Below are 138,741 nucleotides of genomic sequence, written 5' to 3' on the forward strand. Positions count from 1 at the left end.
CTAGATCCCCAACCTGGGGTGCCAGATGTCTAGAAACATAATTCATGTTTCTCCCACTGCTTCTAATCCATCATCCGGTTACCATAGTTATAGCTGAGAGACGGAGACGTCCCACCAACCCTGGAGTAGCCAAAGAGAAATAATTGCTGCTATTCATCTCTCTGATGTGTTTCTTAATCATCTGCTGGCTTTTGAAATGCAGGCTGATTTATAAAGTTGATCAGCCGGAGATGAGTGTGTGTTTAATTAAAGCCCTGAGGATCATCTCGAACTTTCATCGTTTTTTTTTTACCACAACGGATTAGTGCTAATTTACTAATCTCTCACGCATTAAACTCTGAATGATGTTGTGTGTCACAAAACATTCTCACTACGAATCGTTAACTTAAAAAGTCAGTCACATCCAAAACAAACATGGTTTACCACGCCAATAAGATACCAGACTAGGACTCAGGGATGACTAACCCTGGAAATCCCTTCAATCTCCACCAAGTTAGGTAAACCAGCTTTAAGTTATTTTGCGCCTCTTGTGGAATGTACTCAAAAAGTCCTTAAAATTGGTGGAGTTGGTGCCTCTACGGCAGGTATTCCCAAACTGGGGTACGCCCAATGCCGTTGGGGGTACGCCAAATAAAAATGTGATTCACATTTTCAAACAGTCCATTGATATTTTCGAACTAGGCTATACATTTGAGTCCCCCCCCCCCCTTTTTTTTTAACCATCTAGTGTTCAGCAAAATAACAACACAATGTCAAATACAGGTAGCCTAGTCAAATAACATCCAATCACATTAAACATTACTTTGTCACAACTCGATGGAACCTTCACTCTTGCGCAGACATTTAGAAACAAAACATGCCAATTTGAAAAAAAACACCAGACTTTTTTGAGCGAGAATTAAGACGACTTTTGAGTAGTAAGACAACTACAAAATCAACAGATACCATTAATAAGAAGGGGCTAGAAGACTCTTATATGGTGAGCTACCGAGTGGCTAGGACAGGCAAGCCCCATACTATTGTGAAGGACTTAATTCTTCCTGCAGCGATGGATATGGCTGGGACAATGCTGGAGGAAAAGGCCAAAATAACTACAGAGACAATGCCTTCATCAAACAACACTGTTTCACGACGCATCAGTGACATGGCAGAAGATGTTTAGAAACAATTACTGCTTTGCATACAAGCCAGTGAATTCTATGCGTTACAGCTGGATGAGTCAACAGACTGTTATGTTTATGGGGGTCAATTAAGAAAGACATCCTCTTCTGCAAACAGGAGAGGATATAGTTGAAGTTGGAAGTTTATATAAACTCTAACCAATTACATTTAAACTCAGTTTTTCACAATTCCTGACATTTAATCCTAGAAAAAATTCCCTGTTTTAGGTCAGTTAGGATCACCACTTCATTTTAAGAATGTGAAATGTCAGAATAATAATAGAGAGAATTATTTATTTCAGCTTTTATATCTTTCATCACATTCCCCGTTGGTCAAAAGTTTACATACACTCAATTAGTATTTGGTAGCATTGCCTTTAAATTGTTTAACTTGAGTCAAAGTGCGCTGGTTATCAAGGGGCAAAATATCGACATGTTTTTTTAAATTGAGAGATGAGCTTCAATTTTTCTATACTGACTGATCTGAATGATCTGAATCTAGGATTACAGGGACTCTCTGCAACTATATTCAATGTGCGGGACAGAATTGAGGCTATGATTAAGAAGTTGGAGCTCTTCTCTGTCTGCATTAACAAGGACAAGACACATGTCTTTCCATCGTTGTATGATTTGTTGTGTGCAAATGACCTCAAGCTTACGGACAATGTCAAATGTAATATAGCAAAGCACCTGAGTGAGTTGGGTGAGCAATTACACATGTACTTTCCTGAAATGGATGACACAAACAACTGGATTCGTTATCCCTTTCATGCCCTGCCTCCAGTCCACTTACCGATATCTGAACAAGAGAACTTCATCGAAATTGCAACAAGCGGTTCTGTGTAAATTGAATTTAAGATTTCTGGATTGAGCAGCGCTCAGAGTATCCTGCCTTGGCACACCGCGTTGTTAAGACACTGATGCCCTTTGCAAGCAGGTGCCTATGTGAGAGTAGATTCTCAGCCCTCACTAGCATGAAAACTAAATACAGGCACAGTTTCACGACTTCCGCCGAAGTTGGTCCCTCTCCTTGTTCGGGCGGCGTTCGGCGGTCAACGTCACCGACCTTCTAGCCATCACCAATCCACTTGTAATTTTCCATTGGTTTTGTCTTGTCTTCCATCACACCTGGTTCCAATTCCATCAATTCCATGTTGTGTATTTAACCCTTTGTTCCCCCCCATGTCCTTGTCTGTAATTGTTTATTGTAGTGCTTGTGCACGGTATGCTGGTGATTACCAGGTTTTGTTTGACCCATTTCATGTATTGTTCTGTTGACGGTGGGTTTATGTTGATTAAACGACAACGTTGTAAATCACTTTTTGGTCTCCTGCACATGAATTTCTGCCACCAGTACGCATCTCATTACACACAGACTGTGTTTGGAAAATTATTTAAGACTTAGACTCTCTCCAATACATCCCAACATTGCAGAATTATGTGCATCCTTTCTCATTAACCTGAGTTATTCACAATTTTAGATGAACAAATAAGGTTTTATATGTAAGATGGTTAAATAAAGAGCAAAATGATTGATTATTATTATATTATTATTTGTGCCCTGGTTCTATAAGAGCTCTTTGTCACTTCCCATGAGCTGGGTTGTGACAAAACTCACACTCATTCTTATGTTTAATAAATGTATCGTATAGTGTGTGTGTGTTTCAGGCTTACAATGATGGCAAAAAACAACATTTGAGAGTGCCCTGACCCTGGTGCTAGAGGGGTTACGCAGCTGGAGGTGGAATGTTTGAAGGGGTACGGGACTATAAAACGTTTGGGAACCACTGTTCTAGGGCAATACAGGGGAATGTTTGAAGGGGTACGGGACTATAAAACGTTTGGGAACCACTGCTCTAGGGCAATACAGGGGAATGTTTGAAGGGGTACGGGACTACAAAACGTTTGGGAACCACTGCTCTAGGGCAATACAGGTGAATGTTTGAAGGGGTACGGGACTATAAAACGTTTGGGAACCACTGTTCTAGGGCAATACAGGTGAATGTTTGAAGGGGTACGGGACTATAAAAAGTTTGGGAACCACTGCTCTAGGGCAATACAGGTGAATGTTTGGCATACTTTTTTTCTGAAAAAATGTGTTTGTTTCATGTATTGTGTAATTGATGTGTATATACCGTAGATACAGTGCCTTCTGAAAGTATTCAGACCCTTTGACTTATTCCACATTTAGTTACGTTACAGCCTTATTCTTAAAAATAAAATCTGCGGTCTACACACAATACCCCAATATAACGAAGCAAAAGCAGGTTTATTAAAAATAAAAACAGAAATACCTTAATTACATAATGATTCAGACCCTTGGTATGAGACTCGAAATTGAGCTCAGATGCATCCTGTTTGCATTGATCATCCTTGAGATGTTTCTACAGCTTGATTGGAGTCCACCTGTGGTAAATTCAATTGATTGGACATGATTTGGACAGTGCAATTATAAGTTGACAGTGCATGTCAGAACAAAAACCAAACCATGAGCAATATGTCCTTAGAGCTCCGAGACAGGATTGTGTCGAGGCACAGATCTGGGGAAGGGTACCATTTCTGCAGCGTTGAAGGTCTCTAAGAACACAGTGGTGTAAGGGTCGACGCTGGAGACGAGAAGCAAGTACAGGAAGTGAACATTTACTGGAAAACGGACATCAAACCAAAACAATAACAACGTCTGGACAGGGTGAGAAAAAACCATAATGACAATAATGCAGGGAACCAACTGAGGAACAGACAGATAAAGAAGGACAATCACCAAAGTAATGGAGTCCAGGTGAGTCCAATATTGCGCAGCTGCGCAAAATGGTGGTGACAGGTATGCGTATTGAAGGGCAGCCTGGCGCCCTCGAGCACCAGAGAGGAGGAGCGGGAGCAGGTGTGACAAGTGGCCTCCGTCATTCTTAAACGGAAGAAGTTTGGAACCACCAGGACTCTTCCAATTGGGGGAGAAGGACCTTGGTAAGGGAGCTCCAGAGTTCCTCTGTGGAGATGGGGGAACCTTCCAGAAGGACAACCATCTCTGCAGCTCTCCACATATCAGGCCTTTACGGTAGAGTGGCCAGACAGAAGCCACTCCTCAGTAAAAGGCACATAACAGCCTGCTTGGAGTTTGCCAAAAAGGCACCTAAGACTCTCAGACCATGAGAAACAAGATTGTCTGGTCTGATGAAACCAAGATTGAACTCTTTGGCCTGAATTCCATGCATCACATCTGGAGGAAACCTGGCACCATCCCTACGGTGAAGCATGGTGGTGGCAGCATCATGCTGTGGGGATGATCTCAGGTGGGGTCGAAGGTTCACCTTCCAACAGGACAACGTCCCTAAGCACACAGCCAAGACTACGCAGGAGTGACTTCCGCACAGATCTCTGATTGTCCTTGAGTGGCCCAGCCAGAGCCCAGACTTGAACCCGATCGAACATCTCTGGAGAGACCATGTGCAGCAACACTCCTTATCCAACCTGACAGAGCTTGAGAGGATTGTTAGAGAAGAATGGGAGAAACTCCTCAAAGCATGTATTGTCATACCCAAGAAGACTCAATGATGTAATCAACTGCCAAAGGTGCTTCAACAAAGTACTGAGTAAATGGTCTGAATACTTCTTTTGCACGCCCAATTTTTCAGTTTTTGATTTGTTAAAAAAGTTTGAAATATCCAATAAATGTCGTTCCACTTCATGATTGTGTCCTACTTGTTGTTGATTCTTCACAAAAAAATACAGTTTTATATCTTTATGTTTGAAGCCTGAAATGTGGCAAAAGGTCGCAAAGTTCAAGGGGGCCGAATACTTTCGCAAGGCACTGTATGTGCTATTGTGTGTAGATTGATGAGGGGAAAAAACAATTTAATCAATTTTAGAACAAAGCTGTAACGTAGCAAAATGTGAAAAAGTAAAGGTGTCTGAATACTTTCTGAAAGCACTGTATGTATAGTATAATTGTTGTTTATTGATGTGCTCATTCAGAGCTCATCTGATAAAGAAACTGTTGTCAGCACAATTCCCTGCTTAAATAAAGGTTAAATAAAGATAATACATAAAAAATATGTGAATGAAGCTGTGCGAGAGAGTGTGTGTGTATGTGTGTGTGTGTGTGTGTGTGTGTGTGTGTGTGTGTGTGTGTGTGTGTGTGTGTGTGTGTGTGAGAGAGAGAGAGATAGAGAGAGAGGGAGAGAGAGAGAGACAACATGAGCTGATTGTGCAAATGTATTTATGTTTTCAATAATCATTTGAACACTGAAATATAGTTTACATGTTGTCAACAGTCTAAGCCAATCCAATCTGTTTTGTCTATAGGGGATTTAAAGTGTGTGTGTGTGTGTGTGTGTGTCAGGTGGTCTGTCTGTGCTTGTGCTTGTGCTTGTCTGAGTAATTGTTATTGTGTACATTTAATTGGTTGTGAGTTAAAAATGTCTGTCACTGTGATGTGTTGTGTTTGTGTTCGGGCATGTGGACATTCGTATGTGTGTGTGTATGTGTGTGTATTTGGGCATGTGGACATTCGTGTGTGTGTGTGTGTTTGGGCATGTGGACATTTGTATGTGTGTGTATGTGTGTGTGTGTGTTTGGGCATGTGGACATTCGTATGTATGTGTGTGTGTGTGTGTGTGTGTGTGTTCGGCATGTGGACATTCGTATGTGTGTGTGTGTGTGTGTTTGGGCATGTGGACATTCGTATGTGTGTGTGTGTGTGTGTGTGTGTGTGTGTGTGTGTGTGTGTGTGTGTGTGTGTGTGTGTGTGTGTGTGTGTGTGTGTGTTCGGGCATGTGGACATTTGTATGTGTGTGTGTTTGGGCATGTGCATGTGTGTGTGTGTGAAAGAGAGAACGAGACACAGCAGGGTTATGTGGCTGAGATGATGGGCCGGCGGAGTTTCCAGGGCTGCCCTGCTCGGTGCTCAGCCAGGAGGAGCTTCTGTCACCTGTCTCTCTCCAATCACCTGTGAGCACCTGCAGCTGTCATTACCATCTGGAACACACACACACACTCGCGCACCCATACTCTCTCTCTCTCTCTCTCTCTCTCTCACACACACACACACACACACACACACACACACACATACACACACACACACACACACACACACACACACACACACACACACACACACACACACACACACACACACACACACACACACACACACACACACAGAGACATATTTGTGTTTTCTTCACCTTGAGGTCTTGAAGTTTCACTGGTCAGCAGTCACACAACTAGTACCTGTAATCATTTAGCTTCAAGCTGTAAGTAATGTTGCACATCACATAACAATAATCACCAAGGGACAATACGTACAATCATACAAATATATCTGTTTGTTTTATTGAATAATATTCTATAGTAAGACATCTCCCATTGAGTCAGGTGTGAGTTACTATAGAAATTAACTCAGGTCTGATGATAAGTATCTCTCCTCCAGTTAGGTGTGACATACGATAGAAATGTACACAGGTCTGATAGTAAACATCTCCCCCCGAGTCAGATGTGAGTTACTATAGAAATATACACAAGTCTGATGGTAAACTCAGGGAGAGGGTGAGGAGAGGGGCCTCTGTGTCTCTAGTTACTGAAGAGGATGTGTCATCCCTTATTGTGGGAGTTGGTAAATGGTGGTGCATGCATGTTATGAAAAAATGATCATGTCAACCTGGACTTGTTGTCCTTATTGCAGACTTCTGGACTGTTTAGTATCCTGTTAGTCCTCCTTGCTGGCTGTTAATCCTTGCTGAAGACTGTTTGTCGTCCTTGCAAGTTGGTTGTCCCCATGACAGATTGTTAGTCCTCGATGCATTGTTATTACACTCTAGTCTTTTTGTTGTGGCTGGAGAGTTAGTAGATCCATCTCTGCTCTATCGCCATGTAAAGTCGCACCTGTGTTCATTGTCCCCTGGGAACGGTGGGAGGGGTCAAAGAAGTCAGCCCTTCTTTCATTGGCTCCATCTGTGCCAAGGCCCATCTTATTAATAAGTATGGCTCTTGTTGGAAGACGTCTGTAACTTTTGGAAGACAAGAGGAAAGGATTGAGATCAACCAAGAGCCGAGAGGAGAAAGGAGATGGCGTGGTTAGTTTTTGGAAGACTTGTGTCACCCTAACGCTGAGCCCAGTGGGTGCTGGGACAGTCTGGACATTGCTGGGAATGGTCATAACTGACTGACAGACCAGTCCCTCTAGGATTTCGCAGGGATGTTTTGTGATATTTTTGCTGGGGGAAATGTTTTATTTTGCTGCAGCAATTCTGATATTCTGCATGGCAATATGAAGTGATTTTGTCCAATTTGTTGTGAAAATGCGCTAACGAGGGAAAAAGTTTCTTGGCGTGTAGCTTATTTTTCCTATATTTAACTGTGTAGCTTAATTGAACTCTATGTGGTAAATGTGCAGTGATTGGTTGGAATTGCAAGCCATATTTTTGTGCTGCGTATGGGTCTGTTTTATGCGATAATGCAATGATTTTACTCTTTTATGAGGAAATAGTGCTGTGATGCAGGGAATTCTTGATTTTGCTAAATAATTTGCCATGGCGGAATCCGGGAGGGACTGACAGACAGGTGCTGGCTTTAAGAGGACAGATCTATCTAACCCTTTGCATGTTTCCACACACTCTTCCTCTGACTACATTTACAGTTTAGTGTTAAATCTCTTGCACCCTGTGTAACTCAATCACACTGTAGGATTCAGTGAGTGCATCATTTAGCATTCTGTGGGAATGATGAACCAGTGTCTTTACCACTTCACCCCACCACAAAACTTTTGTTCACCTACAAAACCACACTGAAGGGAGGATTGGTCTGAGGAAAGCAAAAACCTCCCTCCCTTAAGTCTCCGTCAGAAAAACATGACAAAGCAGAACAAAAGAAAACACAACAAGAAACATTTATCACATTCATTCTTCAAGATATTTTCTGAAAATATATCAACACAAGACCTCACATTTCACAGATATGTTTTTTTACACAGACATAGCTATATAGTAATATTTATATGAAACAATGAGCCAGGAGAGCACCATTCAAAAGGGTAAGTTTGTTCTAAATCCAATTTGTGTACAGTAGACTGACAGCCCCTATACCTTAAACATCCCTGTTTAATCACAATGGTTACTGTAAGCCAGACTTTGGTCTTGGCAGTACCGTCAAGTCCTTCAGAAGAACCCTATAAGCGTTCATTATTATTATTATAACGTTTAGCCACTCTTTTTTTCTTTGTAGTATGAGAGTGGTGTTCCCCGTTTGACCCCAGTTTTGATTCGAACCCAAGACCAAGATCCTTGTAACATATAGAGTGCACTCTAGTGGAGTTCTATAGCAGTGAACTTTGAATAAATTCCCTGGTTTTCCCAACCAGAAACTTGGACCAAAGTGCCCGGAACTTTGCAACCGTAGGCCTCACTGTCTCAGAAAAGGACGGTAAAAGTACAGAAAAACCAGGCAGCTCAATGCATGGCCAAATCACACTGGCCAGTGGTAATGGTCCAGTTCTATTGGGCTATTGGTCTCTAAAGTGTGCCATAAGATGGAAGAATATCTCCCCCACAGCTGTTGTGAAAGAGGCCACTTTGTCCAGTTTACAGGTTGGAATCGGACAACACTGCTCTGAGTTCATTATCAACAAACTTGGTTTGCTCCCCCCTCTGCACCTAAGGGAAATTATTGCTCTCAACGCTAGACTATTGCTCTCCAGCTTGGCTTTTATTGAGTCTATTGATCGTCACTCTCATGCCCTTTTTTTCTATCTTTTCCTCTCTCTTTCTCTCCTTTTTCTCTCTCACACACTCATACACACATACAGGTAGGTCATTACACTCACTCAGTCAGTCTTACACACACCTACATGTACAAAGACACACACACACATAGTGTGCTACAGCGAAGGGTAATGGGCAGTAGACACATAGAACACTAGTTGGGGAGATTGAGCAGGAAATGAAGCGTGACTTCCAAGCACATATGAGAGGGCATGTGTGAACCACATTCTCAATGTCACTACCCCTCACTTCATGGGACCTGCTCTGTCTTAGGCATACACCTCACCAAATATTGATCTGCCGTTCATTCGCCGGGTTGGTTTTAGGGACCACTTGATGGTGGGCGGCAGTCAGCAATTCTACATGTTTGCACTCTGTTTGCAAATTACAGCTGGCAGTCTGTTCAGAGGTGTTAAGTACTCTAAGCTGGCGAACGCTACCGGTGTTTTTATTTTTGCCTCAACCAGGTAAAGATCTCTCTGGCATACTCTCAATATCAGAATCTAAGAGCCCTGCCTCACATTATATTTCAGAACTATTTAACTTTCTCTGCTTCACATCCAATTTCAGAACTATTGAACTTTCTCCGTCTCACATTCTATATCAGAACTAGTGAACTTAGGTTGTCTCACATTCTATCTCAGAACTATTGAACTTTGTTTGTCTCACATTCTATCTCAGAACTATTGAACTTTGGTTGTCTCACATTCTATCTCAGAACTATTGAACTTTGGTTGTCTCACATTCTATCTCAGAACTTTGAACTTTCTCTGTCTCACATTCTATCTCAGAACTTTGAACTTTCTCTGTCTCACATTCTATCTCAGAACTTTGAACTTTCTCTGTCTCACATTCTATCTCAAAACTATTGAACTTCCTTTGTCTCACATTCTATCTCTGAAATATTGAACTTCCTTTGTCTCACATTCTATCTCAGAACTATTGAACTTTGTTTGTCTCACATTCTATCTCAAAACTATTGAACTTTGTTTGTTTCACATTCTATCTCAGAACTTTGAACTTTCTCTGTCTCACATTCTATCTCAGAACTTTGAACTTTCTCTGTCTCACATTCTATCTCAGAACTTTGAACTTTCTCTGTCTCACATTCTATCTCAGAACTATTGAACTTCCTTTGTCTCACATTCTATCTCAGAACTATTGAACTTCCTTTGTCTCACATTCTATCTCTGAACTATTGAACTTCCTTTGTCTCACATTCTATCTCAGAACTATTGAACTTCCTTTGCCTCACATCAGTGACATGGCAGGAGATGTTTTGAAACAATTACTGCTTCGCATACAAGCCAGTGAATTATATGCGTTACAGCTGTATGAGTCAACAGACGTGGCGGACCTGGCACAGCTCCTTGTATATATCCGTTACATTTATGGGGGGTCAATTAAACATCCTCTTCTGCAAACCACTGGAAACCAGGACAACAGGAAATTATATTTTGTAAGTACTGGACAGCTTTGTGACAGCAAATGGACATTGATGATCTAGATGTGTTGGTATCTGTACTGATGGCACAAAAGCCATGACAGGGAGACATAGTGTAGTGGTAACGGGCGTGCAAGCAGTTGCTCCCGACTCCACTTGAGTACACTGCAGCATCCAGCGAGAGGCTCCTGCTGCCACGGGAATGCCTGACAGCTTGAAAGAAGTTTTGGACACTACAGTGAAAATGGTTAACTTTGTTAAGGTCCCTGAACTCTTGTGTATTTTCTGCACCATGCAATGATCTAGGAAGCGACCATGTAACGCTTTTACAGCATACAGAAGTACACTGGTTATTAAGGCACAAAGGATTGCCACGTTTTTTAAAAGCTTAAAGTTTTCTATACTGACCGTAATTTTCACTTGTCTGACCTCGTGCATGATGACGAGTTTCTCACACAACTATCCTGTCTGGGTGATGTTTTTTCTCGCCTGAATGATCTGAATCTAGGATTACAGGGACTCTCCACAACTATATTCATTGTGCAGGACAAAATTGAGACTATGATTAAGAAGTTGGAGCTCTTCTCTGTCTGCATTAACAAGGACAACACGTCTTTCCATCATTGTATGATTTCTGTGTGCAATTGAACTCAAGCTTACGAACAATGTCAAATGTGATATAGCAAAGCACCTGAGTGAGTTGGGTGAGCAATTACACAGGTACTTTCCTGAAACGGATGACACAAACAACTAAATTCGTTATCCTTTTCATGCCCTGCTTCCAGTCCACTTACCGATATCTGAACAAGAGAGCCTCACCGAAATTGCAACAAGCGAAAATTGAATTTAATCAGAAGCCACTGCCAGATTTCTGGATTTGGCTGCGCTCAGAGTACCCTGCCGTGGCACATCACGCTGTTAAGACACTGACGCCCTTTGCAACCAGGTACCTATGTGAGAGTGGATTCTCAGCCCTCACTAGCATGAAAACTAAACTAAATACAGGCAGAGTGTGGAAAATGATTTAAGACGGAGTCTCTCTCCAATACAAGCCAACATTGTAGAGTTATGTGCGTCCTTTCTCATTAACCTGTGGTGAGTTATTCACAATTTTAGATGAACACATAAGGTTTTATGTGTGATGGTTAAATAAAGAGCAAAATTATTGATTATTATTATATTATTATTTGTGCCCTGGTCCTAAAAGTGCTCTTTGTCACTTCCCACGAGCGGGTTTGTGACAAAAACTCACACTCATTCTTATGTTTAATAAATGTATCGTATAGTTTGTGTGTTTCAGGCTTACAATGATGGCAAAAAACAACATTTGAGAGTGCGCTGACCCTGGTGCTGGAGGGGGTACGCAGCTGGAGGTTGAATGTTTGAAGGGATACAGGACTATATGGGGCGGCAGGGCAGCCTAGTGGTTAGAGTGTTGGACTAGTAACCAGAAGGTTGCAAGTTCAAATTCCTGAGCTGACAAGGTACAAATCTCTCGTTCTGCCCCTGAATAGGCAGTTAACCCACTGTTCCTAGGCCGTCATTGAAAATAAGAATTTGTTTTAACTGACTTGCCTAGTAAAACATGTTTTTTAAAGGTTTGGGATCCACTGCTCTAGACCATCTCAGACATACTCTCGTCCTTAATAACATGCAGAAAACTCCCATCTCACAGTCTGTACATTCTGGAACATTTGTATCCATTCTCCCTCTCTGTGTGCATTCTTCTGTAATGTTGGTCAACATATTTACAGGCAGTCCACTGCGACTGGATTTTTCTCCAAGAGACTGTGGTATAAGTCTCCACATTGGCTGGATATTAAAGGAGGTCAGTGCAGTGCTGCTCTGTAATATACAATGGCATGCTAGCTCACTCTAACAGCATAGTCGCCATGGCAGGAACATGCTACGCTGCTATGTACAAGGTCAGAAATGCCTTTCGGCATTTTACTGTACATATCACCATGCCTAGAAAAGCAACCTTCTGTACACTGGGCTGTTCCTGTATATGTTGTGCTGTGCTGTTGTCCACAATTTGTTTTAGATTGTATTGCCCATTGATACCTGCAGCACTCTCAGGCCAATAACAATACCGTGACAGTGCTGTGTTTGAAAGGTGGCCATTTGCCCCACAAATGTCACCTCCCCAGAGAAGGACATCACAAAGAGAGCCCTCCCAGTGCCCTATGTCCAGGGTGAAGGACATTGCAGAAGTCACCTCCCACTTAACACACACACGCACGCACACAAACCCACACATGCACACACAGGCATACACACACAATGCACTCCCAAAATAAACTCACATATTCCCACAAACATCGCTACACTGGGGGAAGAACACAATCACAAACAGCCACGCACACAAAGAAATCCATATTTGCGAGTGGATTCCTCTGTGCTGATTTGATAAGGCTGGTGAGTGGATAAGGAGTGGGACGTCTGTAGAATAGTAAGTAGGGGCTCCAGCTCAGAGCCTCCTCAGGCTTTGATGTCAGCTTTAAACTCGGCTTTATGTCGACAACAGTTGCCAAGCAAAGGATACACTCAACAATCACTGGCATTACCTTTCAGGTGACAGAGAATCTAATCAATTTAAGACAGTAGCATTCCTTTAAATCCAATCCTTAACAGTTCTCTGAAATACTGTATTTTTGTGGATTATGGTCAACAAAAAAGAGCACCACAAGCTGAGTTAGGGAGGCTGGCAAATAGGGAGATTGTTAAGCAGGCGCATTCATAACCACTCACTCAGTAACTATCTCACACACTTGCAAAAAAGCTGACTTTCTCTTTTAACACAGCCCAGCTCTTAAAGAGACTCAAAACTGTACAAATATTGCAGAGACTAGTTACAACATTTTACATAAATGTAGGTGAATAATTCAAGCAATGATGGCTGTATTCCATAAAACCCCCTGGAAAGAACCTTCAAAGAGTTACATCATAATAACATAGCCTCATTTTGGGCCCAGAGGGTATTTAGCTCCATCACTCTCTCACATGCTCAGAGTCAGCCTGCTGAGCACAAACTGAAATCATCTCTGTCAGGCTACTGTTATGTGGGCCAGACATGGCAGTCATGTACAAGTCGGGGCTCTCATCGTTTTTTGGACATGGTGCTTTCATGGCTCCAGAAGGGAAAATGGCTATTCACTTCAGATAATGGAATACCCTGAAATTTCTGTCTGTGAGATTATTGCAAAGTTATACAGTAGTTGAATCATCATTATCACCATAATCACCGTAACCATTGTAATTATTATTATCATCATCATCCTCATGATTTATTATCATAAACTTCTTCAGTTCCCTCCATTATTACCTTCCTCATTGTGATTGATCGTTAGAGAAAGGAACTTTGAAAGAGGGAGATAGAAAAGGTCATCTTGTAGCCTGTAGATATAACTCTGATCCCAAAAGGGCTTGCTTGACTTGTCTCTTTCAACAGATGATTTGGCTTTTTTGAAATTGATTTGCTGACTGCAGTTCAACAGACAGCCCTGCTACCAAATAAAAATAGACCCCCCCCCGATGTTGTCCAATAAAACATAATTTTGATGTCCCGCCTCCAGCTGTGAGGTGTGTGATTTGCAGGTGGACAGATGGTGGAGGCCAGGCATAGTCACACTTTCACCACGGTGATTGCCATTAATTAGAAGAGTGGACTCGAGAGTAGTAATTATGATGACATGAAGTGATTATTGTTACACACCTCTCTCTCACACATACACACAGACACAATCACACATTCGCACATCAAAATACAACAATTATAAATTAAAGTGTGTGCGCGAGTGGAGGTGATTTCTAGAAACTAGGACAGGTGATGGGAAGGCAGTAGATGAATGACAGAGAGATTATACAGGCTGTGCCTTTGGTAGTGAGTGTGCTAGAGGAGAAGGGGTAAAGGTGATTGACAGGGAGGAAGGGTGGTGGTGCTGACTTGGGCCCTTGTCTATCTTCCTCTCTGGTGGCAGGTGAGAGGAATTCCTCCTAGACCCAGACCTGATGGGCTGTTGACCCCTGACACTTCATCATGGTGCAGCCCAGTGCACTTCTGGGGAAAGGGGACCATTCCTCCAGCCAGCCCAAGTGCATGATGGGCGATTAAGTCCCTATTTAGTTCTCAGTGTCACTGCTGCCCCTCCCCCACCATCGGTCCCCTGTGCTACGAGGCATCAGCCTTGGGGGCTTTTTTTTCTTTCCTGCAGTTCTTGATGGAGAAAGTTCTTTCATGACGTTCTTCTGACGTCTTCACTGTCTTCTGGGCAGGGCCTTCTTTCTCTTTCTCTTTGTCTTTCTCTTTCTCTTTCTCTTTCTGTTCGTTGACTAGCTCGTGTAGCGATGGCTCCTTATACATGGCAACTGTGGGGCAGATAAGGGAAACAGTTGAAGTGTCCCAATGGTGAACATAAGCATCTATAAGCATTTATAATAACTTTACACGTTTCTGATATATCCCTGTTTAGTAAAACAATCAGCACAGCATGGACAGGAGGGCACGTGACCAACCTTCTATAACTTTAGGCAGGAAGTGTGCAGCACCTTTGGTCTTCTTCACCCGGTTGCCCTTCATGACTTGTCCGTCGCGGTTGATACCGATATACCAGGAGCGGCCCGACTGGCTCTGTCTGTAGAGCATGGAGGAGTACGTCACGTAGTAGTTCTCAAACACACTCTCCTTGAACTTACACTCGGGGGTGAAGTGTTCCTAAAGAGGGAGACAGAGACACAGAGAGAGAGAGAGAGAGAGAGAGAGAGAGAGAGAGAGAGAGAGAGAGAGAGAGAGAGAGAGAGAGAGAGACAGAAGAGAGAGAGAGAGAGAGAGAGAGAGAGACTGTCACATTAACAAACAATCAGGCAAGCTAAAACAAACATCGTGAGAGGAACTGCTATACACATTCAGTCAACACTGAAACACAAACATACATTCATACAAATGTATGCATAGTATGTGCTCACACATACTGTACACAAGCACACACAAACTCAGTGAAAAACAGATGAATTATGAAAGTTGTGTCTAAAGGGAATCGTAGGGAAAGCTAGGATTCTATGTGTATTCATGTTTCTTTGAAAGCGAGAACATCCTGGTCTTTGGGGAGAAGGGTGTGGAGTGATTTCACTCGTAGTGAGGCATTACATTATAGCATCAGTGGTACAAACTTAACACAAACTAAGGTACAGAGGAAGAGACAAACCACTGGGAAATCCACCTACAAATACAAACACATAGTATGCAAATGAACAAATATACACATATTAACTTACTTTGGAAGTACATGAAAGTTCAGAGGCAGAACAAATGGTTCAAATGGAAGTCCCTTTCAACCTTCAAATGAAAAGATTCAATCCAGAGCATTCACACTGTCCTACTAGGTGACAGTGAACACACAGCAGCACCCACGGCTTCCCAAGTTAAATCTTTCAAACAGTTAGAACCCAGTTATTGGCTGTTAGCACATATCCCCAGTACCCACACCAGTGCTTAACCCTCCTACCTCTAGCACTAACATAAGGACCATTAAACCCTGCAGAATGTTTCCTGGTGATTGTAACCACTAGCGACAGGTATACATCTCTCTTAGTCACCGTCAGGGTCCTTCCCCTGTCAGAGAGCAAACCCAATCTGCACGATTGATTTAGTGAGAGCAGCAGGGCAGAAACAGCTGACTGGATACTTTCTCTGAGACTTAGGGAGATTGGTGGAGATGGAGGACTCGTCAGGGATGAAGGAGCTCCATGGTCACACATTCACAGATCATCACCTCTCACCTTCAAGGTGCTGTGGCATGCATGTCTGGGAAAGCCAATCACGTGCTGTATCTACGAGTGGTACCATACCCTTTCCCGCCCACCCTCACCCCTATTCTCTGTCGTACCCCCGGTACCACCTCAGCCCCACCCCTATTCTCTATCGTACCCCCGGTACCACCTCAGCCCCACCCCTATTCTCTATCGTACCCCCGGTACCACCTCAGCCCCACCCCTATTCTCTATCGTACCCCCGGTACCACCTCAGCCCCACCCCTATTCTCTATCGTACCCCCGGTACCACCTTTTCTGTCGTATCCCCGATACCACCCCAGCCCCACCCCTGTTCTCTATCATACCTCCAGACCACCCCAGCCCCACCCCTTCTCTCTATCGTACCTCCAGACCACCCCAGCCCCACCCCTGCTCCCTATCATACCCCCAGACCACCCCAGCCCCACCCCTGCTCTCTATCGTACCTCCAAACCACCCCAGCCCCACCCCTGCTCTCTATCGTACCTCCAGACTACCCCAGCCCCACCCCTATTCTCTATCGTACCTCCAGACCACCCCATCCCCACCCCTGCTCTCTATCGTACCTCCAGACCACCCCAGCCCCACCCCTGCTCTCTATCGTACCTCCAGACCACCCCAGCCCCACCCCTGCTCTCTATCGTACCTCCAGACCACCCCAGCCCCACCCCTGCTCTCTATCGTACCTCCAGACCACCCCAGCCCCACCCCTGCTCTCTATCGTACCTCCAGACCACCCCAGCCCCACCCCTGTTCTGTATCGTACCTCCAGACCACCCCAGACCCACCCCTGTTCTCTATCGTACCCCGGTACCATCCCAGCCCTGCTTACCTATAGGTACATTCCACCTCTACATCACAGAGTTATTTATAGATCTTCTGACAAGTCTGATATCTTCAGCTGCACTCACACACACCAGAGGAGATCAATAGATGATCTGCTTCATTCATTATTAATCAGGCTGGAGAGAGGCCTGCTCCCCTGGACCTGCAGGGGAAAGCAGTGCACAAATGCATTTTCAATGAGTCTCCAATCACCATAACCCAGGACCCCACCACTGACCTATGTGTCCCCATAACCCAAAACTAATCCTCTGATCATCACCAGGCATTATAACCCATCACTAAGACCTAGATTACCTTAAATTCTGAAATGACCCTCATGGTAACAACCTCCGTTCTCTGAAATTATACCATCAGAAAAACCCACAAGGCGACTTCTGAACATTACCATGTTGATAATCCTTGATGAATTCTGTGGAATGATCCTTGTGATAACCCACTTCCTCATCATAACATCTATCTAACAGCATTTTGTAGCCAGGCGTCTCCTGAGGATTCCTGGCAAGATGTCAGCAGAGAGGAATTACCCTGATCATAACCGACTGCTAAACCCCTGAACTAATCATCCTGATAACCCCCAACTCAGCTACCATGGCTGCTACAGTATATCTAACTCACACAGCCTAGTTTCTGTAATTACCATACCTTTAATCCATGACTCAGCCTCAAGGTAACCCACTATCTATCTTTGCAGGATGGTAGAGGACTCCCCATGACGTGACCTTCAAACCTCCACTGATTTAGCCTCTACCTTTGAGCCCACCTTAAGAACCAGTTGAGTAAATATGTGTGTGGAACCTGACAGGGAGGGTCACCCTTTTTAAGTGCAGAAGAGGGACATTTTCATTTAAAGATGAGTGCTTGGACTAAAGTATAAAATGGAATAAAAATCTCATCCTTCACTGGTGACTTATTGACTGACTCAGGCGGGTTCCTTCCCCTGCATCTCCAGCCAGAATGAATTCTAATGAAATCCTGCGAGAGAGGTAATATCCAGCGTCCGTGCAGAGAATCCTGAGGATGGGTAGAACCTCTTTATCATGCAAAGCAGTATCCCTACCTTCCCCTCCCCCTCTCTCCTCCTCTACCTCCTTCTCCCTCAGCCAGCCCTTATGTCTGATTACATCTACCTACCTGCTCCAGGACGCTTAACTCCTAACACCACCTTATGCTACGCTGCTCTGCTCTGTTCTCCTGGAACAATAATCAAGCCAAGGACTCAGACCAGGGGCTAGCACACCAGGCTACAAGCTACCCCTAACAATGTTTACACAACCTTTCAGATCAATTGGTGTAACTGGTACCTCTTCTCCAGCCATGCAGTTGGGTCCATTCATACATGTTCATAGTGTGGGAGTTCTCTCCCACTTTTAATTTGAGGCCTATTTTAACACTGAATTAAGTTAAAACATCAATGTGACATTATTACATACAAAGATATATGATGACATTTAAAATTGTAAATGTAATAAAACAACAAACTTTTCTATGGAGTTTTTATGACATGCGCCCCATTAAAAGACCGGTAGCCGCCCGGTAGCCTTCACATGTGTAGCTTGTTGTTTATGTTTGCCAATCAAAGTCAATACAGGCACTGTTATACTGTATCGGATGATACAAAGTTAGCTAGTCTTGGCTGTAGCCAAGTTGCCTTGGCTACTGCATCTCTCCCTCTGTCTGCTCCTCCCATCTCACACACACGGGCCCCTCCGTTGCGGCAGCAAAAGAGCTCCAGCCTCTCTCTCTTGCACAGCAGTGCTCACGTTAAAACAGTACCTAAAAAAAACATATGTATTTTGAATATCTAGATATCCATCAAAAATGTATGATACTGTTCGAATAGTGAAATTATTCAAATGCCCGTTCCCTAGCTAAAAATTGAGGTACTGTTTCCTTGGCGTAGTCCTCTGTATTGTCACCAGGGGTTGTAGTGACACATTAGGCAGTCCTGCCTGTGTCTGTTGATCTCCCCCAGCAGTCCCTTGGTAATCTAGGGCCTTTTACCTTTCCCTGTCTCCTCCATCCTCTGTGACCCGAAAACCGATAATTGGTCAAGTGGTCGGGGAGAGTGTCAATTCGTTAGTAGGTGAACGGAAGAGTGTCCTCCTCGATAGTCATCTTTCATCGAGGATAGTCATGTGTATCCTACCTATGTCTTTCGCGGAAGAGTTTTCAAAACCAGATTTTGTTTTGTCAGAGGAGAAAAGCATGCATACTTTTAAAAACAATATGCTACTTCTGGTTTTAGCTAGAAAATGTTTTTACACAACTAATTAATTAGCTTTTATCACTTTATACATTTATTTTGGGCTACACCAATGTAAACTTCAATTACCTGATTTCATACAAGCACATTTTCGTCCACATTCTCTCTCCTCGCCGGCTCTCCCCGATTACCGTTGACATTTTTCAAAAATAGGAAAGAGAGAGGATGGAGTAGAGAGGACACAGGAGTTGAGCAAATCCAATTAAGAAAAGGCCTAGGATATGCTGTGAAATCTGCCTATCTGCAGTAATCCCGCCATGTTTCCATGCATGTTTTCATTCCAACCCACCTTCAGATCGTAACTTTCACTAACTCTCCTAATGGGTCTTTCCTCTGGCTGTGTGTGTGTGTGTGTGTGTGTGTGTGTGTGTGTGTGTGTGTGTGTGTGTGTGTGTGTGTGTGTGTGTGTGTGTGTGTGTGTGTGAGTGAGTGAGTGAGTGAGTGAGTGAGTGAGAGAGAGAGAGAGAGTATGTGTGTGTGTTTCGAAGTGTGCAGAGGCGGGGGGGACCTGCACATGTTGTTGATGCCTTTAGAACCAGGTGCAGATGTTCTGTGACATGGCACATTACATAAGTCAATAAGGCAATAAGGCACTTTTAACCCCTAGAGTCGTTTGATGCACCCTTATGTCACACAGTTAAGCCATTTTGTATATTGAATAGCTCCCCGGTCTATACAAGAGGATCTGGACAGGAAAATCGTCACAACAATGTCTGTAAAACCCAAACCATTAGAGCTACAAACGAGTAAGTCACCAACATCAAAAGATGAGACTATCAGTTGTTTTGTTCCACGACACACACAAGTTTCAGGGGAGTCATCTGAAGGTAATGGGCTGTAAAAATGGCAGAACATGCATAGGAGGTAAAAAGTTCCACGAATAATGTGACCAAACTTCTTCAATTTTCTTATATCGTTTACATATAGGATATAGCAGTAAAGGCTTTATATACCTACAGGGTCCTAAAATTCAAAATAAAATGGCTAAATTATAAATTTTATGACCGTCTTAAAATAATTATATATGTTAGCTTAGTAGATATTGTGGTCTAAGGGCTTAACCACCACATGGCCCTTCTTTAGTGGTTTATGATGCCACAGCCTGGTATGATGTGTGTGCGACAACTGAGCAGAATGGGTGAGGTCTAGGGGATGTGTAGTGATGTCTACTGGCTAATCTACTGTACAGCCGTCTCTGGGTTGGTTGACATGTGGAGAATCTGTTGATGTGATTCACGTGGGAGGGGAGTGGCAGCTGTGACCACGCATCGACCTCTCATCCCTTTATTCCTCCATTTGTCATCCCCTGCTCAATGTCCCGTTTATGGGAGAGAGAAAGCGGAGGGAGATTGAGAGCGGGAGAAAGATAGAGAGATATTGTACTTGTGATGTTTCTGTTTCATAAAAAAGGGTGTACTTCTCTGCATGTGTATTGGGTTTTTAAGTGTTTGTGTGTATGTGTGTGTGTGTGTGTGTGTTGTGAACAAAGAGCATTGCTGACAAATGTATCAGGGCTGTGGAATTTACCTAAGACTATCACAAAGACTAGAACAATGGCTGTCACTGGTGCTGCAGGCAAGTCTACATCTCTTACTTAGTACTTACTATCTTAGCAGAGAGCCTTGGTGCTGGATAAATTAATAGAAAGAAGGAACCCTGCCTGCAGACAGTATTACTTCTAGCTAAGTGCACTTAATTGCCTGGATGGCAACATGTCTCCCTCTGTACCATTCCATTCCATTTCTCTCTACCTCATCCCTTCTTTCTCTATCCCTGCAGTTTTGCCCGATTACTCTTCTCTTCTCTCTCCCGTTCTTTCTCCCCCATTGTGATGGAGATGATGCTATCTGGCTGGCTGTGTTGTCCTGCATCTCAATGCAGCCCTGACAGGTGACGAATGGACTACACAGCCATTTATCAGGAAAGGTCTCTCTCTCGCTCTCTCTCCGCCTTTCCTTCTCGCTCCCTCCCTCTGCCTTTCCTTCTCCCTCCCTCTATCTCTCTATCACGCACACACACACACACACACACACACACAAACGTCCAAATGCCCGAACACGAACACCACATAACACAGTGATTTATATTTACAAACACAATAACAATTACTCATACAAGCACAAACCATACACAAACACTATTAACCAACACACACAACAACCACTACACAAATACACAGAAGAGTGTACACTGAGTGTATGAAACATTAAGAACACATTTTTTATTTTTTTATTTTTTTTAATTGAATATCCAAAACATATTTTTAAAGAAAAGAAAATAATAAAAAAGATAATTAATTCCATTCCCCACACCCAAGAACCCCCCCCCCCCCCCAATGCACCAACCAAGAAAATGAACTCATGAGAAAAAAGAAAAAGACAAAACAAAACAGAAAACAACAATGCAAAAAAAAAACAAAGACATCAAGGACAACTAAAATCATAAGAGCAAGGCCAACTGTATATATTTGAGTGTATGTCTGGCACTAATTACATATGTGTGTGTCTGTGTATGTGTGTATTTGAATGAAAGTATATGTATATGCATGTAAAAACACTGCCCCTCAGTGTCATTCAAACTTACTTTTTATTATGTTTTATTTGACTTTATTTTTTATACTTTATCTTTGACCATCATTCTATCTCCTGCCCAGCAACTCCACTCCCACTTGTCTCCAATTCCACATCCCAACCCTGATTCCCTCAGCCCATCGCACCTATCTCTGTAGGCCACCCTCTTCGGATTTCTATACAACATATATCTTTCAACTATGCTGTGATGTTTAACGTACAATTTCAATCAATTTAATCCAATATAATCCATAGATTGCGGTTTGAAGATAATTGACTGACCCAGTCTCTCCAGATCTCAGTACTATTGCTAGGGTCAATTTTCTATCAATGTTATGCATTTTTAGCCCTTCCTGAACCTGAGACAGGCAATACCAAAATAAATTGTCTATTGATTCTGTATCCTCACAACAAAATCTGCGGAGCTTCGATGATTTTATGCCCCAAATATTCAACATATTGTTGGTGGCAAGAATTCTACATAATAATTTTAGCTGAAAAGCACGAAGTCTTGAATCTTGCGTCATTTTATACATCAACTCATACCATACTCATTACCAACTATTTAGCAATCTCTATGGCACAGTTGTCAACATACTGGTCCTCAAATGAAACTGGTATACTTTCCAATTTATGCTATCTTTATTCCTCCGTCAGTTTTGATCCTTTATACTGGGCAGACAGACCTGTTCCCTACCTCCTCCAGCTGCCACCTGCTATAAACAATTTGGTTGTACTCTTGGATTGAGCAGACCTTCCTGTCCAATTTACAATATCATTTAAAAAAATTATAAAATACCCTTTTCAAACATCTTTCCCATAAATACAGGTATTTTATCAACCAGCACATTTGAGTTAAGCCATAATATTTGTTGTAATATTTGTTCTATCTTTTCAGGGGGATGAAATAGAAATTGTAGCCACCTCTGCAATGCTTTTTTTTAAAAAGAGAGATACTTTGAAAAAAGTATCATTTTCAATTAATCGAAAATGAGACATGGCAATCTGCACAAAGGCAAAAAGGCAATTTTTAAACTATGGATGAGCTTTTCATAGTAATTTACTTGAGAACCATTTAGAGTTCAAGTCAAACATTTGAATAAGTGAAGCTTTTAGAGAGAGGTTAGTGCTTTATTATTTAATCATCTCAACCCACCCAATTCATATTAATTACAGTATATAGATATGCACGCTTTATTTTGTCTGGTTTAGCTTTCCAGATAAAGATAAATATTTTTTGCTCATATGATTTGAAAAACGAATCATCAGGAGTAGGCAGTGAGTAAACTGAGATATGACTAAGGAGTTAATCGGGGTAATTTTTTCCATAAATAGACAGGTATTTAACTCTCCATGGTTGCAGGATCTATCTAAGTTTCCTATTGAAATTCATTGTGGAGAGCTTATTTATATATTTTGTGATATGAATACCAAGTCAGCCCATTTTATAGGTAAACTGCAGGGTAATGTAAAATTTGTATTTTCTAAAGATCCAATACGTAATATTGTAAACTTAATCATAATTAGGTTTTAGTCCAAAGAGTCCATAAAAGTGATCTAGATCTTCAATGAGACATTGCAGGGATCTAGCTTGTGGACTTGAGTCATCGGCATACATGGACACCTTTGTTTTTAAGCCTTGGATTTCTAATCCTCTAAGGTTGTTATTGGATCTAATTTTAATAGCTAGCATTTCACTGAACATAACGAATAGATATGGTGACAGCGGACACCCTTGTTTAACTCCTCTTGAAAATTTAAAACTCCCAGAGTAGCTGTTATTTACTATTTTACACCTGGGGTTGCTAGATATTACTTATACCCATTTTATAAGAGAATCACCAAAATTGCAATTTATAAATAAAATCCAGTCTTACTTTATCAAATGCCTTTTCAAAATCCGTAAATGCCAGGCCTGGCTTCTTAGATGTTTCATGACGTTCTTGTCACAACCGTCGTAAGAAGTGGACCAAAGTGCAGCGTGGTGTGAATGCATCATTTAATAGATGACAAAAAACACGAAGTAAACTGTACAAAACCAATAAACAAATAACGACCGTGAAGCTATCATAAGCACTGTGCTGACACAAGCAACTAACATAGACAATCACCCACAAACAAACAGTGAAACCCAGGCTACCTAAGTATGATTCTCAATCAGAGACAACCAATGACACCTGCCTCTGATTGAGAACCATACTAGGCCGAAACATAGAAATCCCAAAATCATAGAAAAACAAACATAGACTGCCCACCCCAACTCACGCCCTGACCATACTAAATAATGACAAAGCAACAGAAATACAGGTCAGAACGTGAACGTTTCTAGAAGTTGTTGTATAATATCTCCAATGTAAAATGTAAAATGTATGTAAAAATGTAAAATGTAAAAAAAACACCCTTTAGCGGGATAATTTGTCAACATCCGCTGAATTGCAGAGTGCCAAATTCAAATTAAATTACAAAAAATATTTAATTTTCATAAAATCACAAGTGCAATATACAAAAACACAGTTTAGCTTGTTGTTAAGCCACCTGGCGTGTCAGATTAAAAAAAAGAAGCTTTACAGCGAAAGCAAACCAAACGTTTATGTTAGGACAGCTCTCTCAGCAGACAAAACATTACAAACAGCTAGCAGCAAAGTAGATTGCTTTTCTGACTTTCGTGACCAATCAAATTAATCACTTACCTTTGATGATCTTTGGATGTTTGCACTCACGAGACTCCCAGTTACACAATAAATGTTTGTTTTGTCCAAAAACCTCCATTTGGTTGGCGTGTTTTGTTCAGTCATCCACAGGCTCGCGCAGGTCACGACGGGCAGACGAAGATTCCAAATAGTATCAATAAGTTCGTAGAAACACGTCAAACGTTTTTTATAATCAATCCTCAGGTTGTTTTTACAATAAATAATCGATAATATTTCAAGCGGACGGTAGCTTTTTCAATAGGAGAGAGAGAGAAAAGGTCTGCTCCAAGCTGCTCACACATGCGAAAATCTAAGGACACCCAGCTATCCACTCACGCGATGTGATCATGAAACTATGTCTAAAGACTGTTCACACCATGTGGAAGCCATGGGGAAAAGAATCTGGTTGATATCCCTTTAAATGGAGGGAAGGCATGCAATGGAACAGAGAGGTTTCAGAAAAACTGCACTTCCTGGTTGGATTTTCCTCAGGTTTTCGCCTGCAATATCAGTTCTGTTATACTCAATATTTATACTGTTATATTGTTATACTCAATATTTTTGACAGTTTTGGAAACTTTACAGTGTTTTCTATCCTAATCTGCCAATTATATGCACATTCTAGCTTCTGGGCCTGAGAAATAGGCAGTTTCATTTGGGTACATTTTTCATCCAAACATCAAAATACTGCCCCCTAGTCTCAAGAGGTTAATAGCCTCAAAAATATATTCCTCTGTAATTTGGCCTTCGCACTGATCTTTCTGTACATTTCTTAAACGTTATATTTTTTCTATTATTTCAAAAGAATTCCTTACAGTAATCTTCATTCAGTGGGAGAGGATGAGACGGAAAATAGAACATCTATTTGAAATATTTAGCTTCCTCTTTTAAAATATAAATCAGTAGAATCATAGATGACACCATCTTCAGTAATGAGTTTCTGCAAATTCTTTTTGTAAGTGTTTCTGTGTTGGAGATTCAGGAAGGATTTTGTGCATTTTTCTGCATATTCCATCCTGTTTGCTTTATTTTACATTAGATCGTTCTTGAATAAGTTCCTCAAGCTCTTTTTGTTTTTCCACTAACTTATTTTCTATCTCTGTAGTATTGTTTTTATTGCCATCTACCTGTACTATAATGTATTTCCCTTGTTAGTCTTGTCTCTTTATCCAGATATTGCTTTTTTATTATTGAATTGAATGACCTCTGAAGGTACATTTAAAGGTATGCCAAACAATAAGTGGATTTGCTGTTCCTATATTATACTGGAAAAATTCAGTCATAAATTATTTTGTCTTAGTTAAAAATAAGTTGTCCTCCAGTAAACTTTGATAAAATTTCCAATATCCCCATCCACGTGGAAATTATATAAAAGTTATGTGAATGCCAATTAGATGATGATCCGATTCCATTCTATTATTGAAACTTTTTCAACCTTCGACGCAAGAGAGAAAGAGACAAGAAAGTAGTCAAGACGACCAGCTTGATTAATTAAGTCTCCTCCATGTATATCTCACTAGGTCGGGATTTTTTAGTCTCCAAATATCCACTATTTCTAATGTGCTAATAATATTTGTGATTTCCTTAAGGGCACGATGATTATAGTTTGTAGAGTGATTTCCTTTACGTTCCATTGAGGTACTTAACACTGTGTTATAGTCTCTTACCATAATGATTTGATCATTTGTTGCCTGTAGGATCAATAAATTGATATAAATATTTTTGAAGAAGTATGGAACATCCTGATTTGGACCACAAATATTAATGAGCCAAATCTCTTTCTCGTCCACTTTCATATTCAAAAAGATACATCTTCCTTGAGAATCATTCCTAACTACTTGCACATTCAGATTGAAATTTTTGTTAATTAACACCATCACACATTTTGAGTTCTTTTGTCGATGACAGAAAATTATTTTAACACCCCATTCCTTTTTCCATGCAACTTCATCTTAGGATGTAGTGTGAGTTTCCTGTAAACAGTATACAGTTGAAGTCGGAAGTTTACATACAAATACATAGACAAATACATTGAGGTCAGGGCTTTGTGATGGCCACTCCAATACCTTGACTTTGTTGTCCTTAAGCCATTTTGCCACAACTTTCGAAGTATACTTGGGGTCATATGCTTGGGGTCATTGCAAATGGGAAGACCCATTGGCGACCAAGCTTTAACTTCCTGACTGATGTCTTGAGATGTTGCTTCAATATATCCACAAAATGTTCTCTCCTCATGATGCCATCTATTTTGTTGGGATGGTGTTCTTCGGCTAGCAGTCCCACCCCTTTTTCTTCCAAATAAAATGATGGTCATTATGGCCAAACTGTTCTATTTTTGTTTCATCAGACCAGAGGACATTTCTCCAAAAAGTACGATCTTTGTCCCCATGTGCAGTTTCAACCGTAGTCTAACTTTTTTTAATGGCGGTTTTCGAGCAGTGGCTTCTTCCTTGCTGAGCGGCCTTTCAGGTTATGTCGATATAGGACTCGTTTTTACTCTGGATATACTTTTTTTTATCTGTTTCCTCCAGCATCTTCACAAGGTCCTTTGCTGTTGTTCTGGGATTGATTTGCACTTTTCACACCAAAGTACATTCATTTATAGGAGACAGAACACGTCTCCTTCCTGAGCGGTATGACGGCTGCGTGGTCCCATTGTGTTTATATTTGCGTACTATTGTTTGTACAGATGAAGGTGGTACCTTCAGGCATTTGGAAATTGCTCCCGAGGATGAACAAGAGGTCTTGGCGGATTTCTTTTGATTTTCCTATGATGTCAAGCAAAGAGGCACTGAGTTTGAAATACATCTACAGGTACACCTCCAATTGACTCAAATTATGTCAATTAATGATGTCAAAATGATGTCAAATCCTCTGCCAGCTTGCTACCCATGGCCCGGCTAATCGTCGTGACCCCAACCAACCTCACTACTCACTGGACCCTTATGATCACTCGGCTAAGCATGCCTCTCCTTAATGTCAATGTGCCTTGTCCATTGCTGTTCTGGTTAGTGTAAAATTACTTGTGTCATGCACAAAGTAGATGTCCTAACCGACTTGCCAAAACTATAGTTTGGTAACAAGAAATTTGTGGAGTGGTTGAAAAGCGAGTTTTAATGACTCCAACCTAAGTGTATGTAAACTTCCGACTTCAACTGCATGTTATATTCCTTTTCCTTTGGCCACGTAAAGACTGATCTTCTTTTATTATAATCTGCTAAACTGCACAATTATAACTGCCTCTACTTATTTCACCCCTTACCATAACTAGATACTATTCTCAGTCTAAATTGAACATAATTAGTGCTGGTAAAGTTACTGCCATCCGAGGTATTATGATGGTCAAAACTAGAGCTTTCAAACATCTGATATTTAGGATTGAAGAAATAGTTTCTAGCAATATATGTTTTATTCCCTTGCCTGTTTGCCTGTGAGCCAATGCCACAGATGTTTGAACATTGAGACAAGATATTTTGTGTGTTGTAAATCTGAGTAAGTTCATGTGTATGATATTGGATGTGATTTAGTGAGACTGTGTACGTTGTCTGTATAAGAGTAAGACTGTAATGTGTGACGTCCAAATACATAATAACCCCGCCAATTTGCCTGGTTAAGTGTGTGTAACATGTAGTGTGTATAGCCTTAATATTCATGATGATAATTGTAATCCATATCATATCACAATCATAGTTGATTCATAATTACTTTTAACATAATTAAAAAACACATCCCAGCATTTCCATAGCAATTGACGTTTCACATGATCATGAAAGAGACCTTGCATTACTATAGAGACGGCTTCACTACAGTAAAAATGTGTCCCGTACAATATGTTATTATTCCCCAATGCCCCTATTCTGATATCGCCCCCTTGCTTGTTATAAACATATATAAACATGTAGACAAAGACATAGAAAAGATAAACAAACAAGAAACATGTAAAATTATAGAACAGTTCTCGACAATAGAGAGAGAGGTGAGAGAGGGAGAGAAGAGAAGAGAAAAGAGAGAAAGAGAGTGAGAGAAGAGAGCGAGATCAAGTGTGTATGTGTATGTATTAGTCCGCGTCTGAGTATGTGTGTGTTCATATCCACTTCATAGTGTTCAGATATTTTTACAGTTCCAATCTTTTTTTCGTAACCTGAAGTCCCTGTAGAATTTAGTAAAGCCATGATGTTATGGAGCTGTCTCGGAAAAGCTGTCCATCTATAAAGAGTTTGTCCACAATGAGAAAGGCACGCTTACCCCTCTCCCTCTGTTTTCTCTGTACAGGATATAGTCTCTTGCGACGTTCATTTATCTCCTGTGGAAATTGGTCATTGAGCCCAAATTTGGTCCCTTTAAAAGCTCCCTTCGCTTGCTTTTGATCAGCTCCTTTTGTTGGTATTGTTCAAATTTTGCTGTGATCGGTTGGGGACCCTTGGTCTTGTCGCTCCGAGCTCCAAGTCTGTGTACACAGTGGAAAGCCACCTTGTTTACAGTCTCTAGAGGAATTTTCAAGGCGGATTGCATGAATTCTCTGATCGCTCCCTCTGGATTATTGGATGCGTCCTCAGGAATCGCAGAAATATTAGATTTTCACACATGCTACGACTTTGTATGTCTAGCAGCGACTCCTTGATCACCCTGTTTTCCCTGAGTAGACAATCCATTTTAGAATCGTGGATTTTTACCTTTGCTGTGAGTGCCTTGTTCTCTCCTTGGAATGTGAGAATTTCACTCTCGCTAAACTCCAAACTCCCCCCTCAGCCCTGCTACCTTCTCACACAACTTTTCCAGTGTTGCATGGATTCCAGCCAGAGCACTAGCCTCTTCTTCAACGGTAAGTAAGTTGTCCGTGTCTGTAGATGAATCTGGTTTAATTAAAACCTCTTAAAGCTCCCCTGAATTATTTCAACATTTTGATAAAAATCGCGCAACATTTCAACGTCCTGCTACTCATGCCAGGAATATAGTATATGCATATGATTAGTATGTGTGGATAGAAAATACTCTGAAGTTTCTAAAACTGGTTAAATAATGTCTGTGACTATAACAGAACGTGAACAGCAAGCGAAATCCCAAGAAAAACCTGGTCACAAAAGCCACAGAAAAGTATTCATCCGCCAGTCTCTGAATTGTTTATTGCAAGCAAAAATATATAGCCGGGAGCTTGCAGTTCCTACAACTTCCACACGATGTCGAAAATAACGTCATTTTCATTGACAAAAATCCTTTGTGTAATGACAAATAGATCCTTCATTTCGTCCAGCATACAGGAAGAGACTTTTGGAAGAGAGAGAAAGGACAACGTTTTCTTGAGTAGCTGCTATTGAATACAGATTGCCCAGTGATCAATTTGATCGATTATTAACGTTTACAAATACCTAAAGTTGGGTTACAAAAGTAGTTTGAAGTGTTTTGTCAAAGAATATAGGCAACTTATATAATTTTAAAAAATGATGTTGCGTTTTGGAACGGAGCTTTTTCCTGAACCAGACAGGCTATACAAATGGATATTTTGGGCATACATGGACGGATTTAATCGGGAAAAAGTACCAATTGTGATGTTTATGGGACATATAGGAGTGCCAACAAAGAATATCATCAAAGGTAATGAATGTTTTATATTTTATTTCTGCGTTTTGTGTAGCGCCGGCTACGCTAATTATTTTGTTTACGTCCCCTTCAGTTATTCTGGGGTGTTGCATGCTATCAGATAATAGCTTCTCATGCTTTTGCCTAAAAGCATTTTAAAAATCTGACATGTTAGCTAGATTCACAACAAGTGTAGCTTTAATTTGGTACCCTGCATGTGTGTTTTAATGAAAGTTTGCGTTTTATCGAATACTATTAGCATTTGGCATTGCGCACTTCCATTTCCTGTTGCCTAGGTGGGACGCTAGCGTCTCACATGTCTCTAAGAGGTAAAAAAAAAATTGTCGGGTTAGTGTTCTTTTGTGAGGTAGTCGGATCTTTCCATGATGGAGAATGTTGTTCCTCCGTAGCGTAAAGCTGTTGGTACTCGTCGATTTCCCTCAGGATCTCCTTAGTATCCAGGTTTGCTCTTCACTGCAACCAGTTGTTTTTCAAAAGTTTTTAACAATGCGTCTTTCCAACGACAACGACCGGTGTCTGTAGTACAGCCACCTAGCACTGTTGTTTGGTTACAAAACAAAATATTTAAATGCCTTTGAACGGGGTATGGTAGTAGGTGCCAGGAGCACCAGTTTGGGTCAAGAACTGCAATGCTGCAGGGTTTTTCAATAGTTTCCCATGTGTATCAAGAATGGTCCACCACCCAAAGGACATCCAGCCAACTTGACACCCAGCCAACTTGACACAACTGTGGGAAGCATTTGAGTCAACATGGGCCAGCATCCCTGTGGAATTCTTTCGACACCTTGTAGAGTCCATGCCCTGATGAATTGAGTTTGTTCTGAGGGCAAAAGGTGGTGCAACTCAATATTAGGAAGGTGTACTTAATATTTTGTACACACATGAAAAAAATGGAATTTTACTATGCAATTCTACAGTACTTACTATAGAATTCTAGAGTAAACTGTAGTATACTGTAGAATACTATATATACTAGTATCCCGCAATACTAGTATCCCTCAATCATGTGCAGTACTTATAGTTGTAGTATACTATAGTTAATACTACAGTATTTTCTGCAAAAAAAACACTGTAAAGACTACGGTAATATCCGCAAAAACACGACAGTCCGTAAAAACACAACCCTTTTTTTTTTACTTTAGTAACTACTACAGTATTTAATTTGCATATACCCTGCCCATCCCCCCCCCCCCCCCAATATCCCAATTAGTCCTACTCAAATGTAAGAAACTTACATGTCAAGTCTAGACCATGTATTGTGTTCCCTACAGGTTATAGAAAAGAGCAGGTTTGAACTATCCGTTTAGACCCCAGTCCTTCCTTCCTTCCTTCCTTCCTTCCTTCCTTCCTTCCTTCCTTCCTTCCTTCCTTCCTTCCTTCCTTCCTTCCTTCCTTCCTACCTACCTTCCTTCCTTCCTTCCTTCCTTAACCTCAACCTCTTAATTCCTACAGCATATACTACAGTTTTCTTTTACTGAAGTATTTATACTATAAATACTTCAGTATACTACAGTACACTACAGTAAATACTACAGTTTTTTAGTCTGCAACAGTAAAGTCTGCAAAAACATTTACAGTGAATACTATAGTATTTGTACCATCGTGTACTATAGTATCATAGGCATTATAATTCAAGGTGTGCACAAGCAATTTAATGTATATTACGCACACATCAACACACCCATTAAAAAGGCAATCATCGGTTAATTTCAGAGGCCTGATTGACATGCATGGAAACTGCATCTGTAAAATCTAGAATCTCTCAATTGTGTCACCTCCCACCCACCATCTCTCTGTCTGTCTGTGTCTCACACACACACACACACACACACACACACACACACACACACACACACACACACACACACACACACACACACACACACACACACACACACACACACACACACACACACACACACCATCACCCCATTTACACATCTCCCCCATCTCATGGCCCAGGAGGGTTTTCCAGAGCACACAGACAATAAAATGGGTCAGGACAGAGTTGAGTACTATTTTTTACAAAAAAATAAGCCATTTTCCTGGAGTCTCCTACAGATATAGGGATGCTGATGCTGAGGCTCATAGCTTAGACAACAGAGCAGTGTCATGGAGTTCCTTGTCATTAGCTCCTTACTGTTCTCCTGGGCTCTATGTGCACTTCACTAGCCTGACAAGGCTGGCTGATTACGCTTTTACTGCAATGAACAGCTGACTTGAATAGAAGAGGACAACAAATCAAAGTCAGAGAGAGGGTGGAGGGAGAGAAAGAGAGGGAGAGGGAAAGAGAGGATGGGGAGAGGGAGAGAGAGAGGATTAGAGAGAGAGAGAGAGAGAGAGAGAGAGAGAGAGAGAGAGAGAGAGAGAGAGAGAGAGAGAGAGAGAGAGAGAGAGAGAGAGAGAGAGAGGGACGGGGAGAACGGGAGGAACAACCGTAGAGAGAGGAACAGCATGAGAGAGAAGGTGAGAGAAAGAGATAGAGAGAGAGGAAGAGCCCTGCAGAGGTTTTCCCCGATAGTAGTGTCCTCTGTGTCTCTTGCTGTCACTCACCTCAGCCTCTGTGACAGTGATGAGCTTGTTTGTCACCGGTCAGAACATTTGTCTGCACTGTCATGCACTCTCCTGAGGTGCCATCCCCCCTCTATCTCCAGCTGTTACAACACACACACGGACAGAGACAGATGGACGGAGACAGACGGACGGAGACGGACGGACGGAGACAGACAGAGACAGACACAGACATGCTTGCATGCATGTGCAGGCACCTGTGCACACACACACACAATCACTCAACAGAATACATGACATATTCATCCTCACTCACACACACCAGCTTACCAGTGTGTGACTGTAACACACGCCACCCATATAAGGTTACACATCATCAGCATAACATCACACACTCATGAAAACGTTGCATGAAAACACTCCTCATATAAAAGACACCCAGTCAACTCAAGGTTAAATAGACATCTGTGTGTGTGTGTGTGTGTGTGTGTGTGTGTGTGTGTGTGTGTGTGTGTGTGTGTGTGTGTGTGTGTGTGTGTGTGTGTGAAGGGAAGACACTGACTAGATGTTTGCAGGGAAGTACAGCAACAATATCTCAATGTTTCCCTTCGAAATCGTCTCTGTTCAGACAAGAGACAAAAGCCTTCTCATTGTCGCATGCTAATCGCCAGCTCAGGGACATTCTCTCGCTCTCTCTCACTTCCTCTCTCACACACTGTGGGGTAGCTGTTACACCCTTACACATCCAATGCTCCAACAACTAACAAATTATTGTTTTCCGTGACCCTCCACACTTTCATGTTTCTGCCCTATATGCTGACAGATTTTATGTATGACGTATGGCAGGGTAAAAAAAATAATACTTAGGTACATGCTCACACAAACAAACACGCAGCGAGAGAGTGAATGTTCCACCTCCTCTGTGTGCTAATACTATTACTCTATGTCCATTTGTTAGGAATTTTATGAATAATGACTAAACAATATCTACATGTAAGTAGACCTTTAACTAATTAAACTCTACCCTGTTTTATTATATCTGATGAATCATGTTAATTCATAAGGAAGGGATTGTGTAGCATGAAACAGGGGGTAATTAAACATAATAAATACCATTCCAGATGCGTGGGGGAGGAATGGATTGTGGGTTTTTAAGTAAGCAAAGAGGGTCGTTAACCTATGGATGAACTGACTCAATTTAGCTCTGGGATGTTTAGATAAGGCAGCGAGTGTCTCCCTAGGTTTTCCATTATCTGGAACTGTCTGCTGAATAGTGATAGATGAAGGTGAGATTTCAGAAGTTAATCTTGATATGGTTTGTGTCTGGAGTGAGTGAGTTAGGGGGTTGGAATAAACTTTTGAGCCTGTTTTGTCTTGGTCGATAGGAGGAAGGATATTTTATAACCTATGACGTCAAATGTTGTATATAAACTGTTTGTGGTTCCATGGCAGCGCGCTCCGAGAATAAATACTATTATCTCATTTTGATAAGACTGATCTCTGTCTATCTAATGCAAATAAGAATCTTACAAATTCATATATAATAGACTGAGTGAATTTGATTAATGAACACATATGGGAATTATGAAATTCCTATGACACCATTAAAGGGGAAGATACCAAGTCCGTTGTACAACTGACTGCCTTCAAATGAAATGTGTCTTCTGCATTTAACCCAAACCCCTCTGAATCAGAGAGGTGCAGGTGGCTGCCATAATTGACATCCACGTCTTCAGTGCCCGGGGAACAGTGGGATAACTGCCTCGCTCAGGGGCAGAATGACAGATTTTTACCTTGTCAGCTCTGGGATTCGATCCAGGAATATTTCAGTTACTGGCCCAATGCTCTAACCACAAGGCTACCTGCCACCCCTTAAAGTAGCACCAAGCACAGTGTAGGTACTGTAATGGGCTACTTTCTTATTATTATTCAGATGTTTTTATGTTGTCTAGACACTCAAGGCACAGGATTCTTCCATCCTTAAATACACACAGAGCTTACAGTATAACATATTACCCAGGTACTCAGCTTGGTAAAGAGACAACACTGAACATTACATCTCCAGCGTGTATACAGACCCTGTACTATACACCACAGGATGTTGGGGAGGACGGGCTCCTGGTAATGTTTGGAGCGGAATAAGTGGAATGATATCAAGTACATCAAAAACATGGTTTCCATGTGTTTGATGCCATTCCATTGTTCCGTTACAACCATTATTATGAACCGTCCTCCCCTCAGCAGCCTCCACTGCTATACACACTGTCCTCAACTGCATAAAATTGCACATTGCAGATTCAACACAAATGTACGCCTGCAGGCTACAGGGACATGAAGCACAAAAAACAACAGTATATCTAAGTGTCTTAACTGCGCCATGGAATCCAAGCCCATGGCACAGGATATGCAACTCCAGATTGAAGTCAATTTCAGCCCCATGGACAGCAACATAATTCTCCTGGAACAGAGTTCTGCACCACGGACAGCAATAACACAGACAATAATTGAGGAGATTTAGCAACAGCGGTCGACTCCTGATACGGCTGTTCCAGCCGTTACATTGTCATTATAACTGTCATTTAGAGAGTCAACTCAAAGCTTCACGGAGTGTCTCTATTACTGGCGCTGGCCCATTGCCACACAGTCATTTCCTGAACATAACTATAGGAGACGGATTGTCCAGTATTTCTTTTGGTTTATTTATTGTTGAGCATGTGGACTCACAGAGGTGTAAAGGTACCCGTCGCTGTTCATGCCCAGGTAGAGCCCTGTCTTCGCCCCCTGGATCGCCACGATCCTCAGACCCACAGGAATCAAGTTGAACTGTGCTGCAGAGGGACAGAAAGAGGGAGGGAGGAGATATAAACGTTAGAACATGAGACTAACATTCGACCGATCCAGAGTGAATCAAACAGAGCTTCCCTGTCTTCCATAGCAAGTAATATGTGTCACCTCTGGATAACCCGCTCTTGCTGCGGGTGATTCCCTGATCCACCTCTACAGAGATGACACCATTCTGTATAAATCTGACCCTTCTTTGGACACTGTGTTAGCAAACCTCCAAACAAGCTTCAATGCCATACAACACTCCTTCCGTGGCCTCCAACTGCTCTTAAACGCTAGTAAAACTAAATGTATGCTCTTCAACCGATCGCTGCCCGCAACCGCCCGCCTGACTAGCATCACTACTCTGGACGGTTCTGACTTAGAATATGTGGATAACTACAAATACCTAGGTGTCTGGCTAGACTGTAATATCTCCTTCCAGACTCATATTAAACATCTCCAATCCAAAATTGAATCTAGAATTGGCATCCTACAAATCGTCCTTCACTCACGAAGCCAAACATACCCTCGTAAAACTGACTATCCTACCGATCCTCGACTTCGGCGATGTCATTTACAAAATAGCCTCCAGCACTCTACTCAGCAAACTGAATGCAGTCTATCACAGTGCCATCCGTTTTGTCACCAAAGCCCCATATACCACCCACCACTGCGACCTGTATGCTCTCGTCGGCTGGCCCTTTCTACATATTCGTTGCCAGACTCCAGGTCATCTATAAGTCTTTGCTAGGTAAAGCTCCACCTTATCTCAGCTCACTGGTCACTAAAACAGCACCCACCCGTAGCACGCGCTCCAGCAGGTATATCTCACTGGTCATCCCCAAAGCCAACACCTTCTTCGGCCGCCTTTCTTTCCAGTTCTCTGCTGCCAATGACTGGAATGAATTGCAAAAATAGCTGAAGTTGGAGACTTATATCTCCCTCACTAACTTTAAACATCAGCTATCTGAGCAGCTAACCGATCGCTGCAGTTGTACACAGCCCATCTGTAAATAGCCCATCCAACCAAATACCTACCTCATCCCCATATTTTTTAATTTACTTTTTTGCACACCAGTATATCTACTTGCACATCATCATCTGCACATCTATCACTCCAGTGTTAATTTGCTAAATTGTAATTACTTCACTACTATGGCCTATTTATTGCTTTAACTCCTCATGCCATTTGCACACACTGTATTTTTTTAATTGTGTTATTGACTGTACATTTTTTTATTCCATGTGTAACTCTGTGTTGTTGTTTGTGTCGCACTACTTTGCTTTATCTTGGCCAGGTCGCAGTTGTTAGGGTGCAACACCTCACTAAAAACAGCTATGAGGAAAGACAAGGGAGACACAAAGGAAGAGAATGAAAGCATGTGGGAGAGATGGCGAGAGAAAACAAGAGAGAATCTCTCCCAGATGAAAGAGAGCATGAACAACAGAGAGGTTGAATGACAAACAGATGGCAGAAATAGACGGCAGGAAGGAGCAGAGACGGGAGGAAGGAAGAGAAAGGGCAAGCCTATCTTCTATCTAGCCTGTCTCTTCTCACCATCTCTCTGAGGTGTGCTGGGTTTCAGGAGTGTTACTGAGCTCTTCTACAAAGAGACCAATGCAACCATCAGATCAGGAGAACAGAGAGGAGAGATTAGAAGACAGATGGGGTGGAAAAGATAGGGTGGAAAAGAGAAGGTACTAATGAGAGAGAAAAGGGAACAATTATTGCCTCCATATACTTTGAAATGTGCCCCCTAAATATCATTATCAAATTCACACCTATTCTGAAACCTATACCCATTGCAATAAGGAGCACAACGTCTTTGGCAACACGTGATGGTTGTCTGTTTATTTGCAGATCTTGCTGCATGTGAGGGGGCATCTGACTTCCCAATCTCTAAATATACTTGAATAAGAATTTTGTCAAATAAATACGTTAATATTGAAAGTCATTAAATAATTCAAATCCATATTAAAAGTCAATAAACAATACAATCAAGTAATGAACACTTGCAAAGTGAGCGGTCCTTGAGGATGTCTCAAGTGGTTATTTATTTACCTATTGCATAACCACTATATTCTTGTAGAATGGTGTCATAGTATATCAACAAAGTAGCCATATCTATACGTCTCTGTTGTTGGGATCTCTACCTCGCCATGCTACTGTCCACTCTCTTTCATACTCATCACTCTGTAGTGTCGTAGTCGCCACGGGCCAAAACCCTACAACAGCCTCCAGCCCAATCAAAGACTAGTCTATCTCCTCCACACGCTCCACTCCACTCGGCTTCTCACACAGACAGACAGCTGGGCTGGAGGAGAGCTGAGGACAGGCCCAGTCACCTCGAACACACATACACATCCCTCTCTGTGCCCCTCCCTTCCCCCTCTTTCTGATCCATTCTCTCCCCTCCATCTCTCCTTCTCTATTTCTTTATTGCTTTATTGCTCCATTTCACTCTCATTCTTTCTCTACTTCCCTCTGTCTTCTCTGCACATGACCTCACCGTATGTAGGATTTCATGGTTGAGTGATTTTTTTGCACCTTGTCATGTTAAGCATGTCACTAACTGTTTCAGTGATTCAAATAGAGAGTGTAACACTGAAAGTTTCAGTGATTCAAATCGAGAGAATGTAACACTGAAGGTTTCAGGGTTTCAAATTGAGAGACAGTAACACTTAATGTCTCAGTGTTTCAAATTGAAATTGTAATACGGAATGTTTCAGGGTTTCAAATGGAGAGAGTGTAATACTGAATATCTCAGTGTTTCAAATTGAAATTGTAATACTGAATGTTTCAGGGTTTCAAATGGAGAGAGTGTAATACTGAATATCTCAGTGTTTCAAATTGAAATTGTAATACTGAATGTTTCAGTGTTTCCACGTCATTTCAACAACAAAACATCTAGGTGATAAGTTTGAATTTTGCAAAGTCCTCAACGGAAGAGAATGTTGTGTTTTTGTCACCCAACTTTGAACCTAAATCCAATGACATGGTGAATGTTCTTTGTTGATTTCACGTTGAATTGATGTTAGTTGACAACTCCAACTCGTCTATGCTCAGTGGGAAGTATCTTTTTGTGTTCTTTTACCATACCCCATGTACCGTCAAATAAAATACATATTTAACAGATGTTATTGCGGATGTAGTAATATGCAGTAATATCTAACAATACACAACAATGAGCACGACTCTAAAAGTAAAATAATGGAATTAAGAAATATAGAAATATTAGGATGAGCAATGTCAGAGTCCGGAGTATAATATATATAAATATTCTGGTCAAAAGTTTTAGAACACCTACTCATTCAACGGTTTTTCTTTATATTACATTTTTACCAGGTAAGTTGACTGAGAACACGTTCTCATTTGCAGCAACAACCTGGGGAATAGTTACAGGGGAGAGGAGGGGGATGAATGAGCCAATTGTGAACTGGGGATTATTAGTGACCGTGATGGTTTGAGGGCCAGATTGGGAATTTAGCCAGGACACCGGGGTTAACCACACCCCTACTTTTACAAAAAATGCCATGGGATCTTTAATGACCTCAGAGAGTCAGGACACCCGTTTAACTTCCCATCTGAAAGACAGAACCCTACACAGGGCAGTGTCCCCAAACACTGCCCTGGGGAATTGGGATATTTTTTATAGACCAGAGGAAAGAGTGCCTCCTACTGGCCCTCCAACACCACTTCCAGCAGTATCTCGTCTCCCATCCAGGAACTGACCAGGACCAACCCTGCTTAGCTTCAGAAGCTAAGCAGGGTTGGTCCTGGTCAGTTCCTGGATGGGAGACGAGATACTGCTGGAAGTGGTGTTGGAGGGCCAGTAGGAGGCACTCTTTCCTCTGGTCTATAAAAAATATCAGCAGGGTGGTATGCTGCTGGCTAAATACTAGTGAAGAAATCAAAACTATGCAATAACACATATGGAATCATGTAGTAACCAAAAAAGTGTTAAACAAATCTAAATATATTTTAGATTTTAGATTCTGCAAAGTAGCCACCCTTTGCCTTGACAGCTTTGCACACTCTTGACATACTCTCAACCATTTTCATGAGGTAGTCACCTGGAATGCTTTTCAATTAACAGGTGTGCCTTGTTAAAAGTTCATTTGTGGAATTTCTTTCCTTCTTAACACGTTTGAGCCAATCAGTTGTGTTGTGAAAAGGGATGGGTGGTATACAGAAGATAGCCCTATTTGGTAAAAGACCAAGTCCGTATTATGGCAAGAACAGCTCAAATAAGTAAATAGAAATGACAGTCCATCAATACTTTAAGATATGGTCTGTTAATCCAGAAAATGTCAAGAACTTTTAAAGTTTCTTCAAGTGCAGTCGCAAAAACCATCAAGCGCTATGATAACTGGCTCTCAAGAGGACCGCCGCGGGAAAGGAAGACCCAGAGTTACCTCTGCTGCAGAGGAAAAGTTCATTAGAGTTACCAGCCTCAGAAATCGCAGCCCAAATAAATGCTTCACAGAGTTCAAGTAACAGACACATCTCAACATCAACTGTTAAGAGGAGACTGCGTGAATCAGGCCTTCATGGTCGATTGCTGCAAAGAAACCACTACTAAAGGACACATATAATAAGAAGAGACTTGCTTGTGCCAAGAAACACGAGCAATGGACATTAGACTTAGTGGGACTATCATTTATTTTTCAACAGGATAATGACCCAACACACCTCCAGGCTATGTAAGGGCTATTTGATCAAAAAGGAGAGTGATGGATTGCTGCATCAGATGATCTGGCCTCCACAATCACCTGACCACAACCCAATTGAGATGGTTTGGGTAGAGTTGAACCGCAGAGTGAAGGAAAAGCAGCCAAGTGCTCAACATATGTGGGAACTCTTTCAAGACTGTTGGAATAGCATTCCAGGTGAAGCTGGTTGAGAGAATGCCAAGAGTGTGCAAAGCTTCTTCTTTTTTTTTTTAAAGAGTATGCAAAGCTGTCATCAAGACAAAGCGTGGCCACTTTGAAAAATCTAAAATCTAAAATATATTTAGATTTGTTTAGCACTTTTTTGGTTACTACACGATTCCATATGTGCTATTTCAGAGTTTTGATGTCTTCACTATTATTCTACAATGTATAATAGTAATAGTAAAAATAAAGAAAAACTCTTCAATGAGTAGGTGTGTCCAAACCTTTTATGTGTAAGTATATGTAAGTATATATATATATACATACACACAGTTGAAGTCGGAATTTTAAATACACTTTAGTCAAATAGATTTAAACTCATTTGTTTCACAATTCCTGACATTTAATCCTAGTAAAAAATGCCCTGTCTTAGGTCAGTTAGATTCACCACTTTATTTTAAAAATGTGAAATGTCAGAATAATAGTAGAGATAATGATTTATTTCAGCTTTTATTTCTTTCATCACATTCCCAGTGGGTCAGAAGTTTACATACACTCAATTAGTATTTGGTAGCATTGCCTTTAAATGGTTTCACTTGGGTCAAATATTTTGGGTAGCCTTCCACAAGCTTCCCACAATAAGTTGGGTGAATTTTCGCCCATTCCTCCTGACAGAGCTGGTGTAACTGAGTCAGGTTTGTAGGCCTTCTTGCTCGCACACACTTTTTCAGTTCTGCCCACAAATGTTCTATAGGATTGAGATCAGGGTTTTTTGATGGCCTCTCCAATACCTTGACTTTGTTGTCCTTAAGCCATTTTGTGACAACTTTGAAAGTATGCTTGGGATCATTGTCGATTTGGAAGACCCATTTTGACCAAGCATTAACTTCCTGACTGATGTCTTGAGATGTTGCTTCAATATATTCATATAACTTTCCATCCTCATGATGGCATCTATTTTGTGAAGTGCACCAGTCCCTCCTGCAGCAAAGCACCCCCACAACATGCTGCTGCCACCCCAGTGCTTCACGGTTGGGATGGTGTTCTTCGGCTTGCAAGCCTCCAAACATAATGATGGTCATTATGGCCAAACAGTTCTATTTTTGTTTCATCAGACCAGAGGACATTTCTCCAAAAAGTACGATCTTTGTCCCCATGTGCAGTTGCAACTGTAGTCTGGCTTTTTTATGGCGGTTTTCGATCAGTGGCTTCTTCCTTGCTGAGCGGCCTTTCAGGTTATGTCGATATAGGATTTGTTTTACTGTGGATATAGATTATTGTGTGCCTGTTTCCTCCAGCATCTTCACAAGGTCCTTTCCTGTTGTTCTGGGATTGATTTGCACTTTTCGCACCAAAGTACGTTCATTTCTAGGAGACAGAACACGTCTCCTTCCTGAGCGGTATGACGGCTGCGTGGTCCTATGGTGTTTATACTTGCGTACTATTGTTTGTACAGATGAATGTGGTACCTTCAGGCGTTTGGAAATTGCTCCCAAGGATGAACCAGACTTGTGGTGGTCTACAATTTTTTTCTGTGGTCTTGGCTGATTTCTTTTGATTTTCCTATGATGTCAAGCAAAGAGGCACTGAGTTTGAAGTTAGGCCTTGAAATACATCCACAGGTACACCCCAATTGGCTTCTAAAGATATGACGTAATTTTCTGGAATTTTCCTTTCTGTTTAATGGCACAGTCATCTTAGTGTATGTAACCTTCTGACCCACTTGAATTGTTATGCAGTGAATTATATGTGAAATAATCTGCCTGTAAACAATTGTTGGAACAATTACTTGTGTCATGCACAAAGTAGATGTCCTAACCGACTTGCCAAAACTAGAGTTTGTTAACAAGACATTTGTGGAGTGGTTGAAAAATGAGTTTTAATGACTCCAACCTAAGTGTATGTAAAGACGTGTATACATACATTATGGGATGTATAGACATTATGGACAGTATGTTTATAGAATATATAGTATATCTGAAGAGTACATGGATAGATTAGTATATCTACTGCATGAATTGATGTCAATGGTGAATGGAGTGATGGGTGATACATCGAGTTGTGTGTTATCTTTGTGGGTAAGGTGTAGATATGTCTGTAGGCCCAGCAGTATACCAGTATCGCTGTAAGAGAATAGGCCCCAGTACATCATCCACAGACACCAATAGCCTTGATCAGCAGTTGTTGAATGAGCAATCAACTGGTGCCAGTGACCAGACACAGAGAAATATACAATACCTGGGTGCTGGTCAGAATATGCCAAAAAACACAAAGACACTATACACCACACCACTACACACCATACTACATATTACACACACACACACACACACACACACACACACACACACACACACACACACACACACACACACACACACACACACACACACACACACACACACACACACACACACACACACACACACACACACACACATATATATTGACTCGTTTGAATTAAACATTTGACCTGATCATTCTCTTTTATTTATGACCTTTTTCTGTTGGCCATGAACTTTCTCAAACAGGTATTACTGTGCATCACTCAGGGCAAATTATGCATACCTCCATATAAAAGCCTAAATGTAAGAAAATAAATGTGCCAAATGATTTTCTATTTTATGAAATATCACGCAAAGCTCTGTCAGAACTCATAGAAACTCTGCAAAGATGTCAAGAGACAAACATTTATTATACTTCTGGCATGAAACATAATGTGATATCATATATTCTGAAATGGTGAAAAAAAGGATGTGAATAAAGACTACATCCCGAGGTCCAGGAAATTTTACCAGCCGAACAAGCCTTATTGGAATTTTTGTATTTGTATTTATTATGGATCAAAAAATTATGGAACAAAATGGTTGTCATAAATCCAGAGTCTGTATCGACCGTATCTTCTCGGCCTGCACAATAGTCAGAAATAGATTACAGGAAAATAAGCCTACTTTTGCATGTTGCATTGATTTCCAGAAAATAAGTATATTTTAGCCTATAAATTGATAAAGACAGGGGTTCATGGGAAATTTTATCACGCAATCTAGTCTCTCTACAAAGCACCAAATGCCTGTGTGCGTGTTAAAAATATTGTACAGATTGGTTTCCCACGCCCCTGGGTGTAAAACAAGGAGACACCTTATCACCCACTCCGTTTTCTATGTCTATTAATGATTTGGCAAAATAAAATACACAGTTAAATATTGGAATAAGATATGATGATGAAATGTTAAGTATACTCTTTTATGCTGATATTATTTTGATGGCAGAAACTGAACAAGACCTGCAGAAAATGTTCTTATTTGCAGTCAATTGGTGTGAATAGAAAGAAACACAGATCATGTATTTTAGTAAACCTGGTAGTAGGAGAAGTGTTTTTCAGTTTTCAAGTGGGCCTTCGTGAATCAGCAAACAAAATAAATGACGGGTGCTTAGCAACAATGAGAATAGCTTACCAACAAGGCTAATTCTGAGGAAGACTAAACGTAAAAACGTCAGTCATCTGTTCGCATCCTGTACAATTGATTAAAGTGAGAAAAAATAAATTACTCTGCCTTTTTTTCTCGAGTTCACCAACTCCTTTTTACTTCGAATTAGTCGTTTTGGAAGTTTTTCTTGGTCAGCCATTCTCATGTTTTTCAGTTTTGTTTTGGTAAAGAAAATCTTGAGTTTACTGGCAATTATAAATATTTGGGTCTTTATTTTTTATGAACATTTGACCTTTCTGTACAGTACATCTGCCCTGGACGACGCAGTAAACATAGCTCTTATTGACAAAGCTTTTGTCCGGTTGAAATATTATTGATTATAGGAAAAACAAAAACACTCAAATATATTGGCTATGCCACGTATTCCAAATTGTATCAGACATGCGAGTGTCCTGTTTTGGACTATTCAAATCAAATCAAATCAAATTTTATTTGTCACATACACATGGTTAGCAGATGTTAATGCGAGTGTAGCGAAATGCTTGTGCTTCTAGTTCCGACAATGCAGTAATAACAAGTAATCTAACTAACAATTCCAAAACTACTGTCTTGTACACAGTGTAAGGGGATAAAGAATATGTACATAAGGATATATGAATGAGTGATGGTACAGAGCAGCATAGGCAAGATACAGTAGATGGTATCGAGTACAGTATGTACAAATGAGATGAGTATGTAAACAAAGTGGCATAGTTTAAAGTGGCTAGTGATACATGTATTACATAAGGATACAGTCGATGATATAGAGTACAGTATATACGTATGCATATGAGATGAATAATGTAGGGTAAGTAACATTATATAAGGTAGCATTGTTTAAAGTGGCTAGTGATATATTTACATCATTTCCCATCAATTCCCATTATTAAAGTGGCTGGAGTTGAGTCAGTGTCAGTGTGTTGGCAGCAGCCACTCAGTGTTAGTGGTGGCTGTTTAACAGTCTGATGGCCTTGAGATAGAAGCTGTTTTTCAGTCTCTCGGTCCCAGCTTTGATGCACCTGTACTGACCTCGCCTTCTGGATGATAGCAGGGTGAACAGGCAGTGGCTCGGGTGGTTGATGTCCTTGATGATCTTTATGGCCTTCCTGTGACATCGGGTGGTGTAGGTGTCCTGGAGGGCAGGTAGTTTGCCCCCGGTGATGCGTTGTGCAGACCTCACTACCCTCTGGAGAGCCTTACGGTTGAGGGCGGTGCAGTTGCCATACCAGGCGGTGATACAGCCCGCCAGGATGCTCTCGATTGTGCATCTGTAGAAGTTTGTGAGTGCTTTTGGTGACAAGCCGAATTTCTTCAGCCTCCTGAGGTTGAAGAGGCGCTGCTGCGCCTTCTTCACGATGCTGTCTGTGTGAGTGGACCAATTCAGTTTGTCTGTGATGTGTATGCCGAGGAACTTCAAACTTGCTACCCTCTCCACTACTGTTCCATCGATGTGGATAGGGGGGTGTTCCCTCTGCTGTTTCCTGAAGTCCACAATCATCTCCTTAGTTTTGTTGACGTTGAGTGTGAGGTTATTTTCCTGACACCACACTCCGAGGGCCCGCACCTCCTCCCTGTAGGCCGTCTCGTCGTTGTTGGTAATCAAGCCTACCACTGTTGTGTCGTCCGCAAACTTGATGATGGAGTTGGAGGCGTGCGTGGCCACGCAGTCGTGGGTGAACAGGGAGTACAGGAGAGGGCTCAGAACGCACCCTTGTGGGGCCCCAGTGTTGAGGATCAGCGGGGACGAGATGTTGTTGCCTACCCTCACCACCTGGGGGCGGCCCGTCAGGAAGTCCAGTACCCAGTTGCACAGGGCGGGGTCGAGACCAAGGGTCTCGAGCTTGATGACGAGCTTGGAGGGTACTATGGTGTTGAATGCCGAGCTGTAGTCGATGAACAGCATTCTCACATAGGTATTCCTCTTGTCCAGATGGGTTAGGGCAGTGTGCAGTGTGGTTGAGATTGCATCGTCTGTGGACCTATTTGGGCGGTAAGCAAATTGGAGTGGGTCTAGGGTGTCAGGTAGGGTGGAGGTGATATGGTCCTTGACTAGTCTCTCAAAGCACTTCATGATGACGGATGTGAGTGCTACGGGGCGGTAGTCGTTTAGCTCAGTTACCTTAGCTTTCTTGGGAACAGGAACAATGGTGGCCCTCTTGAAGCATGTGGGAACAGCAGACTGGTATAGGGATTGATTGAATATGTCCGTAAACACACCGGCCAGCTGGTCTGCGCATGCTCTGAGGGCGCGGCTGGGGATGCCGTCTGGGCCTGCAGCCTTGCGAGGGTTAACACGTTTAAATGTCTTACTCACCTCGGCTGCAGTGAAGGAGAGACCGCATGTTTTCGTTGCAGGCCGTGTCAGTGGCACTGTATTGTCCTCAAAGCGGGCAAAAAAGTTATTTAGTCTGCCTGGGAGCAAGACATCCTGGTCCGTGACTGGGCTGGATTTCTTCCTGTAGTCCGTGATTGACTGTAGACCCTGCCACATGCCTCTTGTGTCTGAGCCGTTGAATTGAGATTCTACTTTGTCTCTGTACTGGCGCTTAGCTTGTTTGATAGCCTTGCGGAGGGAATAGCTGCACTGTTTGTATTCGGTCATGTTACCAGACACCTTGCCCTGATTAAAAGCAGTGGTTCGCGCTTTCAGTTTCACACGAATGCTGCCATCAATCCACGGTTTCTGGTTAGGGAATGTTTTAATCGTTGCTATGGAAACGACATCTTCAACGCACGTTCTAATGAACTCGCACACCGAATCAGCGTATTCGTCAATGTTGTTATCTGACGCAATACGAAACATCTCCCAGTCCACGTGATGGAAGCAGTCTTGGAGTGTGGAGTCAGCTTGGTCGGACCAGCGTTGGACAGACCTTAGCGTGGGAGCCTCTTGTTTTAGTTTCTGTCTGTAGGCAGGGATCAACAAAATGGAGTCGTGGTCAGCTTTTCCGAAAGGGGGGCGGGGCAGGGCCTTATATGCGTCGCGGAAGTTAGAGTAACAATGATCCAAGGTCTTTCCACCCCTGGTTGCGCAATCGATATGCTGATAAAATTTAGGGAGTCTTGTTTTCAGATTAGCCTTGTTAAAATCCCCAGCTACAATGAATGCAGCCTCCGGATAAATCGTTTCCAGTTTGCAGAGAGTTAAATAAAGTTTGTTCAGAGCCATCGATGTGTCTGCTTGGGGGGGGGGGGATATATACGGCTGTGATTATAATCGAAGAGAATTCTCTTGGTAGATAATGCGGTCTACATTTGATTGTGAGGAATTCTAAATCAGGTGAACAGAAGGATTTGAGTTCCTGTATGTTTCTTTCATCACACCATGTCACGTTGGCCATGAGGCATACGCCCCCGCCCCTCTTCTTACCAGAAAGATGTTTTTTTCTGTCAGCGCGATGCGTGGAGAAACCCGTTGGCTGCACCGCTTCGGATAGAGTCTCTCCAGTGAGCCATGTTTCAGTGAAGTAAAGGACGTTACAATCTCTGATGTCCCTCTGGAATGCTACCCTTGCTCGGATTTCATCAACCTTGTTGTCAAGAGACTGGACATTGGCAATAAGAATGCTAGGGAGTGGTGCACGGTGTGCCCGTCTCCGGAGTCTGACCAGAAGACCGCCTCGTTTCCCTCTCTTTCGGAGTCGTTTTTTTGGGTCGCTGCATAGGATCCACTCCGTTGTCCTGTTTGTAAGGCAGAACACAGGATCTGCGTCGCGAAAAACATATTCTTGGTCGTACTGATGGTGAGTTGACGCTGATCTTATATTCAGTAGTTCTTCTCGACTGTATGTAATGAAACTTAAGATGACCTGGGGTACTAACGTAAGAAATAACACGTAAAAAAAACAAAAAACTGCATAGTTTCCTAGGAACGCGAAGCGAGGCGGCCATCTCTGTCGGCGCCAGAAGAAGCAATTCAACAGGAGTGTGGGGTGCTACGAGGTCTCTCAAAAACCTAACAGACATAACAGAGCAGTACGTTATTTTTTTAGGCATCCAAAAGTTTGCACCTATATTGGCAATAACTGAAGACATTGGCTGGGAACCCTATGAGATGAGATGGAAGGCATGTATGGTGAGACTTTGGAATAGACTGATAGATATGCCAACTGTCAGAACAGCCAGCAATGTTTTTGAACGTGATCTCTCCATTGGGGGAGCCTGAGAACTGAAATGTCTGATCTTTTCCAACAGTCTGACTGTGAACATTTATATGAAAACCAAATGAAGGGAGACATAGATGCTATTAAAAAACAACTGATGATGCCATATTAAAATAAATGGGTGGAAGATATTAATCATAAACCCAAATTGAGAACCTTTTGTTTGATTAAGGGTGAATTCGTGTTTGAGGGATATGTTATGTATAACCTACCAAAAAGCAAGAGATCGCTATGTGCACAGGTAAGTAAGATCAGGGATATTGCTCCTGCTTATTGAAACAGGTCAGTATAATGGTTAAATGGAAGAGGAAATACTATGTAACTAACTAATGTGACTTCAAGGAGATAGAGAATTAAATTAATTTAATCCTCTATTGCCCTTTCTACCACGATATACGCTTCTCCTTTTTACAGAAAGCCAACCAGATATGCCCTGGTATTATGTGGCTGAGCCATGAGGAGAAATTTAAAAGTTTTTTGTCCATTGTGTATTTCTGTTTGCTGAATTTTTTATAAAGCCTGGAATAAAAGAAAAAGGGTGACCTATAATGACATTTAATTAAATCCAGACATAAAGCAAAGTGCACGAATGTATATAAATTGAGTCTAGGCCTATACAGTATGTCTCATGCTTTAATCTTCTCTTTGTACCAGAGCGGGTTTAAAAGGATGGGCCCCTTTTTTCAATTTTCGCCTAAAATGATAGGCAAAAATTAGATACCCAAATCTAACTGCATGTAGCTCAGGCCCTGAAGCAAGGATATGAATATTATTGAAAGGAAACACTTTGAAGTTTGTGGAAATGTGAAAGGAATGTAGGAGAATGTAACACATTAGATCTGGTAAAAGATAATACAAAGAAAAAAAAATGTTTTTTTGTATTTGTTTTGTACCATACTGTTTGAAATGCAAGAGAAAGGCCATAATGTATTAATCCAGCCCAGGTGCAATTTAGATTTTGACCACTAGATGGCAGCTGTGTATGTGCAACGTTTTCGACTGATCCAATGAACCATTGCATTTCTGTTCAAAATGTTGTATCAAGACTTCCCAAATATGCCTATTTTTTTTATTAACTTCACTAGGGTAGGGGGCAGCATTCGGAATTTTGGATGAAAAGCATGCCCAAATTAAACTGCCTGCTACTCAGGCCCAGAAGATAGGATATGCATATATTGGATAGAAATCACTCTAAAGTTTCCAAAACTGTTCAAATAATGTCTGTGAGTATAACAGAACTGATATGGCAGGCAAAAACCCGAGGAATATCCAACCAGGAAGTACTATTATTTTGAAAGGCTGTTTATCCATTGAAAGACTATCCACCATACAAAGACTTAGGACCCAGTTCATGAGCTCTGTGGCTTCCTCTACATGTATCCAGTCTTTAGGCATTGTTTCAGGATTTTACTTAGCACTTTCAATCAGTGGCCAGTGGAAATTGCCATTCATCAGACATGCGCCTGATCGGGAACGCGCCTTTCTTGTTTCTGCTTTCCTATTGACGAAACTTTTGTCCGGTTGAAATATTATTGATTATTTATAACAAAAACAACTGGGGGATTGATTTTAAAAATTGTTTGGCATGTTTCTACTAACTTTTATTGTACTTTTTTACTTTTCATCTGGACTTAGTCCACACGCCTAAATCATTCGGATTACTGGACAAAACGTGCAAACAAAAAGGAGGTTTTTGGTCATAAAGAGGGACATTATTGAACAAAACAAACATTTATTGTCTAACATGGAGACCTGGGAGTGCCACCAGATGAAGATCATCAAAGGTAAGTGATTAATTTTAATGCTATTTCTGACTTTTGTGACACTCTCCTTGGCTGGAAAATGGCTGTATGGGTTTCTGTGGCTAGGTGCTGACCTAACATAATCGCAAAGTGTGCTTTCTCCGTAAAGCCTTTTTGAAATCTGACACAGCGGTTGCATTAAGGAGAAGTTCATCTTTATTCATATGTTTAACACTTGTATTGTTTATCAATGTTTATGATGAGTATTTCTGTAATTTAACCAGTTGAGTCTATGGGGGCGCTATTTCATTATTGGATAAAAAACGTTCCCGTTTTAAGCGCAATATTTTGTCACGAAAAGATGCTCGACTATGCATATTATTGACAGTTTTGGAAAGAAAACACTCTGAAGTTTCAGAATCTGCAAAGATATTGTCTGTGAGTGCCCCAGAACTCATTCTACAGGCGAAACCAAGATGAAACGTCAAACAGGAAATGAGCAGAATTTCTGAAGTCTCCTTATATGGCTGTGAATGCGACAGGAATAAGCTTAGACCTTCTGCCGTTCCCCCAAGATGTCGGCAGCATTGTGACGTATTTGTAGGCATATCATTGGAAGCTTGACCATAAGAGACTACATTTTCCAAGTGTCCGCCTGGTGTCCTGCGTCGAAATTGGTGCGCAACGCCAGGTGCAAGTATTTTTCCATTTGATAGAGAGGAGAAACCAGGCTTCCACGAACTATATATCATTGAAGAGATATGTGAAAAACACCTTGAGGATTGATTCTAAACAACGTTTGCCATGTTTTCAGTCGATATTATGGAGTTAATTTGGAAAAAAGTTGTTTTTGGTAGCCAAATGTGATGTACAAAACGAAGCTATTTCTAATACACAAAGAATCTTTTTGGAAAAACTGAGCATTTGCTGTCTAACTGAGAGTCTCCTCATTGAAAACATCCGAAGTTCTTCAAATGTAAATTATTTTATTTGAAGGCTTTTCTTGTTTTTTGTTGAAATGTTGCCTGCTGGATGCTAACGCTAATGCTAACGCTAAATGCTACGCTAGCTAGCTACTATTACACAAATGATTGTTTTCCTATGGTTGAGAAGCATATTTTGAAAATCTGAGATGACAGTGTTGTTTACAAAAGGCTAAGCTTGAGAGATGGCATATTTATTTCATTTCATTTGCGATTTTCATGAATAGTTAACGTTGCGTTATGGTAATGAGCTTGAGTCTGTATTCACGATCCCGGATCCGGGATGGCTAAGTGCTAGAGGTTAATGTGGCTCTCTGCACTTTCACCGGATGTGTGGTTTCACAGTAAAGCCTTTTTGAAATCGGACATTGTGGTTGGATTTATTTATTTAGAAGTTTATCTTTAAAATGGTGTATAATACTTGTATGTTTAAAGAATTTTAATTATGGGATTTCTGTTGTTTTGAATTTGGCGACCTACAATTTCACTGGCTTTTGTCGTGGTGGGACGCTAGCGTCTTGTACCAGAGAGGTTAATAACTTTTCATGTTCAAAACTGTGCCCTCTCGTCAAACAATAGCATGGTATTCTTTCACTGTAGTAACTACTGTAAACTGGTCAGTGCAGTTAAATTACCAGAAAATAAGCTTTCTGCCAACATCAGACATGTCCATGTCCTGGGAAATTTTACTTACATCCTCATGCTAATCGCATTAGCCTACATTAGCTCAACTGTCCCCCAGGGGACCCACCAATCCTGAAGAAGATTTAATCCTTTTAAGGGATCGGTTGCCAATTGGCAATTTGACATGAAAATAAAATGTAATTCATTAATTTATTCATTAATTTATTCACTCATTCATTATTTCATTCACAACACACCACACACCAACCATCCTACACACACACCAACCATGCTACACACTACACACCAACCATGCTACACACTACACACCAACCATGCTACACACCACACATCAACCATGCTACACACACACACATACACACATACACACGCGCGCACATACGCACACACACTACTCACACTTACAGAAGGAGCTGCTTTCGTCCCTTGTGCCGTCCATGGTGCCATCCGGATGCATCTGCAGGTAGTATCCGTGCTGACTGTACAGCCTGGTCACGATGCCTTTCAACTGGGGCTCTGCAATGAAAACAGTTAACACACAGCTTTATTAGACGGGGCCCATGGACAGAGACATACAGGGCCCATAGACAGAGACCTACAGGGCCCGTGGACAGAGACAGGCAGGGCCCATGGACAGGGACAGATAGGACCCGTGGACAGAGACATACGGGGCCCGTAGACAGAGACAGACAGGGCCCGTGGACAGGGACAGATAGGACCCGTGGACAGAGACATACGGGGCCCGTAGACAGAGACAGACAGGGCCCGTGGACAGGGACAGATAGGACCCGTGGACAGAGACAAACATGGCACGTAGACAGAGACATACAGGGCCTGTAGATAGAGACAGACAGGGCACGTGGACAAGGACAGATAGGGCCCGTGGACAGAGACAGATAGGGCCCATGGGCAGAGACAGACAGGGCCCGTGGAAAGGGTCAGATAGGGCCGGTGGACAGGGACAGATAGGGCCCGTGGGCAGAGACAGACAGGGCCCGAGGACAGGGACAGACAGGGCCCGTGGGCAGAGACAGACAGGGCCTGTGGAAAGGGTCAGATAGGGCCCGTGGACATGGACAAACAGGGTCCATCGATAGGGACAGATAAGGCCTGTGGACATGGACGGATAGGGCCTGTGGACAGGGACAGATAGGGCCCATGGACAGAGACAGACAGGGCCCGTGAACAGAGACAGACAGGGCCCATGGACAGAGACAGACAGGGTCCATGGACAGAGACAGACAGGGTCCGTGGACAGAGACAGATAGGGACCATGGACAGAGACAGACAGGGCCCGTGAACAGAGACAGACAGGGCCCATGGACAGAGACAGACATGGCCCATGGACAGAGACAGACAGGGTCCGTGGACAGAGACAGACAGGGTCCGTGGACAGAGACAGACAGAGCCCATGGACAGAGACAGACAGTGCCTGTGAACAGAGACAGACAGGGCCCATGGACAGAGACAGACAGGGTCCGTGGACAGAGACAGACAGGGTCCGTGGACAGAGACAGATAGGGACCATGGACAGAGACAGATAGGGCCCGTGAACAGAGACAGACAGGGCCCATGGACAGAGACAGATAGGGCCCGTGAACAGAGACAGACAGGGCCCATGGACAGAGACAGACAGGGTCCGTGGACAGAGACAGACAGAGTCCGTGGACAGAGACAGACAGAGCCCATGGACAGAGACAGACAGTGCCTGTGAACAGAGACAGACAGGGCCCATGGACAGAGACAGACAGGGCCCGTGGACAGAGACAGACAGGTTCCGTGGACAGAGACAGACAGGGCGGATGGACAGAGACAGATAGAATAGTAGTGTAATAGATATTTAGTGGCGAGAGGAACTTGAAATTGCATAGAAAGGGTTAATAGCAGCGTGTCAGTAAGGAAGGCAGAAAAAATATTTTGATAGTCTGAGTTTATAACACACACAACCAAATATGGCTTTTAAAAAGGGTATATAAATGATTAAATTGTCAATGCAATAAAGCACACACAGATTATAAAGGGAAAGACAGGCAAATCATGGACACACCTCTCTTCCGGGACAAGGTAAACACCTTGCCCTCTTCAAGGAAAACAACACCGATGTGGGCCCCTGCCGCTCCCCTTTCCTTAACACAATTGTGTCCTCCAAGCTCATCACTAAGCTCAGGGCCCTGTGTCTGCGCAACTGGGTCCTAGACTTCCTGATGGACCAATCCATTTGGTGAAGGTAGGCAACAACACCTCCGCCACACTGATCCTCAACACGGGGACCCCACAGTAGCCACGCACATCTCCAAATCAATCACCAAGTTTGCTGACGACACAACAGTAGTAGGCCCAGTGGTGGGCAGTCAGGGCCAGCAAGGCCTTCTCTGCTGGCCTAAACATCATCAGAATACAATTTTTTTTGAAATATATTTTCCCACAAATATGTATTAAATTATTCCCCAGAGTAAGAGTTATACTCTTCATTTCATAGCTTTCCTGCACTGATTAGCTTTCCTGCACTGCTTCCAGCCCCAGGTTGAGATTCGGAGGGCTGGTCTTTATGTTAGATCTTTTATCCAATCATATTCAGCCATCATGTGTTGCCAGGGGTCTAAAATCTGCCCTCAGGCCTTCAGAATCAACAGTGCGGGCGCTTGTAGCTTAAAGTGAATGGAAATGAAAATTTAGTGTCAGCCAATCAGCTTTAGAGTTGGCTATTGTACGCCTGCTGGCTGGCTCCAGTGTTACACAGGAGCCAGCTAGCAGGCGTAGTGCGTGCACGTCTTTTGATTGGATTACCAATATTGAGAGGCAGGTCCTATGGGCAGGTCTATGCAGAACCTCAGAACTAGGAAACGGAATTTGATAAACAAATTAATTTGCGTACTACTAAGCTGTTTTTTCAACCCACAATGGCGGAAGGAGGAGAAGTTATCGATTTGGTTGAGGATATAATTATAACGCCATTCTCAACACAAACTTCTCAAGAAAAGTTAGACATTGTAAGGAGAGGTCGCCCGACGCCGATGCTACAAAGCCTGTCACAGGCGGGAAAGGGGTCCGTACGGCACTTTCAAAGTTCCAACTACGAGCGCTATCAATGGCTCACAGGCTCCGAGAAGCACTGCAAACCCTACTGCTGGGAATGCCTATTATTTGCAAGTGATCGATTTGGTGTTTGGAGCCACCCTGGCTTTGCAAACTTGAGTTGTCTAACCAAGGCAGCAACGAGACACCAAAGTACGGCTGGGCACTTACAAGCTTTTGAAAACTTTTGGGGACACCCGAGTGGATCTACAGCTCAACGAACAAGCGCGCAGGGCAATGGAGCTGCAGAATGAAAAGGTGAAGAAAAGTAGGGAAATATTGAAAAGACTCATTGATTGTGTCATGGCATCATAATTATGGTAATAAGAGGTGGATTAATTCGAGTGGGACTGTGTAGGACCTCACTGAAGGCCCAGGCCCCAGGCCCACGGCACGCCACTGAGTAGGCCTGATTACCAACAACGACGAGGCCGCCTACAGGGAAGAGGTGAAAGTCCTGGCGGAGTGGTTCCTCAACAAAATTAAGGAGCTGATTGTGGACTAGAGGAGACAGCAGAGAGAGCAGGGTAAAAATCTTCAAGATCTATGGCATGCACATCAATGAGGTCCCTTCACACCTACAGCATGGTGAAACGGTGGAACAGGGCCTCCTCAACCTCAGGAGGCTGAAGACATTTGGCTTGGCCTGTTACGATCAACTAGGAGCGGTGGGTGGAATCAGGCGCAGAGAGCAGAGTTCTGTCGTTTGTCAAATTTATTCACCAGCGCAACAAAACAGTCACACCAACACACAAGTTAATCTGCCCAAAACATGCCATGCAGACATATCATTATTATGATGTAGAATAACAATTGACATGCAGTTGATGTCAGCAGCATTCGAGAGAGAGAGAGAAGAGAGATCCTCTGCCTCTGATAGTTCTGGGATACTGCCAGGCTTGAGAAAAACATAAATAGTGTGTTATAAGTAATGTAATGATTAACAAGGCTATTGAATCACCAAGATACATAATTTATTATAAATAATTTATACATAACTTACCTCCTCTCAGTCAGCAACAGTCTTCTAATGGCTTCATGAAATATAGGCTAGTCCCCTCAATTGACTCCACACTGAAATACTGAAATAAAATAAATAATTTGCTATTTGCCAACATCAGGCTGGGTCTGTAGCTCTACTTGACATATCCCATAATAGAAAATAATGTTTATTTGAAAGGGTTACTGTAACCTGCCTATCTTGTAAATGGACTAAATAAAGTAGCCTGGCGTTTTATGTTTAGCTAGCTAAGCAAAGTGCTCAAATTCTAATAACGTTATACTCTAATAGCCTATATTTTATCATACATCTTTGGCTTCATGTATTTGAATTAAATGATACTCTTATCTTACCTTAATATGTTGAAAAATAACATACTTATATGCTAGTTGCAAGTTAGTTCAGCCACTGTCCTCTTGTGTTGTCATGCTGGAGTGGATTGGCAGTTGTTTTTTGAATCGGAATGGCAGTTACATTTTTAATTGACTAAAAAGCTCTATATAGAACCCCCTTTTTTATCTAAGGGTGTACTTTAATTAAACATAGTATTTCCTCATGCTTCTAGCTAGCATGTATCATACATTTTTATCAGCCAATCATCAGTCATTTGTGTAAGTGCCGTGCTAGTTGAATGTCCTCCCATGTAAGCATCCGGAAAGTCTGTTGCTAATATGTTTACAGTAAAATAGCATTGTATCTGGTCAAACACCATTTTTTCCAAACATTTACTAATGGTCGTTTTGCTATATTGTGAATAAAGAGTTACCTGTCTAACAGAACACCAGAACCTCTCCAACATAATTCAGGTAGAATCAGTAATTACTCAGGGCAGTTGTCTAGGCCTTTTACTTTTTACAATCTTTACTAATGACATGCTAATGACACACTGGCTTTGAGTAAAGCAAGTGTGTCTATGTATGTGGATGACTCAACACTATACATGTCAGCTACACCAAACTGGAAGTCTTCCGACTAGCTTGGAAAGACAGTACCGTGCAGTATCGAAGAGGCCTCACTGCTGCTCGATCATCCTATTTTTCCAACTTAATTGAGGAAAATAAGAACAATCCGACATTTATTTTTGATACTGTCGCAAAGCTAATTAAAAAGCAGCATTCCCCAAGAGAGGATGGCTGTCACTTCAGCAGTAACAAATTCATGAACTTCTTTGAGGAAAAGATCATGATTATTAGAGAGCAAATTACGGACTCCTCTTTAAATCTGTGTATTCCTCCAAAGCTCAGTTGTCCTGAGTCTGCACAACTCTGCCAGGACCTAGGATCAAGAGAGACGCTCAAGTGTTTTAGTACTATGTCTCTTGACACAATGATGAAAATAATAATGGCCTCTAACCTTCAAGCTGCATACTGGACCCTATTCCAACTAAACTGCTGAAAGAGCTGCTTCCTGTGCTTGGCCCTCCTATGTTGAACATAATAAACGGCTCTCCATCCACCGGATGTGTACCAAACTCACTAAAAGTGGCAGTAATAAAGCCTCTCTTCAAAAAGCGAAACCTTGACCCAGAAAACATTAAAAACTAAATCGGCCTATATCAAATCTTCCCTTCCACTCTAACATTTTTGAAAAAGCTGTTGCGCAGCAACTCACTGCCTTCCTGAAGACAAACAATGTATACGAAATGCTTCAGTCTGGTTTTAGACTCCATCATAGCACTGAGACTGCACTTGTGAAGGTGGTAAATGACCTTTTAATTGCGTCAGACCGAGGCTCTGCATATGTCCTCGTGCTCCTAGACTTTAGTGCTCCTTTTGATACCATCGATCACCACATTATTTTGGAGAGATTGGAAACCCAAATTGGTCTACATGGACAAGTTCTGGCCTGGTTTAGATCTTATCTGTCGGAAAGATATCAATTTGTCTCTGTGAATGGTTTGTCCACTGACAAATCAACTGTCAATTTCGGTGTTCCTCAAGGTTCCGTTTTAGGACCACTATTGTTTTCACTATATATTTTACCTCTTGGGGATGTCATTCAAAAACATAATGTTAACTTTCACTGCTATGCGGATGACACACAGCTGTACATTTCAATGAAACATGGTGAAGCCCCAAAATTGCCCTCACTAGAAGCCTGTGTTTCAGACATAAGGAAGTGGATGGCTGCAAACTTTCTACTTTTAAACTCGGACGAAACAGAGTTGCTTGTTCTAGGTCCCAAGAAACAAAGAGATCTTCTGGTGAATTTGACAATTAATCTTGATGGTTGTACAGTCTCAAATAAAACTGAAGGACCTCGGCGTTACTCTGGACCCTGATCTTTCTTTTGAAGAACATATTAAGACTGTTTCAAGGACAGCTTTTTTCCCATCTACGTAACATTGCAAAAATCTGAAACTTTCTGTCCAAAAATGATGCAGAAAAATTAATCCATGCTTTTGTTACTTCTAGGTTAGACTACTGCAATGCTCTACTTTCCGGCTACCCGGATAAAGCACTAAATAAACTTCAGTTAGTGATAAATACGGCTGCTAGAATCCGGACTAGAACCAAAAATTTGATCATATTACTCCAGTGCTAGCCTCCCTACATGGGCTTCCTGTTAAGGCAATGGCTGATTTCAAGGTTTTACTGCTAACCTACAAAGCATTACATGGGCTTGCTCCTACCTATCTTTCCAATTTGGTCCTGTCGTACGTACCTACACGAGGCTACGGTCACAAGACGCAGGCCTCCTAATTGTCCCTAGAATTTCTAAGCAAACAGCTGGAGGCAGGGCTTTCTCCTATAGAGCTCCATTTTTATGGAATGGTCTGCATACCCATGTGAGAGACGCAGACTCGGTCTTAACCTTTAAGTCTTTACTGAAGACTCATCTCTTCAGTAGGTCATATGATTAAGTGTAGTCTGGCCCAGGAGTGTGAAGGTGAACGGAAAGGCTCTGGAGCAACGAACCGCCCTTGCGGTCTCTGCCTGGCCGGTTCCCCTCTCTCCACTGGGGTTCTCTGCCTCTAACCCTATTACAGGGGCTGAGTCACTGGCTTACTGGTGCTCTTCCATGCCGTCCCTAGGAGTGCACTAAGTGTTAGTGCGTCACTTGAGTGGGTTGAGTCGCTGACATGGTCTTCCTGTCTGGGTTGGCGGCCCCCCTTGGGTTGTGCCGTGGTGGAGATCTTTGTGGGCTATACTCGGCCTTGTCTCAGGATGGTAAGTTGGTGGTTGAAGATATCCCTCTAGTGGTGTGAGGGCTGTGCTTTAGGAAAGTGGGTGGTGTTATATTCTGCCTGTTTGGCCCTGTCCGGGGGTATCATCAGATGGGGCCACAGTGTCTCCTGATCCCTCCTGTCTCAGCCTCCAGTATTAATGCTGCAGTAGTTGGTGTGTCGGGGGGGGGGCTAGGATCAGTCTGTTATATCTGGAGTATTTATCCTGTCTTATCTGGTGTCCTGTGTGAATTTAAGTATGCTCTCTGTAATTCTCTCTTTCTTTCTCTCTTGCTTTCTTTTTCTCTCGGAGAACCTGAGCCCTAGGACCATGCCTCAGCTGGCATGATGACTCCTTGCTGTCCCCAGTCCACCTGGCCGTGCTGCTGCTCCAGTTTCAACTGGTCTGCCTGCGGCTATGGAACACTGAACTGTTCACCGGACGTGCTACCTGTCCCAGACCTGCCGTTTTCAACTCTCTAGAGACAGCAGGAGCGGTAGAGATACTCTCAATGATTGTCTATGAAAAGCCAACTGACATTTACTCCTGAGGTGCTAACTACTGTAATTATTATTATTTGACCATGCTGGTCATTTATGAACATTTGAACATCTTGGCCATGTTCTGCTATAATAAATAAAAATCAAATAAATTTTATTTGTCACATACACATGGTTAGCAGATGTTAATGCGAGTGTAGCGAAATGCTTGTGCTTCTAGTTCCGACAATGCAGTAATAACCAACGAGTAATCTAACCTAACAATTCCAAAACTGCTACCTTATACACACAAGTGTAAAGGGATAAAGAATATGTACATAAAGATATATGAATGAGTGATGGTACAGAACGGCATAGGCAAGATGCAGTAGATGGTATCGAGTACAGTATATACATATGAGATGAGTAATGTAGGGTATATAAACAAAGTGGAATAGTTTAAAGTGGCTAGTGATACATGTATTACATAAAGATGCAGTAGATGATATAGAGTACAGTATATACATATACATATGAGATGAGTAATGTAGGGTATGTAAACATTATATTAAGTAGCATTGTTTAAAGTGGCTAGTGATATATTTTACATCATTTCCTATCAATTCCCATTATTAAAGTGGCTGGAGTTGAGTCAGTGTCAGTGTGTTGGCAGCAACCACTCAATGTTAGTGGTGGCTGTTTAACAGTCTGATGGCCTGGAGATAGAAGCTGTTTTTCAGTCTCTAGGTCCCTGCTTTGATGCACCTGTACTGACCTCGCCTTCTGGATGATAACGGGGTGAACAGGCAGTGGCTCGGGTGGTTGTTGTCCTTGATGATCTTTATTGCCTTCCTGTGACATCGGGTGGTGGTGTCCTGGAGGGCAGGTAGTTTGCCCCCTGTGATGCGTTGTGCAGACCTCACTACCCTCTGGATGCTGTCTGTGTGGATGGACCAATTCAGTTTGGCTGTGATGTGTACTTAAAACTTACTACCCTCTCCACTACTGTCCCATCGATGTGGATAGGGGGGTGCTCCCTCTGCTGTTTCCTGAAGTCCACAATCATCTTCTTAGTTTTGTTGACGTTGAGTGTGAGGTTATTTTCCTGACACCACACTACGAGGGCCCTCACCTCCTCCCTGTAGGCCTTCTCGCCATTGTTGGTAATCAAGCCTACCACTGTAGTGACATCCGCAAACTTGATGATTGAGTTGGAGGCGTGCATGGCCACGCAGTCGTGGGTGAACAGGGTGTACAGGAGAGGGCTCAGAACGCACCCTTGTGGGGCCCCAGTGTTGAGGATCAGCGGGGTGGAGATGTTGTTACCTACCCTCACCACCTGGGGGCGGCCCGTCAGGAAGTCCAGTACCCAATTGCACAGGGCAGGGTCGAGACCCAGGGTCTCGAGCTGGATGACGAGTTTGGAGGGTACTAATCTCCATCCGGCACAGCCAGAAGAGGACTGGCCACCCCTCATAGCCTGGTTCCTCTCTAGGTTTCGGCCTTTCTAGGGAGTTTTCCCTAGCCATCGTGCTTCTACACCTGCATTGCTTGCTGTTTGGCGCTTTAAGATGGGTTTCTATACAGCACTTTGATATATCAGCTGATGTAAGAAGGGCTATATCAATACATTTGATTTTGATTTGATTTGAGCTACTACAGCGAGTTAAATCACTGCAACACTAGTTTCAGAATGGGTGGCAAGGAATAAGTTAGTTGTACATATTTCAAAAATGAAAAGCATTGTATTTGGGACAAATCATTCACTAAACCCTAAACCTCAATGAAATCTTGTAATACATCATGTGGAAATTGAGTAAATTGAAGTCACTAAACTGCTTAGTGTAACCCTGGATTGTAAACTGTCATGGTCAAAACATGTCAATACAGCAGTAGCTAAGATGGGGAAAAGTTTGTCCCTAATAAAGCCTTTATAACAACACTATCAACAAGGCACGTCCTACAGGCCCAGTTTTGTCAAACCTGGACTACTGTTCAGTCGTGTGGTCAGGTGCCACAAAGAGGGACCTCAGAAAATTACAATTGGCTCAGAACAGGGCAGCACGGCTGGCCCTTAAATGTACACGAAGAGGTTTCATTAATAATATGCATGCAAATCTCTCATGGCTCAAAGTGAAGGAGAGATATAATTAATCACTACTTGTTTTTGTAAGAAGTGTTGACATGCTGAATCAAATCAAATCAAATAGTATTTGTCACATGCGCCAAATACAACAGGTGTAGACCTTAGAGTAAAATACTTAATTAAAATCCTTTAACCAAAAACGCAGGTAATAAAAATACCCCCCCAAATAAGAAATAAAAGTAACAAACAATGAAGAGCAGCAGGAGGTGTCTGTTTAAAATACTGGCATACAGCTGGGACACCCATCCATACCCCACAAGACATGCCACCAGAGGTCTCTTCACAATCCCCAAGTCCAGAACAGACTATGGGAGGCGCACAGTACTACATAGAGCCATGACTACATGGAACTCTATTCCACATAAGGTAACTGATGCAAGTAGAATCAGATATTTTTTTAAATGATAGAAATACACCTTAAAGAACAGTGGGACTGTGAAGAGACACACACACACACACACACACACACACACACACACATGCACATACACATGATAAGACACGCACTCTAAACACAAGTACACATGGATTTTGTATTGTAGATATGTGATAGTAGAGTAGTGGCCTGCGGGCACACACTTAGTATGTTGTGAAAAGTGTTATGAAATGTAACAATGTAATATTTTAAATTGTATATAACTGCCTTAATGTTGCTGGACCCCAGGAAGAGTAGGTGCTGCCTTGGCAGGAACTAGTGGGGGATCCTTAATCAAATACAAATCATAGCTTTCACCTGGATTCACCTGGTCAGTCTATGTCATGGAAAGAGCATGTACAGTCAGAACCTTTTTTAGTAAAGGATTTTTTAATCTCATCCAACGAACCAAAAGGTTCTATATAGAACCCCAAATAACCTTTTTTTCTAAGAATGTAGCATTCTGTCGGGCTGTAACACTGCCTGGTACGGCACTGCCCACAACCGCAGGGTTCTCCAGAGTGTGGTGCAGTCAGCCCAACGTATCATCGGGGGCACACTGCCTGCCCTCCAGGACATCTACAGCACCCGTTGTCACAGGAAGACCAAGAAGATCATCAAGGACCTCAGCCACCCGAGCCACGGCCTGTTCACCCCGCTACCATCTAGAAAGTGGAGAAAGTACAGGTGCATCAACGCTGGGACCAAGAGACTGATGAACAGCTTCTGTCCCTAGGCCATCAAACTATTAAACATTCATCATCTGCCGGCCTCCGCACAGTACACTGCCCTGAACCTTACACACTGTTACTAGCCAGCTACCACTAGGTACCCTACCCTGCACCTTAAAGACTGCTGCCCTATGCACCTAGAGTCAATGAAAACTGGTCAGTTTAATAATGTTTACATACTGTTTAATCCACTTTATATGTGCATATTGCAATCTATTCATGACTAATCCTATATAACTACTACCAACCACACCGTTTCTATTCATGCTGTCTATACACACCATTCACATACTATACTTACTATATATACATATAGATTTTGCATTTGAATTACTGTTACAGTGCTATTTGGGTTGTTAATTAGATTCGTTACGACATTTCATTATTTATTTTTTTCTTTTGTCGGGGGTCGGTTATTTATGTTCTTGTTTTACATTTTACTGCAATATTAAGAGCTAGTAACAGAAGCATTTTACTGCAATGTTAAGAGCTAGTAACAGAAGCATTTTGCTGCAATGTTAAGAGCTAGTAACAGAAGCATTTTACTGCAATGTTAAGAGCTAGTAACAGAAGCATTTTACTGCAATGTTAAGAGCTAGTAACATAAGCATTTTTACTGCAATGTTAAGAGCTATTAACAGAAGCATTTTACTGCAATGTTAAGAGCTATTAACAGAAGCATTTTACTGCAATGTTAAGAGCTAGTAACAGAAGCATTTTACTGCAATGTTAAGAGCTAGTAACAGAAGCATTTTACTGCAATGTTAAGAGCTAGTAACAGAAGCATTTTACTGCAATGTTAAGAGCTATTAACAGAAGCATTTTACTGCACCCACTGAAGTATCTTGCAAACTGTATACGCAACCAATAAACTTTGATTTGAAATATTTGTAACATCAACTAATAATGAGGAATAACAGTTTAATAAAAGCTAAAGACAAAAATAGACAAACTGATGGCATGAACAGAGCCCCCGCGAGCACCTTATCTCTCTCTCTCTGCCCATTGTCTTTGCCAGTGCTGTTTTCAGCAAGGTTTTGGGTCATTGGAGGATTAAGTCAAGTGAGAGAACGAGCCTGTCTTCTGCTCCATAAAATATACATCAGCATCACACATTTATTTGTGATGGGCAAGAGAACAGGAGGAGGAGGAGGAGGAGTAGAAGAACTGAATGTTTCATGAGCAGGATCCCTGCCGTCTACTTTGTGTTCATTTAAGAAACCGACAGAAAAAGAATCCTTGCAGCTCAGAGGCATCCAGCCAGCTGAGTCTGGTCCGGTTCACTCCGTCAACCTCTTCCTTTTCAAATCTAAGTTCCCCTCCTCACTTACCCTCCCCCTGCTCTGTGGGACTCCCCCAGCAGGAGTCTGCAGGTGCCGTGGTGCCGTGCCTTAATGCTCAGTCACTCTCAGTTAGAGGGAACAGCCTGGTCCAGCTAGCAGGCTGCCTCTCCTCCACAATGCAGCTTTAATAAGGGGGATGAAACATGGATGAGTGAGGGGTTTGTGAGGAAACCTTGAGGACTGAGGGTCAGATGGTAGTTCCCATGTTTCTAACCTCCTCCTCCGCCAGCCTCCCCTGAGAGCCAGGTAGGCAGGGCACTGCGCAATCCGCTCACCTTTTTCCTCACACTCAGGACAGTGTGTGTGTGTGTGTGTGTGTGTGTACTCACTATGTGGGTATGTGATTGGGTATGTGATTTGAAGGGCTATTATTACCCATAGGAACAGAGCCAGGGTCGGGACATCAGTAACAATGTGACAGAGACTCCCATGGTTACAATTGTGTAGCTACAAGGCTCCCTCTTTCTCCTTCTCTCCCTCTAATCTCTCCCTTTTTTCTTTATCACACTCTCTCTCTCTCTCTATCCCATATCCTTTGAGTTATGTGGGCTTTCATCCTATCCAATAACACCATACATCACCTAATCAGAGAAGTGAGGCCGTTTATTACATGTCCCTGAGGATGTGTGACAATGGGGGGTGGGGGTGGTGACAACAAGGAAATCAGAGAAACAACAAGGGATTGTAGAGCGAGAGAGCGAGAGAGATGACAGTGTCATTTTATTAGGTCACTTGGCTGTATGTGTGCTGAAGAAACAGATGTTCATTAGACAGACGTTCAATAGACAGCTCAAGCAAGATGGGACTAATCAACACCACTGCTTGATGTCTGTCTTGGCCAATAGATCTATTGTTTCACTCCCACACTGAACAGGGTCCACTGTCCAAACATACTGTAATGTACACAAAGGCTGCTGTTAACAAAGGGAAGACAAGAGCCAGAACAACTCCTCATCATACCAGAGATACTCTGTGTACTAAACATTAGGAACACCTTCCTAGTATTGAGTTTGCCCTCAGAACAGCTTCAATGTGTCAGGGCATGGACTCTACAAGGTGTTGAAAGCGTTCAACAGGGATGCTGGGCCATGTTGACTCACACTCAACAGTTTCCTGTGTGTATCAAGAAAGGTCCACCACCCAAAGGACATCCAGCCTACTTGACACATCTGTGGGAAGCATTGAAGTCAACATGACCTAGCATCACTGTGGAACGCTTTCGAGACCTTGCAGAGTCCATACCCTGATGAATTGAGGCTGTTCTGAGGGCAAAAGTGGGTGCAGAGGGTAGAGGGGATGTCTGGGTGGCAGCAGGACCAGAGGGGAGAGGGGATGGCTGGGAGGCAGCAGGGCCAGAGGGTAGAGGGGATGTCTGGGTGGCAGCAGGACCAGAGGGGAGAGGGGATGGCTGGGAGGCAGCAGGACCAGAGGGGAGAGGGGATGGCTGGGAGGCAGCAGGACCAGAGGGGAGAGGGGATGGCTGGGAGGCAGCAGGACCAGAGGGGAGAGGGGATGGTTGGGAGGCAGCAGGGCCAGAGGGGAGAGGGGATGGCTGGGAGGCAGCAGGACCAGAGGGGAGAGGGGATGGCTGGGAGGCAGCAGGGCCAGAGGGGAGAGGGGATGGCTGGGAGGCAGCAGGACCAGAAGGGATGGCTAGGATAGTTCTTAGTTTATCTCAGTGTAGGCATAAATGTTATTTAGCCAATTACCATCTACCGATATGTTCACCAATATGGGCAGGGCCGGCTCCAGGCATAAGCGACATAAGCGGTCGCTTAGGGCCCCACCCCACCAAGACATATATATTTTTGGAAATCAGTCAGCCAACTTACTGTTGAGAGTTAGAATACACAAGTTGTAGGTTTGAAGTTTGGTTGTGCATCAGATGTACAGCTAACAATGTTCTGATTGGTAAGTTAGTCAAGCCAGTTATCTAAACTTGTGGTGAAAATGGCCAAATACGCAGGGACCCTGACATCGAGGGGGCCGCCACTGATGTTGTTACTCACTGCAACATTTTCTCTCTGCCCCATGGCAAAATGTGTAGAACTGTAAGCACGTTTTCTAAACACTGCAACATTTTCTCTCTGCCCCATGGCAAAATGTGTAGAACTGTAAGCACGTTTTCTAAACACTGCAACATTTTCTCTCTGCCCCATGGCAAAATGTGTAGAACTGTAAGCACGTTTTCTAAACACTGCAACATTTTCTCTCTGCCCCATGGCAAAATGTGTAGAACTGTAAGCACGTTTTCTAAACACTGCAACATTTTCTCTCTGCCCCATGGCAAAATGTGTAGAACTGTAAGCACGTTTTCTAAACACTGCAACATTTTCTCTCTGCCCCATGGCAAAATGTGTAGAACTGTAAGCACGTTTTCTAAACACTGCAACATTTTCTCTCTGCCCCATGGCAAAATGTGTAGAACTGTAAGCACGTTTTCTAAACACTGCAACATTTTCTCTCTGCCCCATGGCAAAATGTGTAGAACTGTAAGCACGTTTTCTAAACACTTCAACATTTTCTCTCTGCCCCATGGCAAAATGTGTAGAACTGTAAGCACGTTTTCTAAACACTGCAACATTTTCTCTCTGCCCCATGGCAAAATGTGTAGAACTGTAAGCACGTTTTCTAAACACTGCAACATTTTCTCTCTGCCCCATGGCAAAATGTGTAGAACTGTAAGCACGTTTTCTAAACACTTCAACATTTTCTCTCTGCCCCATGGCAAAATGTGTAGAACTGTAAGCACGTTTTCTAAACACTGCAACATTTTCTCTCTGCCCCATGGCAAAATGTGTAGAACTGTAAGCACGTTTTCTAAACACTGCAACATTTTCTCTCTGCCCCATGGCAAAATGTGTAGAACTGTAAGCACGTTTTCTAAACACTTCAACCTTTTCTCTCTGCCCCATGGCAAAATGTGTAGAACTGTAAGCACGTTTTCTAAACACTGCAACATTTTCTCTATTCCCCTTGGCAAAATGTGTAGAATACAGAAAATGTACTCTCATAAAACTTGCATTATTCTCTCCACCATCAAAAGGGGGGGACCACAAAAAAAATTGCCTGCTTAGTGGGGAGGCATCCCAACCAAATCTCGCTTAGGGCCCTTTAGACTAGCCTTCCCTAAATATGGCTGCTTAGTGGGGAGGCATCCCAACCAAATCTCACTTAGGGCCCTTTAGACTAGCCGTCCCTAAATATGGTTGCTTAGTGGGGAGGCATCCCAACCAAATCTCACTTAGGGCCCTTTAGACTAGCCGTCCCTAAATATGGTTGCTTCAAAGCTCATTAGCTGTTTTAAAAAACTTCATCCAGCATCAGCAAAGACATATGAGTGCACACGCACATTTGATTGGACATATTGCGCGATGACATTGACGTGGGAGTCAAACAGACAGCAGACTATTATAGTGCAGAATCATAACACTGACTCCCGGTCATAGGATACTGCAGCCATGCACTACAGACATCTCTCTCTCACAAACACACACTGTGTCATCCTAGCTAATGCTCTGGTAGCATACGGGTAAGGGGTGAGAGCCTAGGTGCCACAACAGACAAGTCACACTGGCTGTGTCTGAAATCTGTCATGCCTGCTACTTCCTAAAACTTCCTACTATGTACTAATCATACTACATGCTATTTAGAACATACTGTTTTGTAAATATGTACGCAATAAGCATCAAATATTAACATATACAAGCCTCACTTACAGTATGCTGAGAATGCGTCATCCAATGTGCCGTTGTTTCCGCCATTCTTTCTTTCCTACATCGCATCTCATTATCAGTTGATTATCAACTGCTGTCATACACACGTGGATCTGAAATGATGATTCTCTTCCTCAATAGCATGCAGACAAAATGAGTATGACATCCTGGCATTTAAATTGTACTCAATTTGGAAATGTCACATACTTTAAAAGGTTCTGTTTGCATACCCAAGTTGCCTGCTATTTAAAATGCAAATATGGATATTTGGACACAGCCAGAATCACCACGGTAACAGAACCATGCTAATTTCATTCATCAGACAGGGTAACACTCACCTACGTACACAAACATACATAGATGCACTCTCTACCCACAACAATCTTCTTTTCATCACTAGCTCTGTCTAGTTTAATCTCACGCATCAATACCCTTTAATTAACATAATACGATTTTCTTGCTGTTTCCTTTTGCTTCCTGCTCGCTGCTTCCCCAGTGTGAGCCTATTAAAGAGGAAGCCAACACTTTGGATGCATGTTCCTCACACTGCTCCCCTCGTTGGCACCAATAGGCTGAGCCATCACTATTTCATCACCATTCCACACCAGTCCAGGGTGAGGGCAGTCATACATAAAACTGTTACATATGTGCCGTCATCAAACATGGATGCCAGTGTGACGTCCGAGCTAATCAGACCCCGGGCTGACTATCATGTACATTGCAGAGCTCCCAATGTGTTCCACACACAGGGTGGAATGTCAGTAGGATCTCTATGGTTCTGCAGCTGGATGCTCAAATCAAATCAAATGTTACTCGTCACATGCTTCGTAAACAAGAGGTGTGGACTTACCCAACAATGCAGAGAGAAAGAAATTAGAGAAATAAAATACAAGTAATAATAGATACACAATGAGTAAGGATAACTTGGCTGTTTACAAGAAGTACCGGGAAGATGTGCAGGGGTACGAGGTAATTGAGGTAGATATGTACACATAACTAAAAACAAAGGGACAGATAATAAACAGTAGCAGCGTATGTGATGAGTCAAACAACGGAGTGTAAAAAGGGTCAATGCAGATTGTTAAATAGTTAACCAATAGCTATCCAGACTAACTAATTAGCAGCCTTATGGCTTAGGGGTAGAAGTTGTTCAGGGTTCTTGTCGTGCTGTAGCAGAGAGAACAGTCTATGACTTTGGTGGCTGGAGTCTTTGATAAGCAGTTGGCATACTAAGCGGGGATGCAGCCAGTCAAGATGCTCTCAGTGGTGCAGCTGTAGAACTTTTTGAGGATCTGACGGGCCCATGTCAAATCTGTTCAGCCCCTGAGGGTGAAGAGGCGTTGTCATGCCCTCTTCACGTCTGTGTGGGTGTGTTTGGACCATTATAGATCCTTAGTGATGTGGACACCGAGGAACTTGAAGCTCTGAATAGTGTGGAGAAGCTTTCTTATAGATACAGCATCTCTCTGGCTCATGACCCAAGCCTGAGACACCACAACCCAACCACAAGATCATCCTTTATAAACACAATGACACACTCACACCGCCGCCACACACCAGCACAAATAGAGGACATCAAGGTCACTTTAATCACTGGCAGTACAGGAATGTTATTACTCAGAAAAACACATTGTGCTGAAGTCAAGTTGGATAGGGTGCAGTGAGGTAGCAAAGCAATTTCCACATAATGTGGATTAATGAACCCCTGTAGAGCTAACATGTTTGTTCTATGTGCTTCTTAACTACTGTTGTGCATAGATTGGGGTGTGTGTTTGTGTGTGAACTCTATGTGTTCGTGTGTGTGTGTTCGAGTGTGTGTGTGTGCAAGTGTCTTTTTGTGTGTCTTCATGCGTGTGTGTGTATGTTAGTGAGTGTGTCTGCCATACTGTTTTACTGTCTTGCTCCCTGAGAGCTGTAGGTTTCTGGGGTTCTCTGTGGCTTACCTCATCTTGATAAATGTGGAGGGTAATCACAAGCACTGCTTGACTGAGTAGCCAAGGGCATTCTCCTCTGTGACCGAGGCCAAACTGCAGGGGCTTCCCTCTCCTTTCCTTTCATTTGATGGACTCCCTACCTCTTCCCTCATCATTCTCCCTCTCTCTTTCAAGCCCTCGCTCTCGGTCTTCCTCTTTCTACCAGATTGTGAGTGAATTTGTGAGTGTGTGTGTGTGCGCTGGAGTATTCAATCGTACTTCAAATGAAAAGAGAAAAAGGTTCTGTCTTTTTTTCCCTCCAAACTGGGCCATGCGCTCTGGAGTATCGCTAGTAATTATCAATGCTACGTGGGGAGAGCGAGAGAGAGAGAGAGAGAGAGAGAGAAATTGTGAAAGAGAAAACCAGATAACAATAAGGAAGCAGGGAAGAGGATGATGAAGAAAGTAAAAGATAGAGGACAGAGAGAAGATGAGAAGAGGAGAAGAGGAAGGATGTGTGTGTGATATGAGAATGGAATAACAGAAAGGATGAAACATTAGGAGGAAGAGAGAGGTTGATTGGGTAAATCATACAGTATTAGTGTGAGAAAGGCATTGTTAATGACCTTTTCATCTGCCAATCAAACACTCCTCTCTCACTTTCACTTATACCACGGTAAAACTGTTACATATGACACACACAGCAGCCAGCCATCCAGCCAGCCAGCCAGCCACTCAGCCAGGCAGGCAGTCAGGCATCCAGCCATCCAGCCAGGCAGTCAGCCATCCAGCCAGGCATCCAGCCACCCAGGCAGCCAACCAGCCAGCCAGGCAGGCAGTCAGTCAGGCATCCAGCCATCCAGCCGGGCAGCCAGCCACCCAGGCAGCTAACTAGCCAGCCAGCCATCCAGCCAGGCAGGCAGTCAGGCATCCAGCCATCCAGCCAGGCAGCCAGCCATCCAGCCAGGCAGCCAGCTAGCCGGCCAGGCAGCCATCCAGCCATCCATCCAGCAAGGCAGCTAACCATCCAATCATCCAGGCAGCAAGGCAGCTAGCCATCCAACCATCCAGCCAGCCAAGCCAGCCAGGCAGGCGAGAGTTACTGCTTATTAATGAAGGTGACAAGGACATGTCAAACACACAGCAGCGCAAATAGATCTCCTACCTATTCCTTAGTTGACACACATTAAATATGCACATATTTAATATCTGTCTCATTGCCATTCTGACAGGTCCGTGTCATTAGTAATTAGCAATAAAGTTGTCATCTGAAGACAGTCTGAGGTGCTGTCAGCTCAGAAAGAAAGAGAGCAGCTTACTGCACCCCACGGACCGCTCTTACTACATCCATACCTCCTTTCTCCATAACAACTAGCTGCAGACTAATGCCTCCACGCTGCTTACTTGGAGAAATAAGGACCAGAGGCAGGTGAAGAGAACCCATGCTAAGCAGCAGGAGAACTGTCCAACATCATATACACTCTTCACTCTCTCTTGAGTCCTATCAAACAGCTTCCAATGACCCTCAAACCTCATCTACTATGTACTTTCCCTTGAACCGCCTAACACACACACACACACACACACACACACACACACACACACACACACACACACACAGCCTCTGTTTGATGTACCAGAGAAGAGAAATGCTGTCCCATGGGTGTTCCTACTCACTACAAAAGAAAGGTTTTCGTCCCTCTACAGCAGTGCTTAGCGTGGTGTGTAAGGGGAACAATCTGTCAACCCGGAGAACATGGGAGTTGCGTTAACCTTGGTGGCCTGGAGGACTGTGTTCAGTCAGGAGTTTGGGTCTTAATGTTCGAAGCACAAGATCATGCTAATAGGCCAGTGTATATGGTGGAGTGTACATTAAATTAACATTATGAAGAATGCAGGTTGGTACTAGAGTTGGTATATAGTTTTCTAGGGGTAGATTGTTGAAGCATAGAGGAACTGAAGTAGTGTGACAACATTGTGGTAGCGCTAGTGTTGTGATATAAAACGAGTTTTGTGTTGTTGTTGTGTTGGTGTTGCCATGGATCCCTGTGGGACACAACATTGCATGAGATAGAGTACAGCTGACACAAAGTCAATAAATACTAACCACACAGAAGTACAGTTCACACACACAGACGCGCGCACGTGGGCATACATATGTACTCCCACACAATTGCACACACAGACAAATACAAACACATTTACACATTGTTTATACACCTAGATTACCGTAATCCAGATGGACAGGAATGATACATGGATGCAGTCATAGGAGGGTTGTGTAACTGTCCCATATGTCTTTACACCCCCTCTGTTTCTTGCTCTCTCTCTCTCTACACACCCCTCTCTCTCTTTCACATACCCTCCATCTTTATCTCTGTCTGTCATCCACCCCCACCCGCCTCTCTCTCGCTGTCTTTCTCTTGTTAGAGGTTAAACTCAATCTGTCCTTGTCAGGTTTAATCAAAGTATCCACAAATTCAATTTCAACTGTTATATGTGGGAGGCTATGATAGCGTTCTTTGTCATTTGCGATATCTTTAGGGAGAGAGAAGGCAAAAAGGTGCTTCCTGTGCATACATATTGCCTCAGCTGAGATGGGTGACAGTTAATAAGTGGCAACACAAACGGTGGTAACACAAACACCCTCAGTGCACACTCAGGGACACACAGCATAGCCACAGTGTGAACTCTTAGCACTGCACAATACTACTGCACAATACTGCCGAACAATACTGCCGCACAATACTGCCGCACAATACTAATACATGACCAGACTGTATTTTACATTCCTGTTTGCAGGGATTTAGTATTTAGTAGGAAATTATGAAGTAACAGTACTATCTGGTACTTACTTCAATCAGTTCAACACAACCTGATGCCAAGTGGTAATGGTGCTGGTTTTAATGAATCCCAGATAAAAACATCTATTATTATAATGTAATTACCATTTTACTATGTAACTTGAGTAAACCATAACAGCGTTACTAAAACAGCCCCCTATCTTCATTGCTGCCACTACAGCTGAAGGCTACTGTACTCCAATATCACTGTGTGTTTGGCCAAAGGCCACGTTTCCCCTGATCCGATTCAAAGAGAATGATAATGCATGATAATGATAATGCATTTTTGTGTTGATATCACATGATTCTGGAAGCTTTCCGTCTGCTGTTCACTGCAGCTGTGTTAGAAACTCCAGCCCGGAGATTTATTTTAGTGATAGAAAATTAAACCTCTAAACCAAAAACATCAATCCCTTCTCTTCTAATTGATTTTTCCCTTTTGAACAAAAACAACAGTCCTAAAAGATTATGGAATGGACCCAAATCTTTGTTGTTGCGTACAGCTGTAATCTGATGCTTGCATATTGAGCATTCTCATTTTCAAACACCGGAAGAGAGCAATTGATTCTCCGTCTGTTCCAAAACTAATCCAAAATGGTTACGCATGGATACCAGCATCCTGGTCCTTGGATGTTATTTGCCAAGAGGTAATTTAGTCCTTTGGTTGTTCAAGTACAAAGTTGAAAATACCCAGAAATTGGTAGGACAACGCCAAGGTGATCTCTGCTCATTGTTTTGTCCAGAGACAGACAGACACTTGCTGGGTGCCGACACTGCAAAACTCTCAACCATTGTTATACTACCTTCCAGAATGCATATAAGGCCCTCTCCTGCCCTACCTTTCGGCAAATCGGACTACGATTCCATCTTGCTCCTCCCCTCCAATAGGCAGAAACTCAAACAGGAACCACCCGTTGTAAGGACTATTCAATGCTGGTTTGACCAATCGGAATCCACGTTTCAAGATTGTTTTGATCACGCGGACTGGGATATGTTCAGTTCCATCAGGCATAGATACTAAACTGAAAAACACCCCACAAATCCCAAATGGAAAATTACAATTTATATATGATCCCCAATCAAAGACAACGATAGACAGCTGCCTCTGATTGGGAACCACACTTGGCAAAAACAACAAAGAAATAGACAACATAGAATGCCCACCCCAAATCACACCCTGACCTAATTCAAATAGAGAAATAAAATGGTTCTCTAAGGTCAGGGCGTGACAACCATTGACTGTTAAACAGCCATCTCCAGCATATAAGAGGCTGCTGCCAATAGACATTGATTAGGAATCCCTGGCCACCTTAAGGAAATTAAATGCTAGCCACTTGAATAATGTCTGTGTATCTTGCATTACTCATCTCATATGTGTAAACTGTACTCTATACTATTTTTCGGTATCTTAGTCACTTTAATTGTGTGTAAATATTGCATCACCCATTTCATATGTGTATATACTGTATTCTATACCTCTGTATCTTAGTCCAATGGCGCTCTGATGAATATGGATATATTCTTAATCCATTTATTACTGAGATTTACGTGTATTTTGGGTATACAGTTGTAGTCGGAAGTTTACATACACCTTAGCCAATTACATTTAAACTCAGATTTTCACAATTCCTGACATTTAATCCTAGTAAAAAATCCCTGTTTTAGGTCAGTTAGGATCACCACTTTATTTTAAGAATGTGAAAGGTCAGAATAAAAGCAGAGAGTTATTTATTTCAGCTTTTATTTCATCACATTCCCAGTGGGTTAGAAGTTTACATACAATCAATTAATATTTGGTAGCATTGCCTTTCACAAGATTCCCACAATAAATTGGGTGAATTTTGGCCCATTCCTCCTGACAGAGCTGGTGTAACTAAGTCAGGTTTGTAGGCTTCCTTGCTCACACACACTTTTTCAGTTCTGCCCACAAATCTTCTATAGGATTGAGGTCAGGGCTTTGTGATAGCCACTCCAATACCTTGACTTTGTTGTCCTTAAGCCATTTGGCTTGGGGTCATTGTCCATTTGGAAGACCCATTTGCGACCAAGCTTTAACTTCTTGACTGATGTCTTGAGATGTTGCTTCAATATATCCACATAATTTTCCTCCCTCATGTTGCCATCTATTTTGTGAAGTGCACCCCCACAATATCATGCTGCCACCCCCATGCTTCACGTTTGGGATGGTGTTCTTCGGCTTGAAAGCCTCCCCCTTTTTCCTCCAATCATAACGATGATCATTATGGCAAAACTGTTCTATTTGGTTTTTTTTCATCAGACCAGAGGACATTTCTCCAAAAAGTATGATATTTGTCCCCATGTGCAGTTGCAAACCATAGTCTGGCTTTTTTTATGGCAGATTTGGAGCAGTGGCTTCTTCCTTGCTGAGCGGCCTTTCAGGTTATGTCGATATGGGACTCATTTTACTGTGGATATAGATACTTTTGTGCCTGTTTCCTCTAGCATCTTCACACGGTCCTTTGCTGTTGTTCTTGGATTTATTTACACTTTTCGCACCAAACCCAACGCACACCAGTAACATAGCGTACAACCACAAACAAACAATTCCACACAAGGACATGGGGGGGGAACAGAGGGTTAAATACACAACAATTAATTATGGAAATGAAAACCAGGTGTGTAAGAAAACAAGTGAAAAATGAAAAGTGGATCGACGATGGCTAGAAGACAGGTGACGCCGACTGGAACACCGCCTGAACAAGGAGAGGAAACGACTTCGGTGGAAGTCGTGACACCCATGGTGTTTATACTTGCGTCATATTGTTTGTACAGGTGAACGTGGTACCTTCAGGCATTTGGAAATTGGTCCCAAGGATGAACCAACCTTGTGGAGATCTGTTTTTCTAAGGCCTTGGCTTTTGATTTTTCCCATGATGTCAAGCAAAGAGGCACTGAGTTTGAAGGTAAGCCTTGAAATACATCCACAGGTGCACCTCCAATTGACTCAAATGATGTCAATTAGCCTATCAGAAGCTTCTGACATCATTTTCTGGAATTTTCCAAGCTGTTTAAAGGCACAGTCAACTTAGTGTATGTAAACTTCTGACCCACAGGAATTGTGATACAGTGAAATAAGTGAAATAATCTTCTGTAAACATTTGTTGGAAAAATGACTTGTGTCATGCACAAAGTAGATGTCCTAACCGACTTGCCAAAACTATAGTTTGCTAACAAGAAATTTGTGGAGTGGTTGAAAAACGAGTTTTAATGACTCCAACCTAAGTGTATGTAAACTTCCGACTTCAACTGTATGTTGTGAAAATGTTAGATATTACTTGTTAGACATTTTCTGCACTGTCGGAGCTAGAAGCACAAGCATTTCGCTACACCTGCAAGAACTTCTGCTAAACATGTGTATGTGACCAATACATTTAATTTGATGGGTTTTATTCCATACTCTGAAAATAGATACAAAATGTAATTTTTAAACCTTGTTTCTCAGGGCTAAACACATTTTTAATCTCAAATAAAACACCAAGCTTAAAGATAGGATTGCATATGGTCTACTGGTGATATAAGCACGTAATCGTTTTAATCATTGTGCAGATGTGATGGCTATCACGACAGCCTGTTGGAAGTACAGTAGACTATAGCGCTGTCAGATACTATGTGACAGTGCTTGTTCTAATGCTTTAGTCGGTCAAAATGGGAAAGAAGGACTTAGCTTGTAGAAATACATAATTTTTCTATTGACAGTGGTCCTTCAACGTCATGGCCTCACTCTCTCAGTAACATCTCTACATGCCTTCTCTCTATGACAGGATCCCTCACATCTCTCTCCTCCCCCTCCTTTTCCTTTCTCAAACGAAGCTCTCTCTCTCTTCTCTCCATTGTCAATTCCCTCTTTATCTATCACCATCCCCATATCCTCCATCCTCCCCTGGTCAAACTCAGATCCCCATCCCCATATCCTCCATCCTCCCCTGGTCTAACTCAGATCACCATCCCCATATCCTCCATCCTCCCCTGGTCTAACTCAGATCACCATCCCCATATCCTCCATCCTCCCCTGGTCTAACTCAGATCCCCCTCCCCATATCCTCCATCCTCCCCTGGTCTAACTCAGATCACCATCCCCATATCCTCCATCCTCCCCTGGTCTAACTCAGATCACCATCCCCATATCCTCCATCCTCCCCTGGTCTAACTCAGATCCCCCTCCCCATATCCTCCATCCTCCCCTGGTCTAACTCAGATCCCCATCCCCATATCCTCCATCCTCCCCTGGTCTAACTCAGTCTCTTCTTTGCTCTGTATCTGTACCTCCATTTTTATTACCTCTGTTTATCTCTATGTCTCCCTCTCTCTCTCTCTCTCTCTCTGTGTCTTCCCCTCTCTCTCTCTCTCTCTGTCTTCCTCTCTCTCTCTCTCTGTCTTCCTCTCTCTCTCTCTCTCTGTCTTCCTCTCTCTCTCTCTCTCTCTCTCTCTCTCTCTCTCTCTCTCTCTCTCTCTCTCTGTCTCTCTCTGTCTTTCTCTCTCTCTCTCTGTGTCTTTCTCTCTCTCTCTCTCTGTCTTCCTCTCTCCCTCTCCCTCTCTCTCTCTCTCTGTCTTCCTCTCTCTCTCTCTCTCTCTCTCTCTGTCTCTCTCTCTCTCTGTCTTCCTCTCTCTCTCTCTGTCTTCCTCTTCTCTCTCTCTCTCTCTCTCTCTCTCTCTCTCTCTCTCTCTCTGTCTCTCTCTGTCTTTCTCTCTCTCTCTCTGTCTTTCTCTCTCTCTCTGTCTTCCTCTCTCCCCTCTCTCTCTCTCTCTCTCTCTGTCTTCCTCTCTCCCTCTCTCTCTCTCTCTCTCTCTCTCTGTCTTCCTCTCTCTCTCTCTCTCTCTCTCTCTCTCTGTCTTCCTCTCTCTCTCGCTCTCTCTCTGTCTTCCTCTTCCTCTCTCTCTGTCTTCCCCCTCTCTCTCTCTCTCTCTCTCTCTGTCTTCCTCTCTCTGTGTCTTCCTTTCTCTCTCTCTCTGTCTTCCTCTCTCTGTGTGTCTCTCTCTCTCTGTCTTCCTCCCTCCTCTCCCTCTCTCTCTCTCGCTCTCTATGTCTTCCTCCCTCCTCTCTCTCTCTCTCACTCTGACCCCTGTCGCAGGGCTACCTAACACTGCACAGTGTGATCAGATGTTGTCTAGTAAGCAGCTTTAGGGCCCTGATCTCTTGTGGTCAGCTTAATGCTATCCTCATCTGGATCTCACCTCATGACCTGGTCTCCTGCTCACCGATAGGGGCCCAAATTTGTGACCCAAATAACTTTTCCAGAGTGCAGCCAATTGACCCTGCTCATACCCTGCCACCTCTGCACTAGAAGACGTCTGTTACTATACTACACTTCCTCTCTGTGTGACTGTAATTAAATGTTAACTGCAGATCAAACATGTCTCTTTAGCTTCGGTTCATTACATTGTCTCATTCTCATCTTGCCCAGGTGTCATTTGGCCGGGTTGTAGGTGTGTGTTGACGTACATATTCATGTGTGTGTGAATGTGTGCATGTTTGTGTGTGTGGGTGTGTGTGAGAGCACATGTGCATGTGTGTGTGTGTAGGTGTGAGTAAGAGAGGGAATGTTAGAGGGTCTGTGTGAGGGAAGAAGGGTGTCACTGCTCGATATCCCACCCTTCCCAGGTCAAATTCCTCCTTGGACAAACTAAGAGGGTGATTATTGATTAATCAGTATAAATTAGTGAGCTGGATCGATTGCAGATCACTGACAGTGGAAGCGAGCTTTCATTGCTTTCATCTAGTGGGCCGGCGGCGGCCATCTTAAAAGGGACCAGGACAGGAAGAGGTGGAGGCAAGGTGGGAACAGAGGCTGATGCTGCATTCTGCAACTATCACACATGGTTGATGGTAACATGACATCCCTAGCACTAGACACCTACCACCATTATAGGACATTTGTATACTGACAATATTTGTTTTCATGGCCCTAGAAGATATAGCTGTTTATGTGATTATAAAAGTATTACCATGACGATACTGATGGCTTGATAGCAGAATAAACAAACATGCATTTAAAATGGAGGAAGTGACGAAGGATCACTTATACAACACTCTCCTCACACCCCCAAAATGAAAGACACAAACACTAAACAAAGTGAGTACCTTAAAGTGAACCCAACTATGAGACATTTAGTGGCCTGAAGCTGTGTTACGCAAATATGTGAGAGCATCAGAGCTTTCCTGTTGTTTTTCACTGTTGTTTTGTCACTCACAGATGCAACATCAATGTACATTAACATAACAAAGCTTTGAGGCATGGCAGTGCACTCTGTAGCTACTGATGGAGTAGGCATGCAACACTGTGCTATTTCAGGCTCATGGAGAGGTTGTTATCATCCATTACTCAGGGGCTTTCACACACTGGCACACAGAGACATAAACACACACATAAACTCATACAAATACATATGGTAGGAAACCACTCACTCACACACACATGTACATACACAGTAGACTGAGTGAACAAAACATTAAGAACACTTATTCTTTCCATGACATACACAGACCAGGTGAAAGTTATGATCCCTTATTGATGTCACTTGTTAAATCCACTTAAATCAGTGTAGATGAAGGGGACCAGACAGGTTAAATAATTATTTTTGAGCCTTGAGACAATTGAGACATGGATTGTGTATGTGTGCCATTCAGAGGGTGTTTGAGCAAGCCAAAATATTGAAGTGCCTTTGAACGGGGTATGGTAGTACTGTAGGTTCCAGGCGCATCAGTTTGTGTCAAGAACTGCAACGCTGCTGTGTTTTTCTCGATCCTCAATAGTTTCTCATGTGTATAAAGAATGGTCCACCACCCAAAGGACATCCAGCCAACTTGACACTAATGTGGGAAGCATTGGAGTCAACATGGCCCAGCATCCCTGTGGAACGCTTTTGAGACCTTGTAGAGTCCATGTCCAGACAAACTGAGGCTGTTCTGTGGGCAAAAAGGGGGGGTGCAACTCACCATTAGGAAGGTGAATGTTTTGTACACTCAGTATATACACAGACGTGCGCACACATACACACACACAAGCAGTCTTCAACACTCTTGTATGTCAATTCTGATCTACAAACAATCACCAAGACACACAGGAAATGCATGTCACGTATAATAACTTATAGCTGACACAACAGATGAGATGCCATAGCAAAATCAATGTCTCTGATAATGCAATGCCAATGGCCACAGGAAGTAAAAAGGATTTACATAGAGCTTTCTATTGTGAGCCCTGTCTGACATTTCCTAACTGTGTCCCAAAACACCACCTGTTGACTCTGCAACACCATACAGCAACATCTGGTAGACAGAATTATTACGTAGGAGACATTATAGTCTTGGTAGAAAATGTATGATTCTCCAAACAGGGATTATATAGAGAGACTAAAATATGAATTACACTACAGGTTATATTTTCAATATGGCGGCTGCTATTATCCTTTACATTCAACTCTTCACTATCCAGAAGCACAGAAGAATTCACAGAAACCAGACATTTTAAAGGCCACCAAATGGATTTTGAAAAGATTTTTTTGCCAGTGGCAAGGTTACGTAGATTAGAACACAGCTTAGATTGGTCTCAATCTGAAATGCATTAATCATCTCTGGAGGTTGGCGGGAAAGGGTTGAAGGATCTTCAACCTAATTGAATATTAACAGTAGGTGTAGTTACAGTGCACATTACCAACACACCTGGAATATACACAATACACACATGCACACACACACACAGACACACAGACACACACGCACACGCACACGCACACACGCACACACACACACACACACACACACACACAGTAATAAGTGTCTCTAATTACCCAAAGACAGGTGCAAAAAGGTGCAAAGAACTCAGAATAGTGTATTCATGTGGGATGTGTGCTTTCTCTATGTCATCTACTACAACAAGTGGTCATGGTCAGACAGAGTAACAATCCACCTCACATGACATACCCACTACCCAACTAGCCACTACCCAGGATGGGAACTCTAAGGCTGTGTCTATGGGAACCCAGCAGCTGTGTACTACCCAGGATGGGAACTCTAAGGCTGTGTCTATGGGAACCTAGCAGCTGTGTACTACCCAGGATGGGAACTCTAAGGCTGTGTCTATGGGAACCCAGCAGCTGTGTACTACCCAGGATGGGAACTCTAAGGCTGTGTCTATGGGAACCCAGCAGCTGTGTACTACCCAGGATGGGAACTCTAAGGCTGTGTCTATGGGAACCCAGCAGCTGTGTACTACCCAGGATGGGAACTCTAAGGCTGTGTCTATGGGAACCTAGCAGCTGTGTACTACCCAGGATGGGAACTCTAAGGCTGTGTCTATGGGAACCTAGCAGCTGTGTACTACCCAGGATGGGAACTCTTAGGCTTAGAGGAAGGCTGACTGCAGTGTGAGGGGAGAGTCCTTCTAACTACTCCTCATTAAGCTCTGTTGTCTCTCTATGCATCCTTCCTCTAGGACTAGGGAATGCATAATACAACCAGGGGCTCAGAATATGGCACTTCTTTTTATTCTGACATGAACTGATCCAAACAAACAAATTCTATATTCGCGCATATCTTCTCATTCTCAAATCAATCATTCATTAACATTCTGCCAATTAATTTGAACAGGAACATCCCCAAATGTTACATTATATTTATTATGAATAAAAAATACATTTAAAAAAGTTTACCCCTCAAAGTATATATTGTGTTTTCATGTGACCACCATTCCAACAACTAATCAATGACTTGGCAGGGAGGAAGAGGAGGAGATGGAGAAGGAGGAAGAGGAAGAAGAGAGAGATGACTCACCCGGTCTCTTTTCTTTTCGACTTTTTCGACCCCCACATAGCCGCACTTTAGAGATAAGGACTAGGATCTGTTTCTGGCACAGAGACTTGTTGCTCTTGGGACAAGGCTTCCTCTTGTTGGCTACCGGTCGGTTTTGTCCGTCGTCCTTGACCGCCCGTTTCTGTCTGATGAGAGAGCTGGCAAGAGCTGCCATCTTCCCCCCCCTCTCACCTTTGGGAGGGGGGTGTCTTCCTACCCAACAGCCCCTCTTCTGGCGGGGCTGTCTGTGTCCTCAAGCAACAGAAAATGGTCGGAAGGTCCAGAGAGAGCCCCCAGAGAGGGGAGAGGGGTTTTACACAGGGTTAAAGAGAGAGGGTCTAGGTTAAGAGTCCCCTGGAAAAGGGAAGAGCAGGGGACGGTGAGAGTTCAAGTGCAGTCACACATCCAAAGCGGACCCTCCAGTGTGACGAGCAATAAATGCAGCAACACTAAAAAACACTGAAAAACAGAGACCACTAAGGTCACATCTTCAGTAAAAAAGAAAGACGGGTGAGTGAGGTTAGAATGTCTCTGTTTGATAAAAATAAAACATGAAAAGACATCAACATTTCCTACATTTCTAACCTCCCTCCCCACTCATCTTGTCCCTCACAACCAAATCACCAGCGACAACGAAGTTCAAAATATAGCAAAATCACTAGCCTATCCTATAAGTAAACAATCCCCAAAAAGGAGACGGAGCTCTTTTCTCTGTCATATTAAAATCACACTTCTTCCAGTGAAAAGTTAAATCATTTTGAAGCTCAAACAGCATACAAATTCAAGAGGAAATGAACAGGCAGTCAACATATAGTCTCTGGATGCCCAACTTTGCCTGCCATGGAAATGCAAGCGTCAGGAGTAATGAGCGGAGAAACGGAGCTGTAATCCAGGAGACTTAGATCCAGAGGCAGCACAGCAGGCGGGACGGTGACGGACTCCCAAGAATGAATCCAGGAACGGAACAGAGGGTTGGACAGAGAGAGATTTATCTTCCTCCTCTTCTGGCATTCTCTCTCTCCACACAGCCCTCAACTAACTCCCCGCCGCCCCCCACGGGTGAGTGTGAGAGTGTGAGAGTGGTCTGTGAATTCCAGCAGCAACCATCAGCAGAGGTGACATTCATGAGAGAGAGAGAGAGAGAGAGAGAGAGAAAGAGAGCGAGAAAGAGAAGGAGGGAGGGAGGGAGGGGCTGTGATGGGTGAGAATGAGATCGACTGGGAAAGGGGAGATGAAGAAGAGAGAAAGAGAGAAGCGGAGAGAGGCTGAGGAGAGAAAGTGAGAAGCAGAGAGAGGCTGAGGAGAGAGAAAGAGAGAAACAGAGAGGGGCTGAGGAGAGAGAAAGAGAGAAGTAGACAGAGACTGAGGAGAGAGAAACAGAGAGAGGCTCAGGAGAGAGAATGAGAGAAGCAGGGAGAAGCTGAGGAGAGAAACCATGCAGCCACCTCTCAGTTAACGTTCTAAGACGAGCTACAATGTCTCTGTCGCGCCCCATCCTTCTGACTGTCCTTCAGAGGCGGAGAGGGGGTGAGAGAGAGAGAGAGAGAGAGAGAGAGAGAGAGAGAGAGAGAGAGAGAGAGAGAGAGAGTTTGTGTGTATTTGTCTGTATGGAGGAAAAAGAGTGCTTAAGGTACATGTGCTGTCACCTCGGGTGGAGCATCCTCGCTATGCGCTGTGAGTGAGTCACACACCTGCGTGCACGCGTACACACAAACACACACACACACCTTTGGGACTATAGAGCATTCACTTATCTCTGTGTGAGGAGAATGTGTCGTATAAGTAGGGGAACATCTCTGCATACGGTATGTGCTTCTGTTTGGTGTGTTTACGCTAACTGTCATTCACCATCATCTGTTTGGTGTGTTTACGCTAACTGTCATTCACCATCTTCCTTACTTTATGTCACGCTGACTCTCTCTCTCTCTCTCTCTGGAGACTGTCTCTCCCACATCTCTCCCCCACCCTCTTTCCTTCTCCATTCCCTGACAACTCTCTCTCTTTCTCTCTCTGGAGACTGTCTCTCCCACATCTCTCCCCCACCCTCTTTCCTTCTCCCTTCCCTGACAACTCTCTCCCTTTCTCTCTCTCTCCCTCTCCCTCACACTCTCTTCTCTTTTTCTCTCTTTCGCCCTCAGTTCAGTTCAATGTTTTCAATTTAAGAGCTTTATTGAAATGGGAAATATATGTTAACATTGCCAAAGGAAGTGAAATAAACAATAAAAATTAACAGTAAACATTACACTCAGAAAATTTCCAAAAATAATGTCATATTATGTGCAAATAGTACAAAAGGATAGTACAAATGGAAAAATAAAGAAAGAAAAATGGGTTGTATTTAAAATGGTGTTTGTTCTTCACTGGTTGCCCATTTCTTGTGGCAAGAGGTCACAAATCGTCTTGCTGTGATTGCACACTGTAGTATTTCACCCAATAGATATGGGAGTATATCAAAATTGTATTTGTTTAAATACAATGTGTGTGTGTTTGGGGGGGTCTGTGTAATCTGAGGGAAATATGTGTCTCTAATATGGTCATACATTTGGCAGTGTGCACATAGCCTGTATTCTCTTGAGAGCCAGGTCTGCCTTTGGCGGCCTTTCTCATTAGTAAGGCTATGCTCACTGAATCTGTACATAGTCAAAGATTCCCTTCATTTTGGGTCAGTCACAGTGGTCAGGTATTCTGCTACTGTGTACTCTCTGTTTAGGGCCAAAAGCATTATAGTTTGCTCTGTTTTTTTTGTAAATTCTTTCCAATGTGACAAGTAATTATCTTTTTGTTTTCTCATGATTTTTGGTTGGGTCAAAATGTGTTGCTGATGGCTTTGTTATGGAAGGTTTGGGAATACTTTTAGGTGGTTGTAGAACAATGGGTTCTATAATTGATTCAAGTATTGTTAGCTAGATCCTAATTGGTATGTAAAATGTGATGTTCCTTTAGATGGCCCTTCTTACCTTGTTTCTTAGATTGTTCACAGCTTTGTGGAAGTTACCTTTGTCGCTGATGTTGAGGCTGAGGTATGTATAGCTTTTTGTGCGCTCTAGGACAACGGTATCTAGAAGGAATTTGTATTTGTGGTCCTGGCAACTGGACCTTTTTTGGGAACACAATTCTTTTTGTCTTACTGAGATTTACTATCAGGGCCCAGGTCTGACAGAATCTGTGCAGAAGATCTAGGTGCTGCTGTAGGCCCTCCTTGGATGGTGACAGAAGAACCAGATCATCAGCAAACAGTAGACATTTGACTTCAGATTCTAGTAGGGTGAGGACAGGTGCTGCAGACTGTTCTAGTGCCCTCGCCAAGTCGTTGATATATATGTTAAAGAGGATGGTTCTTCAACTGCATCCCTGTCTCACCCCCCGGCCCTGTGGAAAGAAATGTGTGTGTTTTTTGCCAATTTTAACTGCACCCTTTGTTGTTTGTGTACATGGATTTTATAATGTCGTATGTTTTTCCCCCAACACCACTTTCCATCAATTTGTATAGCAGACCCTCATGCCAAATTGAGTCAAAAGCTTTTTTGAAATCAACAAAGCAAGAGAATACTTTGCCTTTGTTTTGGTTTGATTGTTTGTTAGTTGAATATGTGGTCTGTCATATGGCAATTTGGTAAAAAGCCAATTTGACATTTGCTCAGTACATTGCTTTCATGATAATGAAGAGGATTTTCCCAAGGTTGCTGTTGACGCATATCCCCCGGTAGTTATTGGGGTCAAATTTGTCTCCACTTTTGTGGATTGGAGTGATCAGTCCTTGGTTCCAAATATTGAGGAAGATGCCAGAGTTGAGGATGATGTTAAAGAGTTTAAGTATAGCTAATTGGAATTTGTGGTCTGTATATTTGATCATTTAATTTAGGATATCATTAACCCCAAAGGTCTTTTTGGGTTGGAGGGTTTGTATTTTGTCCTGCAGTTCATTCAATGTTATTGGAGAATTCAGTGGGTTCTGGTAGTATTTAATTGTTCATTCCAAGATTTGTATTTGATCATGTATATGTTTTTTCTGTTTGTTCTTTGTTATAGAGCCCAAAAGATTGGAGAAGTGGTTTATCCATCTCCATTTTGGATAGATAACTCTTTGTGTTGTTGTTTGTTTAGAATTGTCCAATTTCCCCAGAAGTGGTTAGATTCTATGGATTCTTCAATTACATTGAGCTGATATCCGACATGCTGTTCCTTCTTTTTCCGTAATGTATTTCTGTATTGTTTTAGTGATTCATCATAGTGAAGGCGTAGGCTCAGGTTTTCTGGGTGTCTATGTTTTGGTTGGATATATTTCTCAATTTCTTTCTTATGTTTTTGCATTCTTCATCAAACCATGTGTCAGTGTTAATTTTCTTAAGTTGTTTGATTGACATTTTTAGGTTTGATAGTGAAGCTGAGAGGTCAAATATGTTTAGGTTTTCTACTGCCAAGTTTGCACCTTCACTATTACAGTGAAACCTTTAGTCCAGGAACATTTCTAGAAGGAATTTGTTGTTGCCTAATTGTTTTTGGTAGATTTCCATACTATTTTCCTTCCATCTATAGCATTTCTTAATATTATTCAGTTCCTTTGGCTTTGATGCCTTATGATTGAGCATAGCTTTGTTCAAGTAGAGTTTGATTTTGCTGTGATCTCACAGGGGTGTCAGTGGACTGACTGTGAATGCTCTAAGAGACTCTGGGTTGAGGTCAGTGAAAAAGTAGTCTACAGTACTACTGCCAGGAGATGAGATATACAGTAGGTGTACCTACCATAGGAGTCCCCTCAAAACCTACCATTGACTATGTACATACCCAGCATCCGACCTTTTGCAACAGGTCTGGCAGTAACATTTAGTTCCTCAAAGGAGGTGTGTAGGGGTAGACTGTTTGTAGTAACCACAGAAATTAACAACAGGGGTCCTTATAAATGTGTATGCGCCTAACACAGGGAGAGAGAGATGGCGTATGTTTGGTTGTCTTAGGAACTCTTACAGGCAGCTCCTAAGGGGACGCTAGTGGTAGGCGGGGACTGGAACTGTACGATGGATTTTTACAAAAGATAGAAATGGGAGGAGCCTCATTCAAGCTTAGTGGGGGTGTTAAGGGACAACATTAAGCAGTTTGAACTAGTGGATGTTTGGAGAACTAAACATCCCAACACAAGACAGTAGACAGTTTAACTCAGTTTTTCACAATTCCTGACATTTAATTCTAGTAAAAATTCCATGTCTTAGGTCAGTTAGGATCACCACTTTATTTTAAGAATGTGAAATGTCAGAATAATAGTAGAGAGAATTATTTATTTCAGCTTTTATTTCTTTGATCACATTCCCAGTGGGTCAGAAGTTTACATACACTCAATTAGTATTTGGTAGCATTGACTTTAAATTGTTTAACTTGGGTCAAACGTTTTGGGTAGCCTTCCACAAGATTCCCACAATAAGATGGGTGAATTTTTGCCAATTCCTCCTGACAGAGCTGGTGTAACTAAGTCAGGTTTGTAGGCCTCATTTTTCAGTTCTGCCCACAAATCTTCTATAGGATTGAGGTCAGGGCTTTGTGATGGCCACCTTGACTTTGTTGTCCTTAAGCCATTTTGCCACAACTTTGGAAGTATGCTTGGGGTCATTGTCCATTTGGAAGACGACCAAGCTTTAACATCCTGACTGATGTCTTGAGATGTTGCTTCAATATATCCACATCATTTTCCATCCTCATGATGACATCTATTTTGTGAAGTGCACCAGTCCCTCCTGCAGCAAAGCACCCCCACAACATGATGCTGCTTTACGGTTGGGATGGTGTTCTTCGGCTTGCAATCCTACCCATTTTTCCTCCAAATATAATGATGGTCATTATGGCCAAACAATTCTATTTTTGTTTCATCAGACCAGAGGACATTTCTCCAAAAAGTTTGATCTTTGTCCCCATGTGCAGTTGCAAACCGTAGTCTGGCTTTTCTATGGCAGTTTTGGAGAAGTGGCTTCTTCCTTGCTGAGCGGCCTTTCAGTTTATGTCGATATAGGACTCATTTTACTGTGGATATAGATATTTTTGTACCTGTTTTGTACCTTCACAAGGTCCTTTGCTGTTGTTCTGGGATTGATTTGCACTATTCGCACCAAAGTACGTTCATCTCTAGGAGACAGAACGTGTCTCCTTCCTGAGCGGTATGACGGCTGCGTGGTCCCATGGTGTTTATACTTGTGTACTATTGTTTGTACAGATGAACGTGGTACCTTCAGGTATTTGGAAATTGCTCCCAAGGATGAACCAGACTTGTGGATGTCTGCAATTTTAGCCTTAGCTGATTTATTTTTATTTTCCCATGATGTCAAGCAAAGAGGCATTGAGTTTGAAGGTAGGCCTTGAAATACATCCACAGGTACACCTCCAATTGACTCAAATGATGTCAATTAGCCTATCAGAAGCTTCTAAAGCCATGACATAATTTTCTGTAATTTTTAAAGCTGTTTAAAGGCACAGTCAACTTAGTGTATGTAAACTTCTGACCCACTGGAATTGTGATGCAGTGAATAATAAGTGAAATAATCTGTCTGTAAACAATTGTTGGAAAAAATACTTTAACCGACTTGCCAATACAAAAGTTTGTTAACAAATGTGTGGAGTGGTTGAAAAACGAGTTTTAATGACTCCAACCTAAGTGTATGTAAACTTCCAATTTCAACTGTACATGGGTGAAGGTCTTTGGGGCCAGTGTGAGTGCAGCCCGACTAGGGTGCTACCCTTTTCCCAGTGTTTTTTTACTATCACCACATAACCACAGCCCGGCTGTTTATTTCACCAGGGCCTCAGCAGGCATCCTTTTGGAAGTTTAATGTAAAGCTCTTAAAGATGTTACTTCTTTCTCAGGTTTCCTGACTTATTGGGAAAGATGGGTGCATCGAAGAGAGGAGTATGAGTCTCTAAGTCAATGATGAGATGTGGGAAAAGTCAAAAGTACGACCGGTGTGGAGGAAGAGAGGTGGCCCTGGACCGACTGAACACCGTGCGCAGATCGTGATATTCCTCCGGCACCCCTGTCAAATCACCAGGCTCCTCCTGTGAAGAAGAGACAGAGGAAACAGGAGGGATAGCAGACATTAAACATTTCACATGACAAGAGACGTTCCAGGAGAGGATAGAATTACTAGACCAATTAATGGAAGGATTATGACAAACTAGCCAGGGATGGCCCAAAACAACAGGTGTAAAAGGTGAACGAAAAATCAAAAAAGAAATGGTTTCACTATGATTACCAGAAACAGTGAGGGTTAAAGGTAGCGTCTCACGCTGAATCCTGGGGAGAGGACTACCATCCAGGGCGAACAAGGCCGTGGGCTCCTTTAACTGTCTGAGAGGAATGTCATGTTCCCGAGCCCAGGTCTCGTCCATAAAACAGCCCTCCGCCCCAGAGTCTATTAAGGCACTGCAGGAAGCTGACGAACCGGTCCAGCGTAGATGGACCGACAAGGTAGTGCAGGATCTTGAAGGAGAGACAGGAGTAGTAGCGCTCACCAGTAGCCCTCCGCTTACTGATGAGCTCTGGCTTTTACTGGACATGAAGTGACAAAATGACCAGCAGAACCGCAATAGAGACAGAGGCGGTTGGTGATTCTCCGTTCCCTCTCCTTAGTCGAAATGCGGATACCTCCCAGCTGCATAGGCTCAGCTCCCGAGCCGGCAGAGGAAGATGGTAGTGATGCGGAGAGGGGGGCATCGGAGAGCGCAAGCTCCTTTCCACGAGCTCGGTGACGAAGATCAACCCGTCGCTCAATGCGAATAGCGAGTTCAATCAAGGAATCCACGCTGGAAGGAACCTCCCGGGAGAGAATCTCATCCTTTACCTCTGCGCGGAGACCCTCCAGAAGACGAGCGAGCAAGGCCGGCTCGTTCCAGCCACTGGAGGCAGCAAGAGTGCGAAACTCAATAGAGTAGTCAGTTATGGATCGATTGCCTTGACATAGGGAAGACAGGGCCCTGGAAGCCTCCTCCCCAAAAACAGATCGATCAAAAACCCGTATCATCTCCTCCTTAAAGTCCTGATACTGGTTAGTACACTCAGCCCTTGCCCCCCAGATTGCCGTGCCCCACTCACGAGCCCGTCCAATAAGGAGAGATATGACGTAGGCGACACGAGCAGTGCTCCTGGAGAAAGTGTAGGGCTGGAGAGAAAACACAATATCACACTGGGTGAGGAACGAGCGGCATTCAGTGGGCTCCCCAGAGTAACACGGCGGGTTATTGATTCTGGGCTCCGGAGATTCGAAAGCCCTGGAAGTGGCCGGTGGATCGAGGCGGAGATGGTGAACCTGTTCTGTGAGGTTGGAGACTTGGGTGGCCAGGGTCTCAACGGCATGTCGAGCAGCAGACAATTCCTGCTCGTGTCTGCCTAGCATCGCTCCCTGGATCCCGACGGCTGAGTGTTTTTTTGTCAACAGTATACAGCTCTCTCATCCTCAAAGGCTAGGAGAGTATTGGGGGAGCTGGTGGGGCAAGGCAATGTAGGCCTCCAGGCTAATTTAGCTGGTTCCTGGGCCGTTTTTTCCAGGTTAAAGCAAAACGAGCACTTGTAAGAGCTAGGTTCTCCATGCACAAGGAGATGGATGCTTCAAGCTCCTCTTCTTTTGTTTGAGAAGACAGAGCTGTGAAGCCAAGGGTATTGCATTGGCTGCACTGTCGGATGGGTGACCTCTGTGGTGGTGTAGATGAGGGAGTAGACTGTGGAGTTTTATACTGAGTTGTATAGGGCAGAACTGTGTGATCCTAAGTGTAGTCAGGTTTTGTTTGCAGAACTCCCTAAGCTCTCTCTGGCACAGAGGGATGAAATGGACATTCCCCTGTTGTCCCATGAACTGGCAGAGGCCTTAACCCAGATGTCCCCCGGACGTGCACTGGTGGTCGATGGGACTTCCAGTGAAGTTTTATAAAACATTCTGGAGAATATTTGGACTAGACCTCTTTTGCGTGTTGCGTGAGTTCGTTGGGGTAGGAGAGGTGCCGATGAGCTGCCGTCAGGTGGTTCTGACTCTCCTGCCCAAAAAAGGGGACTTGTGTGAACTTAAGAACTGGAGGCCTGTGGCATTGCTCTGTGTGGACTACAAGATATTTACCAAAGCCCTCGCTAACAGACGAAACTCCCATCTGGACTCTATAGTACACAAGGACCAGACATATTGTGTACCGGGACGCTCAATCACAGACAACTTGTTCTTAATCAGGTTGAACTTTGACTGGTCTCTTTAGACCAAAAGAAGGATTTTGATAGAGTGGACCATGAGTATCTGTTTAATGTAATGTCTGTTTTGGGGTTTGGGGAAAGGTTTTTGGCTTGCGTGAAGATGTTGTATGCTGGGGTGTCATGTATGGTCAAGATGGAAGTGGGGCTCAGTAGGTCAGTCTGGGTGAGGCCGGGCATTAGACAAGGATGCCCTTTATTGGGGTAGTTATGTACACACTAGCCATTGAGCCTTTTTTGGGCCTCGTACGCAGGATACTGCAGGGAGTGTGCTGGACAGGCATGAGTGTGTTGACCGGCATAGCAGTGTCGGCGTATGCAGATTGCGTTTCTGTGATGCTCATGGATAGGCAGGATATGCGGGCATTATTGACAAGTCTGAAGGTGTACGAGGGAGCTTCGTCAGCTAAGGTGAACTGGGGAAAGAGCAAAGCTCTGTTATGTGGGGCATGGAGGGATAGGGCCCCTCCCCCCTCTAATTCCAGCGAGTTTGCAGTGTGGTTGTGAAGGGCTTTTTGGGGATGTACCTGGGCTTGGAGAGGTGGATCAGGAAGAACTGGGAGGGGCTGTCACAGGTAGTGTTGTCAAGACTGGCCAGGTGGAGGTTTCTCCTGTCCCAAGTGTCATATAGAGGGAGGGTGCTGATAATCAACAACCTGGTGGCATCCTCGCTGTGGTATAAACTGGCTGTGCTCAACCCCCCCGCCAGTCTGCTCTCAGACCTGCAATGCAAACTGGTGGATTTTTTCTACTCCCGCTGGTGCAAGCTTGTGGATTTTTGCTGGTCGGACCACCACTGGCTGAGGGTGGCAGTGTTGTACATGTCCGTCCACGAAGGAGGACAGGGCCTGGTGGAACTGGAGAGCAGGGTGTTTGCATTAAAACTAAAGGCGGCACAGAGACTGCTGTACCATACTGATGTCGGCTGGAGGGAACCAGAATGCGCGATGCTAAGGAGAGCTGGCGGATTAGGGTTGGACCGGCAACTGTTCCCCAAGAGTCTGCAGTACAGCAGGTCTCTCTGATTTTTTTACTCTACGGTGCTGAGGGCCTGGCAGCTGCTAAGGACCACACAAGAAGGGGGTGTGGAGCCCGGGCTGTGGGTGTGGGAGGAATCTATCTTCCACAATCCAGGAATCCTGCAGAAGCGACTGATGGCAGCGTGTTTACTAAGGCTGGGTGACCTGTGGCTGCTAGGGAAGGAAGGGTGGAAATCCCCGGAAGTCCTGGCACAAGAAACAGGACAAACAACTCTTAGGCTGCTGGAGAGATTCCTGGGGGAGATCCAGGAAGCACTGTCTGAGCCGATAAAGGGGGGTGTTTGAGCGGCCAAAGGGGGAGGGGCCACCAATGTTTCAATGTATGATGGATTTTAGATGGAGGGGGCTCTACAAACTCCCAGTACCAAAGAGATCAGGGGACCTCCAGTGGAGGGTTCTACATGGAGCCCTGGCCACTAATAGCTGGTTGGCACGGGCCGACCCGGGAGTCGGACAGGGGTGTCCTTTCAGTGTCATGAGTGAAACTGTGCATCATGTGTTTTCTGTGTGCATCAGGTTAATACCATTAATGTCTCTGTTGGAAAGTCTGTGTGAGAGGTTGGGGGTGGAGTTTACTGTCGGGATGTTTATAATGAGGTACAGGTATTCGATTAAGCAAAAGGCCAAATGTGTGTTGTTGAATTTTCTGTTTGCTCAGGCAAAGTTGGCAATTTGGCTAACAAGGAGGAACAGGGTCACAAGTGGGGGGATAACAGACCCTTTACTATTATTTAATGGGATGGTCTCTGCGCGCCTTAAGGTGGAATTTGAATTCAATAAATTATAAAACGTGTGGAGATATATGGTGTGTCGGGGAGGCTGTCTGTATAGCTGGGGAAGATGAGTTGGATATACGGTTGTAGAAGAGGTGAGGTTTTGGTTATTGTGATGTGTGATGTTGTTTTGTATCGTGGGGTAGAGAACAAGGTGAGTATGCAGCACAGGGAATATTTGTTTTTTTAAAGGGGGTGGGGGTGGTGAGTTTTTAATGAAATTAGGATGTATCATTAAAGAAAGACAAAAAGACAAAAAAGTATATCTCTTTCTGGAGACTCAGCCACATCTCTCCCCACCCTATTCCCTGCTCTAATCCCTTATCTTTCTCTTTTTTCTCGCTCTCTGTTTTTGTTCTTTCTCTTTCCCTCCCTCTCTCTATCTCTCTCTCTTCTTTTCTGTCTTTCTCGCTCTCTTTTTCCCTTTCTCTCTCTTTTGTTCTCTTTTTTTCTCTCTCTTTTCTCTTTTTCTCTCTCTTTCTCTCTCTCTCTTTCTCTCTCATATGAAATGGAGGCTGCTGGCTTACGTTATCCGTGACAGATACACAACCAGGGACAGATTGAGTTAGACAGCCTCCCCCTCATCCCCCCACAAAACACACCTCTCCCACACCATATTCCCTTATCTCTCTCTCTCTTTCTTCTCTCCTCTCTCTCTCTCTCTCTCTCTCTCATTTATTAATTCATTCTCTCTCTCTCATTCGTTCATTAATTATCTCTCCCACTCTCCCTCTCTCTCTCTGGAGACTCAGCCACATCTTTCCCCAACCTATTCCCTTATCTCTCTCTCTCTCTTTTATTCTCTCTTCTCTCTCATTCTCGCTCACTTTTTCTCTCCTCTCTCTCTTTCTCGCTGTTTTTCTCTCCGTCTCTCTCTCTTTTCAGACTCAGCCACATCTCTCCCGACCCTATTCTCATCTCTCTCTCTCTCTCATCTCTCCCCCACCCTATTCCCTTCTCTCTCTCTCTTCCCTCCTCTATTCCCTTTTCTCTCTCCCAGTCCTACTCCTCAAATTCCTCATATGAAACGGAGGCTGCTGGCTTACGTTATCCATGACAGATACACAACCAGGGACAGATTGAGTTAGACAGTCTCCCCCTCATTCCCCACAAAACATCACTGGCCCTGGTGCTCCAAGCCCGGTCCACCACAAAAATCCATCCAGTATATACACACACACACACACACACACACACACACACACACACACACACACACACACACACGCACACACACACACACACACACACACACACACACACACACACACACACACACACACACACACACACACACACACACACACACACACAACATACATACGCATGGTTCCTGGGTGAACCCATCCTGGAGAAATTGCTTAGTTGGTCATTAACATTAAACATATAGATGCAGTACAGTATCTACAGTTAAGAGGCTTATGAAGGAAATCTCCCACCCACTGTTTTATCATTTTTGTCATCGTTGTTTACCTTGCAAGGGCAGCACAACTGTTATTGAGCATAAAATCAGCCACACTTCTATTTTATTTGGCATTGCACCTCTTTTACAAAGCAATCACCACGGAAAGCAGCAGTGGAAGCAAGTTGAAAATGCAAGGTCGATTTACATTAATTCTCTTGAATGGGGAGCAAGGTTACCATCTGTCAGCGGCTGATTGACAGGTGACAGTAAATGTCCAGTCTCCATGGGGAGTAGGGGTGCGGGGGTTGGCAGTAGGCATTGACAAGGAAACAGGAAATATATGTTCCCCTTTTCCTCCTATCTGATCCTCCTACAGTGTCTTTGTGTGTTTGCAGCACCTTATGCAGACTCATAAAGACGGAGAAGACATTACACACATTGCCAAGACTTTAAGTACTTCTTCCTCTCTCTCTATCAATGGTCTAATACAGTTACCCCTGATGAAAGCTAAGTGAGTTTTTTGTGGATGTAAGGTTGGCACAAGGTTACCAAATGTTGGGAGATTTCATTCATGTCTGATTAATGTTGTCAATGTGGTTAAAACATGAAATATTTGTTTGTTGGATCCAATAGCACCTGTTACGTGCTGTGATGGAGAAAGAGAGGGAGAGAGATGGAAAGAAAGGTGGATGAATGCTTGTGTTAGAGGAGTTTGTGTTTTTAAGGTAGCTGCAGGGATGTTGTGTCTCTCAGTTTGTCTCTGTGGCTCTCATCATAGAGGACGGCTAGAGTGCGACCTTGATCTGCTTTCCAAAGCTATTACACTCCACCAAGGACCCCCAGATCTCCCTGACAAATGTGGACATCCCTTCCCCGAGTCCCCCTTCATTGTGGGAGGCCACAAACAGACGTGCACGCGTACACACGTGCACTCGCGCACACATACATACCCAGGCACGTCCAAACAGCTGGCCCAGTTCTGTCTATCTTTCTCACTCTACCCCCCCCCCCCCCCCCCTCCATCACTGCTACACACAAATGACAGGAGGTATTATTCAGTAATTCCCCTTGCATAATGTAACCATGTGGAATATCAGCCTCTCTTTTGGTTGTAGGGATGATATTCATAACGTCCATGACATCCAGATCAGCTCCTTATTCACAGTGAGCTGCAGATATCATTCGAATGATATGGTATTTACTCAGACAGCCTGGTGATTAGCTTTGAGGCCTGAGTGCCTTTCTGCATTTTCTCTGTGTGTGTGTGTGTGTGTGTGTGTGTGTGTGTGTGTGTGTGTGTGTGTGTGTGTGTAATGTGAGAGGTTAAGTGTACAGTACGTCGATGTAACGTTAGTGTGCGTGGCTGTCTGTCCACGCCCAGTAACCAGATGTTTAGAATAAGTCAATCAAAGCACTCAGTCGGGGTCTCAACGTACTGTTGAGAGTTACAAAAGTAGAATAGACAAGGCTGCACATTTAAAATGTGCTTGTGCATCAGCAGTTTTTTCCTCTTGTGTCAGTCAATTAGCCCATGTCAGCTAACATGTTTAAGATGGCTAAGTTAGTTTAGCGGCCAGCAATCCAAACTTGTTATCATGGTCGAATTACCGGCTGGTGGGCCCACTTTGATTTTGTTAGTCAGTCTCACTCAGACGTCATATGAAAAACTGTCAACATTTCCCTACACCCTATGGCAAAATGTGTAGAATTGCAGGAAATTAGCTATGCAACAGCTCATTTTCCTCTCCACCCATAGCAAAATTAGTAGAATTGCATGAAATGAGATATCAAACTGCAACATTTTCTCTATACCCCATGGCAAAATTGTTAGAATTACATGAAATTAACTCTAACACGTAAAAAATGTATCTCCGCTGTCAAGTGGGAGGCCACAAAAATGTTTGTGTGTATTTGCCATCCCTGCCATACATGTGTGTGTATTGCCCATCCCTGCAATACATGTTTGTGTGTGTTTCCCATCCCTGCCATACATGTTTGTGTGTGTTGCCCATCCCTGTCATACATGTTTGTGTGTGTTGCCCATCCCTGTCATACATGTGTGTGTATTGCCCATCCCTGTCATACATGTTTGTGTGTGTTTCCCATCCCTGCCATACATGTTTGTGTGTGTTGCCCATCCCTGTCATACATGTTTGTGTGTGTTTCCCATCCTTGCCATACATGTTTGTGTGTGTTGCCCATCCCTGTCATACATGTTTGTGTGTGTTGCCCATCCCTGCCATACATGTTTGTGTGTGTTGCCCATCCCTGCCATACATGTTTGTGTGTATTGCCCATCCCTGCCATACATGTTTGTGTGTGTTGCCCATCCCTGTCATACATGTTTGTGTGTGCTGCCCATCCCTGTCATACATGTTTGTGTGTGTTACCCATCCCTGCCATACATGTTTGTGTGTATTGCCCATCCCTGCCATACATGTTTGTGTGTTACCCATCCCTGTCATACATGTTTGTGTGTGTTACCCATCCCTGTCATACATGTTTGTGTATTGCCCATCCCTGTCATACATGTTTGTGTATTGCCCATCCCTGCCATACATGTTTGTGTGTGTTACCCATCCCTGTCATACATGTTTGTGTGTTACCCATCCCTGCCATACATGTTTGTGTGTATTGCCCATCCCTGCCATACATGGGTGTGTGTGTTACCCATCCCTGTCATACATGTTTGTGTGTATTGCCCATCCCTGCCATACATGTTTGTGTATTGTCCATCCCTGCCATACATGTTTGTGTATTGCCCATCCCTGCCATACATGTTTGTGTGTATTGCCCATCCCTGCCATACATGGGTGTGTGTGTTACCCATCCATGTCATACATGTTTGTGTGTATTGCCCATCCCTGCCATGTGTGTGTACATCCCTGTGTGTGTGTATTGCCCATCCCTGCCATACATGTTTGTGTATTGCCCATCCCTGCCATGTGTGTGTATTGCCCATGTGTGTGTATTGCCCATCCCTGCCATACATGTTTGTGTGTGCTGCCCATCCCTGCCATACATGTGTGTGTATTGCCCATCCCTGCCATACATGTTTGTGTATTGCCCATCCCTGCCATACATGTGTGTGTATTGCCCATCCCTGTCATACATGTGTGTGTATTGCCCATCCCTGCCATACATGTTTGTGTATTTCCCATCCATGCCATACATGTGTGTGTTTTGCCCATCCCTGTCATACATGTTTGTGTGTTACCCATCCCTGTCATACATGTTTGTGTGTATTGCCCATCCCTGTCATACATGTTTGTGTGTATTGCCCATCCCTGCCATACATGTTTGTGTATTGCCCATCCCTGCCATACATGTGTGTGTATTGCCCATCCCTGCCATACATGTGTGTGTATTGCCCATCCCTGCCATACATGTTTGTGTGTATTGTCCATCCCTGTCATACATGTTTGTGTATTGCCCATCCCTGCCATACATGTTTGTGTATTGCCCATCCCTGCCATACATGTGTGTGTATTGTCCATCCCTGTCATACATGTTTGTGTATTGCCCATCCCTGTCATACATGTTTGTGTATTGCCCATCCCTATCATACATGTTTGTGTATTGCCCATCCCTGTCATACATGTTTGTGTATTGCCCATCCCTGTCATACATGTTTGTGTATTGCCCATCCCTGTCATACATGTTTGTGTATTGCCCATCCCTGCCATACATGTTTGTGTGTGCTGCCCATCCCTGTCATACATGTTTGTGTGTGTTGCCCATCCCTGCCATACATGGGTGTGTGTGTTACCCATCCCTGTCATACATGTTTGTGTGTGCTGCCCATCTCTGTCATACCTGTTCTAAAAAATATCACTTATATATCAATATCATTTTCAAACAGACCAAATGGCAGTGACACAGATCCCTAAACATTGCCGTTATAAAACATTATGCAATAGTTCCATGTCATATAACAGGGAATACTGCTTTGGAATAGTCTTTTGGTTTATCTCTTTGAAAGCCCTTGTGACTTCAAGGACATTTGAGAAAGCAATGTATTGACTTCCCTCTTGAAATCCCAATCCTCTCTTTAGATTGTCTTCTTATTTCCCCAGGAATGAATGAAAACACAAATATGAATGATAGGTTAATATGACCCTTAATCTGATGGATTAGGGGAGGAGTTAGGATAATATTCTGCAGACAATAACTTCTGTGATTCCATAGTTTATCTACCAAAAACAGCTTCTCATCCGACCAAAATCTCTGTAAATACAAACAGAGACCGGAAGGAAAGGGCCCTGAACAGTGTGTGTGCGTGTGTGTGTGTGTGTGTGTGTGTGTGTGTGTGTGTGTGTGTGTGTGTGTGTGTGTGTGTGTGTGTGTGTGTGTGTGTGTGTGTGTGTGTGTGTGTGTGTGTGTGTGTGTGTGTGTGTGTGTGTGTGTGTGCGTTTCTGTATGCTCGCGCATGTGGGTGTGTGCGAATGTGCACATGCATGAGTGTCTCTCTTAAGAGAGAGTAGGGGACAGAAAAGAAGAGGTGGCGAGAAGCCAAGATGTAAAGATATCCTGGGAGTCTCAGGGGCCATAAAGATCACAGTAATATCTCTGAACGGCATGTAGCCGAGAGTCTACAGCAGAATGCCTCAGTACATTCACTGCCCTGAGCGGAAAGGAAAATAGGGGTCAGATCAGACATGTGGACAGAGATTTGTGGGCTCAATATTGCATGTCTCCTAAAGCGTTTAATGAGTCAAGCAGATGGTGACCACAGTGTCAAGCCATCTCCCACCTCTGGTTGGTGAATAATCCAACCTATCGGATCTAATGAATCCTAATGATATGGAGTCAGATGAGAGGTGGTGAGGTGAACTATTGATGATACCATTTCTCTCACTATGGCTGGAGGTGTCCTCCAAATGAGCCCATAATTAAGCAGCTGAGTCTGGGGTAAAGCGGAGTAGTGGGGTGGAGGTAGGAGAGTCTGAGGGAACGAGGATTAAACTCATTAAAGGAATGGAGTTTTGAGTGGAGCGGGGAGAAAGGAGCGGGCTCCATTCTAAACACACCAGGTAGTCAAAGGCACAGAAATACCACACCCAGCGCCAGGCAGGGAACAACTACAGATAAAGGGAACTGAGAGGCCAGGTCTCATAGAACACTGATGTATCCACATAGCAGCTATATTTACAGTAAACTCAACAACATATGCAACATAATCATTAGGAGAGGTTGTTATTAGATTTGTTTGGTGATGTGTTGTGTAAAAGGGAGGACTGATTGCTCTTGGGTGTGACTGAGTTAATGGTTTATTCTCCTTTACTCTGTTATTTGAGTGTGATTAAATATCACTGCTAAACAAGGGGGCTATGAACCTGTAGAAATAGCATCCCGGCGCTCCCATTCTTTTCGAAGCTATCTGCTTTTTAACAACCACTCCAAATTATGCTTTAATTTTTGCTTTAATTAAAATATTTTAAGTGCCTTACATAAAAGCATTAGTGGTCACGGGGCTTAGTGCAGTAACAATTTGTGTGAGATTATGGTAAGGGACATGATGTGGCCATGCGGAGTCAGATTATGTAAGGGACATGTGTGCATGCAGAGTCAGATTATGGTAAGGGACATGATGTAGCCATGCTGACTGAGATTATGGTAAGGGGCATGATGTGGCCATGCTGAGTGAGATTAGGTTAAGGGACATGATGTGGCTATGCTGAGTGAGATTAGTTTAAGGGACATGATGTGGCCATGCTGAGTGAGATTAGTTTAAGGGACATGATGTGGCCATGCTGAGTGAGATTAGTTTAAGGGACATGATGTGACCATGCTGAGTGAGATTAGTTTAAGGGACATGATGTGGCCATGCAAAGTGAGATTAGTTTAAGGGATATGATGTGGCCATACAGAGTGCGATTAGTTTAAGGGACATGATGTGGCCATGCTGAGTGAGATTAGTTTAAGGGACATGATGTGGCCATGCTGAGTGAAATTAGCAGCACTGGTGAAACGAGTCGGCTACTGACAGATTGAGAGTTAAATAACCTCACAGCAATAAACATGACCCCAACACAGCAGGAGATGAGAGGAGAGAAGAGGACAGGGTGTGGAGGAGAGAAGAGGGCAGTGTGTGGGGAGGAGAGGAGAGGACAGTGTGTGGGGAGGAGAGGAGAGGACAGTGTGTGGGGAGGAGAGGAGAGGAAAAAAGAGGACAGTGTGGGGAGGAGAGGAGAGGGCAGTGTGGGGAGAGGTGAGAAGAGGACCGTGTGTGGAGAGGAGAGGAGAGGAAAAAGAGGACAGTGTGGAGAGGAGAGGAGAGGAGAGGAGAGGAGAGGAGAGGAGAGGAGAGGAGAGGAGAGGGCAGTGTGTGGGGAGGAGAGGAGAGGACAGTGTGTGGGGAGGAGAGGAGAGGACAGTGTGTGGGGAGGAGAGGAGAGGAAAAAAGAGGACAGTGTGGGGAGGAGAGGAGAGGGCAGTGTGTGGGGAGGAGAGGAGAGGAAAAAAGAGGACAGTGTGGGGAGGAGAGGAGAGGGCAGTGTGTGGGGAGGAGAGGAGAGGAAAAAAGAGGACAGTGTGGGGAGGAGAGGAGAGGGCAGTGTGTGGGGAGGAGAGGAGAGGAAAAAAGAGGACAGTGTGGGGAGGAGAGGAGAGGGCAGTGTGTGGGGAGGAGAGGAGAGGAAAAAAGAGGACAGTGTGGGGAGGAGAGGAGAGGGCAGTGTGTGGGACGAGAAGGTAAAGGCAAATATAAGAAAACTATGAAAAACATAGCTTTCCAGAAAAATAAAGGTGTGAGAAAAAACAGGACTAAGATAGAATACCACATAAAGAGACTGACTGTAAGGTTAGAATAGAGTTAAAAGAAAAGAAAATACAGGAAGTAGAGAGAGAGAATTTGAGACTTTTGTGTTTGCAGCGAGGTCCCAGTCCTGTACTGAGTGAGAGAGAGATGTGGAGTGGGCTCATCTTCACAGAAGGGCTTGCCCAGGCGTGAATCCCTCAGGAGCAGTTACTGAGCCCAACGTTCCTTTTTTCCCTCCCATCGGCTTCTTTCATTCTGTCTCTCTTCTCTGTTCTCTCTCACCAAGCTCGCTCTGGCTCTGCATGGCTCTTCAGGAAAGAGAAAACAGCCCTTTCACTCTGACTCACATATGCATAATGCATGATGAATGTGCATAATCACCAGGTGTCTCAATTATCACCCCCATGCATTTAACTCTTCCCTCCCTCCAGCAGTGCCACACTCAACTCTCTTTCTGTATCCCATCCCTCCCTCCCTGCCTCTCTTTCCCTTCCTCCCCCTCTCCCTCCCTCTTTTCTGTCTAATAAGCAAACCCCCAGTGATACCTCTCACATTGTCTGCTACTGCCCAGCAAGGGCCACAGTCAGCTCTCGCACACAGCCAGTCTCCCAGCCATACTGCAGAGGTAGATTTAGATGTAGTGGGCCCTGGGGGCCGGAGGTTACCTGCATCCTCGCAAGCCACTGATCAGGCACTCTCGGTCCCTGCCACCTGTAGAGCCTCATTAAATGATCCGCATGACTAAACCAAACTAATAAATTAGGGAAACAGTCCACTGAGCAAAGGGATGATCTTAACTGAGTGAATTAGAGAGTGTTGTCGGAGCTGAGAGTTCTGTCTGGATGAGACCCTGGCCCTGGGGATCAGAGAACTGAGGGTCAGACTACTATCTCCCTCAGGATGACTCAGCACAGACACATTACTGTAAAGCATATGGATCAGATCTGTGATGTAACCTTCAATCAGGGAAGAACACGTAGAATAAAAACAGTGTGGAAAACAGAATTGGAAATATTAACATGTTAAAATATGACTGGAATATGACCAACATTTTTCTACAGTGAAAAGTTCAAATATGACAGTAACTTGTAAGATATTTACTACTTGCCAAATCCTCTCTCTGTGGTTATATTCAGATATACAGTTGTGGACAAAAGTTTTGAGAATGACACAAATATACATTTTCACAAAGTCTGCTAACTCAGTTTGTATGATGGCAATTTGCATATGTAACCGATGTGAAATGGCTAGCTAGTTAGCGGTGGTGCGCGCTAATAGTGTTTCAGACGGTGACGTCACTCACTCTGAGACTTGAAGTAGTGGTTCCCCTTGCTCTGCAAGGGCCGTGGCTTTTGTGGCGCGATGGATAACGATGCTTCGTGAGTGACTGTGGTTGATGTGTGCAGAGGGTCCCTGGTTCGAGCCCAGGTAGGGGCGAGGAGAAGGACGGAAGCTATACTGTTACACATATACTCCAGAATGTTATGAAGAGTGATCAGATGAATTGCAATTAATTGCAAAGTCCCTCTTTGCTATGCAAATGAACTGAATCCCCCAAAAAACATTTCCACTGCATTTCAACCCTGCCACAAAAGGACCAGCTGACATCATGTCAGTGATTCTCTCGTTAACACAGGTGTGAGTGTTGACGAGGACAAGGCTGGCGATCGCTCTGTCATGCTGATTGAGTTCGAAAAACAGACTGGAAGCTTCAACAGGAGGGTGGTGCTTGGAATCATTGTTCTTCCTCTGTTAACCATGGTTACCTGCAAGGAAACACGTGCCGTCATCATTGCTTTGCACAAAAAGGGCCTAACAGGCAAGGATATTTTTGCCAGTAAGATTGCACCTAAATCAACCATTTATTAGACCATCAAGAACTTCAAGGAGAGCGGTTCAATTGTTGTGAAGAAGACTTCAAGGCGACCAAGAACGTCCTGCAAGCGCCAGGACCGTCTCCTAAAGTTGATTCAGCTGCGGGATCGGGGCACCACCAGTACAGAGCTTGCTCAGGAATGGCGGCAGGCAGGTGTGAGTGCATCTGCACGCAAAGTTAGACAAAGACTTTTGGAGGATGGCCTGGTATCAAGAAGGGCAGCAAAGAAGCCACTTCTCTCCAGGAAAAACATCAGGGACAGACTGATATTCTGCAAAAGGTACAGGGGTTGGACTGCTGAGGACTGGGGTAAAGTCATTTTCTCTGATGAATCCCCATTCCAATTGTTTGGGGCATCCGGAAAAAAGCTTGTCCGGAGAAGACAAGGTGAGCTCTACCATCAGTCCTGTGTCATGCCAACAGTAAAACATCCTGAGACCATTAATGTGTGCGGTCCGAGAGCAACTTCTCCCAACCATCCAAGAACAGTTTGGTGACGAACAATGCCTTTTCCAGCATGATGGAGCACCTTGCCATGAGGCAAAAGTGATAACTAAGTGGCTCGGGGAACAAAACATTGATATTTTGGGTCCATAGCCAGGAAACTCCCCATACCTTAATCCCATTATGAACTTGTGGTCAATCCTCAAGAGGCGGGCGGGTGGACAAACAAAACCCCACAAATTCTGACAAACTCCAAGCATTGATTATGCAAGAATGGGCTACTATCAGTCAGGATGTCGCCCAGAAATTAATTGACAGCATGCCAGGGCGGATTGCAGAGGTCTTGAAAAAGAAGGTTCAACACTGCAAATGTTGACTCTTTGCATCAACTTCATGTAATTGTCAATAAAAGCCTTTGACCCTTATGAAATGCTTGTAATTTTACTTCAGTTTTCCATAGTAACATCTGACAAAAATATCTAAAGACAATAAGGCAGCAGACAAATTTACATTTGTCATTCTCAAAACGCCATGATGCTATGTAGCTATGATGTGGGCGTGCCCCAAGGGTCAATACTGGGGCCCCTCCTGTTCAGCCTGTACATTAATGATCTGCCTTCTGTCTGTACTGGGTCTAAGCTGCACAAGAACTCACTACTGTAATGGTCCAGGTTACAAAGTGGCTCAGTGACTCGTGTTTGCATCTCAATGTGAAAAAAACTGTTTGCATGTTCTTCACAAAGAGGGCAACAGATGCTACTGAGCCAGATGTCTATGTGTCAGGGGAGAAGCTCCAGGTGGTATCCGATTTTAAGTACCTTGGCGTCATACTTGATTCCAACCTCTCTTTTAAAATGCATGTGAAAAAGGTAATTCAAATAACCAAATTCAACCTAGCTAATTTCCGATTTATACGAAATTGTTTGACTACAGAGGTAGCAAAACTGTACTTCAAATCTATGATACTCCCCCACTTAACATACTGCTTGACTAGTTGGGCCCAAGCTTGCTGTACAACATTAAAACCTATTCAGTCTGTCTACAAACAGGCTCTCAAAGTGCTTGATAGGATGCCCAATAGCCATCATCACTGTTACATCCTTAGAAAGCATGAGCTCTTGAGTTGGGAAAATCTTGTGCAATACACCGACGCATGTCTTGTATTCAAGATCCTTAATGGCCTGGCTCCCCCTCCACTCAATATTTTTGTTAAACAGAAAACCCAGACATATGGCAGCAGATCCACAAGGTCTGCCATGAGAGGTGACTGTATAGTTCCCCTAAGAAAAAGCACCTTAAATAAATCTTAAGTAAATCTGCATTCTCTGTGAGAGCTTCCCATGTCTGGAATACACTGCCATCAGACACACATAACTGCACCACATATCACACTTTCACAAAATGCTTGAAGACATGGCTAAAGGTCAATCAGATTTGTGAACATGGTCCCTTGCTGTGTGTTGCCGCTTTCCATGTTGTCTGTTGTCTGTAGCTTGTGAGGTGTGGAAACACTTTGTTGCTTTTATGAATTTTGTCTTGCTGCTTTTTGTTTTATGTTGCTCTGTCTGTATGCTACGTCTTGCTTGTCCTATGTTGCTCTGTCTGTATGCTATGTCTTGCTTGTCCTATGTTGCTATGTCTTGCTTGTTCTATGCTGCTATTGTCTATATTGTAATTGTTTTTAATAACCTGCCCAGGGACTGCGGTTGAAAATTAGCCGGCTGGCTAAAACCGGCACTTTTACTGAAACGTTGATTAATGTGCACTGTCCCTGTAAAAATAAAAAATAAACTCAAACTCAAACTTTTGGCCACGACTGTAGGTGGATGTTGAAGGTCTCTCAGTGGTTAGATTTAGTATACCTTGTATGATTGTTTCTGACCTTTTCAAGGGTAAAGTATGTAATTTCCAAATCCAGTTGTACATATGCCGATATGGAGAGAATGACATCTTATTTGAGAGCCTTAATCACTAAGTCAATAATATCTGGTGGCTAATGCTCGGGTCCCCTGTGATCACTGGAGTCTTGCTGTTGCATTTTTAATCTCCTAGCATCCATGAGGCTGATGAGAGGACGGCTCATAATAATGAATTGAATAGAGTGAATGGAATCAAAGTGTTTGATGTGTTTGACACAATTTCATTTATTCCGTTCCAGCCATTACTATGAGCCCGTCCTCCCCGTTTTAAAGTGCCACCAGCCACCACTGGACAGGATGCAACAAGCAACCAGCCAGCAGGTAGTTGCCCTTCCCAACCTAACTCTGTCATCACACCTGTGATAGAGGACAACCCCCCATTCAGCCTTCATCTATTAGCGTGGTAAGTCTCTTAACAGACGACCTGGCAGCGCCTGCAGATATTATGATGTGTTCTAATCTGCCCAGTGGACACATGTTAATAAGCCCACAGATGCCTCTCACCCACAATGTGGATGTTGGGCTGCCAGGGGAGACAATGCAGTGTGAAGAGGGAGGGAAGTGGAAGAGCGTGAGTGTCTCTCGCTGTCACCGGTCTGTTAGATCTGTGAAGATAATGTGACTAGATGCGTCAGCCAGCTCCTCTCACACACACACACACACACACACACACACACACACACACACACACACACACACACACACACACACACACACACACACACACACACACACACACACACACACACGAGAGGGTGAGTAAGAGAATGCATCAATATCCCACAGCCAATGAGAAACAAGACAGACACTTTAATATGTCCTCACCTGCACTTTACAGTACTTGAGTGCGCCTGTATGTTCGTGACATTTTGATTAGATGCTCAGGCACTAGTGTATGTGGGTAGACAGAGAGAAAGTCACTCATCAAAAGTCTGTATGAAATATCCTAATGAATATATTCTGGACCTCTGACTGTAGACCCATTTACCCAAACACAGCAGATTTCTGGGGGAACTATTCAATCCTCATGGTAGGAAATGGCAGTGCTTTTAGGAAAAGGTTGCATTGCCATTACCTAAGGATAATGCAGGCACATTTATGAACAAAGTGGTTCCAAGACCATTCCACTTACAGTCCCTTATCTATGTATTGGAATGGGTCAGTGCTCATCCATATTTAATGATGCATAGCCTTTGTTGGCAGTCAGTACTTATGGCCCTGTCACATGCTGCTAGCTAGATGGAGGAGTTGTCAGCGACTACCCCTTACATTCCCAGACTAGGCCAGCTACTGTCATGTCCTCAGAGACCCTGCAATTCATTTTGTCCACTAATGGACATTAGTTTTTGGTCTATATATTTGAGGCCATACATGCCACTGCCCTGTTATACCTTTGAGATGACATTCTGGGCTTTTCAATGATATCACTTTTGGGGATGTGACCTTGATAACTTTCTCTTCCTGGTTTTTCAAAATGGCTTCCATCTCAATTAGCACATTTGATGTAATTATCCTTTTTAGGAGTTGATTCTACTCCTACATCCATCCAGACCAGTCTATCTAGACATCTCCCTCTGAGTCTCATCACAATCCTTTGTTGGACTGGAGCCTATGTCAAGAGGCATGGCTCACAGTGTCCTTAGTCACACCGCCACTCACTGGACTATGGGTGTCCACATAGATACATGGCACTGACACTGCAAAGGTAGTTTTCAAAGTTTAAATCAACCATCTTGGTTCACAGACCAAGGTTTGCTTTAGAGCTTATGACAGTTACTGTTGAACCAAAGGTTAGGGCTAATGCTAATGTTTGGTTAAATAGCTAACGTTGGGTTTATGATTGAAGGTTAGAAATTAACTTGAGCTACAGGCAGAGTTAGTTGGTGCTATGATCAGGTAGTATACCCTACCTTCCCAAAGATGTAACTTGAAACTTGTTGCTGCTCTATTTAATAGAATTGATAGAATTGATAAGTGTAATAACTTAAGTTCCCCGGCAAGAAAACCAAAAATATCGCTCGAACAGAAGAGGGAACTAACGAAGAGTCACTGACAGCAACCAAAACAGGTGGGGTTTTAGGAGGGGTTCTGAAAGACACTCATGGGGTGTCCATTGAAAGCCGACAAGCAACAACTCAAACCTAAAAGACACCCACTATGAGCGGCCATTAAATTTGTCCAAGAAGAGGCAAACAGAATAAAAACCCACAACAAACTTGAAGACACAAAGCAAACCAAAACAGATTGTTTGTCTAAACCTCAAACTAGGGTGCGCCAACCGAAGGTGTTACCCCTCCACATCTATCAGGACAACTGAAACACTGGGCCAGCCACTCTTATTAAACAGCACCTGGGCCAGCACAGGTGAAACCCATACTGACAAACGAGGTGACACCAATCAGTGCACCCTGCGTGCAAGCGAGCTATACATGCTAAAGTCCATCCTCAAAAGATAAATGGAAAAACCAAAGCCTATAACACCTTCCCCCTGAAGACAACATTACTGTGTATTCTATATTTAGTTGGACAAGTTTGCTCATCATCAAAAAAAATAGTATACAGTATATATATATATTCATTTTTCACTATTTTTTTATAGTTGCCTTAAACTCACATGTTTTTAAATGCAACCCATCTCCATGCCATGCCACACATTGAAAACAGTTGCTGAAGTGTCAGACAAAGGCAAAAACCCCTCCAAAATGAAGAACTAGGCTGACCCAGTGTCTCACACAATCTTCACAGGCTGTTTAACAGCATCGCCACTCTGCAGAGACAGAACCCATTAGAAACAAAGGGTTCATACCCCAATCCCAACTAGTGACTTAATGGGCTGGAGTGCTCCCAATCCCAACTAGTGATTTAATGGGCTGGACTGCTCCCAATCCCAACCAGTGACTTGATCGGCTGGAGTGCTCCCAGTCCCAACTAGTGACTTAACGGGCTGGAGTGCTCCCAATCCCAACTAGTGATTTAATGGGCTGGAGTGCTCCCAATCCCAACTAATGATTTAATGGGCTGGAGTGCTCCCAATCCCTAACCAGTGACTTAATGGGCTGGAGTGTTCCCAATCCCAACCAGTGACTTAATGGGCTGGAGAGTTCACAATCCCAACCAGTGATTTAATGGTCTGGAGTGTTCCCAATCCCAACCAGTGACTTAATGGGCTGGAGTGTTCCCAATCCCAACCAGTTAATTAATTGGCTGGAGTGTTCCCAGTCCCAACCAGTGACTTAACGGGCTGGAGTGCTCCCAATCCCAACTAGTGATTTAATGGGCTGGAGTGCTCCCAATCCCAACTAATGATCTAATGGGCTGGAGTGCTCCCAATCCCTAACCAGTGACTTAATGGGCTGGAGTGCTCCCAATCCCAACCAGTGAATTAATTGGCTGGAGTGTTCCCAGTCCCAACCAGTGAATTAATTGGCTGGAGTGCTCCCAATCCCAACTAGTGATTTAATGGGCTGGAGTGCTCCCAATCCCAACCAGTGAATTAATTGGCTGGAGTGCTCCCAATCCCAACTAGTGATTTAATGGGCTGGAGTGCTCCCAATCCCAACCAGTGAATTAATTGGCTGGAGTGCTCCCAATCCCAACTAGGGACTTAAAGCGCTGGAGTGTTCCCAATCCCAACCAGTGATTTAGTAGGCTGGAGTGCTCCCAATCCCAACCAGTGACTTAATGGGCTGGAGTGCTCCCAGTCCCAACCAGTGATTTAGTAGGCTGGAGTGCTCCCAATCCCAACCAGTGACTTAATGGGCTGGAGTGCTCCCAATCCCAACCAGTGATTTAGTAGGCTGGAGTGCTCCCAATCCCAACCAGTGACTTAATGGGCTGGAGTGCTCCCAGTCCCAACTAGTGACTTAATGGGCTGGAGTGTTCCCAGTCCCATCCAGTGACTTAATGGTCTGGAGTGCTCCCAATCCCAACCAGTGACTTAATGGTCTGGAGTGTTCCCAATCCCAACCAGTGACTTAATGGGCTGGAGTGTTCCCAATCCCAACCAGTGACTTAATGGGCTGGAGTGTTCCCAATCCCAACCAGTGATTTAATGGTCTGGAGTGTTCCCAATCCCAACCAGTGACTTAATGGGCTGTAGTGTTCCCAGTCCCAACCAGTGACTTAATTGGCTGGAGTGTTCCCAGTCCCAACCAGTGACTTAATGGGCTGGAGTGTTCCCAATCCCAACCAGTGACTTAATGGTCTGGAGTGTTCCCAATCCCAACCAGTGACTTAATGGTCTGGAGTGCTCCCACAAGAACAAACACATTTTTCTTGCTCTCACTTTTCTGTTTCATCTTAGGACACAGAGACAATGTGTCCTTTCTCATGGCAGTAATGAAAAACTGGCGGATACAAAAAAACTGTTGTCTGCCAACCTTTTTCTTTGTGCACTGTCAAAATGGACTGAAACCTTGCAGTAGGAGGTGACTTCTCTGGATTGCTTTCTGCGTAGGGATAACTACTGGATCCTTTGTTTGTAAAGGTAGTTTTATGTGTCAACAAACTCATCTGCAAGAACTGCAGTTTTCTCAAGAGTGAGATCCTAGTGCTCATAGATATAGGTTGCAAACTTTTCGTGAAGGCAATTCTTGAACTGCTCGAGAAGTACAGTTTGAGTGTCTTTAAATCCTCAAGGTCCTTGACCTCTTGAGAACCAGACCACCGATCAAAAAGACATGCTTGTTCCTTTGCAAACTCAACATGGCATTTTGATTCTGTCTTTCATAATTTACGGAACTGTTGTCTGTATGCCACTGGGACCAACTCGTAAGCCCAAAGGATAGCAGCTTTAACAGTGTCATAATCTAAACTCTGGTCAAGAGATGAAGTAGCGTACACTTTCTGAGCCTTTCCCACTAGAACATTTTGTAATAGCTGTGACCAAGTATCTCGCTGCCTCCACACTCCAAGACTGCTTCCACCACGTGGACTGGGACATGTTTCGTATTGCGTCAGACAACAACATTGACGAATACGCTGATTCGGTGTGCGAGTTCATTAGAACGTGCGTTGAAGATGTCGTTCCCATAGCAACGATTAAAACATTCCCTAACCAGAAACCGTGGATTGATGGCAGCATTCGCGTGAAACTGAAAGCGCAAACCACTGCTTTTAATCAGGGCAAGGTGTCTGGTAACATGACCGAATACAAACAGTGCAGCTATTCCCTCCGCAAGGCTATCAAACAAGCTAAGCGTCAGTACAGAGACAAAGTAGAATCTCAATTCAACGGCTCAGACACAAGAGACATGTGGCAGGGTCTACAGTCAATCACGGACTACAGGAAGAAATCCAGCCCAGTCACGGACCAGGATGTCCTGCTCCCAGGCAGACTAAATAACTTTTTTGCCCGCTTTGAGGACAATACAGTGCCACTGACACGGCCTGCAACGAAAACATGCGGTCTCTCCTTTACTGCAGCCGAGGTGAGTAAGACATTTAAACGTGTTAACCTTCGCAAGGCTGCAGGCCCAGACGGCATCCCCAGCCGCGCCCTCAGAGCATGCGCAGACCAGCTGGCCGGTGTGTTTACGGACATATTCAATCAATCCCTATACCAGTCTGCTGTTCCCACATGCTTCAAGAGGGCCACCATTGTTCCTGTTCCCAATAAAGCTAAGGTACCTGAGCTAAACGACTACCGCCCCGTAGCACTCACTTCCGTCATCATGAAGTGCTTTGAGAGACTAGTCAAGGACCATATCACCTCCACCCTACCTGACACTCTAGACCCACTCCAATTTGCTTACCGCCCAAATAGGTCCACAGACGATGCAATCTCAACCACACTGCACACCGCCCTAACCCATCTGGACAAGAGGAATACCTATGTGAGAATGCTGTTCATTGACTACAGCTCGGCATTCAACACCATAGTACCCTCCAAGCTCGTCATCAAGCTCGAGACCCTGGGTCTCGACCCCGCCCTGTGCAACTGGGTACTGGACTTCCTGACGGGCCGCCCCCAGGTGGTGAGGGTAGGCAACAACATCTCCTCCTCGCTGATCCTCAACACTGGGGCCCCACAAGGGTGCGTTCTGAGCCCTCTCCTGTACTCCCTGTTCACCCACGACTGCGTGGCCACGCACGCTTCCAACTCAATCATCAAGTTTGCGGACGACACAACAGTGGTAGGCTTGATTACCAACAACGACGAGACGGCCTACAGGGAGGAGGTGAGGGCCCTCGGAGTGTGGTGTCAGGAAAATAACCTCACACTCAACGTCAACAAAACTAAGGAGATTATTGTGGACTTCAGGAAACAGCAGAGGGAACACCCCCCTATCCACATCGATGGAACAGTAGTGGAGAGGGTAGCAAGTTTTAAGTTCCTCGGCATACACATCACAGACAAACTGAATTGGTCCACTCACACAGACAGCATTGTGAAGAAGGCGCAGCAGCGCCTCTTCAACCTCAGGAGGCTGAAGAAATTCGGCTTGTCACCAAAAGCACTCACAAACTTCTACAGATGCACAATCGAGAGCATCCTGGCGGGCTGTATCACCGCCTGGTATGGCAACTGCTCCGCCCTCAACCGTAAGGCTCTCCAGAGGGTAGTGAGGTCTGCACAACGCATCACCGGGGGCAAACTACCTGCCCTCCAGGACACCTACACCACCCGATGTCACAGGAAGGCCATAAAGATCATCAAGGACATCAACCACCCGAGCCACTGCCTGTTCACCCCGCTATCATCCAGAAGGCGAGGTCAGTACAGGTGCATCAAAGCTGGGACCGAGAGACTGAAAAACAGCTTCTATCTCAAGGCCATCAGACTGTTAAACAGCCACCACTAACATTGAGTGGCTGCTGCCAACACACTGACACTGACTCAACTCCAGCCACTTTAATAATGGGAATTGATGGGAAATGATGTAAATATATCACTAGCCACTTTAAACAATGCTACCTTATATAATGTTACTTACCCTACATTATTCATCTCATATGCATACGTATATACTGTACTCTATATCATCGACTGTATCCTTATGTAATACATGTATCACTAGCCACTTTAACTATGCCACTTTGTTTACATACTCATCTCATATGTATATACTGTACTCGATACCATCTACTGTATCTTGCCTATGCTGCTCTGTACCATCACTCATTCATATATCCTTATGTACATATTCTTTATCCCCTAACACTGTGTACAAGACAGTAGTTTTGGAATTGTTAGTTAGATTACTTGTTATTACTGCATTGTCGGAACTAGAAGCACAAGCATTTCGCTACACTCGCATTAACATCTGCTAACCATGTGTATGTGACAAATACAATTTGATTTGATTTGATTTGATATGGCAATCCGCTCAAACAAAGTAAGAAATACATTCACCTCCTTTTCATTGAAAGGCTGGAGTGCTGGAGTGCTCCCAATCCCAACCAGTGATTTAGTAGGCTGGAGTGCTCCCAGTCCCAACTAGTGACTTAATGGGCTGGAGTGTTCCCAGTCCCATCCAGTGACTTAATGGGCTGGAGTGTTCCCAATCCCAACCAGTGACTTAATGGGCTGTAGTGTTCCCAGACCCAACCAGTGACTTAATGGTCTGGAGTGTTCCCAGTCCCAACCAGTGACTTAATGGGCTGGAGTGTTCCCAATCCCAACCAGTGACTTAATGGTCTGGAGTGTTCCCAATCCCAACCAGTGACTTAATGGTCTGGAGTGCTCCCACAAGAACAAACAAATTTTTCTTGCTCTCACTTTTCTGTTTCATCTTAGGACACAGAGACAATGTGTCCATTCTCATGGCAGTAATGAAAAACTGGCGGATACAAAAAAACTGTTGTCTGCCAACCTTTATCTTTGTGCACTGTCAAAATGGACTGAAACCTTGCAGTAGGAGGTGACTTCTCTAGATTGCTTTCTGCGTAGGGATAACTACTGGATCCTTTGTTTGTGAAGGTAGTTTTATGTGTCAACAAACTCATCTGCAAGAACTGCAGCTTTCTCAAGAGTGAGATCCTAGTGCTCATAGATATAGGTTGCAAACTTTTCGTGAAGGCAATTCTTGAACTGCTCGAGAAGTACAGTTTGAGTGTCTTTAAATCCTCAAGGTCCTTGACCTCTTGAGAACCAGACCACCGATCAAAAAGACATGCTTGTTCCTTTGCAAACTCAACATGGCATTTTGATTCTGTCTTTCATAATTTACGGAACTGTTGTCTGTATGCCACTGGGACCAACTCGTAAGCCCAAAGGATAGCAGCTTTAACAGTGTCATAATCTAAACTCTGGTCAAGAGATGAAGTAGCGTACACTTTCTGAGCCTTTCCCACTAGAACATTTTGTAATAGCTGTGACCAAGTATCTCGCTGCCTTTTTAGGGATATGGCAATCCGCTCAAACAAAGTAAGATATACATTCACCTCCTTTTCATTGAAAGGCGGTACAAGTCAGCTGTTCCGACCAAGATCAAACTCTGTTGAGGGTGCAGGATGGCCTGACTAGTTTTGGAGTGCTTCCAGATCTATCTCCCTTTGTTGCGCTTCCAGCTCCATCTCTTTTAATCGAATGGCATGTGCACATTCTTCTTGTTCTAGTCTGGCTGCAAGTTCTTTCTGTATGGCTGCACGCTCATCTTGTCTTTCCCTGTGGTCCAACTGTAATTTCTGTTGTTCCAACTCTCCTCACGTACTCTTTTCTTTTCCTTGTGCTCAAGCTCTAATTTCTGTTGTTCCCATGTTGCCTTTAGTTCTACCTCTCTCAGTTGTGCATCTGTGGGGTGTACTCTACCACCCGTGGGACCCTTTTCATCATCCTCCCTCTCTGGAAGGATTGCCTCCTCCACCAAAGCAGTACTGATCATCTCTTTGACTACTGCTTTTTGATCACCAGATGCCACTTTGATGTCATAATGCTTTGTAGTGATAAGCAGATTTGACCTTCGTACATTTATCTAGCATCTCCCATGTAGGGGTTTCAACAAATAATTCAAACTTAAATTCCATGGCTTTATTTTTTATTTTATAAGCTGCTTGAGAAGATGTGTTTTTATGCAACTTTCAAAATTATTCCACCAATCTTATACCCCTCAGGGTGGATGTCAGTGACAGAAACTCTATGACAAGTGTATTTTGAACAGTCAAACATCTGGGCACAGCAGGGCTTCAGAGTAGGTGGCTAGAGCGACTACCAAATTCATGGGAAACAACACCCACTGTGAGCTCCAGCTAAATTCGCCAAACAAGAGGCAAACAATATAAAAAACACACCAAACTTAAAGACAGGAAGAGAAACGAAAACAGGGAAGATCGGACAAAGTCTAGAAATCAAAATAGGGAGAGCAAACCAAAGGTGTCAACCCTCTGTTCCTATCAAGACAACTGGAGCACTGGGCCACCCACTTAATAAATGCATGTAAAAAAAAAAGATCTCTCAGATATAGGAGAGACACTTCAGAACAAACTTCCTTTTAATATTTTTGGGTGGCTATCTGTTGTTCCATGTAGTGAATGCTGTATTCCATGTGTTTGTATGGGCTAATAGTAGTTCATATCTATTAAAGTCCAACCTCAAAACATAAATTGAAAAACCAAAGCCTGTAACATAACAGTAAAACAATAATGTATTGATCTGCAGTTTTCAAGAAGGGTGTCTGGGACTTTTCTCTGAGCATAACAAGCTAGCAGCAGAATGTGCCTCCCGACCTGACATTGAGCTGGAAGAACAGCAATGGAGTGAGAGTAGATATAAATGATCATTTTTTCCCGTTCTGCTCTTAATGACAGTGTAGAGAAAGAATGCACAATATTGTGATGCTCGCCTGACAGAGCATCTTAGACTGGAAGAATAGAGAGAATGGGAAATAAATAGTGAATTTGAGACAGGATAATTGAGAGAAAGAGAAAGAGAGGGAGAGAAAGTGAGAGTGAAAGAGAGAGGGATAGTGAGAGAGAAAGGAAGGGGAAAGAGGAGGGAGAGAAAGTGAGAGTGAAAGAGAGAGGGATAGTGAGGGAGAAAGGAAGGGGAAAGAGGAGGGAGAGAAAGTGAGAGTGAAAGAGAGAGGGATAGTGAGAGAAAGGAAGGGGAAAGAGAGGGAGAGAAAGTGAGAGTGAAAGAAAGAGGGATAGTGAGGGAGAAAGGAAGGGGAAAGAGGAGGGAGAGAAAGTGAGAGTGAAAGAGAGAGGGATAGTGAGGGAGAAAGGAAGGGGAAAGAGGAGGGAGAGAAAGTGAGAGTGAAAGAGAGAGGGATAGTGAGGGAGAAAGGAAGGGGAAAGAGAGGGATAGAGGAATGACTGATTGCATATATACCCCCTCTACTCTTAATCAAGTTCTCAATAGTCAACTTCAGCAGTTTCACTTCAAAGGTTTTGAGACACGGCCAATTACGTTGCATCCAAGTGTTGCTTTTCAAATTCCGCAAAATATAATTAAAGAGAATTTTAATTAATATACAGTCACAGGCAGAAAATAAATATTTTAGCTGTCTCAGGGTTCACAGAAGTTTCTTTCACAACCATTAAGTCGCTCCTCCAGAAAGCATGAGCATATGCAAGTGACAGACCCATTCTAGTATAGAGAGACTTTTATAGACCCACTGCAGTGAATGGGAGAATCTTAGTTAGGCTACCAATCTTAGTTAGGCTACCAAGGAGCCAGTGAATCTGACAAAACCACTCCAATGCACAAAAGACTTAACATATCCAATCTAGTGAGGTCAAAATTCTTGCAAACATGTTTTTTGGGGTCTTTGGAACAGAGAGGGAGAGCGGGAGGATGGGGGATGAGGGTCTGTTGGGGTTGAAGGAAGAAAGAGACAAATGTGCAGACTGATAAATGTAGAGAGAAGACAGGGGAGAGGGCAGGCTGGTCTCACAGTCTAGACGTAACATAGAAAATGTAAATCCGTGACACTGAAATTAGTATGATATGTTACATTTGATATGCTTACATAAGACAGATGGTTACTTAAGAAAACATTTAAGTAAGGGTGGTTGGTCAGGTTGGATGAGTGGGCGTGTAACAGGAACGTGTAGCAACCCAAAGGTTGCGAGTTTGAATCTCATCACAGACAACTTTAGCATTTTAGGTAATTAGCAACTTTTCAGCTACTTACTACTTTTTAGCTACTTTGCAACAACTTAGCATGTTAGCTTACACTTCCCCTAACCTTAACCATTTTAGCTAACCCTTCCGCTAACTCTAACGCTAACCTTAACCCTTTAATCTCCTAACCTTAACCTTAACCCTAACCTTAATCATAACCCCTAACCCTAACCACTAGGCTAGCTAATGTTAGCCAGCTAGCAAATTCTTAACATATAATACAAATTGTAATTCGTAACAAATCATACGAAATGGGTGATGCACATCCACAAATTAATACATACTGTACCATACGAAACACAATATATCATAGAGATAGAGACATAAAATACCCTGTCAATGGACACTATTTATTCCTTAGCAAATCCCCCATCACACTTCCTCCCCTCCAAACTCCAGCAGCCATATCCTTTCTGTTTTGCCCCAGAAACTATTAATACTTGACTCTGTTAATGGAGATTAATGGACATGGACAACAACACTCCATGGAAATGGAATGGGGGAGAGAAACAGCATGAGGGGGGAGAGAGGGGCCAAATGGGGGTAGGTAGAAACAAGGACAGAGCGAAAGATGGATAGATTTTATTAGGGAGAGAAGAAGGGAACACTGACTTCCATGCTGAAAAAAAACCTTGATACCGTGGCTCTGAAAAGCCCCTCCCCTGGAGCAAGGTGTTCTCCTAATGATTACAGCTTATTGTCCCTGGCCCTGCTCAATGAGAGAGCTATAGGGGGTTAGTCACACACACAGCCCAGCATGATGCAGTATGGCACAGTATACAGTGGCACTACCGCCAAGCCCTTTGTCTCTGCTCAATGTGGAAACGTGTTACAGCACAGAAGAACACAGTAGAGCATAGAGGAAGCTAGGCAGAACACATCATGGCAAAGGATAGCACAGTTCACTGTAGCACAGGCCCGGCCAGCTCATTGTATGTGGATATGAAACTAGCCAGGAGACAGCTGCCAAGCTGTTCCATTATCTGAGACAGTGTCAAGTGGTCAAACTGTTTCAGACAGCTCTAGTGTCCGACTGCTGCAGACTATTGACAGTAAACAGTGCTGCACGCTGTTTGGGACAGTGTCCTGCTGTTTGAGGTCCTGCTGTTTGGGGACAGCTGTTTGTGTGTGTGCGTGTGTGCGTGTGTGCGTGTGTGCGTGTGTGTGTGCGTGTGCGTGTGTGTGTGTGTGCGTGTGTGTGTGCGTGTGCGTGTGCGTGTGCGTGTGCTGAGGGGCTGTGGGGCTGGGCTGTAGTTTGGTCGGTTACATAACCAGAGCTGTGACAGACTGGGGCGTCCTAGCATGAGAGAGGGGGGGCTACAGCAGAGTACATTCCAGGAAACTCAGAGGGACGTAATCTTCTTATCCATGGCAGATTGGTGTGTGTGTGTGTTGTGCAGTTTGTTTGTCCTAGCATCCCTCCCACTCATACACAACTCTTCATCTCTCAATATTCTACGTGCTTTCATTTGTTTAACCCTCAACCTTCTCCCACACCTCCCCACAATCCATTCAACTCTTTGTTTCATCCTCCTCAACACTCCATCTCTCTATCCCTCCGTCTCTCAATCTGTCCCATCCTCCTTTGTGATCAGAATATGAAAGTTCCCATCAGAGAAGAGAAATACAGGGTGTTCTCCCTCTGCCCACTTAGATGGCTGGGGATTCTCTCTGGCTCTGGCCATGGGGCGATGGAGGGGGTGGAGGGGCGAGGGAGGGAGGCAGGGAGGCAGGGAGGGTGAGTGAGTGAGGCAGGGTGAGGTGGGCTATCAGCTAGATTCTGCTGATTGTGGGAAATTATACCCCCCCAACGACTCCAAAGGAGATAAGCCTTGGGGAGAGAATAGGAGGAGGAAGTATCTGAGAGAAGAAGTGACACAGAAAGGGTGATGGCTATGCAAAGTTAGGGCAAATCCAACAGGGGAAGGCAGGGGAAAAGAGGACGGGAAGAGAGACAGAATTTCAGAGGGGGAAAAGGGTACTTCTAAATTGAGCCATGTCCTTAAGGAGAGCTCTTCCATCCCCCTGATTATACACACACACACACACACACACACACACACACACACACACACACACACACACACACACACACAGACTTGCCAATGCTCACATCTTTCTGCCTCTCCAGTACCACCTCCATCTCGCCTCCTTCTCCGCCCTCCCTCCTTCTTATCCTGGGACTCCCTCTCCTTCCTGGTGGTCTCCGTCCCTCTTGTCCTGGTCTCCCTCTCCTCCCTAATGATACCTCTTCTCCTTGATAGTCTCCTTCTCCTCCCTGATGAAACCTCTCCTCCCTGATGATACCTCTTCTACTTGATGGTTTCCCTCTCCTCCCTGATGATACCTCTCCTCCTTGATGGTCTCCCTCTCCTCCCTGATGATACCTCTTCTCCTTGATAGTCTCCTTCTCCTCCCTGATGATACCTCTCCTCCCTGATGATACCTCTCCTACTTGATGGTTTCCCTCTCCTCCCTGATGATACCTCTCCTCCTTGATGATACCTCTCCTCCTTGATGGTCTCCCTCTCCTCCCTATTGGTCTCCCTCTCTTCCCTGATGGTCTAACTCACATACCGTGACTAAATCCCACAAACAGAGCTGCCACTGGATTAGAAGAAGAAGAAGAAGGTTAGTGCAGGCAGCCAGCCCCTCCTGCTGGCCACAGTCAAAACAGAACCAGCCATGGTGTCCTCCTTGAGAAACAGAGCAAGGGCAATGTGTTATTGATTCAGTGATTCATTCTGGAAAAGGAATGAATCCATGATTACAGGACAAAGTAATCTCATTCATTTGTCTTATTAATGGTCGCAACATCTTTGTGAATCTTACGGGTGACTCATTGCTGATTCATTTGTGTTATTAATAGGCATGTTTACACGTAATACATTCAAAGCTCTATTTGCAACTAGCTCTCACAACCTCACGTCAGAATTAGACATTCATACAGTCTCATGTCAGAATTAGACATTCACACAGTCATACGTCAGAATTAGACATTCATACAGTCTCATGTCAGAAGTAGACATTCACACAGTCTCTTGTCAGCATTAGGCATTCATACAGTCCCATGTCAGAATTAGACATTCATACAGTTGTCATGTCTTTGGCTATCCCAGATTAATTGCTATGACATGCTATTCTATAAAATAATTTCTCCATAATTAACATCACCTGATTGAGCTAATCATGTAAATGTATTTAACTAGAGAGTCGGGCACCACAAAATAATATTTATAGAGCTGTTATCTTCCGAATGAACTCTTAAATATTTAGTAATATTTTACATCAATAGCAGGCAACATTAATCGTCATCATACTTCAGTCTCATAATCTGAAAGTTGTAAATTCTTGTTTATCTTCAAGAACCCTGGCTAACAATTTGAATCAGCAATACAAAATTGGGTTTAATTATTTATTTACTAAATACCTAACTAATCACACAGAATTACATATACAAAGAACGAATTATACCTAGATAATTCTTTACGTCATAGGAAAACGTCCCTAGCGGGCGGAACAGATAAGACAGCTTGTTACACAAAAGAAAAGGGGCTGGGTTGAGTGAAGGAGCGGGGAGACTGGGGAACAAAGGGAAGAAGCTGTGCTATCGTAAATACAGTATCTTATGCATTCTAAATTACCGCCCATTTGGAAAAGGAAAATGCAATAAATATTTACTCTGAGCTGCGCTTCAGTAGGTTGGTGGTAGATGGAAGACCGTGTTGCCAAACCGAGTCCTCTGTCCTTTGAAAAATGCCTCTGGTGGTCACTTGGATAAGTTGTAGTAACGTCGTTGTGTAGTAGATGGGATACTCTGTCTGTTCCTTCCTAACCTGCGTTTGCAGCTGCGGTCGCTAACTCAACGGCTAGGAGGTATCACTTCTGTCGTGAATAAGAGTTCAAAGTTCATACCATTCGCAACCAAAGCTCATGCTGATGTTGGCTTCGTTCTGTAGTTTTATCTGAATCATTCTGACATAGGATCGTCATCCTACCTCATTGGAACAGATAGTTATGTTGTCGTCAAGAGCTTATATAGGAAGGAAGAGGGGTGTGTGTGAAACGTTTTATAGCCCTTGTCCCTTCACTGGCAACTGAACTTATGAAAATCCAAATCTCACATTTTAGAAGCTAAAATCACATTTTAGAAGCTAAAATCACATTTCATCCCATCACAAATCATTTCATATTCAAACATTTAAATTGAACAATAAGTCAATGTGAATCTGATAACTCTGATGTGTAGACCTTCCACTGTAGAGTTTATGTCATCTTATCATTGATGAGAATGTCTCAGATGACAACCGAACGGACAACATATTCATTAAGTACCACTGCAAATGTTCAATTGTTTGGATTACCAGAATATAGTTCATTTCCCCCCACATTCTGACGTTCCCAGAATCTCTATGTTAACCAAGGGGTTTTGCATATGTAACCTTAGTAGGGTAGATAGAGGAAAAAGGGGGGAAGAGGTATTTATGACTGTCATAAACCAACCCCCAGGCCAACGTCATGACACAGTCTCATATCAGAATTAGATATTGATTCAGTCTCATGTCAGAATTAGATATTGATACAGTCTCACATCAGCATTAGACATTCATATAGTCTCACATCAGAATTAGACATTGTTGGGGAATAATCAGAATTAGTTGGTAACATAGGTAAGATGTTTTATATTCATCATATGTTTGTAAGTTACTTCTCATCAGAATGTTATTTTTGTATAATACTGTGGCGGGGTTGCAGTATCTGTTCTATGTCAAGACTAAGTTGCTTGGGCCGGAAAGAGGGGAGAGGTCAAGCGTGTATCTCTTGGCTCCACAATGTCTGTGTGCCAGTCAGGGTGTCTCTGTGATCTTGTCAAGATAGGATGGATTTGATATATGCCTGTTGATATGGAGGATTGGTTTATGGTTCTGAGTTTGAGAAAATACCATGTTTTAGGAGACAAAGCTGAACGATGAATTATGCCGATGCTGTGTTATCCTGTGTGTGTCTTTGCTACAAAGGATCTCAGTTGAAATGTGGAAGGGACTCTCAGAGAATTCATTGATAGACACTGAATTGATCTGAGAGTCACAGGGTTGTGATAGAGCTCATATAATTAAAAATGGACTTTGTGATAACTAACTCTGACTTGAGCGTGGTTTGCTCTCATTATTTGGTAAATAGAGGAAATTTCCACGACAACATTCACACAGTCTCACTTCAGAATTGAACATTCATACAGTCTAACATCAGAATTAGACATTCATACAGTCTAACGTCAGAATTAGACATTCATACAGTCTCACATCAGAATTAGACATTCATACAGTCTCACATCAGAATTAGACATTCATACAGTCTCACATCAGAATTAGACATTCATACAGTCTCACGTCATAATTAGACATTCATACAGTCTCACATCAGAATTAGACATTCATACAGTCTCACATCAGAATTAGACATTCATACAGTCTCACATGAGAATTAGACATTCATACAGTCTCACATCAGAATTAGACATTAATACAGTCTCACATCAGAATTAGACATTCATACAGTCTCACATCAGAATTAGACATTCATACAGTCTCACATGAGAATTAGACATTCATACAGTCTCACATCAGAATTAGACATTCATACAGTCTCACATGAGAATTAGACATTCATACAGTCTCACATCAGAATTAGACATTCATACAGTCTCACATCAGAATTAGACATTCATACAGTCTCACGTCAGAATAAGACATGCATCAAAGTTGTTCCAAACTTCAAATTTCGAAGTGTTGAATGATAAGTTTAGGCAGTAACTCCAAAATCTTAAGGTTAGGCATTTACTCCGAATGGTTAAGGTAAGGGTTATGGTTTGGGATAGGGTTATGAATGGATAAGGTAAGTGTTAAGGTTTGGGATAGGGTTATGAATTGTTTAAGGTAAAGGTTAAGACACATTGATGCATATTTGTTAGTTTCTGTCTCATCAGTACCAAACACTAACTAAGGATTTACTGTGCATGCCATTCAAGCATAGTTGATATTGTGCTTTTTAGAGTAGAAATACATTTTCTATTCAGAATTTAACATTTCAAATTGGATATGGAAATGAATCAGTGGGAACAAAAGACTGTGAAACATTTGAAGGTTGTGACAGACACAGGTACGCTCCACAAGCGCTATCTCATGTCTGCTTCACTCGCTTTTCTCTTTCCCTCTGTCTCCATCCCTCTCTTTCTTTATCTCTTAATCTCTCCATCTCCATCCATCTCTTCTTCTCTCCTATCAAAGCGAACAGCCCGAGGGCTCTAATTAAACCTGCCTGATCAAACCAGTTACATCAAACCAGTTACAAGTGTGTTCCTCTGTTAAACATGTGTTCCTCACTCCTTGTCATCGTGGGGTGAGCTATGGTAATGTTAAGGAGCCCTTTATATCTACAGGGTCTGAGTTTAGGTGACAGAGCAGTCTTACGGTACTTAACTGTCAATTACTACAGTCCTTGTCTTTTCAGAAGCTCTCCTCCTCACTAACATTGTTCTTCACACAGCACAGCAGTACCTCTTGATTGGGAGTTTGAAGATGGTGGAGGAGAGGGGAGGGAGAACACACAAACACACTGACGTTTATTCCTTTACTCTTTATGCCCCTGTCATTGTCCTTCTGGGACCCATGCTGTTAGTCAGAAGTCAATGGGAGTGACAGTGTGTGAGTGACTGAAAGAGAAAGGAGAGGGATAGTAGAGAGAGAGAGAGAGAGAGAGAGAGAGAGAGAGAGAGAGAGAGAGAGAGAGAGAGAGAGAGAGAGAGAGAGAGAGAGAGAGAGAGAGAGAGAGAGAGAGAGAGAGAGAGAGCGCGAGCTTGGGCGCACTACAGGGCTGAGCAGCAGAGGTGTAAATCCTTTAACACGATTTCCCTCATCCTATTACAGACACGGCTATGGGAAGTGAGAATGTTAAATACAGCACGTGTGTGTGCACGAGTGTGTGTGCGTGTGTGTGAGTGTGTGTGTGATGTATATGCTGTCATCGTTACCATATATCAACATTTGAAGAAGATGTATCTTCTGCTTGGATAGTTCCACCGGTCACACTTTATTTGGATAGTCAGATGCTCTACAGATGGTCATACTAACAAACTATCTGTTGATAAGTGCTTGCTGTTGACAACTGCTTGCTAAGGTTACAGTTAGGGTTAGGGTAAGGTTAAGAATAAGGGTTAGGGTAAGGTTAAGAATAAGAATAAGGGTTAGGGTAAGGTTAAGAATAAGGGTTAGGGTAAGGTTAAGAATAAGGGTTAGGGTAAGGTTAAGAATAAGGGTTAGGGTAAGGTTAAGAATAAGGGTTAGGGTAAGGTTAAGAAAAAGGGTTAGGGTAAGGTTAGGAATAAGGGTTAGGGTAAGGTTAAGAATAAGGGTTAGGGTAAGGTTAAGAATAAGGGTTAGGGTAAGGTTAAGAAAAAGGGTTAGGGTAAGGTTAGGAATAAGGGTTAGGGTAAGGTTAAGAAAAAGGGTTAGGGTAAGGTTAGGAATAAGGGTTAGGGTAAGGTTAAGAAAAAGGGTTAGGGTAAGGTTAGGAATAAGGGTTAGGGTAAGGTTAAGAATAAGGGTTAGGGTAAGGTTAAGAATAAGGGTTAGGGTAAGGTTAAGAAAAAGGGTTAGGGTAAGGTTAGGAATAAGGGTTAGGGTAAGGTTAAGAATAAGGGTTAGGGTAAGGTTAAGAAAAAGGGTTAGGGTAAGGTTAGGAATAAGGGTTAGGGTAAGGTTTAAGGTTAAAAGTTAGGGCAACGACACACAGCTGTACATTTCGATGACACATGGTGAAGCTCCAAATTTGCCTACCCTGGAAGCCTGTGTTTCAGACATAAGGATGTTGATGACGGCAAATGTTTTAACTTTTAAACTCGGACAAAAAAGAGATACTAGTTTTAGGTCTCAAGAAACAAAGATCTGCTGTTGGATCTGACAATTCATCTGGATGGTTGCACAGTCATCTCAAATAAAACTGAAGGACCTCAATGTTACTCTGGACCCTGAACTCTCATTTGACAAACATATCAAGAATATGTCAAGAGCAGCTTTTTTTCTGTCTTCATTACATTGCAAAATAAATCTGAAACGTTTTGTCCAGAAATTATGCAAAAAAACGAATCCATGCTTTTGTAATTTATAGATTAGACAACTGCAATGCTCTACTCTCCGGCTACCCGGATGAAGCACTAAATAAATTTCAGTTAGTGCTAAACATGGCTGCTAGAATCTTGACTCAAACCAAAAAATGTGATCATATTACTCCAGTGCTAGCCTTTCTGGCTTCCTGTTAAGGCTAGGGCTTATTTAAAGTTTTACCGCTAACCTACAAAGCATTACATGGCATTGTTCTTACCTATCTTTCTGATTTGGTCCTGACGTACATACTTACACGTACGCTACGGTCACAAGACGCAGGCCTCCATATCGTCCCTAGAACTTCTAAGCAAACAGCTGGAGGCAAGGCTTTCTCCCATAGAGCTCAATTTTTATAGAATGGTTTGCCTATCCATGTGAGAGACGAAGACTCAGTCTCGATCTTTAAGTCTTTACTGAAGACTGATCTCTTCAATAGGTCCTAAGATTGAGTTTAGTCTGTCGCAGAAGTGCGAAGGTGAATGGCAAAGCATTGGAGTGACGAACGGCGCTTGCTGTCTCTGCCTGGCCGGCTCCCCACTCGCTACTGGGATTCTCTGCCTCTGACCCTATTACGGGGGCTGAGTCACTGGCCCCTACTAGCGCTCTTCCATGCCGTCCCTAGGAGGGGAGCTTCAAGTCGTGCCATACTTGACTTTAGTGGGTTGAGTCACTGACGTGACCTTTCTGTCCGGTCTTGCATGCCCTCGGGCTCATGTGGTGGAAGATATCTTTGTGGGCTATACTCAGCTTTGTCTTAGGGTAGTAAGTTGGTGGTCTGTTGATATCCCTCTAGTGCAGGGGTGGGCAACTCCAGTCCTCGGGGGCTTGATTGGTGTCACACTTTTTCTCCATTCCTAGCAAACACAGCTGATTAATCAAATTGCATTCTAAACTGAAGATCATGATCTGGTGATTATTGGAGTCAGATGAGTTAGCTGGGGCTGGGGCAAAACTATGACACTAATCAGGCCCTCAACGTTTGGAATAGTCCACCCCTGCTCTAATGGTGCGTAAAGTACTGCTGAGGTAACCTAACGTAATTATGAGGTACCCTAACATACTGATGAGGTACCCTAACATGCTGCTATTCAAACCTAACATACTGCTGAGGTAAACTAACATGCTGCTGAGGAAACCTAACATACTGCTGAGGTAACCTAATGTACTGCTGAGGTAAGCTAACGTAATGATAAGGTAACCTAACATACTGATGAGGTACCCTAACATGCTGCTCTTCAAACCTAACGTACTGCTGAGGTAAACTAACATACTGCTGAGGTAACCAAACGTACTGCTGAGGTAACCTAACATACTGCTGAGGTTTTCTAACAAACTGCTGAGGTAACCTAAAATACTGCTGAGGTAACCTAACACACTGCTAACATACTGCTTAGGGAACCTTAACATACTGCGTAGGTAACCTAACGTACTGCTGAGGTAACCTAACGTACTGCTGAGGCAACCTAACGTACTGTTGAGCAAACCTAACATACTGCTGAGGTAACCTAACATTCTGCTGAGGTAACCTAACATATGGCTAAAATACTGCTGGGGTAACCTAACATACTGCTAACATACTGTTGAGGTAACATAACATACTGCTGAGGTAACCTAACATACTGCTTAGGTAACCTTACATACTGCTGAGGTAACCTATCATACTGCTAACATTCTGCTGAGTTAATCTATCATAATGCTGAGGTAACCTAACTTACTGCTGAGGTAACCTAACATACTGCTGAGGTAACCAAACATACTGCTGAGGTAACCTAACATACTGCTTACATACTGCTGATGTAACCTAACTTACTGCTGAGGTAACCTAACATACTGCTGAGGTCACCTAACTTACTGCTGAGGAAACCTAACGTACTGCTGAGGTAACCTAAACTACTGCTGAGGAAACCTAACATACTGCTGAGGTAAGCTAACATACTGCTGAGGTAAGCTAACATACTGCTGAGGTAACCTAACATACTGCTGGTAGAACCTAACGTACTGCTGAGTTAACCTAACGTACTGCTGAAGTAACCTAATGTACTGCTGAGGTAACCTAACATACTGCTAACATACTGCTGTGGTAACCTATAATACTGCTAACATACTGCTGAGGTAACCTACAATACTGCTGAGGTAACCTAACATACTGCTGAGGTAACCTAACATCCTGCTGAGGTCACAAAACATACTGCTAACATACTGCTGGGGTAACCTAACGTACTGCTGAGGTAGCCTAACATACTGCTGAGGTAACCTAACGTACTGCTGAGGTAAACTAACATACTGCTAACATATTGCTGAGGTAACCTAATGTACTGCTGAGGTAACCTGACATATTTCTGAGGTATCCTAACATACTGTTGGAGTAACCTAATGTACTGCTGAGGTAACCTAACATACTGCTAACATATTGCTGAGGTAACCTAACATACTGCTGAGGTTTTCTAACATATTGCTGAGGTAACCTAACATAATGCTGAGGTTTTCTAACAAACAGCTGAGGTAACCTAACATACTGCTGAGGTAACCTAACACACTGCTAACATACTGCTTAGGTAGCCTAACATACTGCGTAGGTAACCTAACATACTGCTGAGGCAACCTAACGTACTGCTGAGCTAAACTAACATACTGCTGAGGTAACGTAACATTCTGCTGAGGTAACCTAACATACTGCTAACATACTGCTGGGTTAACCTAACATACTGCTAACATACTGCTGAGGTAACATAACATACTGCTGAGGTAACCTAACATACTGCTTAGGTAACCTTACATACTGCTGAGGTAACCTATCCTACTGCTAACATTCTGCTGAGGTAATCTATCATAATGCTGAGGTAACCTAACTTACTGCTGAGGTAAGCTAACATACTGCTGAGGTAACCTAACATACTGCTTACATACTGCTGAGGTAACCTAACATGCTGCTGAGGTCACCTAACTTACTGTTGGAGTAACCTAATGTACTGCTGAGGTAACCTAAGATACTGCTGAGGTAACCTAAACTACTGCTGAGGAAACCTAACATACTGCTGAGGTAACCTAACATACTGCTGAGGTAAGCTAACATACTGCTGAGGTAACCTAACATATTGCTGGGGTAACCTAATGTATTGCTGAGTTAACCTAACGCACTGCTGAAGTAACCTAATATACTAATGAGGTAACCTAACATACTGCTAACATACTGCTGGGGTAACCTATAATACTGCTAACATACTGCTGAGGTAACCTACAATACTGCTGAGGTAACCTAACATACTGCTGAGGTCACAAAACATACTGCTAACATACTGCTGGGGTAACCTAACGTACTGCTGAGGTAACCTAACATACTGCTGATGTAACCTAACATACTGCTGAGGTTACCTAACATACTGCTGAGGTAACCTAACATACTGCTAACATACTGCTTAGGTAGCCTAACATACTGTTGAGGTAACCTAACGTACTGCTGAGGTAACCTAGCTTACTGCTGAGGTAACCTGACATATTTCTGAGGTATCCTAACATACTGTTGGAGTAACCTAATGTACTGCTGAGGTAACCTAACATACTGCTAACATACTGCTGAGGTTTTCTAACATACTGCTGAGGTAACCTAAAATGCTGGTGAGGAAACCTAACATACTGCTGAGGTAACCTAACATAATGCTCATGTTTTCTAACAAACAGCTGAGGTAAACTAACATACTGCTAACATACTGCTTAGGTAGCCTAACATACTGCGTAGGTAACCTAACATACTGCTGAGGTAACCTAACGTACTGCTGAGGCAACCAAACGTACTCCTGAGCTAACCTAACATACTGCTGAGGTAACCTAACATTCTGCTGAGGTAACCTAACATACTGCTAACATACTGCTGGGGTAACCTAACATACTGCTAACATACTGCTGAGGTAACATAACATACTGCTGTTGTAACCTAACATACTGCTTAGGTAACCTTACATACTGCTGAGGTAACCTATCATACTGCTAACATTCTGCTGAGGTAATCTATCATAATGCTGAGGTAACCTAACTTACTGCTGAGGTAACCTAACTTACTGCTGAGGTAACCAAACATACTGCTGAGGTAACCTAACATACTGCTTACACACTGCTGAGGTTACCTAACATACTGCTGATTTAACCTAACTTACTGCTGAGGTAACCTAACATACTGCTGAGGTCACCTAACTTACTGCTGAGGTTACCTAACATAGTGCTGAGGTTACCTAACTTACTGCTGATGTAACCTAACTTACTGCTGAGGTAACCAAACATACTGCTGAGGTAACCTAACATACTGCTTACACACTGCTGAGGTTACCTAACATACTGCTGATTTAACCTAACTTACTGCTGAGGTAACCTAACATACTGCTGAGGTCACCTAACTTACTGCTGAGGTAACCTAACATACTGCTGAGGTAACCTAAACTACTGCTGAGGAAACCTAACATACTGCTGAGGAAACCTAACATACTGCTGGGGTAACCTAACGTACTGCTGACTTAACCTAACGTACTGCTGAAGTAACCTAATGTACTGCTGAGGTAACCTAACATACTGCTAACATACTGCTGGGGTAACCTATAATACTGCTAACATACTGCTGAGGTATCCTAACATACTGCTGAGGTTACCTAACATAGTTCTGAGGTTACCTAACTTACTGCTGAGGTAACCTAACTTACTGCTGAGGTAACCAAACATACTGCTGAGGTAACCTAACATACTGCTTACACACTGCTGAGGTTACCTAACATACTGCTGATTTAACCTAACTTACTGCTGAGGTAACCTAACATACTGCTGAGGTCACCTAACTTACTGCTGAGGTAACCTAACATACTGCTGAGGTAACCTAAACTACTGCTGAGGAAACCTAACATACTGCTGAGGTAACCTAACATACTGCTGGGGTAACCTAACGTACTGCTGACTTAACCTAACGTACTGCTGAAGTAACCTAATGTACTGCTGAGGTAACCTAACATACTGCTAACATACTGCTGGGGTAACCTATAATACTGCTAACATACTGCTGAGGTATCCTAACATACTGCTGAGGTAACCTAACATACTGCTGAGGTAACCGAACATACTGCTAACATACTGCTTAGGTAGCCTAACATACTGCTGAGGTATCCTAACGTACTGCTGAAGTAACCTAGCTTACTGCTGAGGTAACCTGACATATTTCTGAGGTATCCTAAAATACTGTTGGAGTAGCCTAACGTACTGCTGAGGGAACCTAATGTACTGCTGAGGTAATCTAACATCCTGCTGAGGTCACAAAACATACTGCTAACATACTGCTGGGGTAACCTAAAGTACTGCTGAGGTAACCTAACATACTGCTGAGGTAACCTAACATACTGCTGAGGTAACCTAACGTACTGCTGAGGTAACCTAACGTACTGCTGAGGTAACCTAATGTACTGCTAGGTAACCTAGCTTACTGCTGAGGTAACCTAACATCCTGCTGAGGTCACAAAACATACTGCTAACATACTGCTGGGGTAACCTAACGTACTGCTGAGGTAACCTAACATACTGCTGAGGTAACCTAACATACTGCTGAGGTAACTTACCATACTGCTGAGGTAACCAAACTCACTGCTAACATATTGCTGAGGTAACCTAATGTACTGCTGAGGTAACCTAACTTACTGCTGAGGTAACCTGACATATTTCTGAGGTATCCTAACATACTATTGGAGTAACCTAACATACTGCTGAGGTAACCTAACATACTGCTAACATACTGGTTAGGTAGCCTAACATACTGCTGAGGTAACCTAACGTACTGCTGAAGTAACCTAGCTTACTGCTGAGGTAACCTGACATATTTCTGAGGTATCCTAAAATACTGTTGTAGTAGCCTAACGTACTGCTGAGGGAACCTAATATACTGCTGAGGTAACCTAACATCCTGCTGAGGTCACAAAACTTACTGCTAACATACTGCTGGGGTAACCTAAAGTACTGCTGAGGTAACCTAACATACTGCTGAGGTAACCTAACATACTGCTGAGGTAACCTAACGTACTGCTGAGGTAACCTAATGTACTACTAGGTAACCTAGCTTACTGCTGAGGTAACCTAACATCCTGCTGAGGTCACAAAACATACTGCTAACATACTGCTGGGGTAACCTAACGTACTGCTGAGGTAACCTAACATACTGCTGAGGTAACCTAACATACTGCTGAGGTAACTTAACATACTGCTGAGGTAACCAAACTCACTGCTAACATATTGCTGAGGTAACCTAATGTACTGCTGAGGTAACCTAACTTACTGTTGAGGTAACCTGACATATTTCTGAGGTATCCTAACATACTATTGGAGTAACCTAATGTACTGCTGAGGTAACCTAACATACTGCTGAGGTAACCTGACATATTTCTGAGGTATCCTAACATACTATTGGAGTAACCTAATGTACTGCTGAGGTAACCTAACATACTGCTATCATATTGCCGAGGTAACCTAATGTACTGCTGAGGTTTTCTAACATACTGCTGAGGTAACCAAACTCACTGCTAACATATTGCTGAGGTAACCTAATGTACTGCTGAGGTAACCTAACTTACTGCTGAGGTAACCTGACATATTTCTGAGGTATCCTAACATACTATTGGAGTAACCTAACATACTGCTGAGGTAACCTAACATACTGCTGAGGTAACCTAACATACTGCTAACATACTGGTTAGGTAGCCTAACATACTGCTGAGGTAACCTAACGTACTGCTGAAGTAACCTAGCTTACTGCTGAGGTAACCTGACATATTTCTGAGGTATCCTAAAATACTGTTGTAGTAGCCTAACGTACTGCTGAGGGAACCTAATGTACTGCTGAGGTAACCTAACATCCTGCTGAGGTCACAAAACTTACTGCTAACATACTGCTGGGGTAACCTAACGTACTGCTGAGGTAACCTAACATACTGCTGAGGTAACCTAACGTACTGCTGAGGTAACCTAATGTACTGCTAGGTAACCTAGCTTACTGCTGAGGTAACCTAACATCCTGCTGAGGTCACAAAACATACTGCTAACATACTGCTGGGGTAACCTAACGTACTGCTGAGGTAACCTAACATACTGCTGAGGTAACCTAACATACTGCTGAGGTAACTTAACATACTGCTGAGGTAACCAAACTCACTGCTAACATACTGAGGTAATATTGCTGAGGTAACCTAAACTGTTGAGGTAACTGACATATTTCTGAGGTATCCTAACATACTATTGGAGTAACCTAATGTACTGCTGAGGTAACATACTGCCTGACATATTTCTGAGGTATCCTAACATACAGTACTAATGTACTGCTGAGGTAACCTAACATACTGCTGAGGTAACCTAAACATACTGCTGAGGTAACCTAAAATACTGGTTAGGTAGGTAACCTAACATACTGCTGAGGTAACCTAACGTACTGCTGAAGTAACCTAGCTTACTGCTGAGGTAACCTGACATATTTCTGAGGTATCCTAAAATACTGTTGTAGTACCTAACGTACTGCTGAGGTATCCTAACATACTATTGGAGTAACCTAATGTACTGCTGAGGTAACCTAACATACTGCTGCTGAGGTAACCTAACATACTCTAACATAAACTTACTGCGTAGGTAACCTACCATACTGCTGGGGTAACCTAAAGTACTGCTGAGGTAACCTAACATACTGCTGAGGTAACCTAACATACTGCTGAGGTAACCTAACGTACTGCTGAGGTAACCTAATGTACTGCTAGGTAACCTAGCTTACTGCTGAGGTAACCTAACATCCTGCTGAGGTCACAAAACATACTGCTAACATACTGCTGGGGTAACCTAACGTACTGCTGAGGTAACCTAACATACTGCTGAGGTAACCTAACATACTGCTGAGGTAACTTACCATACTGCTGAGGTAACCAAACTCACTGCTAACATATTGCTGAGGTAACCTAATGTACTGCTGAGGTAACCTAACTTACTGCTGAGGTAACCTGACATATTTCTGAGGTATCCTAACATACTATTGGAGTAACCTAACATACTGCTGAGGTAACCTAACATACTGCTAACATACTGGTTAGGTAGCCTAACATACTGCTGAGGTAACCTAACGTACTGCTGAAGTAACCTAGCTTACTGCTGAGGTAACCTGACATATTTCTGAGGTATCCTAAAATACTGTTGTAGTAGCCTAACGTACTGCTGAGGGAACCTAATATACTGCTGAGGTAACCTAACATCCTGCTGAGGTCACAAAACTTACTGCTAACATACTGCTGGGGTAACCTAAAGTACTGCTGAGGTAACCTAACATACTGCTGAGGTAACCTAACATTCTGCTGAGGTAACCTAACATACTACTAACATACTGCTGGGGTAACCTAACATAATGCTAACATACTGCTGAGGTAACATAACATACTGCTGAGGTAAACTAACATACTGCTTAGGTAACCTTACATAATGCTGAGGTAACCTATCATACTGCTAACATTCTGCTGAGGTAATCTATCATAATGCTGAGGTAACCTAACTTACTGCTGAGGTAACCTAACATACTGCTGAGGTAACCAAACATACTGCTGAGGTAACCTAACATACTGCTAACATACTGCTTAGGTAGCCTAATGTACTGCTGAGGTAACCTAGCTTACTGCTGAGGTAACCTGACATATTTCTGAGGTATCCTAACGTACTGTTGGAGTAACCTAATGTACTGCTGAGGTAACCTAACATACTGCTAACATACTACAGGGGTAACCTAACATACAGCTAACATACTGCAGAGGTAACTTATCATACTGCTGAGTTAACCTAACATACTGTTGAGGTAACCTAACATACTGCTCAGGTAACCTAACATACTGCTAACATACTACTGGGGTAACCTAACATACAGCTAACATACTGCTGAGGTAACCTAACATGCTGCTGAGGTAACCTCACATACTGCTGAGGGAACCAAACATATTGCTAACATTCTGCTGGGGTAACCTAACATACTGCTGAGGTAACCTAACATACTGCTAACATTCTGCTGGGGTAACCTAACATACTGCTGAGGTAACCTAACATACTTCTTAGGTGACCTAACATACTGCTGAGGTAACCTAACATACTGCTAAGGTAACCTAACATTCTGCTGAGTTAACCTAACATACTGCTAACATACTGCTGGGGTCAACTAACGTACTGCTGAGGTAACCTAACATTTTGCTGAGGTAACCTAACATACTGCTGAGGTAACCTAACATACTGCTAACATACTGCTGAGGTATCCTAAAATACTGTTGGGGTAACTTAACGTACTGCTGAGGTAACCTAACATACTGCTGAGGTAACCTAACATACTGCTGAGGTAACCTAACATACTGCTGAGGGAACCTAACATATTGCTGAGGTAACCTAACATACTGCTGAGGTAACCTAGCATACCGCTGAGGTAACCTAACGTACTGCTGAGGTAACCTAACATGCTTCTGAGGTAACCTAACATAGCGCTGAGGTAACCTAACATAGGGCTAACATACTGCTGAGGTAACCTAACTTACTGCTGAGGTAACCTAACATGCTGCTGAGGTAACCTAACATACTGCTGAGGTAACCTAACTTACTGCTGAGGTAACCTAACATAGTGCTAACATACTGCTGAGGTAACCTAACATACTGCTGAGGTAATCTAACTTACTGCTGAGGTAACCTAACATAGTGCTGAGGTAACATAACTTACTGCTGAGGTAACCTAACATAGTGCTGAGGTAACCTAACATAGTGCTGAGGTAACCTAACATGCTGCTGAGGTAACCTAACAATCTGCTGAGGTAACCTAACATACTGCTGAGGTAACCTAACATACTGCTGAGGTAACCTAACATACTGCTGAGGTAACCTAACATACTGCTGAGGTAACCTAACATGCTGAGGTAACCTAACATGCTGCTGAGGTAACCAAACATAGTGCTGAGGTAACCTAACATAGTGCTAACTTACTGCTGAGGTAACCTAACATAGTGCTAACACACTGCTGAGGTAACCAAACATTCTGCTGAGGTAACCTAACATACTGCTGAGGTAACCAAACATTCTGCTGATGTAACCTAACACACTGCTGGGGTAACCAAACATTCTGCTGAGGTAACCAAACATTCTGTTGATGTAACCTAACACACTGCTGAGGTAACCTAACGCACTGCTGAGGTAACCTAACATACTACTGAGGTTACCTAACACACTGCTGAGGTAACCTAACATACTGTCTGTCCCTTTAAAGAATCCCGATTCCCCACCGCAGTGTCACCTTGAAACATGTCCCCTTTGAAACCTCTGCAGGTACTTTGACAAGGTGGATAATTGGAACGCTGGAGGTTGTAACAGGGACACGTCCAGAACCCACAATACCCTATCAGTATTCCAGAAGGGCTACAGAGGTGCAGGCATGGATAGGACAAGAGTAGATAGAGATATGCTGTGATAGAGTGAGAGCTTAGTGTGTGTGTGTGTGTGTGTGTGTGTGTGTGTGTGTGTGTGTGTGTGTGTGTGTGTGTGTGTGTGTGTGTGTGTGTGTGTGTGTGTGTGTGTGTGTGTGTGTGTGTGTGTGTGTGTGTGTGTGTGTGTGTGTGTTTGGACCACCATTGCAACTTAGTAGGTTTATGTTACTGTCAGTAAGCTATGTGGACAGTCCATTGCTTTACAACGGGAGATCAGTGTGAGAGCCAACAGGAAGGAGGTTCATCATTTGACTAGCACTTCCATGTGTAACATGTTCAAACCCAATTTGATTGAACACATCCCTCATCAGTGAAAACCGACGCTAATCACTGTAACACTCTAGGGGATGAGGAGGGATGAAATAACCAAGCATTCAGTAGGACTAAGATAAAGGAACTTAAACCACACAGCCTTACAAGTTACGAGATGACAAAAACACATCACACAGACTTAGCAGCTGTGTACTTGATTCCTTACTGTTAGTATTAGGTAGTAGTATTTCATCTTTAGTAGTCTAACACTCTGGTCATGGGACAGAGACATATAACTGGCTGAGTTAGTTTGATGACAGCTGGTGTATTCAGGGGGCTGATACTAATCAATCAACTTTTATACCTGAGGATTGTTATCAGGATGTGTTCCCCAATAGATAACATTATCCTTAGGCCCTTTGAAAGAGGCCTGCAGTATTCCATTTGACAGCCTAAAGCTGATGACTGTGTGTACTCCTTTCCATTGTCACACACGTTGTATCAAAGGTTAACCTGGACACAGGGGTAGAAGTAACATAGAAAATGTAAATCCGGGACACTCCTATTATACTGAAGAAAAATATAAACGCAGCATGCATAAATACAGGCAGAAATACTCCTTAGCAAGGTGCTAGGGGGCTAATGCTAACGTTAGCAAGGCTAGGGGTTAGTGGTAGGGGTTAAGGTTAGGGTTAGGAGTGAGGTTAACAGGTTAGGGTTAGGGGAACAGTTGGCTAACATGCTAAGTAGTTCCAAAGTATATAAAAGTAGTAAGTAGTTGCTAATTAGCTATACTGCTGAAGTTGTCCTTTGGGTTGCTAGACGTTTGCGTTATATGCATACCCATTCACCCCGATCACCCACCCTACTTTTGATTTTGCCTTAAGTAACCTTCTGTCTTATGTAACCATACAAAACATAAAATATCATATCATACTAATTTGAGGTTCCCAGATTTACATTTACTATGTTAGGTCTAGTCTATGAGACCAGGCTGCAAAGGTATGAATTTCCTTATGACTTGTCATATAACCAAAACATGTGGCGTATGTGATGACTGTCATGTGAAGAATGTCCGATGTAAACAAATTAAGCTAAAAGTGATGATTTCAGCACCATGAACAGCAGTGATGGTGAGTTCCAAAGTTCTGACTTTCAGCACCACATGGCGGTGGACAGCAACCGTCACTCAGGTACAATTCTTTTTTGTATTTATTAACCTCTATTTAATGAGGCATGTCAGTTAAGAACAAATCCTTATTTACAATGATGGCATACCTAAAGGCAAAAAACCTCCTGCAGGGACTAGGGCTGAGATTTAAAATAAATGTTAAAAAAACCAATATATATATATATATATATATATATATATATATATATATATATATATATATATATATATATATATAAACGACAAAACACAAATCACGACAAGAGCGATTCCACAACACTTATATATCTATATATACAGTACCAGTCAAAAGTTTGTACACACCTACTCATTCAAGGGTTTTTCTACATTAAATCAAATCAAATCAAATCAAATTGTATTTGTCACATACACATGGTTAGCAGATGTTAAAGCGAGTGTAGCGAAATGCTTGTGCTTCTAGTTCCGACAATGCAGTAATAACCAACAAGTAATCTAACTAACAATTCCAAAACTACTGTCTTATACACAGTGTAAGGGGATAAAGAATATGTACATAAAGATATATGAATGAGTGATGGTACAGAGCAGCATAGGCAAGATACAGTAGATGGTATCGAGTACAGTATATACATATGAGATGAGTATGTAAACAAAGTGAAATAGTTAAAGTGGCTAGTGACACATGTATTACATAAGGATGCAGTAGATGATATAGAGTACAGTATATACCTATACATATGAGATGAATAATGTAGGGTATGTAAACATTATATTAGGTAGCATTGTTTGAAGTGGCTAGTGATATATTTTACATAATTTCCCATCAATTCCCATTATTAAAGTGGCTGGAGTTGAGTCAGTGTGTTGGCAGCAGCCACTCAATGTTAGTGGTGGCTGTTTAACAGTCTGATGGCCTTGAGATAGAAGCTGTTTTTCAGTCTCTCGGTCCCAGCTTTGATGCACCTGTACTGACCTCGCCTTCTGGATGATAGCGGGGTGAACAGGCAGTGGCTCGGGTGGTTGTTGTCCTTGATGATCTTTATGGCCTTCCTGTAACATCGGGTGGTGTAGGTGTCCTGGAGGGCAGGTAGTTTGCCCACGGTGATGCGTTATGCAGACCTCACTACCCTCTGGAGAGCCTTACGGTTGTGGGCGGAGCAGTTGCCGTACCAGGCGGTGATACAGCCCGCCAGGATGCTCTCGATTGTGCATCTGTAGAAGTTTGTGAGTGCTTTTGGTGACAAGCCGAAATTCTTCAGCCTCCTGAGGTTGAAGAGGCGCTGCTGCGCCTTCTTCACGATGCTGTCTGTGTGAGTGGACCAATTCAGTTTGTCTGTGATGTGTATGCCGAGGAACTTAAAACTTACTACCCTCTCCACTACTGTTCCATCGATGTGGATAGGGGGGTGTTCCCTCTGCTGTTTCCTGAAGTCCACAATCATCTCCTTAGTTTTGTTGACGTTGAGTGTGAGGTTATTTTCCTGACACCACACTCCGAGGGCCCTCACCTCCTCCCTGTAGGCCGTCTCGTCGTTGTTGGTAATCAAGCCTACCACTGTTGTGTCGTCCGCAAACTTGATGATTGAGTTGGAGGCGTGCGTGGCCACGCAGTCGTGGGTGAACAGGGAGTACAGGAGAGGGCTCAGAACGCACCCTTGTGGGGCCCCAGTGTTGAGGATCAGCGGGGTGGAGATGTTGTTGCCTACCCTCACCACCTGGGGGCGGCCCGTCAGGAAGTCCAGTACCCAGTTGCACAGGGCGGGGTCGAGACCCAGGGTCTCGAGCTTGATGACGAGCTTGGAGGGTACTATGGTGTTGAATGCCGAGCTGTAGTCGATGAACAGCATTCTCACATAGGTATTCCTCTTGTCCAGATGGGTTAGGGCAGTGTGCAGTGTGGTTGAGATTGCATCGTCTGTGGACCTATTTGGGCGGTAAGCAAATTATAGTGGGTCTAGGGTGTCAGGTAGGGTGGAGGTGATATGGTCCTTGACTAGTCTCTCAAAGCACTTCATGATGACGGAAGTGAGTGCTACGGGGCGGTAGTCGTTTAGCTCAGTTACCTTAGCTTTCTTGGGAACAGGAACAATGGTGGCCCTCTTGAAGCATGTGGGAACAGCAGACTGGTATAGGGATTGATTGAATATGTCCGTAAACACACCGGCCAGCTGGTCTGCACATGCTCTGAGGGCGCGGCTGGGGATGCCGTCTGGGCCTGCAGCCTTGCGAGGGTTAACACATTTAAATGTTTTACTCACCTCGGCTGCAGTGAAGGAGAGTCTGCATGTTTTCGTTGCAGGCCGTGTCAGTGGCACTGTATTGTCCTCAAAGCGGGCAAAAAAGTTATTTAGTCTGCCTGGGAGCAAGACATCCTGGTCCGTGACTGGGCTGGTTTTCTTCTTGTAGTCCGTGATTGACTGTAGACCCTGCCACATGCCTCTTGTGTCTGAGCCGTTGAATTGAGATTCTACTTTGTCTCTATACTGACGCTTAGCTTGTTTGATAGCCTTGCGGAGGGAATAGCTGCACTGTTTGTATTCAGTCATGTTACCAGTCACCATGCGCTGATTAAAAGCAGTGGTTCGCGCTTTCAGTTTCACGCGAATGCTGCCATCAATCCACGGTTTCTGGTTAGGGAATGTTTTAATCGTTGCTATGGGAACGACATCTTCAACGCACGTTCTAATGAACTCGCACACCGAATCAGCGTATTCGTTAATGTTGTTATCTGACGCAATACGAAACATATCCCAGTCCACGTGATGGAAGCAGTCTTGGAGTGTGGAATCAGCTTGGTCGGACCAGCGTTGGACAGACCTCAGCGTGGGAGCTTCTTGTTTTAATTTCTGTCTGTAGGCAGGGATCAGCAAAATGGAGTCGTGGTCAGCTTTTCCGAAAGGAGGGCAGGGCAGGGCCTTATGTGCGTCGCGGAAGTTAGAATAACAATGATCCAAGGTTTTTCCAGCCCTGGTTGCGCAATCGATATGTTGATACAATTTAGGGAGTCTTGTTTTCAGATTAGCCTTGTTAAAATCCCCAGCTACAATGAATGCAGCCTCAGGACGTATGGCTTCCAGTTTGCAAAGAGTCAAATAAAGTTTGTTCAGAGCCATCGATGTGTCTGCTTGGGGGGGAATATATACGGCTGTGATTATAATCGAAGAGAATTCTCTTGTTAGATAATACGGTCGACATTTGATTGTGAGGAATTCTAAATC

General features: G+C 43.3%; 1 protein-coding gene across 1 annotated transcript; it reads right to left on the reverse strand.

The window, feature by feature from the left end:
* Positions 1-13,822: 13,822 nt before the first annotated feature.
* On the reverse strand, positions 13,823-81,992 carry LOC139387977 (fibroblast growth factor 11-like). The gene is made up of 5 exons (XM_071134428.1): positions 80,950-81,992; positions 51,736-51,846; positions 35,354-35,457; positions 14,877-15,075; positions 13,823-14,729 (listed from the first exon to the last, which is right to left on the reverse strand). Exons 1-5 carry the CDS (start codon positions 81,140-81,142, stop codon positions 14,533-14,535), a joined length of 804 nt encoding a protein of 267 aa, XP_070990529.1. The 5' UTR covers positions 81,143-81,992; the 3' UTR covers positions 13,823-14,532.
* Between the last annotated feature and the right edge of the window lie 56,749 nt (positions 81,993-138,741).

The sequence above is a fragment of the Oncorhynchus clarkii genome, chromosome 29, assembly GCF_045791955.1.
Source record: "Oncorhynchus clarkii lewisi isolate Uvic-CL-2024 chromosome 29, UVic_Ocla_1.0, whole genome shotgun sequence".
In the NCBI taxonomy this organism is placed as follows: Eukaryota; Metazoa; Chordata; class Actinopteri; order Salmoniformes; family Salmonidae; genus Oncorhynchus; species Oncorhynchus clarkii.

Excerpts from the sequence above, each read along its gene's own strand:
- LOC139387977 (XM_071134428.1), bottom strand. The coding sequence starts at position 81,142 with ATGGCAGCTCTTGCCAGCTCTCTCATCAGACAGAAACGGGCGGTCAAG. Across the intron at positions 51,847-80,949 it reads TCGAAAAGAAAAGAGACCGG|AGCCCCAGTTGAAAGGCATC; the intron begins GTGAGTCATCTC and ends TTTTCATTGCAG. Across the intron at positions 14,730-14,876 it reads CCTGCCTAAAGTTATAGAAG|TTGCCATGTATAAGGAGCCA; the intron begins GTTGGTCACGTG and ends TCTGCCCCACAG.